General features: G+C 40.3%; 1 protein-coding gene across 1 annotated transcript; it reads left to right on the top strand.

Moving 5' to 3' along the window:
* Positions 1–53,259: 53,259 nt before the first annotated feature.
* On the top strand, positions 53,260–114,798 carry SLC7A11 (solute carrier family 7 member 11). The gene is made up of 13 exons (XM_026064382.1): positions 53,260–53,536; positions 56,383–56,509; positions 60,612–60,727; positions 68,581–68,706; positions 71,443–71,542; positions 74,629–74,673; positions 100,863–100,986; positions 102,162–102,265; positions 102,756–102,852; positions 105,603–105,752; positions 107,499–107,676; positions 112,830–112,958; positions 114,784–114,798. The coding sequence occupies exons 1-12, from the start codon at positions 53,260–53,262 to the stop codon at positions 112,895–112,897; spliced, it is 1,512 nt and encodes a 503-aa protein (XP_025920167.1). The 3' UTR covers positions 112,898–112,958; positions 114,784–114,798.
* The last annotated feature ends 29,381 nt before the right edge of the window (positions 114,799–144,179 follow it).

A 144,179-nucleotide genomic window follows, 5' to 3' on the forward strand; every position in this document is an offset into this window, starting at 1 on the left:
ATGCAGGTTGCAGATCTGGCTGGAGAGTGCCACTGCTCATTTCTAATCCAAGTGCCTTGGTTTCCTGTCCCTGCAACCAGAGCAAAGTGAGGGGGGAAGGAGAAGACGGAGGGGTCTGTTCGAGACAGTAAACCATCCACGTCTCAGTCTGACAGAGGTGGTTTAGATGTTGCCTTGCTGTCTACTACCCCATTACAAAACTCCTCCCTTCACAAACAGCTGCTGAGCATTGGCACCTATATCTAATTGCATTTTCTTCTGTTTAGGTATCTGCATTTCATTTTTCACCGTGTATTACAAATCTGATCCCGTGTATGGTATTTCAAAAGAATATCTCCCTTAAGCATTTCAAATGTCTTACAAAACTAGATGTCTGGAAGGGCCATGAGAGGAAATGGTGGAACAAGGTCAATGACTTTGCACTTCCTTTTTTTCTTTTTTTCTTGTAATTTTCAGCTCATTATTTCTAGGGAAGGTTTCCTTAAAAACAGTGCGTGGGTTTTGGTGTCTGAGAATTAAGTGCAATAAGGCCGAGTGCAGTGTGATATCTCTTGGCAAAGAGCTCTGTAGCTAGGGCCCTGCCTTTGCAAATGATCTGTTACCAGATGATGAACATCTGATTGTCTCCAGCTGTGGCATCTTTGAGATGTGTGATGGCATGTCCGAAACGGAGTGGGCCAGCTGCTTTTGAGTTATTCATGAGCAAAACTACCAGAGCATCCCCCCACCAAATCCCTGAAAATCACCACTTGAAAAGAAGAATTAAAAAAAAAAGTGTCCAGAAATTTCAAATATATTTATATATGTAACAGTTCCATTGTGATATTGCTTAGAAGATCTTCTAGCATCTTGAGCACCTGCCAGTCTCAAGGAACTTCCAGTCTGCATGTATCAGACGAGAGAAGCAGTTAATCCAGTGGACGGATTAGAGGGCACTTGGTATTGCTGACACAATTTCCATCCTGAAGTTGAGTGCTGAGCCCACTTGCTAGAGATGAATAAGAGAAGGGCCTCACTAGCTTTTTAAGGCTATGCCTTAAACTGTGGAGTAGTTTTAAGGGCAGTGGTGCACTGAATGTAAATAGTATATCATCACATATTTAGCAGAGGGTAGCAGAGGAGTTGAACATAGCAGACTACATATTTCTGCATTAATCTACTGCACTGTGAGAAATAAGATATGAATCGAACACAAATAAAAAAAAAATTCAAGCACCTTGAGAAAACACAATCTCTTAACCTAAAAGTAAATGCTCCTAAATAAAACTAAAAAGTATTTCTCATTTTACAATAATGTAAAAGTACTGGAAAAGAAATTATCTGTGCTGAAAACTACTGACATGATAGTAGGATCTTTTCTCATTAGGTTAACAATCCTTTTTTCCCTCCTCCAAAGCAAACAGGCTCATGAGAATGATAAATAATTTATGGCACAGAAGCTGTAACTGCAGGTAACATTTTTGCCTTGTTAGTGTGGAAAAAAGTAACCTATTTGTTAAGAGAAATAATTATCCACATGATAGAAATAACCAATACCTTAGGAAATGTTGTGAATAGACCAGATCCCACATACTGAGCATAAGTAATTGAAAATTGTGAAACAGAAATAAATATGACCCTCAGCCTAACGGGCTGTGGGGCACAGGTTTCACTTAATTCCTGTGAACACGTATGTGTATAAGTGTTTGCATGGGCAGGGTTTTGGTTTGCAGTGCATCCAGGCCGAGGCAATTACTTTCCTTCGTTGTTTGATAATGTCCAGGGACTGCAGTCAGGACCATGGGCCATCTGTATGTGGGTGGGAAACGAGAGCTGAAGAAGACAGTTGATGCTGCAGCATTTTGTTGTTAGGTTTTTTGTTAGGTTTTCACCTCTTGACCGAATTCACTAAAATATGTTGACTTAGGGAAGTGTGGCATAGGGGTCTGAGGACCCTGGGGTCAGTTCAGTAGTGACGACGGCAAGGTTTGCAGTAGCAATTGGTACAAACGGAGTAATGGATGCTATTAAGAGAGTGATACAAAATTATGTAGGAAATACGTAACTGGCGTTACCTGAACAGAAGGTATGTCTTTCTCCTAACCTTGAATGCCACATACAGTTTTAGTCGCATTACAGCAGGACATGGCAGAAATAGAAGAGATCCAGAGGGCAATGGAAGACATAGGGGCTACCAAGCAAAGAGGTATTTATAAGGCTTGCCTGACCTAGTTAAGGAAGGAGGAGACAGTAAAAGATGTTTGTGGTGTATAAAATATGAAATGGTACAGAGAAGCTCAATCAAATGTTAGCTTTTACTCTTTCTCATAACAAAAGAACAAAGGGACATTGAAATTAAAAGACAACAAATTTAAAACAGATAAAGAGAAATGCACTTTCATGCAGCATTTATTTAATCTATAGAAATTGCTGAGGCAGGATGATACTGTTGCCAATAGCTCAGTTAGATAATAAAAATGACGAGACACACATGAAAAGGAATTCAGTTACACAAGCCAGGAAAAAAGTTACAGTATATGAGCTATTAATCAGGCTTCAAGGGAAAAATAATGATCAACTGCTGGGTGCAGGAAGAAATATCTGAGCCTTGACTCCTTAAATAGGCAAAACTCCTCTTAAAATCGATAGAAATGGGTCTAATTAAGGCCTGTGTGATTAAGTTCATAATTCCACCCTCTCCACATGATTGTACAATTAGCAAAAAGTACATTTAAATAAATATTGCCTACTGCTCAGTGCCCAAACACAGGATATAATGCTAAAAACCATCTCTTTTGCCTCCATTCTTTGGGAGCATGTTCTTGTGAAACTCTCAACTGACACTTGGCTTGACATATAACAGTCATCCCAGCTTATAACATTAAAGTCAATTTGAGCTAATGGCTTCAATCAAGCTGTACTTTTACACAGCAGTTTTGGGCATGGATCCTGGAGTAGGTCCTGTGTCCTGTGTAGGTTCATGCTAATATTGATGAGGCTTCCTGCATGCTGAGATCATCATTTTAATTAGAAAATTCCAGAGTGTAGGCTTTTAGCAGTGGTGTGCTGCAGTATCATCATTTTATTAATATCAAAAAATGCGTTTGCAATTGCTCTCTGATACAGACCCTGATGGGAAATCCAATGAAACTACATCGCATGAATCTGACTGCCTGCAATGAGTTATTAAATACGATTTGGCAAGGAAAGCTGCAACATTCCACAAGTTTTCACAATTTATACTGAATAAACCATTAAGTCAGAGTTAGAATCTCTGTCCTTATTGTCTCACATCTCCTTTTCATTATTTTGTTTAAAAAATAATTGCTTCATACGTTAAGTATTTTGGAGCTGAGTTTATGTCTGTAAATCATCTTTAAAGCTTTTAAGGATTTGTATTGTGAGGATGTCATGTTGGCTGTTTGTTTTGTATGCCATCATGTGCAGTAGCGATTTAAGCATTCTTCCTAGTTAAAACATCATAAAAATACTATTCAGAACCTAATTTTGCATATACTTGTAGAGTGAGTGGAGATGAAAGTTGACGTGATTGCTGTGTGTGAACGTATCTCAAAGGTAAAATAGTCATCACTGGATTTTCTTTGTCTCTAAAACAAGAAGCCTCGTGTTATACAGGCTGCTTACTTGCATCTGCTAACTGATGGTTTCTTCTCCCAGCTCCCAGTTCAGTCATGTCCCAAAGCCTTTATTATCCCGCTATTGTCTTGCAGGGTCAGAGGCTACAGAACAAATTATTGTGATAAATGCCAATAGTTAATTTAACTCTCATTAAAATTTTCTATGTCGTAAACCTTAAATTAAAGGCTAATGGCATCTCTTTTATTATTCTCCATGGCAGTAAAAACACTATTACATCTGTCACAACAGGCTTTGGCTCACAGGAGAAGGATGAAGGGACTTGAAAAACTGTTGCAAAAGAGTAGTGGCTGAGAGCAGTGGCCTATTGCTTCTCATTATTAGCTGTCGCTCTGCCCAGCGCTCTTTGTAAGAACAAGGCCGCGATGCGCACCCAGGGCCTGACCCAGAGCAGCGGCCAGATGCGTCACCGTTTGGTCCATCTCGTTTGACATGGGAGTCATGGAGACGGTCAAACCTCTCAGAGCTCTTTAAAATTTCTGAAGGTATCGCTGTTAATTGCAGTTAGTGATAGGGAACCATGTGGGAACATTTTTCTCCTGTTCTCACATTGAGAAGGAAAAGAAAATTAATTCCYTTTTTTTTTTTTTTTTTTTTTTGAAGTGACAGGCATGAGCGGAATAGGTATCACATTTTATGGATGAAACAAAACCCCAGTATTCATACTGGAGCCAATTAATTTGTAGTAAAATTCTAACTCTGTTCACTGAGGTTGGAACAGAAATTCATTTTTTAACCGTTTTTAGCTGTTGCCTTTGTGCAGTACCTGCCTCTGTTTTGAAGATCTGTATTTTCGAACTCATGTCCCTGCTTAAGAAGAAGTGTCTTTTAAAACAAGTCTCCTAAAACTGTGTAGAATAATATGGGCTAGGACTCCTTTGTGTAGGGGAAAAAAAAAAATCCAAGAAAAAAAATTACGGGAGTTGGAGGAGGCAGACAGAGAACCTAATTTCCCATTGGCATCTCTGATTTTGCAACCTCCCTGTAACTATGGCAAATTTGACATTTGCAGCAGAATGGAAATGCTATTTTCAGCTACAGAGGTAACAGTTTAAAATATTAATGTTGGGGTCTATCTGGTTTTATTTTTAATCACTTGGAAAATGCAAGTCTGAGCATGTGAACAAGGCATTACTTAACAATATGCGTGCCTTTTTTTGCAAACAGTTTCACTCTCACTAGGTACTGTGGGATAAGCATAAGCCTGTGATTCAAAGACTGAAGTCGTGAAGTATGACCACAGACTGCCTTTCTTGACTAGAAAGTATTTTCTTCTGGGTATGCAAACATATAATGAAAGGGATGTGTTTATTTGCCTGATTCCTCCCCCCAATTTTATGCAAAGAGGCTGACAGTGGTGTTAGCAACTACAAGTCAGGTCTTACTGTTCTCTATTTTAAGCATGTAAAAAAACCCAACAAATAACCCCCCCCCCCCCAAAAAAAAAAAAAAAAAAAAAAAACAAAAAAGAGAAACCATGAAAGTCAAATGTTTGGGAAACAGCAGCAAGGGTGTTCCCCTTCCTTGCAGATGACAGCCCCTGACCTGGCATTAGTTGTCACACTGACCAGCTTGTGCTATACATCCAATTATAGCATTGCACTTCCACTGTCAAAGTATCTTTTGCCAGCTGCGCAGTCTGTAGCAGTGATCACCTTTCATGAGGTTTTATAGTTAATGGATTCAAAGTGGCTGTTTTCTGCAAGTGTTTTTCCATCATCTGTTGATTATATTATTAGCTTAGAAATGAAGTATCTTGTGATTACTTTTTGGAGAAATTATGTTCAGTCACTGTTAGTTATTGGCAGATGCAGGTATTTTTGTTAATATTAGTAATTAACTGTAATTCACAAAGAAAATTAAAGTTTTCCTTATAGTGCAATTCAATTTGTGTAAAAACTGTTTTAGATTTATTTATTTTTTAATCTTCAAGGTTTTGAGTTAAAGAACAATGTAGGCTCAATGTCTAGCTGTTTTTTTCCTGTTTTATTTTCCCGCCTATCTTGGCAAAACATTAGACGTAGCTGACATCTTCCCAGGCTTCCTRTATTTAATATGTCCCACAGCTTACTAAGAATTTTAAGGATTCCCTTGAATCTTAACTTATTAACCACAAATTTACTATAGTTGGCATTATAGCATTTTCTTGTAGCCTTTGCAAGTAAGTGCCCTGTGATGACGCAAGGTTTCATTTTTCTGTTCTCCAAAACTGCACTTTCTTTTTGTCAAACTGCAGCATGTCTGTGAAATGAGGATGTCAGTGAGTGTTAGTGCGTAAGGTTTCTCTTCTCAAGTCAGAAAGGTCTGGCAGAGAGGAGCTTTATCTGGCTACTCCCAGTGTCCCTATTCAATTCAGGTCTTTAGTCAGTGTTAACTTTTTCCATGTCTTTTTCCACCCTCAGTCTGTTTAGATGATGAGGGTAACCCCACTGCTCCACTTGTGTAATTGATTCATTGCAGTGTCAAGGAAGAGTTGAAGAAAATGCAAATGAAAATCCAAAAAGAGCTGGAGGAGACCGGTGGGGGACCTAGTTTCCCACATGTTTGCATCCCACTGGCACCTCTGCTTCTGCCTCCTCCCTGTTATAAGGAGGCCTTATCATCTGCCTCATCTTATCATCTGCCTCATCACCTGAGGTTCCTCAAGTTTTGGAGAGTTTCCATTCTTCGGTATATTACCTCTGTGGCCCCTGTGTCTTGTAGGAGGACGTATCTCCAACTAGTAAGCTATAGTCTCCCCCTGCCCCCCACTCTTTTTTTTTATTGGCATACAGGAGGAATTCTTATAAAGTGGAAAAAATATCAATGAATGCAACCATATTTTTTCTGTTTGTTTTGAAGTACAGAGTTATGGTGGCATTAGATTTTCAGTATGCTTTGAATGTTTGAACTGAAAATGAGAAAACCTCACAGGCTTGGGAATGAAAGCAGCTGACGCTGGAGAGGGGATGAAGGAATAAATACTACAGAAACATTGTAAAATATTTTAACATTGTGGATTAAATATTTTTGTGATAAATAAATAGGACTAGATTTCTCTTGGGGTTTGAGCCTTTCATTTCTAATATATCAATCTAATGTATTATTTTGAAATACCCGGGAAAGTGCTACAGTAGCCACCTTACCCCACAATCTATTATTTGAAAACAGGCAATTAGGAGAGCAAATAATTTAATATTAGGTGACAGATCATTATCCTGTAATACAAAAAGTAGATGAACAAGTAAGAAGAGGCAGGAGCCTAAGGAAGCAATAGCTATATTTGGAATTAAGGGGAAAAAAAAAAGATCTTAACTGTGAAGCATGGTAATAGGGAGAGGATAGGCACAAGAAAGCAGAAAATTGCTGGTACACTAAGAACTTAGATTGCATCTCACTACTGAAGCTGAGTCAGCTTGAATCTTAACACTAATTGGCACTTACAAGCTTGCTCTCTGCTGCTTGCCTTCATGCCCTGGACCTGTCTTGGGCAACTGTGTGTGCTGAATGCCTTGGTGAGTGACAGCACGAGGGGCAGGCTCGGTCTCGCTTCCCAGGGGCTGCGTCTTCGTTCGGGAAAAGGGGTTCTGACTGACTCCAAACAGAGTCAAGTCCTAGTGATGACAAAGTAGCTTGAAGATTTAATATGCTAAGATTAGATTTATACATTGTCCTGAGGTGGGAGGACGTGTGCAGGAAGAGAGCACTGACTGGAGCATGAGATTGGAATGGGACGCTGGATGGTCCCACACATAGCCTTTTAAAATAGGGATTTTCTTTCAAAGAACAGTTTAGGGCCATCCCAAATCTACAGTCAAACTTCTTGGCTTCATACATCACGTTATTCATAGCACAGGAACAAATATATTATCACAGATCTTTCTTAATGAAGAAGGAAAGCTGTAGGAATTACCTACTGTATGCATCAAACTGCTGCCAGACCTGTGCCTGGTGACCCATATACCACATTGTGCAAAATGTTCCTGCAAACAGCAGCAATAGCAGCGATGGGCAATGAGTTTCCTAAGGTAGGGAAGAGCGCATTCAGCAGAAAAAAAGAATGATTTTTTTTTCAGGAGTTTATAATGGGATTGCAACAAAGACTGAGCTGAAACTAATTAATATTGCACTCTAGGCAAATCTGTATGATACGTTCTATTGTTAATTTTTTTTGGTTTTAATATTATGTATGATAAATCTCATTTGCTAAACACCACTTGGTGATTTTGGATGGCTTTTAACTATAGTTAGAACAAACAGTTTTCAAAGTATTTTGGTTTATTTCACTTTTTTTAAGGAAAAAGAAGCACATTTTTAAAGTAAATTAAAATAGAAGAAAACTTTGTTCTTCCATTTTTAGTGTTCATTCATAATGCTTCCCTGTTGTTAAATACTCTTCTCTGCTCTCCCAATATTAAAGGTTGTCTTTAATTACTCTCCATTTCTTCATGGCAAATTACTAGGAAGTAGAATCTGTATCGGTGATTAAAAATAAATGCAAAGTTTTCTGTATTCCCTCAGAAGTATGGTTTCTGAACAACTTAGAAGAATTTGCATGTCGAGTATTATATACCTTTTTTTGAAAAAAACAAGGAGAATAAAATCATTGCACTCTTTCTTTATAATTTTAAGCTCCCATCCTGCAAAGACATTTGCATAATAGTTTAGTAACTATTCATAATTCATGAAATATATACTCTTCTGAGTTTGAAGTGCACTCATTTTATTTAGAAAGGACATTTAAGATATCTCTTAGATTGTCTGTTGTATTTCTAGTTGTATGAGATTATTCTATAGACACAGTTTAGTGGAGTCCTCATTAAAACTGGTATATATAACTGCCATCCTTCATTTAAGATAAGGGAAAGGAATCTAAATGACATGTTAGGAGTGATTTTACATTGCAAAATGGAGATTAATAATAAATGAATATTTATGGAGGGAAGTCAGCTTAGCTGGAGAACAAGAGGAACAAACTTGATTAGTAAGGAAGCCTGTCCCTCCAAACCCTGAGCATAGCATAAATGTAATATGGCATTTGTGGGGAAAAAAAGGGGGAAAGAGAGTGCTTTTTCTTTAAGCCAAATGGTAGCTGACAAGGCTAGAAACTCTCAGCAAGGACATTCCCTCTGGTTATTATGACTTCTTTTGTTTTGTGTTCTTTGTGTATACATTTATGATTGTATCAGAGAAATACCAGATTGCACCAACATCTTCTGGCAGGGTTGTCTTTCAGCCATTTATTTGACTTTCATCTCAGTCAAATTAATTCCCTATGAAGTCCCATCCTTGAATATTTACATACAGGCAGTCTCAGGAAACAGCTTGTGGGATTCCTGGGATTCCTCTCACCTGACTTCAGATGCCTCCAGTGTTAATGCCTGAATCAGAGCTAGCCACCGTGGGCTCCCTATGTAGTCGAAGGAGAGAGATGTGTATTTTTAGGATTTGATTCCTCTGATGCATTTTCAGTTCCTTTCTACTTGTGCCCTATTTCTTTCCACTGGCTATAAAGGAAGTCTAGAAGAGTTGATTCAGATGTAGGCATCTCTGGTCAGGTGAATGCTATGTGTGCRTATAGTAATTGAGATTTTTAATAGGTGTTGTCCATGCATATTTCAGGAACTGCTTTCTTTCACTAATACAGGGAATGGGAGTAGCAGGGAAAGGATCTTATCACACTGGTTTTGGAAGAATAAGGATAATCCAAATAGATAAACAAATCGATATCCAATATTGCTTTTGTTTCCCCTAGAACTTAATTTGAAATTCAAGTTTTCAAACACAGCTACCTTGGCTTGTGCTGTTTCTTGATGAAGTGCTGTTTACATGCACATGTACAAACTCTCTTTAATGCATAAAAAATGGTATAAGCCCAAATTAATTCTTACAAGTTCATTCTATAACTTTATTTTCCATGTGTTTGTGTGGGCTAGATTGTGTGGGCTCTGTCTTTTGGGGTTTGGTCACCTGCAACGTACAGGTGCACTGAATTTCAGGGGAACATATACATATGAACTATAGCCACAAAATGGGGGACTGAGTTGGGATTACAACTGACTGAAGTTTTCTAGTGAGTGGAGATGAACATGGATACTATGTACTTCCTAATTTCAATTAAAGATAATCAAAACTTCCTTGTCTGTTAATTTATGAGCTATAGAATTACCTTTCTGTTCTTTTAATTCTGCTGAAATACTGTCTCAGTGCTGGAGTGTCTTGAGCTGATGTAGATAGAAAATACTGATTAGCATTTTTTATTTCTAAAACAAGTATTGCAGGCCACAGAGATTTATCCTGTGTGCCTAGAGCAAGTCGAATAGTTTGTGCTTGAATTAGCAACAGCGGGTTGGTTCCAACCAAAGAAACAGAGAAAAAGTGGGCAACTGCAGAGAATTATATCTTTAAGAGACTGTCATATATGAAAACCAGTTTCTTGTGTTTTATTTGTATCATGGGTTCATATAAAAACATTACAAAACTATAAACTGATCTAATGCTTATTGTACTTCTCATTCTTAATGATAGTCTTGTGTTGAAATTAACTTCCCCACTCATTTCTCTCCACCATGACAGAGAGGTATTCAAGTTGTTGATAAGTGCTAACATTTAATCAGATGCCCTTGCAGTTTTCTGGAAGTCCTGAATTATGGATGGGAGACTCTAATTTTTTATTAGAAAAAGAGGAGAGAGAGTTTTAGATCTCATGGCTTAGCTATTGTGTGGGGAAAAGCCTGAAAACATGAGCTTAATTCCTCCTTAGTGTCCAGATACCACAAGACAAAGGGATGCATCATGAGAAAGAGATTTCCAAAAGACATTTGAGGGAGGGTTAAGGCTGACTAATGAATTTATAATGCCAGGAATTGGCAAGACTGTATTTATTCTGGAACTGAATTTTCTCTCTGCAACTGGAGGTGCACAAATGACATCTCTCTTTTATCTTGTAGGTGAAAGCTAACAATTTAATCTGGTCTGTTTACTATGCAGGCTGGATTCTCTTCTGGTTAGTGGATTACAGGAGCAAAAAGCGCCTGTGTTTATGAAACAGTCTGATCCTCTGATTGTTCATGTGTTATAAAGCAAGATAATCTTTCGGATATTAAACAGATGCACTTTGGTTCTGATTTTTTGACATTCAGCAGTGTACTAGGTGTCCTGCTAACCAAGCTGTAGGCCTAAGTTTTATCTGGAGGTCAACTTAACAAAAGAAGTTGTCAAATGAACAATAACTTGGCATACCTCTTTGATCAGTAGCTTATGCAAAGTTGCTCTATTTTCTTTTCAACAAAAAATTCTTCCTTCAGTGTGAGATGTGAGGTTTGCAGGAGGCTTCATTGATTCAGTGCTGGCTGCTGAGTAAGACAGCTTTGGGTATGACCGCAGTCTCTTCTGATCCTCCAGGCTCTTACACCAGCTTTTAAAAACTGTGTGGAAGTGTGCAAGCAGGGAGGTGTGGACTGGAAGGGACAGGCTCAGTGCCCGTTCATCTCTGATGGTTTGATCGTTTCTCTTGCAGAGACTGTTGCCTGATGCTGACCTTGTTCAGGGTGGGCTGCTGCCACCCCCAGGGTGTACTCGCAGTCATAAATGTGGAGAGGTTTGAAACTTTTGCAGCCTTTAGGATAAGAAAGAAGGAAGTTTGTGGGAAAAGTGAACATATGTGTATGAGCAGTATTTTTTGCCGTTTGGCAAAGGGCAGATGATAAATCCTTCCATAATAAATATTAGTTCATTTGAACTCATCCCCTTCATTGCTTCATCTCCCCTTTCTCATCTTGTTCGTTGTCTTACAAGGGTTTTGATTTGGTCTGGTTTTTGGTCGACAGACGAGGGGAAATAAATTTTCACTTCAGTGATTCAGGATCAGGCTGATGGAGCATGTGGCACCGTTGGCAATACAGGTTGTCAGGGCACAGCTGGTCACTGCCAACAGGTTTAGCTGGTGCTGGTGGCATTTCACTGTAGTCTGGATGGAGGCTTAATCCTAAAAGAGATGAGGATCAGAGTAGCAACTGGGGCTGTTCCTGACCTGCCGTGCCCCTTCCTCAGGGGCCCTGAGGATTGCTATCGTGTGACCCAAACACCTTTTCTGTTCATCCCCTGCTCCTCCGTGGTCCCCAGCACAGAACAGTTGCTTGAATTAGCTTACAGACATGTGTGTTCACGGAGGAGTGCAGGCTTCCTTTGCAGCTCGACACACTGTTTGGGTTAGGTGCTTTAAAGATAGGTGTTTCGTTATTAAGTCATTTGTCCCTTCCTTTGTTCATTCTCTGTCTCTCCCTCTTTCTTGCTTTTTAAGGGCATCAGTTTGTATAAGATGATAGAAAGGACAAGTGGCATAATTAGAATTGCCACACAGTTTGGCACCGTATCATTTCCTTGTTTAAGCTCGGACAAAATTTGATTTCTGTCACTTTTAATGTTCAAACTGTCTAAACAAAATCTGATGATGTAACAGAGCACTTGAATCAGGAATACTCTGCTTTAACTCTAGCTTAAATTCACTTGTTTGTTAAATAAGGGGTGAAAAGAGCGTGCCAATCCAAAATCTGGAGATTCTCCTCTTTTCAATGACTTGGATGACCGTGGTCATAGAGCTGCAGTCCTTTTGTGCGCTTTTCAACCAGTCTTGAGCTAAGTCATAGGATTTAGCTTAAATCCTCCTGAAGGTCTTGTGCACCTAAAAATCACTTAAATGCTTCTGAAAATCACATCTTTTACTTGTCTGTGCCTCGATTTCCCCATTGCTTTAGATTTCTAAACCCAAGGTTCTGGGAGTAGAAAAGGCTACTCAAAGTCTAGCAAAACTCATTGTCTTTGCACCCTCATTCCTTCTCAGCTCTTTAGTACATCTCTGATACAGAAATAAGATATCCATTGATTAGAAAGAGGCTCAACATTAAGTGAAACTGTTCCTCCTCAGTCAGGGGTAGCAAATTAGTGTTGTGCAGCTTCTTGGCTGGGTCTGTGAACCAGCTCTTCATCTTCTCCCCTCAGATATGGCATTGTAGGAAGAGAGAGTGCAGCAGGAGTGTCACTGGTTCAGAACGCTAGTTCAGATCAGTTTTGATTTTATATCTTAACATACTGTAGTTTTAGGGCTATGTTTGAAACTAATGAGGCATAGAGACTGTTAGAGGTGCAAGGGGTCCCAGGATGTGGCTTAACTGTTCTGAAAATGAATCAGTTGGGATACGAGTGTAAATCTCTCTTCTCTTCTGTCTCTGTAGTATAGTTCTTGTGCTTCTGAGGAAAATGCTTGACATTTCAGAGAGCAAAGAAGTAATATATAATGCAAGACAGCTTGACCTCTGTATCAACAGGGTGATGTCGAAGATAAAGCAGCAACACAATTTACTGGTTTGTGCATGCTGCCAAATTCATACTAACTTGTTATCATTTTTGAAGTGGTAGTTTCCTTAAAATAACTGCAGGTTTTCTTAATGGTTTATCTTTAAAAAAGATCCAACCAATTCCTCTCTTCAACTTTCTTGCTTATGCCTCACACATTTAGTGTTGAAGAACCTGTTTGGTCTTCCAGACACCATCAGTTATAGCCAGGACAGGCTTCTGACTTAATGCAATCCTAGTGCTAGTTCTTGATGAGATAGGTAACACTCTTAGCTGTTTTTAGTAAGTCCCAATCATAGTCCCATTAAGTCTTTAATAGCCTGCAAAGAGGATCAGCTCAAATCACAAAACTGGGATCAGAATTAGAGAGAGTATTAGGAAAGAGAGTCTTGTTATCTCCCTCGCTCAGACAGAACTTGCATCTGCTGATGCTGCTTTTCTTACCTACCTCACCAAAAGCAATTCTGAAATAAGTTTTATTGTACTGTACTTGAAGGCTATGATTGAAAGGATCTTTGTAAGTATATTTTGTAGGTAGGCAAAAGAAAATGCAAGGGCACTCTGAAACTATTTTCCATTTTGTCACTGGTAGSGGAAGGGATTATTTAGCAATAAAGATTACTAAACAGGCAATTTACCTAAACACTGTCTTTGTCTCTTCACTACAGTTACATACTCACCTTTTCCAGGAGAATTTTCTGCATGCAACTAAACTGCAAAGCCACTTTCAAAGCTACTGTAAGAAAGGAAAACCATGTTCACTTTTTATCTTGTAATTCCTTCATATCAGCCACTGACTTCCACCTCATGTTTATTATTCATACAAAGGGGTAGTAAGATGGGCTATTTTTTCTTCGTTATACAGGACAGATTAATTTCCTGGTCATGCATTATAAATATGAAGGGCTTTTGTTTATAAAACTGTTACTCAAACTCTCTGCCCCATTTATAGTTTATAGACAGCATCATTCTCTTCTCCCTTAAACAAGCCTTGCAGTGTTGTAACTCACTGGAATACCCTGAAGTTATTCCTGATTTACAGTAATGTAAGAGAAAAATCAGAAGATACTGAGCTTTAAGAAAATGAAATTGGTTTGCAATTCACTAATACCTGTCATTATACAGTCCTGGAACTTTAAAATTACRTATGTCTTGTAGGAAGGCATTTTCTTTATCAAAACTCTGCTAATGGAATTTGTTTTAGAAATCAGGAATACATCCACACCATTCAAAGTGTAGGTTTCAAGTCGCTGCCATGTTAGATTTGAAATCCAGTGATGTCTGGAGAAAAGTAGAGTATGTTTATTTTATTTGTCCGGGGGTCTGATGTCTTAGCCTCACTACACCTATACTGCTTCCTCTTGGAGCTTTTGGATTTCCAGTACCAAGGATGCACTCCAGCGTTCATGGAAAGAAAACCTAGGCCTGAAGGCTATGTCGAAGCTGGGTACAGAGTTGTTATATGTCAGTATTGGTTATGAGAATGCTGCTGAAATTCTACATGTTTTGTACAGGACTTAGTTCTTCAGAGATCCAGAAACCGTGTTCTTTCTCAGCTACCTCTGAGGCTGATTTGGTTAGATTGGCTGATTTGGACAATAGCTTATATCAGAAACACTTCATGAAACATTTTGGTAACATCAGGATATTACTGTTAGACCAAAGGCTGAATTAGCCTGTAGACTGGAGAAGAGTGCTGAGGATGACCGTATGAGATGGGTGGTGTCTTCTGACCGACCCACCACTACTTGTGCTGTGTTTGTGGTGGGTAGGCAATCTTCTCCAGAGTTGCCTGAATGGCACCATTTGCAAAGTCCCCCTCCTTTTCCTCTTTCTTTTTTCTCTAGTTCTCCATTTCTAGTAGGTGAATTTGGGATTCTTAAGGATAGTCATCTAGCAAGACCATCAAAGCACTGGCTTATGTTAATAGTAAAGTCAAAACATTAACAGATGWACATTTCTTATCTCTGAAGGAAAGAGCTGAAGTCATTGAACAGTTGGAAGGACATTTAGCTAACAACATTGCATCCTTTTCAGAAAATCGCTTCTCTGAATAGCGTCTAGTCATTTCTTGCATGACCCCTGTGTCTTTTTGGTCATCTTGGTATGCTTTTCCTATGTTACTGGGCCGCATAGTGATCTTCTGTTGCATTATTAATGGTAACCTTTTCCCTGTGTGTTGTCTTGTTAGTCAACCATTGTTTTGACCTCCTGGCCTGAGTTATCCAGGAGGAAAATGTCAATGGACAAACTTGTAGCTTGTTTGGTGCCCCTTCAAGAATTCTGTTTTTTTGTTTTTTTTCCTTTTTTTTTCACCTGTGGTAATTTATAGCAACTGCCACCCTTGAAAGTGCAGAGCACAAAGGTGAGTCTATAATTATGGCTAAAGGCAGATCCCTGAAATGTTGAGCTTTGTCCTAGTGCTGTGGTTTGCATCAGAATTTCAAAAGAGGCAAACTTGTGCTGTAGGAGAAGCAAAACAACAGCAGGAAAACCCAATAACCAACCAACTAACCAACCAACCAACCAACCAAAGCAAGCCCCTGCTTGGCACAACACACACAGAAATGCAAACATGCAAAGCTTTCTCCAGAGAAATGTTTGTGGATTGCAGATGGCATTTGTTTTGTGAAATCTTACCCAAGCACAACCTGAGTGATTAAAGTTTGCTTTTTTCCAAAGGAAATGTGTAATGATTGCCTGATGTTCAGTAGTGTTTCTTGTAAGGTAGCTGTCAACCTGCTGGGAGTTCCAGATCACAGTAATAATTGGAGGGTTATCCTAGTTCTGCTGGATGATGTTATTTTCCTAATAATTCCCTCGAGGTTTGTTTGAAATCTTTTGTGAGTTTTTCTTAGACAGGGAAATGAAAAGAAATACTTGTTTTGCTCTTCTAGCAATCCCTAGATAGGAGTGGTGCTATGAATATTAGAGGTTTGTATCTGGTCATGCTTTGTCCCATTTACTAATGTCATTTTCCAATAAATGCTTCATTGTAGTGAATATTATTGAAGGCTCTGGCATATAATGACCAGAAATGGCAATAAACAATTGGAGCTTAAAGCTGAACCAGTTGAACTGAAGACAGTGGGATTTTTTCCATTAACTCCAATAACTTTGGATCATGCCCTAAACTCTCTCTCAGATGCTTGATGTCTGTTCATCTTTCTTGCAAAAACTGATGATTTTAGTGTAGCTGAGATGCTGACAGTGTCTGAAGAGTGAGAATAAAAAGAGGAACTGAGTTATTTGACAGTAGATCTGAGAGAGAAGGAAAAGAATAACGTTGTAGGAAAGAAGATGTAATCTTAAATATTTACCACCCTGTTGTCGATGTCTCTGAATTGATTTAATATGGCATTATAAAAAAATAAAAAAAGTAAATCGTGCGAGATACACTTTTATTTTATAGGAAAAAATAAATTTAGCTGCGATCCAGTAAATGTTTAGGAAAGTAACAGATATTATCTTGTATAAAGAACCCAAGATCAATATCAGTAACTTTTTAAAAGGACCTAAAGTTGTGCTTTTATTGTATGTTATAAATAATACTGTCCTTAGTATTGTGTCCTCAGGCAAACAGATCAGGAACTCTTTAAGAAGCAAAATTTCAGAGTTCAGTGTGCTCAGATTTTCACAGCCTGTGTCTAAGTCATGTATACAAATACCTTTTTTTTCCCCCCTAAAATGTTTACCCCTCTTTTTAGGAGGACTGTCCTTTCGAGGGTTACTTCTTTAGCCCTGGTTCAGATAGATACAATTACAGAACAAAATATTGCCTTCAGAATACCTTTTAGAGCCAGTTAGGAATATGGTGCCTGGCGTATCTACAAAGCTGTAAATTTTCAGTTGTTTGGGGAAAAAAAACAAAGTATAAATTAATGTTTGTAATTTTATCCATGAACAATATTATTGTGTGATTGGAGTTATGTGGAAACCAGACCTTTTCCTGTTAAGCACGCAGGTGTTGAAGTGAATTGGTAGGTTGTGGGATTCTGCATGGCTTAGGTACTGGGAAGCGCTTCTGTGTATGAGTGCACTGTTCAGCTCAGGACAGGAATAAGCACGTAGGCAGAAGCGGGTCCTGAGTAGGTTTATAGCCACTGTGACCTGCATTTTTTTCTGGCCAGTGAATGCTGAGCAGCCCACAGCTCCTACCACCTCCGCAGAGGCAGCATATAGAAATTATGGGCAGATGCTACTAGATTGGCTGAATGAGCATGCAGTCTGTTTTCTTACTCAGACAGGAGAAAAGTGAAGAAGTTACTGCTTGTTCCCACGCAAACCCTGTTGGAGGCATTGAAATGTTGCATCGGGCAGCAGTGAGCCTAGCCCAGGGTGGTGTCCCAAAAGCTATTGATGTCAAATGGTTCAGAGAAGAAGTGCAAAAACCATCCAAATAACCTATCCAAAGACAAAGTGCAACTTCTCATGACAAAATGTATAGAAAATAGCTAWTCTGTTGGGTGTATTTTCACATTGATGAAATGATCTATTTGGGATTTATCTGGACACTGTTAAGTTCACACTCCCAGATCTTATAAGTAAATTAAAAAAAAATAGATGAAGAAGATTTTACACAGAATGATCAAGTTGGGATTCCTGTGAATTGTTTTGTCTTTGTGTCTTCAATCTGTCAATTTGATTTAAATATAAAGCACCCTGACTGCCAATTTAATTACATTTTATTACTGACTACTTTTATGGCAGTATCCTCAGTCTCTTACAGATCATGCTGGCTTCTGGAGGGAGCTTGTTGGGAATACAGTTTCAAGGGCATGATTTAAAGGGGAAAGACTCTTTGAGGGAGGGGTCTATGCTAAAGGAGAGGAGGTAGGCAATACAAGCAGAGCAAAGGAGTATGATGCTTCTTCCTGAATTTTGTTTCTATTTTCTTCCAAGGCTTATTACCATGCAGAATTTGCCCAAGCTCTCGCACATCTAAAAAAGACCTCATGGGTAGCTATACATATATGCAAAAAAACCCCTCAGTCTATTGAAGTAGTTATTTTAAGTAGCCTAATAATAGTTATTTTAAATAACCTGTGAAACTATAAGAGAAATGTTATTCCAAAATTACACTTCTCCAAAAGATGCCTATTGGTCCTTGATTAATCAGTAGATACAGATCAGTAGGCAATGAATTTGCTATTTCTGGTTAGTCTTAGAAACCCACCGAAACACCGAGTTATAGGATAAAAGGACACATATTTAAGGTTGAGTGTGTGCTTTAAAGCAAGGATCTGCCAGCTGTATAAGGCTTAACTCTCCCTGCCCTGTGAATTCTTCCCCAAATTACTGTCCTCTTTGAAGTGAAGAGTAGGTGTGCAGATAAGGAAGAAGTAAATCCTTCAGCAGAGAGAGGAGCATCATCTCCCTCTCTGGTGACATCCAGGAGGGATGGTCTTCCTTGGGAACAGCCTGCTATTCAGTGAGGCCGAAGGTGCTCAGAAATGCAGCAGTGAACGAGCATCAGCTGGCTATAGCTGTTTCTGCCCCCAGCTGTCTGCTCCACCCTGCTGATGGCAAACCAGCTTTGATGTCAGTTTACCTTAAAATGCTGAGCTGAAGCCTGGGATGGGTTAAGAGTTGATTCACGAGTGGATCAGACATCCCTGCCTCGGGGGCAGCAACATCTGTTAGGTAAGCTGGGAGGAAGGCCGGGAATGGTAACAGCTTTGGCTGTCCAATTTTAATCTGCTGCTGCATGTCTATCAGAGCCCTGCGGTCACAGGTTAGCCTTGATTAAAACATCCTTCCCAGGATGAGAGTTGTTTCTCATTGTGCTCAATGGGATTGAGATTTACAGGATCAAAGGATTTGGCTTTGCTAGACATACCAACTATAGGCCTACTGCAAAAGCAAACTCTTCGGACAACATGAGTGTGAGCTGTGTTGCTTTCTCCAGGACACAGCACAGACAGCATGGGAGGATGGAGGACTGTAGCCTGAAACTTCAACAGTTGCTTATCCTCCTGCTTTCTCGGTTTCTCTTCCATCTTCTCCACCCTACTGGATTTGTCAATACATATACTTCATTTTACAAAGCTCAGTCATTTTCTCTGCTTRTGTTGCACTATGCTTTGCCACTGTGACTCAGGAATTATTCTTCCCATTCAGACATTAAATACAATGCTCATTCAGTTGCAGGTAGCAATTACCCATCCAAATACCACGGAGTTAGCCTGGTCAGCAATGTACTCTATATCACTGTAATATCACTTTTAATCTAAGAACCACCTATCATCATAAGAAAAGAAAAAAAACAATGACAGTCCTGGACATTGTAGCCAAATTGTTAACTTTTGAAAGTTTGCTTATAATATGTATTTTCTTCTGTTTTGTTTGGCAGCTTGCTTTCATCTGTAGGAATCTCTATGTGGTTTTATTAGAAATGATAACTGTCATATAGACCACAGGCTGAGGAATACTGGTCACATAAAAAGTCTTGCCAACCTCTGAGAAATTTCCATTGCAGTCAAAATTTTTATTAGAAAGTCAGAAGTTATTGAAACTTGTCAGTTATGCCTGTACCTTCTCAACCAACCTCCCAAACTCAAGCCGGATGGAAGGGGTTGATTCACCAGCTGAAATTTACCTGGTGACGTGGTCTGTCACGGCCTCCAGGACTTGACCTCAGCTGCACCTAGACTTTCTGCTGGGGTCAGCTATGGTGTATCCAGGTGCCGCCTGTAGAGAAGCTCAGTTTCAGGGGGAGAGCATGAGAAACCAGAGGGTATATGAGTAAGTGAGACTGACCATTTTATGAGAGGCTTCATCAGAGACAAATTTCTCTCCCTGATTCTATCCATCTTTTTTATTTTATTGTTTTTCAGCTATTGCCTCTTACTTACATATATATTAGTTAGTGAGAAACACAGGAGTAGCACTGCTGGTGCTCAGCCCCTGCCAAAGTGGGAAGGCTGGAGTGGAGCCTCCTCTCAACTCCCAGTCACCCTGAGTCCTGGGAGATTATAAAATGCAGATGCCTGGAACAGGCAAAAAGTCAGTAGTCCTGGTAAAACACATTTTTATGTATTTATACTGTCTAAGACTTTGTTCTACCAAAAACCCTGTGCTTTTCCTACAGCCAGTTCACATCCCATTATTTTACAGTTAGGAGATAATTATTTGCTAAGATGCTCTACTGGGTACATACCTTAACATAGGAAAATCTGAGGCCTGATGCATCTCCCCTCTCATTCTTAGTCTGCTAAGAATGAGCCAAGTTAGACCTGACAAAGAAAATACTTATCTGTAGAAGTACAGGGTTGAATTCAGATTAGTTATGTACCAAACACACTTAAACAATAGTTAGGAGAAATCTGTTCAAAACCCCCCAAATGAAGTTGCTAGTTCCCCAAGACAAAACATTCCCCTTCTTAGTTTCCCTCTGCTCCTTTTCTCTTCAACCTTGTGCAGACCTCCTAAATGAAAGAGTTTGTTTTCAGATAATTAAAACTATGAACTAAGTTATTTCATTACCCAAGTTTACTGGATCACTCTGCTTCTAGAGTGAGTACGAAAGATAGATTTGATCAAGTAAATATGTCTAGCTTGGGAAAGCTTCAATTTAATGTGGGAGTTGGCATGGGTTTGTGCCAAAGTTTATTTTAGATATTTTTGATTAATGGTAGAAAAGGCAAGATGTGAATAAAGGTCATCAGTTACTTAATCTGTTTCTGTCTCTCTGAACTGAGTGCTGGTGGTGCATTAGTCATATGCAAGGTTAGGTGTGTTCTTACTCCTTTCATTGCTTTCCTTATTCCTTTCATTCTGCTCAGGGCCTCTTTCCTGTTCTCTCTGTCTCAGTTTAACGTCTGAAGTTAACTAAAACAAATGATATCTCGTGTGGGCTTCCAAACCATTCAGGATGGAAAGGGTCAGCCTCGGAGACCACATTCATGGATTGGACCCTAGCAGACTCCCAGACTCTTTTCCGCATAGCCCTGGCTAGCAAACACGTCCCAGCATGTCTCCAGTTGCGCTGCAACGTGAGCTTAAACCCCGCAGCTCTGGCATGCTGCTGGAGGAGAGTGGGAAAGACTGAAGGTATTGCCAGCTGCAAGCCCTTGAGTGCCCAGATTTTGTGACTCCTCTCCTCTCAGCCAGTCATCCCTAACTCTTGTTTTCACATGTTCAGCTTTATGTTTTTGAGCCTTTATTGTAAGAATTGCTGTTGAGAGAATGCAAGTGAAGTCATCAAGTTTTCATGATTACCATTGAAGCTTTAATATTTGTTATGCTCCATCCTTTTTCTCATTCAAATTTGTTATTTTGAGTGCATTCCTCAAAGAAGTGGTAAACTAAGTAACAAATTAATTTCTGCAATTCTTGTGACCTTCCTTTCTCTAGCAAACAAGTACGCAAGTTTAAGAATGCATCGTGCAGTCGCACTGCTGTTCAATCACCTCAGTTGCTGTTGTGATATATTCCCTTCCCTGATGTTTAATATCGTGTGTTTAGATTCTGCTCTCAGACTCTTCATTGTCTGCTCCCCAGGACACGGACAGTACCATAGCAGGTCCTTTCCCAGGCCCAGGCACCTCTGCCTTCGCCCAGATGTTGGGCAGCAGTGACACGGATGTGTTTTCTGGTTTGTTCTCAACTCCCTTCCTAGTAATTCCTGATTTCAAGCATTTTCTTTGTCTTGTGACGAAGGCTAAGCCGTTGTTTTCTACACTGACTTCAGGATGCCCTAATGGTGTTATCTGGTTAAGAGCCAGAGCTGCGTATGTATATCTAGGATTACTATTTCTGATGTTTACAGAGAGGCGCTCACCAGCACAGCACTTAACATATTACTGCCCTGTCAGCTGATGACATGCAATTCTTCGCAGCTCTTTACAGCCASCTTAGGTTTGGCTCACCTGAGTGGTTTTGTGTCACTGACAGACTTGGCCACCTTGCTGTAATAGCTGTAACCTTGCCTCTTCTCAGGTTACTTATTTATGCACATGCTGGACAGAAGAGAATGTAGCACAGCCCCCAGCAGTAGCCTCCTTCTAGAGCAAAAACTGGTCCTTTCTTTTCTTATCTTTTAAGCAGTTATTAATCCAGGAAAGGATCTTCCCTTCTCTCCTGATTTTTTTTTTGTTGTTTTGTTTTTTTTGTTTTTTATTTAGTTAACTAGAAGTTCGGGTGTAACAGTGGGCGGAATGTAGACCTTTAGATTCTTTATACGGGAAGTTAATTATGCAGGAGGAATTCTGAATCTTCTTGGTCTTTTCTTCTCCAGGAAAGAGGCTGTAGGTAGGGTAGAGCTTTTAAAAATCATGAAGGAACACGATGAAATTCAGTGCAGGCAGCAAAGCATGCCTCCTTTAAAGGGTTCAGTCTTTGTTGTGGTATCTTGGAAATGGCAGGGGTATTTCTGCCAAGCACTCTGCATCATTAAGTGCTGTAAGCTCTTTGCATTATTAATTGTTCTCACATTCTGTGAAGCAGGAAAACAGCCAAAGGTGCATAATGTTAATTCCCAGTCCCCTTATATAATTTAACCACTGTTCAGTGACCTTTAACTGGAGAATGATTTTTCAAAAGCCTTTTCAAAATCTGTCTTTTACATGACACCCATACTTTCAGCTATGTCTGAGATTTTGCCAAGCGTAGGGGAAGGTCAGAACATCATATAAAACAGATCATCTTGCTTCTAGCCATATTCCAATAAAGAAATAAAATAGATCAATAAAACATGTTGAAGCCATTATAATCCAGATTCTGGAAATTCCTGTTAGAAGAGCACTTGCAGGTATTAGCAGAAAATACGTTTTCTTTAAGGATAAGTGGCTGCAATAGCTGCTGTCACTCAGTGACTGAGAGCCTTTCCTGCATGCAGATATTGTGCCCAGCTCAGAAACGTGTCATTCAGGTGGCAGTCTTGATATGTACCTTATTATGGTCCGACTGGTAAAAGGAAAGGTATGTTCAAACTAAGCTAACACTTTTTTGGGAAACCTAGTAATTTTTAACTGAGATGCTTGCATCCATGTTCTCCTTTTTTCCTCTGTTAAGATAAAAAGTCAAATAATTCAACCTCTATCTGCATGAAGACACCTATGGACAGATCACAAATTCAGAAATAATACCTGAATGATCAAAACCAGTGATATTTCATCAGTGATCCAAACAGCAGAATTCCTTACTCTTTTTAAATAAAAGAGAAACAAAATCCTTTCTGTTTTACAAGGCAAGGCATTCCTCAAGGAAAAAGAAAATCCAGAAAGTGCCTAATGCTTGGCTGGCTATGGCATATTTCCTATTACAACTATGAAAAATTTCAGTTGCCACCTGCTATATAATCCAGCTATTCATATGACCTCTATATATACAAATATCCTAGGCTAAATTCAGGAAATTAAGACAGCAGCAGATATTGACTATCTATAGTTAATGTCTTCTTTTTATTTTTTTTAAGCGGTACTTGGTTTGAATGCATCCTGTTATAAAATATAGTCCATATGTCAGACATTTTGAACTACAATCTAGGGTGATCATCCACATTTCAAAGAAATGGAGAATAGGATAGAAATGTGAGAAAATGTGATTTATTTGAGGGGAGACTCTCCTATCATATTTCATTAATGTCAGAAAGAACTCCCCCAAGCTGGAAACTGTTGTAACATTGACACTCCTTCACCTCAAAAAAATTAAGGTTTTAAATGGACTGGGATTTTCTATAAAAGGTTTTTTTCCACTTCTTTTCACCGTGGTGCTCACAGAAATGTAGGCTAAGCAAAATTATTCTGTCCTGAGAAGGCCGGGACCGAAAAGTCAGCAAAACAAATGACTAATGGTATTATTAATTTAAGGTAGCTGAGATAAAGCTACTCTAGGACTATGTCTTTATTAGTACAGTTTATAATGTTCCTAGCCCAAAGTGTTTTGCTAAGCACTGACATGTTGGGCAACTTGCTTTGTAGGGCATGTGTTAGTTTTCTATAGTTCTGGTAATTATAAGTGTAACCGATCTATAAAACAATATAGTCACTCCTTCTGCTAGGTCAGGATTGTTTTCCAGGGCAGGTGTTATGCTTTGTTATGGCATTTAATATCCTGAGGGTTTGAACTTCTAGAAGAGCATGCGGCCCTGTAATTGTGGTCACCCTGGCTCCTCTGCAAAAATCAGAAGCAGCGCAGCCGAATGAATTATGGGGTAACCGGTTCCCTTTGAGTGCTCAGTCGCCGTCAGAAAGTTTAATGTGTGTTTTCCTGTTCTCCGTTTCGTCTCACTCTCCCTTATTACCTCTTGGAATTTAATCCTTACAAATACGAGTAGATAATCCTAATGGACTTCAGAAGTGTGAAGCATTGCATGCCGACTTGAGGTGTCAGTGACGGAGACCCTGAGAGCATTAGATGAAAATATGATTCTCTCTTTCCTAGGAAGACAAGTACTTGCAATCCTTTTTTGTTGTGCTAGAAACAAAATACATGACTTTTATGTTTGACATCTAATGCCTGAGGCTAAATTTATAGGACTGACAGTTATTGTAAATGTAGTGTTGCTTGTGAAATGATCCCCTTGTTCTGGAAACTGTTGACATGGTTCTCTAGCTCAACAGTTTCTGAAGGAAATTTTTTGAGTAAAATCTTAACTGCTAGAGCCGTTAAATAACTCCCAAACACATTTTAACTTAGAATGAATTCGTTACAATTTGGAGACATTCATATAATCATTTATTTTACCTGATGTCACATCCAAAACATATTTTCCCAGAAAATGGACACTAACCAGAGAAAACAAATACAGAGAATGAACCTTTTGTTTGCTGGTTATTGACAACTTTAACTTCAAAATTCAAGTACTTTTTTAAAAATAAAAAGCCTGTGCTGCTGCAACGAAGATCCTCAAGTGAGCCTTTCTAAATAGCTATTTGTTGTTCCTTCCCCCATTAGCGCCTAAAGCTGACGGGAATGCAGCTGCCGAGTGCCCCGAGATGGAAGATGAGCAAAGCCTTTTCGGCTGATCTTTCCCTTTTAATGCACGTCCAAGCATAGCACCAGTTCTTTCTCAATAGGCTAAGTAACCTTTCCTGATTCGAAAGGCTTTATTTAACTGAATATTATTAGAAGGTTATTCACTGTTCTCCAGCATTTGTTTATAGGGGCTTTTACTGCAGGAATGTTCTTAGTTATTTTTTCTTTCTTTATTCACTTCCAGAAGTCTTTAAATGTGAGGTCTCATAAACCGAACTGTATTTTCTTGAAGTGATACCTAGGATTTGTTTATGGTTGCAGGCCCAGTTAAGAAGGGAAGTATCATGATCTGTAGCTGTGAAGATAAGAAGCTGTCAACCACTAGGCATTTAAAAAAATTATACTGTTGTTTACCGTTAATTATCCAGATACATTCAAATACAGGTTTTTGCACCAGTTTTTAAAAAGTCACATTCTGCAGTGCATGTGGCATTTATTTTCATTTTATTGTTGCATATTTTTAGTATTATGAATAATAACATTTTTTCTAGCCATGTAACATATAATTGATCCCAGGATATATGCCTGGAAGCATTCTGACAGGAAGAATCGTTATAAATGGTGCATTAGTGGGCCTCACTTAAGCTGAATAGTAGCTGCTTGTTTATGTTGAGCAAATAGGAATAAGATGCTATTTTCTGATATACAGGAATATTTCTGCACCTCACGCTGAGGTGCTAAACTTGTACCTCTGATGCTTGCTGTGCAACCAGAGCAGTCCAGAAAGCAGTGGCTGGCACAGCAGAGCTTACTGTCCTGGGTGCAGCACTTGGCTGCTTCTGGGACCCAGACCAGTTTCGCTGCATGGCGCTCTGCCACTCTCTCATCATGTACCAGCATGGTCAGCACCAGCTCAGGGGACTCCCCTGGGCAGTGAGAGTTTGCCCTTTGCATCTCTGGCTGGGATTCATCTGCTCAGATGTAGACCCCTATGATATTTGTCTTCATCTGAGAAAACTGCTAGATTCCCCCTTTATAGTCAGTGGAAAAGAAGATGAATGTCTAGGGCATGACTGATCTCACTTTAAATTAGATGTGTGAAACACATCATATGACCCATGCCATTAAAATGCCTATTTTCCTCTGCTGTGTGTTAACAGAGCCCATGGTGGAATCTACAGTTCGATGATACGAATCTTATCTTACGTGACCTGTTGAAGCTTAGTCATCTAACAGAATCACAGAATCACAGAATCACAGAATCGCTGAGGTTGGAAGGGACCTCTGGAGATCATCTAGTCCAACCCCCCTGCTCAAGCAGGGTCACCTAGAGCACATTGCACAGGATTGCATCCAGGCGCGTTTTGAATATCTCCAGAGAAGGAGACTCCACAACCCTGAATGCTGGCAGTTAAATGTGTGTTTCTGGCAAATGTAGAATGATCATAAACCCAGGAGAAGGAGCAGGGTGAGGAGCAGAGAGCTGTGAATGTGAACATTCACCTACTTAAGGTCTAGGCATGCTTCAAAATGTTGTCCTTTCTCAGTTTACCAGCTTGTAAAGTATAATAATACTGTTTTTTAATTGCAAATGGTTTTGTGCTATCATTAAGGTAAACCAGGACTACAGCCACAGTCATGTAAGCAATAGACAGCCAAAGTATGGCAAGTCTTAAACTGTTTGCTTTGGCTTTACTGGAGAATTTGGTGACCTTTGAGGATAACTTGACACAAAAGCTGATGTTGTAGTCCTRATGTTCGTGCGTGTTACTGTCTATACCTACATGATGATAGGATATGAGTTTCTGCAATAGCTATTTCAGAATGTGTATAAACACCCTTATTCTGTAACCAGAATATTTTTTACCTTTGCTTTCTTTGAAACTGTATGGAATTGGCAATGAAGAGTTCTGCCTACAGAAAAAGCCAGAGGAGTACACAAGAACCATTTCAGGACATCTCTGTGGAATAAGATTTGCATCCACAGGATGTTATTTGCTTTATACTGCAGCTCTCATTTATTGTCCTTTTGACTCCTGTCTGTTAAAAAATATTGGATTGCCTGTTATATGTAAAACAGCAGCAGGGTCTCAAATACATACAGAAAGCATATCAGAAATAAATGATCAGCTGTTCTCTTAACAGAAGCAGTCTGAAGCCTTTCGTCCAATTTAAGAGATGCCTGTAATAGAAGTGCTCGGTTTGGCCATTGGAATTTAAATTACACAGGATGAAAGCACGTTAAAATGGTGAACTAATATAGCTGCTTGGGACTGTGAGAAGGAAAAATTARTAAGAGACCATGGGATCAAGGCTGGCTAGCTGCGACTGAAAATTAGAAGTGTTGAGCACTGTGTGATTTCTTTGGTGTAAATGGAATGAAAGCAATTTTGAAAGCTTAACAAGTCTGTCTCTCTGTTGCTCTTTGTAATTCAAAGCAAGTGTCTTTGCTGGTAATTTCTTCCAGAGAGTCTCCTGAAACCCCACCAGCTAGGGAGCAAAATTCTTGTAGTTTTCAAGATTCTGATCTTTGCTTCCTCTTACTACTTCTGTATGGGTGAATTTTAGAAAGGAAATGCTATTTGGATGCTGTAAGTGGTGGCACCTGGGTAGTTTGCAGAGGAGCTCTGTGGCGCACCCTGGAGCTGCAAGTCCCCTTTGAGGTGCCGAGGACCTGCTGGAACATGCCTGAGCCTCCGTCCAGGCCAGGGGCCTGGTTTCCTTTCGGTGGAGCTGGGATGCAGCTGGACCACACGCGTGGACCTGGGAGCTGCAATTTGATTATAATGTGCCTTGTTCTGGAGCGCCTTGGGAGGTGGTCTCTCACAGTCTGGTCCCTTTGATACATAAATACAAGAATAAATATACTTGATCTCAGGGATGGTCTAACCTCCAACTACTTAATTGTAGACCTTTTTCTAAAATTAAATATTGAGTGACAGCAGGTGGTGATGGACAAAGCAGTGGCAATAGCAGGAGCAGTATTGCTATGTAGAGTGTTTTTACAAGTTCATAGCTCACAGGCAGTTTTGAAACACCATGGGCAGATGAAAGAGGGAAGGATCCAGGTACCTAACCATGGGCACATATACCATTTTAGATTGCTGAGAAAACCTCTGTAGGGCTGGCGGATGTGATACGGAGGCTACAGGACACTAGGGCCCATCTGGAACGTCAGCTGAGGCAGGAAGATGCCTGAAAGCATTGCAAATGCAATTGCAAAGGCATCAGTGTTTAGGCACCTGAATCGCTCTCAAAGTGCCGAGAATTACAGAGACCTCCTGGCCCTTCTTCCACTTTAATAAACTCCTTAGTTTGACACTTTCTACTCTCCTCTTCCCTTACTGGTGGAACAGTACTTTGTCTTTGGTACTTCTATAAAAAGCCAGCAAGGCCCAATCTGTGGATAACATTTTTGCCATCAGCATTGTAAGGGAAGGATAGTTGGGTTGAAGCACTTGTTGCATAATTCATATTCAGGATTCATAATTTCTGCAGTAAATAGGAAGTTTGCATGTCATGTTGGTTTTCAGTTCACTAAGAGGAGTTATATGCTTTCTAAATTATTCTGTGTTTTTTCTTTATGTGAGGGTAGGTGAATAAATAGAAAAGCATCACAATTAGGTTTCCAAAAGTTATCAGAAAGATTGCCTCTTTTGGTTCCATACTATATCAAATCTGCCTTATAAAATGGCAGCTGCTACAGCTGATAAAAATGTAAAAGCCATGATAGAGGGAAAAAAAATGTCAGATGTTACCTTAGTATATATACAGTATTTTACTGACCAAGAACTACTGTCTGTTATAGGTGGGCAGTAGTTTTTTAAGTACATGGCCAACACAGTATTTTAATTACTTTATGCAGTCAAAGCAAATGATTCCATTTTATTTTCAGGGAAAATATATATGTAAACTTATGCCTATTTTCAAATAAATTCTTTTATATTGAAATAATAACAGCAAATACATTTCTTCCTTAGATACAGAATCATTTTTTTCCCCTTAGGACAAGATGAATGTACAGAAGTGAATGGGAGATGTTAGCTGCTAATGCATCAATTCATTTCTGGCAGTGCCTTAAATGCTAAGGACTTTATCCTGTAACATGCAGTGTAAAGCTGGATGAAAAATGGGGGAAAGAGGGGAATTTGTGACATAAATAATTCCTGGTTTTGGACAAGCTCTAATCATGAGGACTAAAGTCTTTAGGCCAGAAATTGTTAGGTGTGTGAGGGTCTGATGAAAATATGGTTAGAAACTCACTTCCAGACCCAGTAAGGAAAGGCAGAACTCGTCAGGAAAGGAGAATGCTATTTGGAWTAATACCTCAATAATTCTGCTTGCTGATTAGGTGGGTATTTATTGGCAATTGTTCTGTTCCTTTGTTTCCCTAGAACCTTCTTTGTGCTTCCCAGTATTTCTTTTTAATTAGCTCTCTTCTTTGGTCCTAACATGTAGGAGAATTAAACAAGGCTCTCCAGGCTGCTAGTAAGATCAAAATCTGTAAAACGAAATGGAAGATGGAAACAAAACTTTGTTTGAACATTCAACAAAGAAAAATAATTATGATGAAGATTATAATAATGAGTCCTCAATTACTGCAACAGTCTGGCCACAAAACTATAAAAAGAAAGAAAAAACCCTACAGTTTCTCTTTTTAATTAGAATGTGTCATCTTTAATTGGTGCCATAAATTTTACCACCAGATTTATAAATCCTGACTTTAGGCTTAATTCTGATTTCAGATCAGGAGGTGCTGTGTCCATACAGGCGCCCACAGGTTCGGTGGATTTACTTCAGAGTAACTCCAGGGTAGGAAAGGACTTTTGCTCCTTGTGTAGACCAAAACAAATACAATACAAGGAAAGCAGCAGTTTAAATGAGCTGCAGAATAACAGAGTATCTGTGAGCCTGGATGTTAGATGCTACAGTTAAACCAGTAAAAGTTTTCTGCTTTATGAACCTTTCTTTAATGTGTCTATGGAGATCTTTAGCAGCTAGATAGGATGGGGCGCTTAGACTTGAATGGGCCATGAAGCCCCCTGGAACTGGGATTTGCTGGGAGCTCATAAACTCTTCTGCCTGGAGCCTAAGAAAGGCTGTTTGCAGAATAAGAGAGGCAATATTAAGGCAAGCATACAGGAAAACTTGATGCAAGTTATCCAGTTGGGAATTTTACTTTTCTTATTGATAAGTTTTGAATTTAGAAAGAGAAAAGTTCTCCCCAGGACAGTCTAAGATAATAATAATAGATAAAATCATTCCTTCACCTGTATACAGTGCGTTCTGAGAGAAAATCTCATATTCGTATGCTTATTTTTCCTTACTGAGTCTCACAGCATTTGGAAAGATGGGGCTATATGAAGTTAATTTTGACCAGCCCTGAAATGTAGGAGTCTTTTAAGGCTGCATGACTGCATTAACAAGTTTCACAGAGGAGACGGAGAAGCTGGGGAAGGTGGGGAGCAGGGGCCCCAAGGAGCTTCTGGTTTCTCAACCACAATTACCTGATTAGAAATTTAATTAGGACACTGTCACTGACATGGTTGCTTTCATAAAGTTGCTACCAGATCTTCACTGATCATAACTGGTCAGRCCTCTGGATTTATGGCTCATGTGAAAGACAAGCTATTTTATGTAATGCTTGGGATGTGCTTTTTGGAAGCATAGCTGGTGGTTTGGGGATGGAGAAGTGATGCTAAAACTGGTGAGTTTGGATCATTTGTGTAGCATCGATCTTATTACCTGAAAGACAGCTTCAGCTTTCTCTCTTAGTACGACACCATCCATTTTCTTAGTTTTATGGTAAAAAAAACTGCCTCTGCAATAGTGACCTGATGTTGTTGGTAGCTCCACAGAAGTCGAGAGGGAGATTATATCATGACTCACCACATCCCTCAGGTAGGCAGGCAGTATTTCTTCCTAAATTGCTTCTGTGCTGTAATCAGCATGTTTGTGACCTTGCAAAATGAAAGGAGGCATGCATACTTGTTCATCTTCAACAGGCTTTTGCTTTTGCCGTAAGAACCGAAGTCTTGCCGGGCCCAAGTTACAGTCTCTGGGCACCATGAAAACTCTAGGGGATTCATTTGGGAAATCAAACCTTCAGCAAATATACATGGAGATTGCTTTTTTCTGCAAGTATCAGACTAGCACATTCATTTAGACCAGTGAAGGAACTTTGTTCTAGGGACAACATATTTCTGTCATTCTGTACAGGGATCTTGTTATGCTTATACAGTAGTTTTTACTCACTTAAAGCTACAGTTAATTTTATGTGTTTTTTTTATTTTTATCTTCTATGATAAACCTGTTAATGAAACATCAGACCTGTTGTAGTCTCATCTATTTTTGTTCACTTGTGAATACTTGGAAATTTTCCTTCTTTCTCTGTTAGATTTAAAAAGTGACACCATCTTTCCCTTGCACCACCACTGAAAAAGCATGTTATAACTCAGGTCCAACTGCAAACTTGAGTAATGACTTAATACCCATCCTCATCTGCTGTTACATTATCAGAAGAATAATGTAATTGAACTATAACATCAATTTTGAAACTTATCTCTGGGGTTAAAGGGAGACCAAGCCCATTTTGTCCAGTGTGCGACTTTCAGAGATACTTCACACATTGCAGAAATTAATTCACAGGTTATATAAACTGTGAAATGCATTTTAAAAGAAAGATAACTCTACAACTATTGGGCTTTGATGAAGCTGCTGCTGGCATCATCCGTCTAACTACTCTCAAGTCCAACAGTAAAGCAGAATGAAGGTGGCTTTACAGTGTTGCATTATCCTACAGCTAGAAGTACTGGTGCCAGCATTGCATATCACTATTAATACTAAAATCATTACCTGTTATAGTGAAAAGTGTCCAAGCATTTTGAACAGGACAGAGGGTGAGAAGAACTTACTGCTGTGCCCTCTGCTCAAAGCCTGTGCTTTAGCAGTTCCCTATTCAGCAAAAAAACTACCATTGGCGATGGCTGCTGTAGCAGCACAGGTGACTGCACAGCTCAGCCCTCTGCTCTGATCATTCATACACAGCTTAAAGGTTCCTTTACAAGACTCACGTTTCCGTATCTTTTCTTGCTGCAGTTATTACAGTTTTAGAATTACTGAACGTTTAAACCTCAGTTGCAACCTGGACTGATCCTCTTTCTTTGCATTCTGCTCYGATGTTATTTTCCTCTTCTTTTGACACCTTGCTGCATTTGGGGGGAGACTTAGGTACTGAAAGATCAAGAGCTGGGAATGTGACCCTGACAATTAAATGTACTTAAGATAGCCTCTTGCTGTGCTATAAATTAGTGAGGAGGTTTCTACGAAAAAAGAAATATTAATCCTAAAGATCCTGAAGTGGAAGTAAAACTATAAAAAACATGATCAATATCATCTGATACAGATAAATCTGATGAATAATTCAGTAACATCTTCATTTTGATTTTAGCTATGCCTGAGCGTGTGATGGACACTGAACTGCTAACAGTAAAGTCAGAGCAGGTAGAAATACTTCCTCACGGATCTCAAATCTTTTTGACCTGGAATACTTAAAATACTATGCCATGACATGCAATTTCCAGAAGGAAGACCCAAGTATGAGACAGCTGTCAGTGGAGAATGAGGAATGCAGGCGTATATCATCTTATGCCCCAACCTTATAAAATGGCCATCTCCAACATTCATTTATATAGAGAGAGTTTTCAGCAGAGAGTGGCACAGAAGCTGTAGACTTTAAGTGGTAAATACTGTCTACTGCCCTGTACTATGTGTTCTTGTTGAAGCAGAGGTTAAACACAGAAAGAACCAAGTTTTAAAAGGAGGATCTACTCTGCAAAGTAATTCTGTAAAAAATTCTAGTTTTTTATTCCTCAGTTGTCTCAGCTGCTGTTAGGTATTCAGAATCGTATGTGCTATTCTCAGGGGGAAAATGAAATGGAACTTCATTTTTCCTAAAACAAAATCCTGCTAGCCCTGCGGAAGTGACACAGCTCAGGAAGATGGACTGTGCTGTTGTGCGGTCAAAATGGTCAACGGGATTAATTAAATACTACTTGCTGTCCACACACCACTATTGTCTCTGATCTTGTGCGTATTTGTGTAACTCCTCTGAAGTCGGTGCTGTTTGCATTGACTTCAGATGTAATTGATGGTGCGCTCCAAGGACAGGCGACTTGTGAAAGCTGAAAGAACAAAGTCAAGGACTGTTTGCAAAGTTAGGAGTTAGGCAATTTGGGATTGTGTATGAGATCAAAGCATTAGATGAAGAGTAGAAATGGAGTTCCAGGTCTTTATATAGCTGCAAATTGTAATAAATAGTGTATTTTTGGAGACGCTCAGGAAGGATCTTCTCAAGCATGTTATTGAATGTTTTTCCTCTGGCCTCTTCTATGCACTGAGTAGAAGTCCCCACTGTTGCTCTTCATCTGTAAGTACTTAGCTCTTCTCTTTTTTGTGAGTGCTGAGAGATTTCAACTATAATAACTCATAAGCCATGTCTGTTCATAGATGCCCTTTGCTTAGACTCAGTTTTATCTGGCACCATATTGCCCCAGACTTTACTATTATTGGGTCTTTGGAATTTTTCTTGTAATCTTACTACTTTTGTGCCATCAGCAAATTTTGTCAATTCCCTGCTTTACCCCATTTCCCACTTCATTAATAAACATAGCAAACAGCATTAGTGTTATTGCAGTTCTATTGAGTATACTGTGACTCAACATCTCCTACCTTAAAAAGTGCCCTCTTTGTCAGTTTTTAATCCATAATAGAACTTTTCCACTTTTTTTTTCATAATTACTAGTGTTACTTTATTGCATTGTGTGAGGAACTTCTCTAAAAAGATTTTTGAAACTCTGACTCTAAATATACCTTCTAGTTTTTGGTTCTGTTTTAGGACTTTCTTGCTGTTGTCTAGAGGAGGACAAATTTCGTACTCAGAGATCTGAAAATTGTCATATAGGATTTTTCATGCTTATCTATAGCGTAAATACAATGGTTGTTTATCCTACTAATTTAAGTAGCGTAGGCTTGTAGTATATATCCTACATACAGCACTAAGATTCAAATATTTTGGCAGAGTGTGCTTCCTTTGTGCATGCATTATGTTCATGCTCCAAAAACAAAATGCAGGGGAGACTAACTACAACAAATTTATTCTTATTATCTCAACATCTATCCAAGGTGGTAAAAACCCTGCAGTTTTCCGATACATTACAAATGCTTCTCACTATCTTTTTTTTTTAAAAGTAGGTCTACACACCATTGTGAAAATAATTAGAAAATTGAGCTGTTTTTCAAAGCTTAGATGCTCCCTTGCCTGAGTGGGGAAGGGGCATATAGCAAAAAGTTGTTTTTTTTCTGTGATCCCTTGCAGTCCCAATCCTAGCAAACTCTGCCTAGGTGTTCTTTTATAGTCAGGGATAACTTTTTGCCATCTGAGGGCAGCTTCTTGCATTTTTCTGCCTTAAAGAAGATTCTGCCAAATTTTGTCCGTCAGTGTGTCATAATAATTCACAGCATTACTTCTGTGCAGCTAGAGAGAAGCTTGCTGTAGATTGGATCTCGCATAATAATATCTTGACATACACTAGAGTACACACAATTACTTCAACTGATAGTTAACGTCCATGGGAAAAGCTTTTCCTAGAGAGATGGAGCTTAAAAATAACCAGTGACCTCTGACTCTCCATCTGGCTGCACTTGGTTTAAAGCTGGGACATGTAATGCTAGATAAGCAGAGGAACCCCACCACCTTTTGTTGTGAAAGCCCTTTATGGCCCAGAGAGATTGTATGGATATGTCTGAAGAGCAGAGGAGCTCAGGGATAGATCAGAAGGACAAGCACAGGACAGAGGGAAATAGCGCAGCTTTTTAAAGTTCCCTTTTTTCCCTTAACAGGAGTTTTCTGAAAAGCCGCTTTTCCACCTTTCCCAATGTTGTCTCCTCATTTATGAACATTTTCTCTGCCCCAAAATATGTCTGTGCTAGTACACTTGGCAGACTACTGGCTTTATTTTAATGCTAGGTGTTGTTACTTGAATGGGTGGGCCTGTTTCTTGTCTATATTACTCTACCGTTATCTGAGCAGTGTAAAGGGGCCTTGYAGTGGATATACTCTGCTATAAATTTAGTTCTCCTAGAGGACCTCTTTTACCCTGCTGGAGTGATACAGGGTAGATTACCCAGTAAAGAATCCAAATCTGCCTCCTCCTCTTCCTGAATGAGCCTGTAATTTATCTCTCTTGCTGATGCACATACACACACGTCCTAAATGGGCTGGTAGGTAATCATTATCTTGAAGTGGCAGGTGGTAATTGCTGTATTAAAATTCTATGTAGCTTATTTACCATGCAGGACTACAGCAGAATTGTATGTAACTTGCCAGCATGTTGATTAGAGATGCCTTAGGCATCATCTTTTCCAATTTTTAAAAAATTAATCATGCATAGTTTCCATATTAACTGAGAACGGGGCAAGAGATGAATACGAGACAGTTCCTGCGGCACGCTCCACATGTTCTGTGCCTTTTTACGAGCCCAGTCTAACCCCTGTCTGTCTCTCATGACCCGCACCTGAAAGAAGAAAAGCAAAGTACCGTAATGAATCCACTTTCTCCAGGGAGGGTGTCTATTCCTAGTGGAATTGATGCAAATGACAAAATGCTGGGGTTGCTGAGCATTCATGCTGGGTTTGCCAGCGCTAGAATAGTTTTGGTAGCATATATTAGCGTATGTCATGATGTTAACATGGCGAAGGTGGAGGAGCTGTCTAGCAGAGGTGCAAAGGATTTGCATAGTACAAAAAATGACAAATGACATAAGCTAAACCTGCAAAAGAGCTCAGCTGTTAGTGAACCTGTTTCTACACTAGGGATTTTGCTATCATGTTTATTCGGGTTGACAAAGTGATTTATTCTCCCCTCCATTGCCAGCTATGTAGCTGTAATGGCAAACGTCATATAGACAGTGTCTTCTGATAGGCATGGTGGGAGTTACAGCAGTCTAAAGAGACAGTTTTGCACATCTACCAATGTTTGGATGAAGGGAGAGAGGCTAGGAAGGGCTTCAGTAGTCAGCCGTCCTCATGTATGTGAATGCAATAGTTTTACCGAAGTGGTGACAATCTTGCTCAGCTTGCCATTATCGGGAGTATTTGGTTCTGGTCCATCAATAAAGCCGGACAAGAAGCATTTTGTACCATGTGGCTTTATTTTCCATAGCACTGGGTCCAGTAGGGTTTTGGGAGCTGGCAGAGTCTCCTGATGTGTTTGTGCTGCAGGTTGGAGAGGTACCCAGTGTTGGATGGTGGAAATGGAGCGGCCGCAGCAGCACGAGCACCCTGGAGGAGTGGGTGCCGCTGCTTGCCTGCCTGTGGGGTGGTGCGAGGCTTTCCCCTTGTGCAGGCATTCTCGTCTACATTTAGGCATGAGCTAAACCTTGAAGGGTTTGCAGCCTAAATCCTGCTGGAATGCATGGGACTATTTAGCAGCTTAAAGTTAAGCACGTGTGTCCCTGGGTTGGCAATGAGAACTGTGCCATTAGCTGTGAATATAAGAAAGGGGAAGCGAGAGTCCAGGCAGGTGGTAGAAATAGAAATCCTGGAACCCTCCTGTTGTCTACAGTCATTTGGAGGCTATAAATTGTTTAGCTCATTTTAAAAGCAGAATGAAAAATTCTGCCTTCTTTSTTATTCATGTGGGAGGAACTTTTGTGAAAATTACCAAAGTTTTACATTATAAAACCTGGCAAGCACTCTAAAAGAAGTAAAAACTCAATTTGCTGTTTATAATTCACTGATTTGTAATGATTTTCGCAGCAAAGATGCCACAAGCACAAGATTATGGTGAAGGGTATAAAATAAGCAATAGAAGGAAATTATATATTAATAATGGGGTATACTGAACCCAGCAGACAAAGGAGGGTGGAGTGCTTTCTATTTACAGCAAAACTAATTGCTTGATATCCATGTAAAAATAAAATGATCAGCACTGTGACTATCTCCACAGTTACATATTGAGATTAGTCAGTGATTATTTGATTGAATAAGATTCTGGAATAAAYGTAGTTGAATCGTGCAGAATTGGCCATGCGTTTGTTTCAGCGCTGCTAGCAATTCCAGTCTGTAAATATATACAATTGTTTCCCTTTTTCTTTTATGCAACTTGTGTAGAATGATTAATAAACTTACTCTGTTCCTGATTGCTACTACCAGCTAGTAGAGTCACTTTTGCAGTGGAGGTGGTTTATATTATAGGGTTCAGCATTTGCATGGTCCATGACAGAGGTTGCTGTGCAGCCAGTGCACGTTTCTTTGAACAACCGAATACAACAAGCTGCTTATGGACCTCCTTCCATTTTCCTCCAAAAGAGAACATGAAGCTGAATTTTTCTGCCTCTTAATTTGCTTTCTCTGCTTTTCACATATAAATATGTACTGGGACTAACAGTAAGGACGCCAATTTCAGTTTACAACTGTTATTTACTTCAAAATGAGAGTCCGCCAAACTTGCTGCTTTACATTATTTTGATACTTGAAATCTGTCTGGATGCAGGTATTTTTGATTCCTAATTAAATATATATTGGAAAAGTTCATGGCCAACGGTACGCCAAAGTTGTGCTTTATATGTCTAAAAACCTCTAGCTGAATAAACACGAGTTAAAGATTCCCGTGAAAAGTGAATAGCATTCAGATAGTTAATGAATGCCTTATTCGCTGCAAGCAGGTATTTCTGGAAGAGGACTGTGTCCTCATTAAACTCTGAAACAAGGAGCATGGATAGACCGTCTGGTGCATGATAATTAAACAAAGAATATATGAATGATTAGAAACAAAACAACTACAGAGGAAAATATTCTGCTTGTTTTATTCTGATATCTAAATTACCCCATTTTTGAAGATGTACCTGAGAGCACAGCTGGCCCAAATCAAGGTCGTTTCACTCACAAAAGAGCACGAAGGGAAGGTGCTGCACAAAAGCACTGATCTCAGGGTATCCATGCTTTTAATTTATGATCAGTCTCTGCCTATGCTAACGTTCCAGGTTTGCCTTCTTTTCCCCATTTACAGCTCAGATTGGCTCAGCTGAGTTTATATTTCAAGAGAGTCATACTAAAAAAGGTAAACACAGCTTGTTTGAGGTTTTTCTGGGGGAATTAGTTTAAAATGTTTAAGCTTTACAAAGGTTTCTGCCCTAAATGAACAGCCGAAGAGACCCAGGGGTCCCCTTTGCCTTTGGCTTTCTTCCCACCTGGAGAAAACTTAATGTAATAGTTACAGTGTGCTACAATCTGTCTCTCAGAGGTCCCATTCAGAAATTTATCTTCCTCATGCTTGGCATTTAAATTTGACAACTACTTCACAAAGAATTTAAAAGGGAAATGTTGAGATGTTCATAGTTTAAATGTGTACAGATGTCAGATTGCTCTTGTGAATTATAAAACCTTAGTAGAAAATATAATCTTGTGTTAGAAATCAGTAAAGATTGAGATTTGTTTCTTTTATATTTCCTTAAAGTTGTGGAAAAATACAATTTAGAAAACTTCACTGTAAATTGAAAGCAAAAAATTTTAAAGTCACAACTTTTTGTTTCTGAATAGCTGGTCTAAAACAAAAGAAAAATTACAAGCAAAAAATATAGAAAATATTTTTTTTCCGCCAGAGGCAAATTATGTCTGAAAAGAGCTCATGCAAATTCATGCAGGGTACGTGTTCTGGCTATTAAATACAGTGATAATATAGTGATAATTCAGATGCAACTTTCGTGTCAAGAGTGGAAGTGCAGTTATAATCAACTCTTTGTGACCTGCAGGTAGGAGATGTTTTGGGGGAACTCAAGTTACCGAGCCTTGATGAACTGCTGTGGTGGTGGTGGAGGGGTGACATTAAGCTGGTATTCAACAGTTAATGTGAGTAACCAGCAACGACATCTGTATCATGAAAAGAAATGCTCCTAGCAGGGAAAGATGACTMTCAGCTGTGTTTTAACCACAGATCTCTGGCACCACTTTTTTCCACTACAGAAAAAAAACAACCACCCAACCCTTTGTATTTCTTTTTCTTTTAATTTTTAGATGAGAATGCACCAAGGGAATGCATCAGATTACCATGGAAAAGCTTGGAGATGACGAAGTGAAAAACTAATTGATTAAACTATCCAAGCCTGGAAAAAATGGTGAGATCTGTTAGTTACAGTGTTTGTTTCTCCAGTTTTCTTGCTCTACTGAGCCAACGTGGTTGGATGTACTGTGTTTGAACAGCATTTATCGAAGGAGTCCAAACCATGATGTCATTAATTTCTCGAAGGTGTAGATGAGGGCAAAGACTGGGCAGTGGATGAGGCCAGCTGATCAACTTTTGAAAGTACTGTGGTCTCTTTCTGTGGAGGTGTTGGTCTGTGTTGTTGAGTTTGATTGACCCAAAACACTTCTCTCTTATTTCTCTCTGAAATGGCTTTATATGCTAACCCACAGGGGTCTTTCTGACTGAGCGGGTTTTGTTGATGTGCATGGTGGGGACAGGAGAGGGTGCAGAGAGAATCTCCCAACAGCTGATTGTGTAAACGAACAGCTCGGGACCCCGAGTTGGTTACAGTAGTCCTGTGATTTAATGCTCTCTGCTTCATGTGAGATTTGCTATGCAATCAGCGTCCTCACAGTCTGTAGCACAGAATTTCATTGCGCTAGGTGCACCTATTGAAAGACTTTCAGCTTCCTTTATGTGTTATTGCAAAAGGGGGAAATAGATAGAATAGGAGGCCAAAAAAAAAAAAAAAAAAAAGGAAAGAAAGAAATTGGCATTTGCTAGCTGGCTGTTCATGTTAATCCTCTTTAACACACACATGACTTCAGCTGGAAAACCTCTCACATTTTTCAATCTGTTGTGGAGCAGCAAGTTTAGTGACAGTCATAAGAACCTTTTAAAATCTCTAAGCAGTTTCTAGCCCCTCTCATGTCACTCACTGACTTAAGCAGGCTGGCTCTGCTCAGAGACCTAGGGCCAAATGATGAATACTAGCCCTATTTCTGTGCATTTCAAATGGTCTCTTGTACTGTGACTAGTGGTTCAACATGACATGTCAGAAATGTGGATTTAAATGCAATTTTTGAACAGAGATCAAACAGGATTTTTATTTTCAAGGTGGAATTCAATAATTTGTAGCGTGTGCCCCAAAAACACACTGTGGAATTCCTGGATTTAGATTGTTGAGATATCGAAGGGGAAGAACTACAGATTCTGGAAGGACCAAGCAGAGCATAATGCTGAATGCTTTCCCTCTTGAATGACCACAGAGGCAATAAATAAAAAAGGTGTAGAATAACAGATCATTTTGTCTGTTCCCTTGTCAAAGGCAGAATAGGTTCATATACTGCCATTTGAAGGATTATCCAGATTAATTTTAGATGTCTTGAGGAACTGCATTTTCCTATCATAAATGCTCAGAGCTATAGACACAGGGTTATTTCTGCTGTTTTTTCTTTCCTGGTAGGTTTCTTAAATGGATTATGAGGAAATATAGGCTGACTGAGAACACTTTTACAAATAATTAGGGCATTTGGATCCTGACAATATGGACAAACAGTATCACAAAAATGGTGTTAGGCCTTAAAATAAAACTCGTATATTTGACAACTCAAAAGAAAGATCAAACAGCTGGAAAAGAAAGAAAATGGTCAGGCTTGCTTTTTTTTTTACCATTAATTTTTCTGTAACATCTAAGCACAAGCCTGAGATGAACAGCTGACTGCCTGAAACGCTACCAGTATGTTGAACTCCAGTGGGGTTTATTTCTTATCTCTTTGGTTGCATCATACTGTCTTTATTTTGTCTGAATTTTTAACACAGTGACACTGATGAACTTTACTGAGGTTCCCTTTCATAATGTAAGAAGTGAGACAGGCACCAGTCTGGAAACAGCAGACAAATGATTTAGCTCTTCACAGTTCTCATCAGTTATGAGAGCCTGAATTTTGCAGTGTATAAATGCTTGATTTAGTTTTGTTGCCAATATACATTGTAAACTATAGAAATTGAGTTGAGGGCAAAACATGGACAATACGTCTGAAAAGGTCGTTCTTACATCATGGTTGTGGGATGATATGTCATAAATAAATGACACGTCGGTGTATTGTGGAGTATTATGGGGGTGTATTTCGTCATACTGTTCTTAAATCAAATTTTGATTTATTGGTTCCGACAGACTATTTGTCATGCTTGACTTCCAGGTCCTAGCTGGTATTAATGAGAGCAATAGCAATTTCAATACTGTGTTTTATAAGCATAAGTGTGTCTGTTATTGTTTTATGCACAGCTTCTTTGTTGACTCAAAAAGTCATCTGTGAAATTCCCATGTGCATGTAAATCAAAAAGAAATAGACTTTTTCCCTCGTGCAGCTGAAGGCAGTGAGAATGACTAAAAAGCATCCTGAAAAGTGAGATGTTACAACCAGAGGGAGAGTCCTTTGGGAGTGCGACCCTGACGGGTCTGGGAACCGGCTCCACAAATTACTCCGGCCCTAACTTGTGACAGCAGGTAGCGCAACTCAGGGCGCACATCGAATTGTATCTGAAACCAACTTTGTTGTTGTTGCTAAAGGAAGGAGCAGTAAAGGATCTTACGGCTGCACTTAGACAAACCATCCACCAGGTGTTACTTGAGAGATGAAGCTTGCACAGGGGCAGCGTGCGAATGGAAACAGCCAGGCGGGCGGGGGGAGTGGCCCTCCGTTTGTGCACACAACTGCATTTTCAACACAATTAGCTCTCTAATTGAGCATTCTAATTTAACTGACGCATTTAAACATGTAATTTATTTGAATGCACACTGCCTGTAATCTGTTTATAATGTTTTGCTCTTCAGGATGGTGTCAGACTTCAGAGAGTGAAAATGGCCTTCTGATAAGCAGAGGGAGAACAGCAGAGAATTTACTGAAGAGCCCCAAAGTTTTGGATTTTCAAATCAGAAAAGGAGAGTGGAAGCAGAGATGGCATACAGATAAAGTCAGTAAAACTTGGCTCTGTACTGGGCATAACTGTAAGCAGCAGTTTAATGTTAAATACCAGAGAGGCTGTACTGCACACCGTGCTATCATGATACCATGTGAGGCTGCCTAGTTTGCCTGGCAGCTAGGTGGGAAAGAGATTTTGGTAACTGAGAAGTTCAAACTGCACGCTGTTCTCTCTGAAGGAGAGAAGTGGCCCTTTCTCAGCATGATAGGTATCGCCAATAAATACAATTCAGTTTGCTCAAATGGAAATGTTTGGCTCAGGTATTTCTTCTACAATCTGGCCAATTTGTATTTAGGCAGGGGCAGATTCTGGACCTAAAGAGAGGGGCTTTTTGCTTCTGCACTGATGGTGCTGGGGTTGTGCTGATGCCTGCCTGCTGTTTGGACTGCTACTTCTGTCATTCCGTCCTCATAGCAGTACCTTAGGTATGGCTGTTTCTTTTCATACCTGAACAGGGACAAGCCCATATAACCCCTAGGCTCTGTTAAACTGCACTGAGAGTCAACTGGTTGCAGAGGAAGGAGCCTGAAAGCCTCTTCATCCACTCGGGGATACTCCCTGGTGTGCTGACATGTTCATGCTCTTGGTGATAGCCAAGCACCTGGGCATTTATTTTCAAGGCAAGAAGAAATGCATCCTTCTTTTTGTCCTCAAAATGTTTTTCAACTTTCAGGCTTTATTTGCTGAATAAAATAGTTGCAGGTTCCCTTTTAATCTGGTAAACTTATGTACTGTTACAACTCTTTATATATTTTTGTGGTGCAGAGTTTTGAATCTGCTGCTTCARTTATAGAAACTGCCAACAGTCATATGAAAATTCAGAATATAGAGGTTGAATGTTCCTGCTTTTTAACTTTGGAATTACTTTTGCATACTCTTGACAATTTTCCCTTATAAACTAAGTCAGTGATAGATACAGTTACGGAATGCAAGAAAACTAATGCAAACATTTACTGCCAAAACAGGGAACAAAACAACAAAAGTGCCAGAGGTTGGTACAGTTCCTGGCTGTTCTCCCTGCCTTCCCCTCAGCCCTCCAAAGTCAGTTGCTAGAGGAACTAGAGAGAGGAAATACAGATGTATGGCTCTTTTACCCTACAGAGTTGCAGCTTTCTTTCCAACAAGACATGCTGTGATTGGGCATTTTGGATCATTTGAGTTTATTGTGCTCACTACAGCAGCAGAGATGGTGAAGAAGTTCTGCTCCTGATGCATGTGGGGCTAGGAATTTTAGCCTCAATCTTTAGCTGAAGCAATTTAAAATTTCATTTGTATTGTTTATTTAAATCAAGAGAAAATATACCACCGAGCAGATGATACATTGGACTGTTTAGAGTGAGAAGGTTAATTCACTTTCCGGTTGAAAACGATGAATTCACTTATTAGGAAATCCTGAAGTTTATAGAGATGGATTTTGTACATGTGGATAGATGAGACTGGAGTGGGATAAGCTCACCAGATAAAATAGGGTATATAAAAAGCTATCAGAAACCTTAGTATTGTTGTGCTCCCATGTCTTGGAGAGGCTCATCTGCATGGGCACGTAGGTTCCCAGACACGTGGTGCATGCCTGGGCCATGCAGAAGACGAGGGGACAGGGAACTCGTCGAGGAAACCTGGACTTCGTACCCTTTGTGGTGAGATGAATTCACCTTGTGTCACCTGGTGTGCTCCCAAAAGCTTTAGAAGCAGTATTAGAAATATAATACCAAATACACTCTATAAAATAAAATTCCTTACTGCCTTGACCTTTCAGTCTTTGGCATCGTGTTTCACAGTAATGTCCTCCATTCTCTACAGATTATCAAGGCTGCCCGTACGAAGAGAAGAGCCCATCAAAAACTCTCTGCTCTGGCTATGGCATCCGTTGGCAATCTTTAGTATTTTGGCTGTCAGCGCTCTTCTGTTCTTCCTTGGTCATAAAGGAACGATGAAGTCTTTCAGGTTTAAAAGGGGGTGACCGCACTGAGCTCTGCACACAGCTCTCATCTGACATGCTGAGGAACACCTTCCCCACCAGCTAGCTGCTCTAACAGGGTGCTCCGAAACCCAGGCTCAGCTCTGTATTTGTAGCATAAGTCAGTATATATAAATTTCTCTAAATACCCCAAAAAGTAATAAATAGATAAATAAATAAATCAGAAACTGGCTCTTCTGTCTGTCACATTGGTAGGAATCAGAAAGTCAGTGCAATTACTCCAAAATTACCCATTGTAGTGTGTTTCACGTTGTAACAGTATTTCTGTTTCTTGCCATGTTGTCTAGAGTAAAACAGAGAATACTGTTGTTCTACATGAGTTTGCAGTCCCAGCACATCTCTGCTAAAGCCTGGCTGAGGAAAAAAGGTATTTTGAGGATTTAAATTCTTTGAGAATGGGGACTTAGAGTGAATATACTGAAAAACTAATCTGGCTTTCCTTGATTAATGGATGAGGAGAGTGCACATGGAGGGATCGTAGATAGGGTGGAACGAGAAAGGAGCTTGATATTTTATGAGGCTTACGACGGAGCTACAAGGGTCTGCACAGCATGTGTGGCCAAGGTCTGAGCCCTGGTCTTTTGTCCTCATTCACTGACTATTCAGCCCGTTAGTTCATCTGTCTTGGATACTGGGGCCACTGAGTGGAAAGGGAGAAGGTTATCTGTGGTTTAAGTGACCATGGTTGGTCCTGCCTTGGAGGGGAGCAGACGTGGCAGATTCCAGCTTAGGTGAAGAAACGGCACCAATGCCAAAAGACAGTCTGGCAACTGCTGCTTCCTAGCTGAAGCCTGTGCTTGACTGTCCTCTAATTTGGACACGTGGTGCTGGCTCAGGTTGCTGCTCAAGTCCTGGTCAAATGTGCAATATTGATATAGCCTGAGGGGCAGACAGGACAGTAAAAACTCTGGGACAAACTGCTTGCTTGGTACGGGCTTACCTGAAATAGCTGGGACCTGTACATATATCTGTATCAAAGAATGAATTATACACTATTCATTGAGACTCACTGAGAGTTGGGCATTCATTGCTCTGGAAAGGAGTAAAGATTTCAGTTCCTGGTGAGTGAGAAGATGGTTGCATCCAATGACCATACAATAAGGCATCAGCATGCTATTATCATTTATGTATAAGAGATACTGCTTAAAATGGAAGGTTTCATTGTACTTATTCTCGTGTATGGAAAGATAAGAGGAGATTCTGAATGGCTCCTGCTTTACTTCAGAATTTGAAAAGTAAAATTTAAATGGGAAAACAGGTGAGAAATACAAAGAAAGGAACAGCTAATAGCAAAATATACCCCAGGTACCAAGCTTGTTGCTATCATGTGTGAGGACATGCCTTGAAAGCTACGTGCTTTTCAGAAACCCAAGCTGCAATACTTTACCTAGTTTCTCGGAAAGGGTTTAAGAATTGAGGTTAATTAATTATTAATAAAAATATCCTCAAATAATTAGCATGATCTCTCTGCTCAGACTATACTCCTGTTCAAACAAACATTTATTTCAAATTCTTTATTAAAAACAAATAAAAGCCTGCATTGCATAACCTGAATAGAAATTGAAATCAGTCAGGTCAAGTTTGTTCCTGACTTAAATATCTATGGTACTTTGACCTGTTCTCCAGTAACTGTTCATATCATTTATGGTACAGCATCTTTCTGTTCTCCCTCTTCTAGCCCATAGGAGCACATTTTGCAGGGCTGTATTTGTGCTACTTGAAAATGTCCATAGATAACTTCATGTACTAGTTTTACTCAGTTTTACCAGTTTGACCCATAAAGCTGATGGGTTACCTGGTAAGAGAGACATCTATGTATTGGAGGGCAGTAAGCTTCAGGGGAAGGTCCCTTCAGTGTGTGGCAGGTTATGCAGCTTTTGCTTTGGAGCCTGCCAACTGTATACATTTTCTGCTCTATGTATTGGTTCCAAATTTCAGTGGCAGGTGTGTGAGATAGGAGTGAGAGACTCATGTCCCGTTGCACCTGGTGCCCTCCCTGTGCTGAGGGGCCTGCACCCTCTGGAAAAGTGTGAGCAATACAGATTATTTCATCTTGGATTTTTTTTTATGGCAGGAGTCATCAACGCATGCTCTTACACGATCTCTAAATTCTTCTCCTTAAGCTGCAAAGATATTAACAAAGAAGAAAAAAATGCTCAAATTAGTGTGCATTTGGTTGTAAAAGATCCTATGATAAAAGCTGAGGCATTTGATAAAGAGCTTTCTCTCTTAATCTTTGGACTATACTAAATTTAAGAGAGAAAAAGGCAAGAACTGGTGCTCCTACACAGAGGGGCTTTTTCTGTTGACTGTTTGTAAGAGGCCTATATTGCTGCACTTATATGTAAAGTATGAATTGGAAATGTACTTAGAAATCTATGACCCTGCTCTTTCTTCTCCTGGAGGCTTGACGTCCAGGGCCCTGGATAGCTTGTACCTCTCTGTAAATGTGGTGCTGGCATCTGGACAGAGGAGTGACGGGGAAGAAGGCAGATTTCTGACATTGTAGCTGACTTGCACAGAATTTTAAAGTCTAAGGTAGACAAGACAGAAGTACCCCCATCATCCTGTCCACACACTGTCTGTGTCCATTCTACATTAGCTTCGTAATCTTATTAGTAAATATCGCCAAACATGATAAAATTACCACGCTTTAATAGATGGTGTCATTGAAGACTGTATTATGAATGTGGAAAAGAGGAACTTCACTTTCAAAGAAGAAACAGAGGCTGACCTCAGCACTAAAATGCTTTTCTCTATCGAAATGTAGAAATAATATATAGAGCTGCACTACTATAAACTGCTGAAGCACCTTGGYGGTGCTCCAAACGAGTGCTCTGTCTGATGGAGTTTTTAATACTTCAAGAAGACAGAGTATGCACATTTAGATGCCAATAAAATGATTCCCAGTAGGATCCATAGGCCACATTTCAATGTTAAATTATGATGACAGTGTGAATGATTGACCATCAATCSCCAGTGAAGCATTTCTGCACACACACAGAGTAGTGCTTTTGCCTTTCTGCTTTTAAATCCCTTCTGTGGTAAACTCTCAGTTGCTGCTTCATGCCTGTACTGAGATGCACGTGCCCGTCTCTCTCCGTGCACGTGCTAAGGCCGCTGCTGCTGCAGAAGCCCTAACTACCAGGCAGTTTATTGCCTGGAGCCTGACCTTCTTGTGAAGGCTATGGCCTGTGCAAGGTCATAGCCAAGACTGCTTTGGTCTCCAGACAAAAAACTATTTTAAATGAGCTAAAAGCAAAACCCAGTGCTGCATTTGGACAACTGAGAGAGAGACGAGAAGGGAACTAAAAATCCATTTACAATGATTCTCGGGTTCTTAGATAAGAGTGCAGTTTTCTGGTTCAGAAAAATTGTGTAACTTTGAATGCCTCTTCCACGTTGTCTGAGCTGTATGTAACAAGAGAGGAATGAGCTGCTTAAATTTGACAGGAAATAAGGGTGACCTTCTGTTAATGGTGATAATAAAGAATTGGAGTTCAGATTAAGGCAAGCGATCTGAAAGATTTCCGTGTAGAATGGTGAGTAAACTACAACTTTGCTTAACTTATTGCAATTCTCCTTTCCAAGATGTTGGTAGATTATTTTAATAACAGTATTCAGTTGGTGAATCTCCTTGTCACACGTATGAATAGGGATAAGTATCATTAACTCCGTTAAATGATTTTGTAAAAGGATTTGATTCATAGTTTAAAAACATGATTCTTATAAAGTATAGGGCCTGGCTAAATAGAGGGGTAAGGTAAATGCCCCAGGAGCCTATTTGCCTTTATAAATGATACTGTATAAATTGTATGAAAAAATACAATAAAAGCAGATAGGGAGTAATTAAATAACCACACCTAAGTTTGGTAATCTAGGCAGCTGTTCCATGATTTTTTCACTTTATAAGCTTTTTATTTAGTGTGAAGAGTCCTCATCAAGAAAAAGGAGAAATGAACTAGGAAAGAAAAAACTTCTCAGTGCTAATGGCTGACTCTGTCTTAATTTTTTAGAAATCCCAGTTTTTCAGAAGTGCTGATTAATTCTGTCCATGTGCCTAGCCTAGCCTGAGATAGCTCAAGCAAAATCCTGTCTCCTTGAAGCCAGCAGGAATCTTGCCATTGTGCCAGGTATCTGGCACATGCAATTGTGGCAGAAATTTACCCTGAGGCCYTGACTTTTTGAAAGCCATGGGGTATCTCAGTGTGTGCATCCAAAAGCCGAGGAACAATAATATAGTGACTCTGAAAATTGTTGTTTCACTCCGCTGACGAGAATGCAGACACAGAAAGATTAAGAATAATATTTATGTACAACATTACTTAGGTTATAGTTGCATATATCCTGAATATGAATAACGAGATGGCATAAAACACAATCATGTTTTCACATACATAGGGCTTCAGTAAGAATTGGCTGCCTCTCATCTGGAAACTTTCTTGCTTGGCACCAGGCACTACTGATTCTTGTCCACTTTTTAAAAAATCCATTAAAATGTCAAACAGTTCAGTTGAAATCATCATGGTTGCCTTTTGAAATAAGGCTCTAATAGTGAGGAAAATAGGCAGGATTTCTGAAGTTCCTTTTTTTCTTTTCCACCTCAAGATTGATAGGCAGCTATCAGTGAATTGGAGACAGAGAAACTTTCAGAAGCATTTTCCTTCTAATCTGCTGTCATTGTCTGCAGTCTTCTTGGAAGTGGATTTCTATTTGTTGGCTGTATAGGTATTTTGTTGGAAGCATTTTACTGAAAATATGTGAAATAACATTTGAATTGCTTTTGGATTCCTTATAGGGTTTTGTTTTATTTTTAAAGCCTCTGAATTGGAAATGTATTTCATTCCTTCTTATATTTTTTGTTTTTCTTCTAAATAACTTCTTGGTATCCAGCACAAAATGGAATGTAAAACACCTAAGTGAGTAATTTGTTAGTCTCTGACTAGAAAATAAAAAAGAACCCCAAACATTCCCAATAATTTAATTTTTAACCAAAGCTTTGACCTGTAGTAGAGAGAACAACAGATTGTTTTAGTTTTCTCACAGTTTCAAGTTTTCATTGAAAACACAAAAAAGGGTCTTATCCCCTGAGACCTTRGTGTACTTCATGATGATACTATTCCAACTTAATTCCCATTGACACCTTAGTTTTTAAATATCTTACTGATTTTTTTCCCCCCATCAGCACTAGTTAAACTATTTCTCAACATTACCAAAGCAACAGAAATCCCTGGTCGAAATCTTTCAATGCTAGATTATCCATATGAAACAAATACTTTTAGGTGTTTTGCCCGCCTTTGACATTTGAAACCTCAGGAGCACTTTCCTACAGGGCTGGTTTTCTGGGCTTGCAAACAGCTCAAAATTAAGCATAAAGACACAGTGTGGATTAGAGAACTTTTCATGCCATGCCACCCACACAAGAGAGTCTGGGGCTTTCCTAACCCTTTGGTCTTGGTATACTTCCCTTTTTACTCCCGTGTCTCCAGGCACTGTGGCAATGTGTGGCCTGCGGGCTCGGCTTGTGACTCTTTTGATTTACTTGATGCAATAAGCTGATATACAAATGTCTGGAAGCGTTGTCAAGGTATGCATGCTACACCTAGAAATTAAGCAGCTTTTGTGGGCTTGAGAAGTGGAAGCTCAAGTCCAAACTTGAATTTTAGGTCATTTACTTTGCTGCGTGTGTGCTGCAACATTCCCGTAAAGGTTTTCCCCAGGGGAAATATCAGGATTCTTCCTTCTTCACCATCAGCGGTATCGCTGCGTCAAGGTATTTGGCAGAGGCTGTACGACTGCGGGAAAATTGAGGTGTCTCTGTACCAGGTATTTGCAGCCTCTGCAAGGCTGCAGTAACATCATTGCCCACGGTGCTCTCGTATGTTAGTTGCTGGCRTAGTGCAGTGCAGTGCAGCAGGCAGAAAGGTAGAGCGGGATGTACCCAGTGATGGGTCCAAGTGGCACAGCCAGTGGCGCTCAGGAAAGCCTGCACGGCACAGCGGAGCTGGCACCTTGCAGTGTTTTGTTTCAGCTCTTTGCAGACGGGAGGCGCGGGAAGGCTCTCGCGCTCTCCCTTAGGAATCCTCTCTGAAACAGGCAATGGATGGATAGCTCAGTGCTGTTGGGAGGATGCAAGATGGGACCATTGCACAGTGGTCATCTAGGTTATGCTTTAAAGTGGTTGTTCAGGGGAAAATGTCTATGAAATGGGGGAAAAACAAAGAGAAACGTTAAAAGGCTGTGCACAATGCCAGTTGCTGTTACAGGTTGAAATTTTATTTTCAGAGCATCCTGTTGAGGAAAGAATGTCCTGTTGCTTCAGATAAATTCATCAGTCTAAAGAAATTTGCAATGTATATCTTTTGTTTTCATAGCAGATTTTTATGGAAGAACATGACTGTTTGAGTGCTGGGCAGGTTAAGCCTTGTGCTTTCAGAAGAGCTCTCTGTGAAAAGACACTGAGCAGTGTGTTGTGTTTGCATAGTGATACTGCCTAGTATCACTATGGTCTGTGATGAATAATTCAGATGGAAGTGGCTGGCGGGATGTGTACCGGGGTATCCGGTCAGATTTTGTGAGGGTACTGTATAATGTGGGGCAGCAGACAGTAATGGGCCTTTTCCGGCTTWGTGCCCTCCTTGGGATAGGGCTCCGGGGCAGGTAATTCTCATGCAATTTCCAGAAAGCAACAAGGAATCGCCCAACGCCAAATGAATATTCCCTTAAGGGATGGAGCTGATAGTCTGAAGTAGGGTTTGAACTCAGAGGACAAAAAGTGCTTTTTTTTTTTTTAAAAAAACTTTTGTTCGTTTTTAACAGATAGCAGTGAGAAGTGGTCTATGCAACAGGGAAAGCTGCAGACAGCACGATCACTAGCAAGCTGCTAGTATTTAGAAAAAAAGTTTGCTGCATCCAGCCTTCCTTAATTCACACCATAGAAAATTCAGTGAGAAGTTCAGAAAGTCTTAAACTTTGCACGTGTGATAACCCTGCCCCACAGAGGAAGCAAGCACCCTTTTCCCCATGTGGGAGAGTGTTAATAGCTATATCCAACGGGCAAACATGGGTTCAGAACATCTTTACATGCTTCTGGCTAGTGGTCAAACAAAATTTGGAGGCCATTATAATGTCCAGTGATTTTACTTAATAGCTGGTGCAGACGTCTGGATTGCTGGGAGTCGCCTCGGGATCGTCTGGAAGCTTATTGAACTTCTGATTTGATCTCAGAACTGTCTTCCCATTTAAATAAAGGATAAGCATTAGTTAAGAATGATTACCTTAAATTATTAGATGTTTTAAGATGTCATGTGGTTCTTCAGTAAGCAGCCTTGGAAAATTAAAATAAAGATCATCAGGCAAGCCCAGTTCTGTGGTTAATGCTTTTTCCTGGTTTGATTCGATCTAGTTATTTAGCTCAGGCATTTATAATCTTCCTGGCGCACAGCCTACGAAGCGCACATCAAGGGAAAACAATTCTGCATAGCACAACACCTACTCATGGCTTGGCATTTCACTGGTGCCGTGAAAATTGGCTTGGTTTGGGTGAGAAGAGGCGATGCTGGCCGCGGTGGGTCTGGGTGGCAGCTCCTCCGACAGGTCCGGCACCGGGTGCCCTGAGGACCAGGAGGAGAAACTAGGTGGAGACGCAGAGGGTCAGCTGCTGCGTGTGTGAGCAGATGTAGGAAGAAACAGGATGTGTTCAGAAAATAGGCAAGCAATAGCAGCATGTGCTCAAAAGCTAATATCCCTGTCATTCGTGCCTGCGTGCATTTAAACCAGATAAACTTTTTTATGCCTCGTTCTGTCCCTGTGCAAATTATTAGAGGTGAATTATTACTTAAAATGTGTGTCTTTAAAAACACTGAGGTTTTACAGATGCAGTGTGTTGCTACTCCAGCATCTCCTGTTTCTCAACTAAATTTGAAAGCGCTGTTGTGCACTGAGCTCAGTGCTTCCTTTTCAAACGACAAAATGTCAAACTTCTCTTTTTTTTCTTTTCTTTTCTTTAATCTTAGGTCCTAATTAAGCAGTAACTGTAAGAGCAGTAACTGCAGCAATCATTTCTCTTTGCACTGATCTAATCGGAAGCCTTGAGCAGCTGCAATAGTTACGCTACGAAGGATTTTTCCCCTTTGGCATATACCGCACAGGCTGTCCCTTGATTAGGTTACAAGTGCTTGAAGGCTATTGATTTTTGTTCTGTTTTATGAGAGTGTTCTTYTTCTAGCAGCTTAATTTCTCCTGTTTGCATTTGAATTATCGGGTAGTGAAAGAAAAGTATTTATGCATCTGATTACCTGTTTATCCAGTCAGAGGAGCTCTATGATAACTTGAAAACCACTGATTTTTGAGTCACTGGCGATCCTGTGCTCTGTTGTGTTGTCCTCATCCTGTCAGATCACAAAAAAAGGTACTGCTGCAAACGTTAATAGTATTTCTTCAGGGGAAGTGTTGTTGCCGAGTGGTTTACAAACATCCCAGAAACACTGCATGTATGAAAATTACTGTACTATGGAAATAACCTAGATTTTTCATTAGGCTGATTTGGGTGTGTTGCTAGGCAACGTGGGGTAACAAGGGTTTATGTGTGTTTGGTGTGTGGATACACAGAGTCCTTGTGCAGATTTCCAGGTAGGTAATGTAGACTCGAGATAAGCTGATCGATTGCAACAGAACAGAAAGTTAAACCCCACAAACTTTAATTTCATTAAGAGGAGTTTTTGGAGAAAGAAGTTGGAAAGGACCCAGAGCTGACGTAGCCTGTTTGATTTCTTTTCCCCTCGTGCTCAGACCAGCTTTGTGTTTAGGCAGGCTTTTGTTTCTCGCTGCAAGTTGCTGTAAAAATTTGGGAGCGTGTCTCCGGGTGTCGCCGGCGGCGCGCGTAGCTCGACTGGCTCCGTTTCCTTGCGAGTGCTTTGTTCTTCCCACCACCACGCGCAGGTCGGTTGTGCAACATGCCCCTACCGTTTCAAAAAAAAAAAAAAAAAAAGAGAAATGCTGAGTAATGCCAGAGGTTTCTCAAATGGCTGATGCAAACCTGGAGAATTTGCATCATCATTCAGCTGGAGTAACTTGGTTTGACAAGAGCTTAAATACAAGTCCATGCGGAAGCCGAGCTGGTTTCCAATGATAGGCAGGACCAGCTAGCAGCGTGCAGGCACAGGTGTTGCTGAGCAGGGCTCAGACTGCGGGGACGAGCGAAACACCCTGAGAGCCTCCTACCTGGGTGCAGGGGCAGCTGCCGGAGGCAGGGACTAAGCAGCTAGTTACACGAGGAGGGGAAAAAAAAAAGAAAGAAAAAAAAAACAACCAACCAACCAACCCTGAGTTTGTGCTACAAACTTTCTGCCTGCACTCGCCTTGGGTGTGCTGGGGGCACTGTAGCATGTTCAGGAAAGCTGCTGTCACTGCAGCCTCTAATGGAAACTACTCGCAGGGGCAAGCCAACGGCAGGCTGCCCTCCCTGGACAGCGGGCAGCCGGCCCAGGAGGAGAAAGTGGTGCTGAAGCAGAAAGTGACGCTGCTGAGGGGGATATCCATCATCATYGGCACGATCATCGGCGCCGGCATCTTCATCTCGCCCAAGGGGATCCTGCAGAACACGGGCAGCGTGGGCATGTCCCTCTGCGTCTGGGCAGCCTGTGGCGTCCTCTCCCTCTTCGGTAAGTGGCCCCGGAGGGGCAGCCGCCGCATTAGCACGGTGGCCCACGTGGTTTTTGCCATTGGATATCGAAGCGCAGCGCCGTGCCGAGGACCAATGGGGCTGCAGGAGCTTTTTTCGCGATTGGACAGGTTCTGTCTGGGGTGCAGAGGTTTGGTGGTCACTGCTGCCCCTCATGCCTCCCCTTGCAACCAGAGGAGCCCTTTGGAAAGACCGTAAGCACAAACCGTGTTTCTTATGGGTCCCGAAAGTAACAGGAAAAGGAAACGTCCAGCGTTATGGCAGAAAGCGTGCTGTGTGTATATAATGTTTTTCTTCTGGCTGTAAGAAGTAGTTCAGAGCTTGCTTGCAAGGTGCTGGGGATACGGGCCACTCTGTCTGGACACCTGCGAAATGTTCAGGCAGTTGGACTCGGTTCCCCAGGGGCGAGACCAAGCTCTGGGAGGAATAACTCCTGCTGGACATAATCCGTATTGGCACGAAAGGGAGCAAAATAGTAATAACGCCCCCCTCCCCCAGACGTGGATTTCTGCTTTCACTTTGTTCCCCGCTGGCGATGCTGCTTGGAAAGATTGTGCCGCAAAAAGCGGTGGGGACAGAAACAAATCGCTAACAAGAGTTTTATTCCTGACCCGCCTATTGTGACAGTTTTTACCATTTTTTATTTTTAACAGTAGTAAACTCCGAAGAATGCCGGTTTACTTGTCCTGCGCACAAAGCCCCCGCTCAGTGCGGGAAACCCCACCCTTGCTGCTGAGGAACAGAGGGTCCATTGACCTGCTTAATGAGTTAATCTCAGAGAAGCTGAAGAACTAACATGAATATTGGCTTTATTTAAAACACAGGCGACTTGTTTTCTGGCAGGAGGTAATRAGGGCAAACACTGACTAACACGTGTCTGCTTAATAGATGGAACATGCAAATGCTGCCCTGTGTGAATTGGCTCTGAGCTTAAAAGAAGCATTGACTGTTTAAAGGCTAAGTCCACCCAAGCCAAACAGACAATGAAGGAAAGTTAGGACCCGTTTTGGGCAAATGTTAAATGTATTCATACCATGCGCAACATAGTCTGTTGCACAAACATGGAAATCCTGCTTGTAGCCAAAATCCCCCTATAAAGAAGGACCTCAAATGCAATTTGTAACCCTGTCATGAGACTTTGGTCTTTAGATTTGGTTAAAACAGAACCTGTTTAAGGGTTGCATATTTAGATTTAACTTTAATAGTAGTGGTTTTGTAGCTGGGAAACAAAGTCTGTAGCAAAAAGATCAGTCTCTTTTATCAGACAGATTTTCTAGCTCATTTTCCAGATCTTGAGATGTGAAGAACTGTACAATTTTGCCCAGCAAAAAATACTACCTCTTTCTCCAAATGGAATTGTTACAGTTATGTTTTCATAATTTTTGTCATGAATGTTTTTAATTCCCTGCAAAGTAAAATTTCATACAAAGATCACCTAAGGTCTTGGTGAGGCTCTCAGTGAAACATAATTTGATTTCATCCTGAATCTCTCTGGAAGAAGTTGGCAGGAAGAAAAACATCAACAGGTGTTTTAAACGTGGCTGTAGAATTTCTTTAAGCACATTTTCAGGTAAGCTGAAGAATATCAGACAAAAGCTACCATATTTTCGCAAAGCCCCAAGCAAAGCAAATGAGCAGGGGTGGAATTTGTCATAAAGTCATACAGCTCTAATGGGCTTGTAGGCGCTATGTGTTTTGGCAACTGCAGTTTTCATCTTACTGTGTAGTAGCACAAAAGCACAGAAGGAACAGAGCCTAAATGACTTCACAGTACTTTGTTGATTTTAACTCTATGTGATGAGTGTTTACAAACTTTATTACTGTTTCCCCGTGGCTTCCCAGGCGCTCCTAATAGAGCTGCCTATGTTTATGAGACTTGSTACACCTCTGGTCTCCTGCCGCGCTCCCCCCATAGAGCAGAGAACCAGTGGCTTCAYGGCTGGGTGATGGCCCATTAAGCAGCAGCAGCAGATGGTGCCAGGGCCGGGATTGCTTCCTGCAGGCCCCTATAGCTGCAGCGCGCCGCTGCCGGCGCCGCGAGGGCAGAGGATGCGTGCCGCGCAGGTGGCCGCCTTGGGGAGCTCACCGAGAGCTGCCACTTCACCAACGGGTGAAACACGCCTCCTGCTAAGGAAACATGAAGCTGTCTATATTTAAGGGCAATGCAGAAATTAACTGAGCTGTCGTTGCATTCATAGCACACACACACAACCGTGCAAGTGTTGAAAAGCCAGGGCTAGGCCATTCCCCAGCTCTTCTGCGTAAGGTATTGACAACGCTATCGAGTGAAATAGTTAACCTGCAATTCCTGCTTCGGGATATTGGCCAGCTGATTGCTTTGCCCACGGCAGAGGACAGGGCACGCAGGTGTGTCAGGCTTTCCTTCAGAGGCTGAACCAGTGATCGCTAGCGCTGAAGGCAGGCGATCATCCTGATAGCGTGATAGCAAGCTGACGTGTCCGAGGCTTTTCACTTAGCTGTACCGTCAGGCTGGCTGGGGAACCGGGTAGCTGGCATAACCCAGCATTTTGTCCTACCTGTTCACAAAATACTGATGAGTAATGAAACGCCTCAATAGTAAGGAATTTGTTCGGTGACTTACGCTTAAATCTGACTGGATACATACACAGCTTGGTTAACTGCAAGTCTAGCTGAATGAATGAAAAATCATAAAATTGTTTGAAAAAAAGATGATTAAAATGTATCAAAAGTAATTGGGATACCACAGCAGCACCATTGTTTACCTTATTTATTATTCATGGAACATATCTGTTTTGAAAGGTATTTCTGAATAGCTCTGGTGATACCACCCTCTAATTCTCACAGGTGCCCTCTGCTATGCTGAACTAGGAACATGCATTAAGAAATCTGGTGGTCACTACACCTATATCCTGGAGGCCTTTGGTCCATTACCTGCTTTTGTGAGAGTCTGGGTTGAATTGCTCATCATTCGGTAGGTGCACCATGGGTTTTCTTTATTTCTCTTCTGATGCCAACACACTTTCAATCCTAAAGAAAATTCTCAAATACGTAATGTGCAAAGAAATCAGATAAATCTTGATGCATGAGCTGTGTTCTTTTAATAAGATTGCTTCAGATAATTTAACAATTTTATTTTGCTTGTCAGCATTGAAGCATTCAAGAAAGTATGTTTGGGGAAAAAAAAAAAAGATTCTGAGTAAACTGCCTGTCACACAAATTCAGCTACTTGTTTTAATGTTGCTAAGCCTACCATATGCATTAATGTTACTAATAATGCCCATGCCTATATATAGTTAGTTTGTATACAGTGTAGTTGAAMAGAGAAGTTACCTTTGCATTTTCTCAGTCTTGGCACTGGCTTTTGGAGCAGCTGCTATTATCTGTGGATAGAGGAATACCTCCTAGTTAAGCTACTGCTCAGCAGTTTTTAGATCTTAAGGTACTGAGTACTCTCAATATCTCAAGTCAGGTCCCCGTATTTTGTTTTTGTGGGGTGTTGGAGAAGTTACTTCTTGACTACTGTGAAATGCACTAACAAAAGTAAAGCAGTATTAAGTCCTTACGTACATAAAGTATCCAAAGTGTTGATGTGATGTGTAATCCTGTGCTTCATGCAGCCCTTGACACTGTATAGGTGAATTATAATATGAACATGCAGAAGCATCAAATCATATCAAGCAAGTTTTCATAATGTAAGTAGATCTTTGTATCAAAGCCAAAGGTAACCCTTTGAAAAATTTTTTTACAGTATTGCTGAGGCTGGAGAGCTTTTTACATGCAGAACAGGGCAATTCACTCATATAAAATAAATTCCAGGAATGCTCCATTCCTGCCGCCGGCTAGTTAGCGCTCCTTTCCCCTCTCTTCCTAGATCCGCAAACTAGGCACACCAGCGTGGGCCTCGTTTCCAAATGTAACTACATTTGCATAATATTGACAAGTCCCAGCACGGACTGTCGAGGTTAAAAGCACTAACAGTGCTGAGTCATTATGAATCCATAAATTCTTATCTCGTTTCCGGAGGAAATCATTGTGTATGTCAGATGGTCCCTGACATCCTCCCTGCCCATACGTAACCTCTGAATTAATTGCAGTGTTTCAATCAAATGTGACAGCAGAGCAGATGTCTCAGCCCTATGAACTTTTGCTGAAAAGGAGACCAGGTAGAGGGAAAAGACGTATGTTTTCACTGAGAGAAACACAGTGGTGGGGGCATAACTACATTATCGCACATGAGAAGATCCACAAAGGGAGCAATGTAATAAACTCCCTTGTTAACCTGCACCTTATTTGACAGGGGGACCTTATTAACCTAGGCAGGAAGATCCACAAGAAACCAGGCTTCGTAAATTCCTCTTCTCACCAAATTTTTCTTTACGCATGTCAGTGTCCCGAGAGAGCCATAAAAACATTGTTAGTCATCGCAACGTGCCCCACACCCAGAATACTCGTCCTGCATGGGAAGAAACATCAGTGGAGTCTTTAATCATCATATCTGAGCGGCGGCTAGAGAGACAGACTTGTTATAACTTGTGATGATCAGAGCAGCACTGCCGAAGCTCTCTTTAGAGTTTTATATCCGACTCCTGTGTTGGTAAACTAATTGGCTGCTGTTATCAAAGAACTTGAGACCAAATATGTATCTGTGCTTTTTTTTTTAATTATTTTTTTAGTGGGAGAAGTTGCTCACACACTACTCAGTTAAGCCTTTCCTTCCCCTGAAAGATTGCAGGATTATCAGACCTGCAGGCTGGTGGAGCAGGCACAACCAAAAATAAACATTTCCTGCTCTCATATCTTTTCAGCCACTATTTTACAGTCTGGGGCACATTTAAACACTGTGCACATACTGATTAAACTGTACTAGCRTCACCTAGGTCTAGGTCATCACCTAGTGCCTTTCACTATGCTGCTCCTCATCCAGGACAACTCAGAATGTTTTTTCTCCCCGAGTGTCATGCTGCAGGTATATCACAGATCCGTTTTTTAAAAAAATACCAGCTTACAAACAAATGAAGAAGACTGTGTGAATGTATTGTCTGTAGTGCTTGAAAATGGTGATTGCTAAACATAGGCTGGGTGAGAGTACGCTGCCAAACAAATGACTCACTCATCTGTGGTATGTGCTGGTGGCGATATACCTGCTCCTTTCCCTGTGGCATTTTGTGCTACTTGTCCTTAAATGAAAGCTGCTAATTCTCTTGCTGTTCGTTCCTGAGCGCACTGGTGTTAGGGACCTGCCAGTCTTGCTTTATGATTGCAACAAAAAGGAAAACGCCCAATTCCTTCAACTACCACTTCAATTTGTGGACTACACTGCCAGCAACAACTTCCCCAAAGTGTGGGAATGGCAGAGGCATGGACATTTATTGGCAGTGTAATTTAGGAGCTGTTTTTAAAAATGAATGTTGTGGCACTAGTTGCCAGTGCCTCTTAGAAAAGGTCTTTCTCAAAGTGAGAGGGAGAAATCAAGTTCTGGAAGAAGGAGCTGGAACTGACGAAGAAAGTTGTCTCAGAGGGCGCCAAAGATCTGATCTTTCATCTGATCTAGGGCAGTTCAAACTATTTTTGGCAGACTGCTATATTTAAATGCTGGGAGCGTGGTGATCTTCTCATTCAAATTAGAAGTAATCCGCAGAAGTAAATTCAGCGCATGTATGTATAAAACTCAAATGAGAGAACATTCAGTCCCTGAGTGTTAGGTCAACTGTTGTGAGGTCCCTCGCTGGTCAGTAAAAGGAACAATTCTTGTTCGTGTGGGTTGTGCAAGCAGCAACATTCASTTGTCAGGGCAGAAACTTTCTTAGGAAGACACTTCTGTTCTTTGCTCCTCTGCAGTTTGATCCAACACAATGTGTGACATTTTGGTTGAGTCATAGTGCTAAGAAAGTATTTTTGTTTCAGAGGCAAAAGTCTCTTGTGGAAAGTTCCTTTATCATTCAATGAAGAATAAGAACTTCTTTGTAGAATTTTTAAGCCCTTCCATAGAATTTTATAGCAGCTATATTTCTGTTAAGATTCTGGAGGATGAGTAGGATGTTCTGTAGCTGGGCATTGTTTTATTAAATTCTGGAGATTTTTCATAGCAAATTTGCATGGACCCTTGTTTACCTCAAAAATCACGAGAGGCAGATTCATATGCCCTTTCCCCCTTATTGCATGTAACCGTRTGATGGAAGCACAGATACCACCAGCTGAACCTAAGAAGGGTACAAGTGTCCTCACAAACCAAATGCAAACAGAACCACTAGATATGCAGACAGTGTCTGATCTGAGACACAGGGTAAATTGCTCTTAATACATATATTAATTCTAAGGCTTCTGGCAAACAGTTAGCCTGTGTGAAAGAGCAAGGCTTTATGAATATTATGAGTATTTCCAGTTTGTAAATGCAAGAACCACATGCCTTCCTTCCTTCACATTTCTTTGACACATGGAAGATGTTTTCTGTACTTAGGGTATTTTTGTTCTCACTTGCAGTGCTGGGAAGTTGTTAGTCAATAAAAGCAACAAACGTTTTAAAAAGTCTGTTTCCATTTTAGCAAAACCCATTTTCATTCAAAAAAACTTGGGCATTTTTTGGATACTTATTTCAGTAAAGCAGAATTCTCAGCTCCATTGAAATTAATTTGCTCCTATTTATGAGGGGTGAGATATACTGGCCACTAAAATACAGTCCTCATCAACTTTTACACAGGGTTTTGCCCATGTTATCTAGTTCTGGCCATATTCACTTCAAGTGAGTAAATTAAGATTTGTATTGATATATTTGCATTCTATTTATGGCTGCTTCACAACACAAAAGTTGCAGGAACGACTCCATCCTGATAAGAAGTGTTGCTGTCAAGATCAGAACCACTAAGGAAAGCTAAACTGTTTATGATTCCCTGATGATCTCTGTTACATTCAGAAATCACGGTGCATGGTAGCACAGTTACAAATATGCACCAAAATTAAATATGGTTCACAGTTCTGTGATAATAAAGTTACAATCTGATCCCATATGAATATTGCTTACCTACTATTGTAGATTAATTTTGTGATTTTTTGTTTTGTTTTTACTTTTACCCTAGCCCTGCTGCCACAGCAGTGATATCGTTGGCATTTGGACGCTATATTTTGGAACCTTTCTTTATGCAGTGTGAAATCCCAGAACTTGCAATTAAACTTATTACAGCTGTTGGTATCAGTAAGTATCCAATTTTAGGTTTCAGGGAAAAGTAAAGATGATGTAAACTAAAAAATAAATAGTCACACGCTGAACAGGTAGTCATTTGATGTGAATCATTACAGASTGACTGTGCATCCAGTGCCAAGGGCATCAGCATGATGCTTTGCCTGGGTATGTGTGTTTGTGAACATACGCAGTACTGAAAAAATAACAGAGCTTCTTAATGGCAGGGAAAATCTATTGCCAAGCATCATCCTGTTGCCACTTGAATTAATGGCAGGACTCTCATTACTTTGGTGGAAGCAATTTCAGTCCTTAAAGAGATGGTGAGCCAGTGCCAGAGATACGGGGAACGATTACTTGATTTGAAGGGCTTTGCAGTGCTGCTGTTTTGAGAGGCAATTGCATGCCAAGTGTGATACCGAGAAGTAATGTAGTTCTCTTGACTGGCCCACAGGCAACGTGAACTCATCTTCCCAGGTCCCACCCTGTCCTGCAAAGCAACACAAAATACGTGTGTGTGTGTGCAGTTCAGRGCGCAGAAACCCAACTGACTTTGGGAGCAGTGTGTACAGTTCAGTGAAAGTGCACGTGTGTTACCGGTAGCTCGTCCTATTCTTTCTAACTTTGCAATTAGTGTAAATGGACCATTTTGGGATACAGAGAACAGATAACTGCCAGTGTAAGTAGGGAGGCTCTCTCTACACCAGGAGCCTTACGGTATACCAGGCTGGTGTGCGAGGCTGAGCGAAAGGAGAAGACAACCTGGATGTGAATGGGACTCTGGGGCGGTGTGTGTAGCCCTAAAGATGGTTTCAGATTTTGGACGGTCACCAGGGGTAACGCATGTGCGTGTGTACACACATACACAGGGAGGAGAGTGCAGAGCAGACCTGAGTAATTAGTAACAGATTGTTCCTTTCAGTTTGGTCAGTCCAAAACAAAATGACTAGAAAACGGAATTAAGACATACAAAATGATCAAAGGCACACCAAAGGCCACTTTAATTTTGCACAATAATAGGTTCAGATGACTTTTTGTTTCTTTGGGGTAGAGAGTTCAACTGACACTGAAATTTCCAGCCTCCAGGTCACTATGATTTTTTCTGTAGAAGTTCTCTTGATAGGAATTCTGTTCTACCACGAGTGTTAAAAAAATCAGTATGTGACCACATTTCTTTCTGACTTAGTTATGCACAAACTATAGGTTTCACAGGAATAATTGAATTAAGAGCTTGAGTTTTGAGGTCAATGACTTTTTATAGTTACATCTGTCTAAAATATTTTAGTAAAAGGTAAGGGTGAAACAGATGTTCAATAACTTCAAGGTCACTGAGACAGAAGGAATGTGAAGTAAGGACTCCATTAAAGTGTTTTGTTAAGTGCATGTGATTCAAACACAATACGTGAATGATTTAAAATAGGTTTTTATTAATTTTAATTTAATTGAAAATCTGTGGGCTAAGCCAGGATTTCACAAAGTAATTAAACAAAGAAGTAGCGTTGCAGGGGGGTGGAGTTATGCTGAAATAATTACGCCCTAAAGGGAGGTAGAAGTTCACAGCAGACTGTTCCTATGGTGACCACGGGTTTGCGCAGAGCAGGTAGGATGAGCTTGTTTCACAGAAACTAGAGATTCTCCTAGAAAGTTTGCAATCATGAATGGGACAGTGCTGAGAAAAACAGCGATATGTGAGATGAGGGTTTACTTTCATTCTTTGCAGTGTGCTTTACAGTGGAGTTTAATTTGTAGTGGTTTTTGATCGTATACTGCACTTGGGTTCAGGGATCTCAGAGCATATGACTGTTATTCTTGTATTGTCAGAATTAGTTATTGTGGTAGCAATTATGATGAATTTTTTGCACTGTGAATATAAGCAGAGTGATAGGCAAGATTAAGATGTTGTTGGGCTGAACAGACATATTGGAACCCTAAAGATCTTATAATCCAATTTAATGGTGCCACAGGCAGTGTTTGCTTTTATTGAAAATTTTGTTAAGTTAATCAGAAAATCAGCTGACATGCCTTTTGTCGTCTTATCCATTTCTCATCCCTTCTCCTATTGCCTGTGTCTGATGACGGAGTGCTTGCTGCATATCTCTTATCTTTATTGCATGGGGAGAAAGGTGGTAAGAAGCACCATTAAACGCTGTCCTTGAATGAGACTTTGTTCTGTAGTTTTACCTTGTCATTTCTGATCACACAAGAAAGGGCTGGAATAGATTTTGAAAAGTCTCCAGGCTATCCCCTGCCCCCAAACACAATCAGCTTATCTAAACAATTTCTGACAGAGGTTTGTCTAAACTGGTCGTAAAACCTCCAGTGAGGGAGTTTCTACAGTCTCTGAGTATTGTATCCCATTTTTTTCCTATCCTTGTTTCAAGAAAGCTTTTCTCTTTTTTTTTTTCTCCTAAACCTCCTTTTCTGCAATTTAAGCCTATTACTCCATGTCTTATCCACAATGATACAGAGAACAGTTCTTTCTTTCCCCTTTATGGTCACCTCAGCAAACCAGATTTACAAAGGGCAGTAAGGCAGGGCCAGGTGGAATAGTGCATAACATCTCTGTGCACAGGCAAGAATGGTATGAATGATTCTGCGAGGAATGCCATGCCTTTTCAAGAGTTGCAAAAAAGTTGCCCAAGATGGATGCGACCAGGATTTTGACGGGGAGTGGCAGATACTGATGCTCCTCTACTAGCTGCAGCCCATACTGCCCCCACTATTGCACCTCCGTGCCTCTGCGGTATAGTGGGAGCTGCAGTGCTGCTAAGGTGATGTAGATCAGAGAAGAGATAAAAGGGGGAACTGCTGGAGAAGGGGACCCTTAAGGAAGCCTCATTTTTGGTTTATCGCTGTATAGGAGCAAAGCCTGTGCTGGGGACAAAATTCCCCTTGAAATCACACCTGCCCTGAGCAATTTTGAACAAGCAAATTTTCTGTCCCGGGGTACTGTGATTCCCTCCACTGGGCCACACAGATGATTAGCTATTTTTTGGAAACAAAAAGTCCAAACATGTCAATGGCCCCAGGGGTCATGGAGGAAAGGGCGCTTGTGGGCTTGTCTCTTCAGGTACCCCTGCCTTCTGAGTCTCCTGTGCTGCCGTGGGATTTTGCTGCCTGTTTTTTTCAAACTTAGAAATCACTTTAATTTACTCTGTATTTTTCAGGTCATCTCTGCAAGGGGAAAAAACTAGGCAAATGGTGCATATACATATCTCAGTCTATTTGTCCGTCTGCCATAAACTTTTTCTAAACTCAGTCAATTTAACCAAACCTGAGAGAAGAGTAGATAAAGTAGATGTCTCAAAGATATTCAGTTACTATAATTTCTGTGAAAGTAAGTGGCCAGGTAGAGGAGAGGAACCTGTGCCCCAGCATAGGGAAGAACTCCAAAAGAAAATGCATAAAGAGAAGAGACCTTCTAACTATCCAACTGTGGGAATTGCTTCAGCTGGAGGTTTGTCTCCTTGGACACAACAGCCCTACGGCGCAAAGCAGTAAGCATGTGGGCTTTCACTGTTCTGATGCTGAAGACACTATCTTTTAGGAGAAACATTTAGAAATTCATTTCTGTTTTTAAATAAAAGCTGATAGACTCCTCCATATTTATAATTTCTTCAAATAAAGAAGGGCTTTGCAAAGCATGGTGATAGGCTATGCAAAAAAAAAATCGATATTCATTTATTGCTTTATTTCTATCCTCTAACTCTACTCCTAATGGTAAGCTTAAATAAATTAATAACAGTGAGGGATAAATTATACTGTGTAAAGATATTGAACTGTATTATTGATGTATAACCTGAATAGATATGCAATCTTAACTGAGCCAGTTCTAGTCTTTTTACTTGGTCTCCATATCAGGAGAAGGCAGATAAACAGGTTTCAGCTATTAAAAATGGAGAGGCTTGGAGCAGGTTACCAGTTCACACGTGTTTTTAAAGTTTTAAACTCATTCATGCATATCTGGGGCATTTGACACCAGAATAATGTAAAATTTCCATTGTTTTGGAGGTTTGCCACAAAAACAAATACCCCAAACTATGACAGTTAGACAGAGACAATAGTATGCTTGAAAAGTGAGGTCAGCTGTACAGATCTATCAATATTTGCTGGCAAATATTCTGGAAAGTTTTGCTGGCATTAATTGGGTATGTATGTGAGTCTATACTTAGTTCCCTTTTTTTTCCAGCACAGCAGATGCTGTGGACGTTGAACTCTCCTGCTGACAGATTTCAGACAAGCAGTTAAATTAAGACATCTCTTGGCTGTTGGAATAGCAAAAGCTGCTCTGATGGGTGCTTTTGTGCCTCCTGCAACTTCATTTTAATTGATGCATTAAAATCCACAAGTTGAGATATTTTTGCTTAGTGTGGGCTCTTTCTGCTTATGAGTGCCATGGCCATAAAAGTCTGACAAGTTAGTGGAGGGTAGCTCCCTTTGTAGCTTCCCGCTGCAGCAATGGTACGTATGCCTGAAAGAAGGCCAGGATGTAATGCTACTGCTGCTTCTCCCATTAGATTTTGTTATCCTTTTACGGCTGTGGCTATGTGAAGAAAAAAGATCGTGAAAAGCAACATGCTCAGTGTTACCGTTGTGTTTGATGGTTCATGAACGCCATTTTGTTCTCCCTCCATACTTTCCTGGATTAGTGTTTGTCTCACTTTTAGGTGGGTATTTAGTTTGAGCTAATTGTCTATGCTACCTATAAAGTCAGTGGAGAAAGAGTGAAAAGAGAGAGAGTTCCTCAAGGCAACTCATCTCATCTTAGATAGGCTTCTGAAAGAGGTGCTATTAATCACCCTCTGGAGGTATATATCTCTTCACTGAGCATGGAAGGAGACTAGATGCCTAACTTTTGGTTGGCAAATTTAGAAAAGATGAATCCCACATTTCTGTCCTTTTGTCAGGGGAGTTGCTGCTTCCTTCTGATCCTCACTGTGATCCTGTATCAAAGTCTCTGCAATGAGTTTCTTGAAGTATCTCTGTAAGAAACTATTCATAGAAGAGCAGTTGAATAATGACCCTTGACSCAAGATACAATTTCCATCTTGAATGCTGGCACAATTGCTTTATTATTTTCCCTCTCTTTCTCAACTTTCTTCATGACTTTTTCTCCATTGCCTTTCACTATCCAGTTACTAACATAACCAGTATGCCGCTGATACGTGATGTAATTATAAACCCCACTTATGTCCGTTGTGCACATGCAACTGCAAAGACTAAATATTATAAAACTGTAAATACTTATAGTCCATTAAGCTCAGTCCAATAAAATGAAATTCTGAAAAAACAAAATCAGACTCAAAATCTCAAATCTTCTGAGAACTTCTCAGCTCTGCAACCTGAGCTAGCTAGAGCACGTAGCTCTGCAAGAGCTCTTGTAGAGCACCATTGAACCTAATGGCACTGTGCACTGGGCTGACTGCAGGTACGGAGTTCCTCCGTCTTCCTGATTAAATTAGGATCCTTGCAGTGCCCATTTCGTGCACTCTGTTCAATCAGAAAGCCTCCGCTGAACCGTTTTGCTGACTTAACTCACAGTCGGGGATGGAGAATGGTTAACGCAACCTGCTCACAAGCAGCTTGCCTTCATGCACCCTGAATTTCTTTCTTTCAAACAAATGTGGCTCATATACAGATTTGTGGCTTGAGATTTGTGTGTGGCTGGCCAGCAAGGAAGGCCATGAGTTTCTACGTGAATTGAAATTAGTGCTCATACTAGTGTGCCCTCCACTGACACTCTCAAAGCTATATCAGGCAGATAACTGATGCATTAAAAAAACTGGAGGAAGGCTCCCTTTGAGGTGAGGCTGCTCATGTTACCTGTTCTGACCTGACTAAGGTAACAGAACGATTGCTGCAGTGAACTTGACCTCTGAAGGAGCTGGATGTCAAATTGCAGATATTTTCCTATACATAAAACTCTTCTTTGACATTTTCACGTGGCCTAGTCTCCACCTGGGCTTTGTCTTGTGGAAAAGGAAAATTGCTATATACTGAACTTTCCAGAAAATTTGAAATAAGCCAGTGCTTGTTTATGGCACTGAATTTTCTTCATAACTGAAGCAGTGCTGGTGAAATAGCTATTTTAAATATATTTTGCTTACGCAGCTGTAAAATATATGAACACCTTTCCTACCTTTTTGCCCTGTAATCAAGCCCTAGTAAAGAGGGAAGCCTCAGTCAGCACTAATATTCAGCAGCAACCTGGAGGAAGCTTTCAACACTTAAATAAATGAAGTTATGTCAGGGTAACGTTGGGACAATAGAGTAGTGAATCAGGCGCCTGGGATTTTCTGTTCCTTGCTAAGTATATATATACAAGGAAGTAATGAAGCAAAAAATAAGTATTTGGATCTTGAGTGATACTTCGCAGAAGCCTGGCTGATTTTTTTGTGACTCAGAAAAGACCTCTGAGTTCCGAAGTATGGTAAAATACAGAAATGGGAAAGCATTTTGACCTTTAAAATCTTTTTTGGTGAAAAATTCAAATTCGGTGATGTTGCATGTTTGTGTTGATTTTTGTTTTTTTAAGTGTGGGAACCCTGCTTTCCCAAATAAAAATTCCATGAAATACTCGCTGTATACATTTTTTTCTGGGATTTTAATTTTAATTAAAATGTCTAAAAATACACTGGAATGGAGATCACTTGCAATTTTTCTCACTTTTCTATTAAACCAAAGCTAATTTGGTTGCAGTGCTTGCAATGCTAGCTAACACAAACTAGCTTCCAGGCTCTGGTGGGACACACTGACTTGTGATTTTATGCGTCCCATGATGTGTGAGATGGCTGATTATACAGATAAACAAATGCTCTTGAGAGACTTTTGAAGTGAGGAAGGATTCTGATGAAAAGCTAATTCATTAGTTCCGTGCTATGGAAGGAAATAAAAGATCGATGAACAGGCTTGTGTTACCACATCCACCTTTCTCTGTAGCAAAGGGGAAAATGACTTTTTTATCTAATGAAACGGCTCACATTTTCCATTCATTTGGTAAATATCCATTTATCCAAACTGTTTTATTTATTCCATTTTGCCAGCATAATCATTTAAATAAGCTAGAATAAGTGACACTAAAATTATAAGACCTATTGTTTTTCTGTCAGTCAACGCTCTAGTAAAGGCCAGAAAATGCCCTCACTGCCCCAGAAGGACATGTGAGTTGAGGCAGCAGGATGTAAAAGCACTTCTCACTTATGTCTTTTCATGTTGCTGAGGCACAGACCTGGCCCTTGTTTCAAAGCAGTAAAAAGTCTCTGCTCCTTTGCCAATTCCCAGCGCAGATGGGAACGTTACTGGGACTGGGGCCCTCCTGTGTCTACTGTGGTGTGGCTTTAATGGAGGAGGAATAGCAAAGAGAGGAGCAGGTGTAAATGGGGTAGTGAGTGACAAATTTATGCGGGACCTCAATGGGGGTGAGAAAGTTTAATGGGATTATTAATTGTTATTGTTTCTGAAAATGCAAATCTCTAATCAAACCAGCACCAATACAGAAATCCGGTGTGACAGGGGTTGTGCAATTAATTTTTTTCATCCAAGGCAGGGTTCTGTCAACCCATCATCGACCAACAGTTAGCAATGCCAAGTAAATGAAGCTTTAATTTGGTGCAGAAGGAGCCAGGCAGAGAATGAAGAGATGGATGGGCAGAGCAGTGGGTCAGAAAGGGGCTCAGCTCATGCGTTTCACAGGGAGTCTGGAATGGAAACGTGAGAAGTAGGAGAAGGGCAGATGGAGGAGGTTATTAGGGTATTTCCTTTAATGCATCAGAACCCACTGTTTGTGCAGCCTCTCTGTTGGCAAATAGTTTTGCGGTGATTTCAGTGGCATGAGTATTTTTCTCTGACTTTTGTTTTTTCCCTTGCAGCAGTGGTGATGGTCCTGAATAGCACAAGTGTCAGCTGGAGCGCCCGCATTCAGATTTTCCTTACCTTTTGCAAGCTTGTAGCAATTCTGATAATTATAGTCCCTGGAGTTATCCAGCTAATTAAAGGTATGAAATGAGAAGTAAATGCTTTTAAAGTGCTTTCATCTTTACCCTCCCCAGTCTTTCCCCACCTGCCTCTGCCCAATAATGCTTATAGCAGCAAAATCTCTTAATTAGTCTCTGCTTGTTTAACTGAAGCTCTGTGCTGTCATGTAACTGATTAGCAGTGGAACTACACTGGGATGATCTGGTATTTCCTTCGAGCATGCCAATGAGACTACTCAGATCAGACTCCATTTTCAAATGAGCGACGGGACTGCTCTTCTGCGGGTAGATGGCATTTGGCGTGAACTTTGTGAAAGGGGCAGACTCGGCTGTAGTGACCGAGGGGCATGCCCCTCTTCAAAGCACGGTCCAGCCCGAAAGGGTTGTCCAGCCAGAATGCGTCTCCTTTAGCCACACCACCACGGAGTCCTAGTCTGCATCTGTGCTGTCGGGGGATCAAAATCAGGGAATGTATGAAATGGTCTGAACAGTGGAGGCTGTTTTGCCACTTCGGCGATGTAAGTTGTGAAAGCTAATCTCTGATCAGTCACTGGGGACAGTTGCAGTTATTCGTTATCAGAGTTAAATGTATGAGTTAAAGGTGGTGTCTTGGGGAGAGACACCGTAGTTAGCTTGGTATTGTTTTTACAGACTTCCTCGCTGCAATTCCATGGGACGCTCATGGCGCATGTGTGCTTTACTTCTTCCAAGTGAAAGACTAAAACATACAGCTAAAAACAGAGGTTTGGGGCTCACCAAGCCTAGGAAAGGAAAGCAGAAGAATTCAGAAGGCCAGGGCTACTCTACAAACTTTGCTGATGTTGCCACGTGAGCAAGAAGTGTGAGCAGACACCTCTGTCCTCCTGAGCTGCGCTCTGCGTGCACCAGCTGCATGGATAATGCAGCTATGTAGGCCTTTTCTTGGCTTTGTGGAAGTCGTCTGGGTAGAGTAACACTGGCAGAAAAGCTCCTTTTGCTGGCATACACTGAGCTACCTGAAGAAGCTCTTCTGATGCAGCTGTAGCAGCAGAGGTTGTGAGTTGGAGACAAGCCCCAGCTCATTCACATTATAGTAATGGTAGATAATAACTACACAAAGCCATTCAGTGCAGAGGGTCAGAAAGGGGAACAGTTTTTAATGAATTGGTGGCAGATTTTATCTAACAAAACTTATCGCAATTGTTGGTTCAGTCCCCGGGGAGGCGCTTTTATTACGCTTCACAAAGCCTCCAATCTGCGTCAACAGCACGGTGCTTGCGCTCCGCAGTGAGCTCAGAGCTTCTCGGGGACACAGGCAGCCCTCTGTGCTTAGCAATAGCCCATGAAATAAAGGTTTCCCTATGYAGAGCTCTGCTGATTCACTATTTCTGTTTTCACGTTTTTTACTTTCTCTCTGGCAGTTGCAGTGCCTGTTCCCTCACCTCCTTTCGTGTTCAAGGTTTCTCTCCGTTGCCATCTGTCCCTCGTCTTTCTGTACCTTTGGGTCAGGCCAGACCTGGGTTTGGCTGGGTTCTGCCGCCCTTTCACGTCTCAGCCAGTATTACCGATCCCCCCTGGGACCTTCCTCTGGCCTCGGTCCTCCCTGACTCCAAAATCCTCCGCTTCAGTGGGAATTTTGACAAGGGGCTGAGAAAAAACTGATTAATGAGTTGAGAATTTGACCCATGGCTAATTTAGGTCTGGATGAATTCTGCTTCTTCCTGCTGCTTTTCTGCAGAGGTTCATAGCTGCTCAGGAAATCTGGGATACTGTAGGGAGCTTTTACAAACTATAGACCACCTGGTAAAAGAATAATGGAATAACACGACTCAAGGGTGGTTGCAAAGACACACAATTAAAATTTGTAACTTGGATTTGTGGTGCCCAGCAAATTCCTCCTCGGTAAAGTCTGTTACAATATTAAGTGAACTATATTCTTAATCAGGCTTTGTGGAAACTCTTTGTTGCATTGTTCAGCTATGAATATTCATATGGTAGGAAGGAGGAAAACTGCATTTTTTAGCCAGAGTGGATATGTACTGATGGGGAAATAACTTATTTTGTCAATATCTTACCCCATCACTAAAAGTACATTCTAAACAATCTTTACTGAATATTAGGACTCAGGGTGAGTGTGATATTTTGGCAAGTGTCTTTGGCAGTCACCTATTCCTGCATCCTCCTGCTATCTTCCACACATTATTTTCAAAACGTTTACTCTCAACTGATTGCATTTCTAGATACATAGTTTATTCTTAGTATAGTATAAGACACAGTGATGAACATTATGTGGGTGGGAATTACTAAATGCTAAGAACTTCTCTGGTAGAAAGGTTTTAGATACTGGTTTTGCTTACTTTAAAAATGTTGCCTGTAAGTGAAATGCTAGCAATATTCCTTCTGGTTAAAATGTTAACCAACAAGTGAAGTTTTTCATAGCAGAAACTGCAGCCCTCATTCTGCTCTTTCGTGTTGATGTAAGGCACTGCTGGAGACAACGGTGCAGTAACAGTGTCATCAAGCCCAGAATGCTTTGGAAAAACCTAATCGGTCAAATTCTGCTTTTGYGTGACTAGGAACACCACAAACAGAAGCCTTTTATGATTGCTGGCAGGATCTGGCTGCAAGGGTTGGGTTGGAAATTAAGGTCAAGGGTAGAACATGAAGTCAGCGACCTGTCTGGGTGATTAAATGTTCCATGGTGTGATATGTTTATTTGTTTTAAAGTAGTAGGTGACCAAAGAGCTTATTTTTTGATATTTTCTGTTGATGTTGCAGGAGAAACACAGCACTTTAAAAATGCCTTTGCGGGGAATGATGCTAGTGTTATGGGGTTACCACTTGCTTTCTATTCAGGAATGTACGCTTACTCGGGCTGGTAAGTTGTTCAAACGTATAAGTACTTGTTCTGAAACAAACGCTAATATGCTCTAACAGAGACATTTATTTTTATAAAAAATTGAGTAGCACATTCTACATCTTATGCCAAACTGTGTCATGTAGTGAGAGGAGATCTTGCCACTTTTCCATATGCTGGGTAGTTATTCTGCAAGCAGCTCTGCTAGGGAAAGAGAAATCTTTTACAATAAACAATATGTGAACACTGACTGTCCTGTAAAAAAATCACAGACATATTTCTGTTCTTAAGATTAGAAATAAAGGCAACAAGAAAGGAATGTTCTTGAATTCTCATTAGCTATTTTAATAAAAAGCTAAAAGTGTTAAYAAAGCTTTGATTTTGTTGAACAAGTCAGCAATTACACGGAAAGCAAACCTATGAGCTGTGAAAAAGTTATGGAGTTCCATTCCACTTGGATGGACTTCAGCCCCTGCTTTGTAAAAGCAGTATTTAAAGAGTAAGAAGGGAACCATGATAACTTCAGTTAGACCACAAAACAAGGATAAAAAATGGATTCTTATGACTTTTGCTCTAACAGATAGGACCTCGCTTAACAAGAAGTGCAAGTAGCTTCAATAGAAGTTACGTACTATTCATTGTGAGCGGAGGCATGAGAAGCTGCCTTCAAGTAACCTGCTCAGAACTTGCTTTTAAGTCCGTTCCCTCTCCTCCACCAAACTACGCGGCAGCTGGTTTGAAAGACGCTGCTCTCCTTCCAATCTCCCTTATGATTTATTCCTGCTTAGTGAGGGCTCCACATTGCACAGTGCCAATGTGCTTTGCAGCAGAAGTGTGGAGAAAGGCTATAATGCGCAGGCTGCATTTATTTTGAGATAGCTTTGTCTGCAGGTCTCTCCTTTCCTTTACATCGCCTCACAGGCGGTGAAGTCCTTTACCTTGCACAAAAGATGAGGGCTGAGTGATAAGGGCTTTATTTATTTAATTTTGGGGGGACAATGGGCTGAGTATTTGAATTCTCCGCTGGTCTGTAACTCCTCAGTTGCAAGAGCATTATAAACATGCACACTGAAGTACTGAACAGAACTTTTATATTAAATGGTGGGGGGGAAACCCAAGAGAATCTGAAGCCTTTATCTGTGATAGATATATATAGAAAAAAGAGCCTGGCATTTTGAAGCCTCAGAGAAATTGAAATGATTATATGGACAGTTTCTACCTTGCTCCCTTCCTCTCCCTCATACAGCCACCTCTCTCTCTCGTATCCATACATGTTAGGATTCTTGCTTTTAAAATATTGCCCTTACTGTACATTTTTGTAAGAGGACAATTTTAAAAGCCCTTTAATATTATTCACTACTGAGGCAGAGTTTGCTTACTGCAAAATGTTGTATCAAAAATATCATTATTTTTCTGTTGTTTCTTTCTCATTTCTTTCCCCTTTCCACCTAACATTCCAAACCCCTAAAATAAAAATCATCTCTGTTTTTCCTTTGCACCTTCTGACTTTTTTCCAAGGTCTTTATTTGCCACTGATAAAAGAAATTAGCAGGAAAAGATCTAATTTGGCTAGTGATTCTTCCCTGCTGCCTATTTGTCTTTGTCACCAGCTCRAATTGATTGCCTCGGAGCACAGAAGAGCAGACCATTAAGTGGAGTGTCAATACCCTTGCACTATCAGTTGCAGGGGGCTAAATCAATCCAATAAGCTGAATGTGAAGGAGCATTGCAAGCATTGGTGTTGTGTCCCAGGATGATGGCAGAATTTTATGCATAGCCTATGGCACTATTAACATTTAATGATACCGCTTTAAAATACAAAACAAAGGTAGTATCACCTATATATGTCAGTTCATCCTGCAAAGAGCAAGTATAGTCTACTGGGTATATAAAATGCTGGGTGAAAAAGGATGAGTAGAGAGAATGCAAGGAAATAGATCTTGCATTAATCAAAGGAGTGATGTAGGACCACCAAATTAAAGAAGGATACAAGTAGCTAAATATCTTATTTGTCACAATCCATCTCGACCCCTTTTTTGTGCTCTAGGCACTGACAAGTAAAGAAACAGGTGGATGTGTAAGATGGCAAATCTAGTGTTACAGATTTTCATGCTGGGTCACAAAACCAAGTAGTTCAAAGCCTTGAACCAGTGTAAACTTATTCTGCTAACCCAGATCTGTCCCAAGAGTTGTGATGGAGAAGAATTCCCGCAGACTTACTACCAGATCAGGTATCATCTGCTTATCCACTGTAACACTAAGTTGGGTCAGATAACATTTATCTTCCTGTATCTGGCCTAAACGGAGAAAGGCTGCGTAAACGCTATATTGACTRGTCTGTTCAATTAGCTCAAACGTGACTTCGTGCCCCAGCCTGATGCAGGCACATCTGCCTGATCCAGCAGTGTGCAGCCCTAATGTTAACTCGTGCAGAACAGTGGGTTCGGTGACCTTGAGGCTTACGGTTGCTTTGTGTGCAGGGCTGAGCCCCGTGAAGAGTTATTGCAAATTCATACATGTATCTGTGTCTTGCATGCTGCTGGAACACAACCACAGTGCAACCTGCTCTGGAGGTTGTGCAAGGGTGTGCAGGATTAGTATCCTGCATTTGCGACTATAAATGCATCACACTAGTGTTAAAATCCTGGTTTTAGGCGATTTTTTTGAGGCTTCGTTTGTTCTTGTTGCTGAAAAGACCTTGCCGAGTACCCTGATAAGACTTTTGCTGGTATAACCTGAAATGTAAAAGGCTACAGCCTTTACACGTGTTTGTGTGTGTCTGTGTGCAGGATTAGGGTTAGCCATAATTTGCGCAATACATCGGGGAAAAAGCGTAATGCCATTCCACACAGATGTTACATAGCTTTTGTCTTTTGTTTGCCTTGCTGTCCTTTCCAAGAATTAAAAAGCCAGCTTCCTTTCCCGAGTGTGAGGATGAGGGAACGTTAAATCTCACTCTCTCCTTAATCCAGAACTGGGGCTGCAAAGAGTCTGCCTTAACTAACAGCGCTGCTTAACTAAAAGCACCTTGTCAATTCTTTGGGAAATTAATTCAGAATCAACATTTACCAACCCCTTATCATACATTTTGTAACTCTTTTTTCTAGGTTTTACCTCAATTTTGTTACTGAAGAAGTGGAAAACCCTGAAAAGTATGTACCTAATGTTTTTCTTGACTTCTGAAAAATGGTTATAAAAGTTAAAATGCTATAACAGAAGTAGTGATCTTCAGAAATTCTGCATGCTGGTCAGGTTGCTTGCTTTCCAGCAGATCTGATATCTATTTGAATTGCAACTGCTTGAAGATTTGCTATTTTTCGCCTGTCATGACCTTGTTATGTATTCTGCTTTTATGTGCACAGAAAGCAGAAAACGAAGTAGATCTCCAGGGCTCTGATTCTCCCCTTCAGGATACAAGTAACCATCAGTGGCTTCTTTCAGTGGAAGTTACTGGTATCCTGTCAGGGAAATCTTGCCCAAGAAACTTATCTGGTGCAATATTTGACAGTTTTGCTATGTTTAAATATTAATCAAATACTTAGTTCTACCTGTTTTAGATGTCTCAGAGTTGCAGGATCTTGAATACACAGAGCACAGCATCTGATCTAATTAAGCCTAACTGGGAATATTGGTGGGAGCCTGTTTCAAACCAGAGTTGAGCACTCTCAGATCACCTGTCTGTAAAATATGGAAAGAAAAGCTGTGCTGTTATGGAGAGTTCGATCTGGCAATCGGTAGATACATTTTGGAATATGCAATCAGCAGTAAGACAATATTAGTCCTTTCTAAAAATTATAGGAAATATGTCTTTTTGAACCACATTTTTTTCTTTGAGGAAATCATTTACATGATAAAAATTATTGGACTGATATCAATTACTTAGGGTTTTTTAGTAAGATACCTGGCTCGATACCAAATAAATTACTGTTTAAAAAGGCCCCCAGCACTGTGCACTCAATGAATTAAAAGCTGCATAATTGAGACATATTAAAAAAATCATCATAAGTGGGGAGCCGGTTGAAAGTTTTTAGGTGGTTTCTTCAGTCTGAACAGACAGGAGACTGGCAAATCCCATTGTTTCAGTGTCTCTGCAGGGTCCTAGGTGTTAACGGGCTCTTTGATGTGATGTAAAACACAGAATTTACGTCTGGAGGCTGAAACCAGACAAATGCAGGTAGAAGATAAAGCGTTAATATTTAACAAGGAGGTTGACTAACCACTGGGATAAAATACAAGTGTCACTGTTRTATTCTTCATTCTTAGTTTTCAATTTGAGATAGAATACCTTTATGGAAGCTGCGCGTTAGTAAAGCACAAATCATTTGGCTCAGTGTACGAGTAGCCGGCTAACACTTAGCAGTCCTGTGACATGCATAAAATCAGGCTAGATGATCTAGTAATAAACCTAGGTTTAACCAATAAGGATCTGTGTGTTTTATAAAGTCGGGGAAAGAGATATTTTTAAAAAGCACCTGTTTTAGTGTTGAAAAATCATTTCATGGCAGACTGGCTTAAAAAGAAATATGAAACTAAATAAATGAGTTAAGTGATTCTGGTCCAAGACGTAGAATGCTTCAGTAAAGCCTGAGGAGATGGATTAGTGGTCAGAGCCTTGGTGATGTGATCAAAAGCGTTTGCTGGAAACAATTAATATAATTTGTAAATTATCAAGCGGTTACCGTCAGTGCTGTATGATGTTTTGAAATACACATATGCCTACCACCCTACGGGACTTTTCCTACGGTTATGTCTCTCTGCAGTCCTCCTGACTATATGATGGGYAACTGAAACTCTTGGTAATTTCTGTTTTTGCTGTTTTGGTTTATGTTCACTTTTGTGTGCGCGTGTGTTGTTCGTGTTAGATGAGCACATATTTTTGAACACGTTGCCCTCTGCTGCTTAGGACAGAAAGACGTTGTTCTTTTCTCTAACCAAGCACCCACTGGACCGCGTTGCATTGCAGCTAAGGAGAGCGCAGGTTAGATTCTCGGTCTTTACCGTTTCCTGGCGGCCGGGGTGTGAGGGAGGGAGACGCTCTCCTGTCTGCCCCCGCTTGGCAGAGCTGCTCTTCACTCTGGCTGCCCCTGGGGAGCTGCTGAAGGTGCAAGTCGCAGGGCCGGGCTAGCCCAGCTGATCTGTTATATTCCATGAAAGGATAGCTCTGGAAAAAAACAGCTCAGTTTTTACAAGTGCAATGTTGTTTCCTCCTGCCACAGAGCTGTTCAGGCTTCACTTCATCACTCTTCTTGTTGGGTCGTGGTTTGAGAGGGCGATAAAGGAAGATGCACGGTGTTTACAGCAGCGTGTCTCAGATCTCAATCTCCACATGAGGGTATGAATATACAGTAGAAGAGATGGGGTTTTTAAACATTACCTAACAACTGGCAGATGATAACCGGACTAGCTGGCTTGCTACCTGCTGGGCTGAAGGAGACCTTGGCGCCACCTGTAAATGGGGGTTTTAGACCCCATGAACCTGAAACAAACAATTAAACGAAATAGCAGCAATATTTTTCATGCAGTTGCCACCTGTGAATTGCTCTGGTGGGAAGACGTCCCGCCAAAAGGGATCCTGCCCCACCGCCCTTTCCGACGGGGCAGGGTGGCACAGAAGTGTCCACCTCGTGCAACGAAAAGGCGCTTGGGAGCAGGGTGGGTTAATGCCAGCGGTGGCTGTCTCTGCTGCTGCCCAGCTCAGCACAAGTTAGGTGAGCCACCAAAGATGCCACTGAGCAACACGTAGAGTCCTAGGCCTTTATCACCATTTTTTATAAATTCTTTGAGCTAAAATGCTGTTCTTTCCATTCATTCTTGTCATATACCTTATGTTAAAGAACACATATAGCTCTGCAGAGTAGGTTTTTTTTTTAAACAGGAGGCAGGGGGATTGCTTTGAACCACTTAGAGTTTGTAACAGCTCCAGGTGTGCAATTTGTAATATTTGTCAGTGGTTAGGGATACAAATTACCTGTAGGAACAAAGGTGAGCCCAACTCCTTCTGCAGGAAGGTAAAACGTTACCAGGGTAAATGTTTGCTTGAGAATCAGTCAGAGTTGCTTATTTCCAGGTGTGCTGCAGCTTTTGAAATAACTGACAGCTGGTGCTTAGCTGAATGATCAGCAACATCTCAGTATTAACCAGCCTTCTGCAAACCTGCTCTGAGATGTACCTGGAGAGCTAGGGGTAGCACAGAGCAATTAGATCACTGGGAATACAGAAATACTCTAAAAGAGAGAGAAGTTGCAATGGAGCTGCCAAGCGCCCACGTTTGCACAGACCTGGCTTAGGCCCCTTTTTGCCTGGGAAGTCCCAGAGCCCCTCTCCACTGCAAGGGTATTGCAGAGGGGGGGGGAGACAGAAAGACAGGCCAGAACCCTAGAGAGATCCAAAAAAAGCACAGGGAGATGGAAACATCTGCAAGGTTGTCTTTTGGACCATAAAATTTTCAGGACAGGGATTGCTTGGTTTGCTGGCATGTGCAGCGCTGGGAAAGCTGACGGGAGTGTAGCAGATGCCACTGTGAAGCACCAGGGAAAAGGCTGGGAAAGGGGGTCTGGACCTGCCTGGGCGAGAGCTGCTGCCACGCTGCTGCGGAGGGGCTTCTGTGCCTGTGGAAAGTGATCCTGAGCTCAGCAGTCTGCCTAGACACAAGAAATTGCAGAATTAGGTCTATAAATACTAGGGGCCTGAGGCGCTGAGACGCCTCAGTGATATGAAATCCTAGATGCAGAGAGCTGACACACAGGCAGTGGAAATGAGCCGCGTGGAGAGAAAGGACCCTTTGGATTATAGAAGAGAAAATGGAAAAGGGAAGAAAGAAAATTAAAACTTAGTACCATTACTTTTTGAACAGATTTTGTGGAAGTAGCGCTGATTCTCCTTTTGGAGATGGTGCAGTCCCTCTTTTGCACACTACGGAGGACATTAATATAACCCCAGTGATCATGAGATGTAAAAGTAGCTGTTTCTGTCTCCTGCTAAAACCCCTTTTGTTGCCTCATTTCTAAGCCTGGACTCATTTCTTCATTCCTTGTTGCTGATCAGCTGCCCTGTACAGTATTAGCAGGGCCTGAGGCAATGTGAAGTTGGTGTTAGTTTCACATGGAGTTGTGGTTGCAGTGTTCAACTTCTTTAATGCGTAATATTTTTTAAAGTAGCCTGAAATAATTACATTTTCAAGAGTATTTGGAACAACATTGAAATATAATAACAAATCTCTTTTTATTTTCTCTTTTTTGAGATTATGTTCTACATGCAATAATGATTGCTATTTGAGATGAAATATCTGAATAATCCTCAAAGCAGAGCTGCACTAAAATAACCTCACGCAGCCATGTCACGTGCAGCTTTGATCTTTTTGGATTTCTTACATTCTAACGATCAGCCCTACCCAAACTGAGGCTGTATTGTATTGTCTAAATAATAAGCGATTGAAGGAACAGCCAGGTCTCTGAAAGAGAATGTCACCTGAAAATTGACAGGAACCGTGTTGCCTGGAGCAGTAAATTCAGAGGACTGGAAATCAAGCATGTTGAACTTTCAGACTCATTTCTTATACATAGTCTTTGAGCTCATCTGTATTCTTGAGCATCTGTTCTGTACTTTCAAGAATCCAACGGAGCTTTTTCAATCAAGACCCTAGAAGTGGCTCCGGCCCGCGTGGCCCTTCCCTCCTCCCCTCCCCAGTGGAGCAGAGTGCAGGATCAGCACTCTCCTTTGGAAGGTGTTTTTAGGAACCCCAGACGAGAAAATGATTGTAGGGGAGATTCTACGTTACAGCAGTAACATCTAGAGAGCCTAATCAAAGTCAAGGCCAGATTGTGTTAGATACCGGCCAAAGAGAATCCTGTTTTAAGAATTTTATGATCTAAATCCTCAGTATGAGCAGATGATTAGCCTGAAGGCTTCATGTTATAAAKATTAGGCTCTTGGTGGAAGAGAAAGAAAATATTATTTCAGTTTTAGAGAAGGGAAGTGAAGACTGTGATCAAGTGGGCAACTAAAACTGTTGATTCACAGTCCTCCTTTGACTCAAATCATATTTTTCTTTGGGAATATAAGTTTTTGTTAGTGCTGTTGTTGCACATGAGAAATATTTTTGTTTTAATGGTCTTCAATATTAGTAGTGTAAAATGATGAAGTGGAGATTTTTAAAGGATCCTGAGTCTGAAATACTTTATATAAAAAGTTTGGATTCCTTAGCAGTTGCAATTAAGTGTAGCTGCTATCTAGCATTTTTTTTTCCCTAATGGGGCATTTCATTTGCAAATATTCTGTTTCTGTTTGTAAAATAACTTTGGTTCAGCCCAGGCAATCTATCATTGTTTAAAAAGTTACACAGTGCAAAGAACATATTATTGAGATGTATAGTGTTTATAAGCCTGGCCTCAGATTGATAAATCATGTCTTGTGCTGTTGAAAAGCCAAGAAATGAATTGCTTTGCTGTGACCTTGGGGTCTGAGATTAGTCAGTTTGTCTATTAGATTTTTCCAGTGTTCTTCTCACTTCATTTRTTCCTTCTTTTCTAAGGAACTGAGAAGCAGTGGATGTATAGCAAGTCACCAAGGCTTGATGTCATCAGACATTTTGTAAAATCAGGACATCAAAATGTTCAGTATAATCTGTTTTTATATTGGGTTTAAACAATCTGAGTGTCATATCTAATTAATCTCATGCGTGCCACCCATTTGTATTAATTAAAGCTATAAGTCACATTTGTGTCTCTGAGTGAGGGAAACTTGGTACTTGAGGTTTTTTCAGTGCCTGAGCATTGTAGAGCTGCTGATGGATGGGAGAAGAAGGTCATTTAAGATAGCCAAGCTATTCCAACTCCCTACTTATTTGTAGCCATCTGAGTTTTGGCACTTCACATTGGGATGCAACCCCTTCCTAAAATAAATCATAAAATTGAGCTGCACTGGCACTGCCAGTCCAGACACTGACTGCATTTGTGTGGCAAACCCAGTAATCACAACAGAGAAAAGTATTTTTTATGTTAATGAAAAGGATGCAAGTCATTGCTTTCTGCCGCTTTGTTCATTTTTATTATTTTATAATTTAAAGACAAGGTCTACTCTGTAAAGGGATATTTATATTGATATCGATTATCTTAGGCACCAGAAAGTGTCTATCATTTGAAATGCCCTTTATCACTGTGTTTTATTCAGGAAAGAGTAAAGGCAGCRTAGGTAAGGCACTGAGTTGGGAGTCAGGAGATCTGGCTCAGACACAAAAGTGCTGTGAAAATGGGGCGTGGGTTATTTCATCTTTTCTTCTTCTGTTTCCCTCCTTTCTCTCCCCTCCTCCTATTCTATATCCGTTTCGTGGAATAGTATGTTCCACCTCCTGGCTTGATTTTAGGAGTATTTGCGTCATTGCCAGCTTGGGGGTAAGTCAGGGACTACGGGGAACCAATTAAGATTATTTGGATTTAAAAACGTCAGTGCCGACTACCAGAACCGAAGGCTTTAGCAGATTTATTAAACTCTGGGTGTGGTTTCTTTAGTCCTATAAAGGCTCATGTGACATCAGGCACAAGTGTGGGTGCGTGCCGGTCCATACCCAAATCTGAAAGTAATTACCACCTAGGGGTATTTCCCATGTGGATACAATCTTCTTTTGAAATCGGACTTGGACAAGCCTTTCACGTGAAGTAGCTGGGCATAGATACAGTTCCTTCCTTTTAAGCCTGAAGCTGGATTAAGGTGAAGGAATGCTGCCTGCAGGAGCACCAAATGGCTTCCACACCTGGGGATTGAAATCTTTCCTGCATTATTCTGTTCCGCTTGCACATAAAAGATACATTTGACTCAAAGTCATTTTGTTCATGTCAGGCCACAGTGCCAAATACTCGGTGCAGAAATTATAGGATTACATTGTAATATTTTATCTGGAGATAATCAGAGGAGACAAATGCTAATCTTTCAAATATTTTGCAAAGCCCATTTCCTCATGTGAGTTCATCAGATTACCTTAAAGTGAAAGTCAGGTCAGTTAAGTGAGCACTTGCATTTTTTCTTCCATATATTATTTGTGTCTTGGGTTATTTTTCTATTTGAATACTTATTCTCCATTATAGAAGGACGATGTTCTATTTTTATAAAGCACCTATTTATAYGTGCCATTTTTCTCAAAGTCTTACTCTTTCTAAATTTCACTGTATCTAGAAATGTGACAAGACGCCTAAATTTCATCAGTTATCTGCTCAGCATCGCAGAAGATCAGGCTGTAGGTGTGCAAACACTGATGAATCTATCATCACTTCCCAGAGTTTAGATGTGCCCTGTGTCAGGGATAAAATGGTAGACGCACAATTACGTCTACAGACTTGTGTAATCCTTTAATGACGAAGTGAATCTGCCAAATATGGAAAACAATTTAGTAGATAAAATATCCTACTGAATCAAAACCAAGCATGAGTTTTTCTATTTGTAGATTGTCTAAAAAAGCCTTTTATAAGAATTGAACTCAGTAGTTTTTGTGTATGTTTGAGAGGGAGAGGGAGAAAGAGACGATTAGCAGCTCACAGGGGAGCTGGTTTGCCTGCATGAAACTGTTCTTGATAAAATGAACTTTGCTATACTTTTGCTCTTTTACTAAGCTTGTTAACTACTTACTGTTTGCATACTTCCTATCATCTACTCACTTGTTATAGTTCTTTATAAATAGTTGGTAGCTCATTTCTGAAACTAGATATTTCAGTCTTGGATGCATATTTTTAGATGGATTCAGATTTCTGAAATCTTAATAGGGGAACTAATTTTTTGCACTTTCTTAACAAAATTGAGTTTTAATTAAAGGATGTTTCTTGTATTCCCTTCTTGCTCCAAGCTGTAAATCCTCTTGTGAGTGGGACCCAAATGTTCTGATTTGCTTTGCTGTTATTTATTTTTTATTTTTTTGGGGGGTGGGGGGTGCCAAAACAACTAGCTTGGAGAACTTGAATTGAGCTATAGTTAAGGACTTTTTTTTAGTATATATTTCTTATACATCTGCACTACATTTACTGGGCTCCTGGAGTATCCGTCAGAGCATCCAGTCTCAGAAGATTTTACACTCTTGAAAGCAACAGAAAGCACCTTTTGTGTTTTGAGGCTGCTGCTTCTGGAAATCCTGGAAGCTTTGACTAGCCTGCCGTCCTCCAGCTAAACACATGAGGTCCGACAATTTTTGTGWCTGTGGCAGTATACCTGTTTGTTTAGCTTTGGTATATGGACAAATGTTCTTCTGGTTTTGGCTATCAGCAGCAAAAGTTTGCTCCAGAGTCACAGTTCCCATGAGCACCACGTTGGTGAGCCCCTGCGCACGCTGGCTCTGTTCCAGAGTCACGAGTCTGGAAACACCAAGTCACCACCGAGCTTTGGGAGCTCTGGCTCCAGCTCCGGTAGCACAGGGGTTTCCAGACTTTATGGCTTGAAGGCCACAGGTACAACAGCAGGCTGAGAACTTGCTTAGCAAAATGTATCTGGGAGGTAGTATCATTAGCCGTAACATGATATGCTTCATAAATGCAGTTTGCTGGTAGGGAGGAGTTGTCTTTATTACTTAATTTATAGTTGATTTTATCTGACTTTTGCTGAAAGTCTGGAGGCGGCATGGATTCAAAACTGATTTCAAAGTGGGTGAATTGAGCATCCTCGTTGGTCAGCTGTGATTGCAGCTTAGACACAGTAGTATTGTAGTAAGAAAGATGTTCTTGTAAGTGCTTCCTAATTCTAAGGGTACACCGGTAAATCAGTAAGAAATAATAAGCTTCTATAGAGATCAACCAGACTTCCTTCAGGGTATATCACTTTTGCTGCTGCACTGTCCTGCACATCAGAGAAGGGAACTTTTAGGATCACAAGTAAAAGGATCTTGAGAAAAGGTTGCTGCTGGAGCAGCAGAGCAGATGCTCTGGTAGGTTCAGCTGAGCCTGGCTTTAGCTGTCTGCTTATGTCTCCCCTCTCCAGGCCAGCACCCTTGGGAGAGGATGCAATTAAACAGTCCCCATGTGAGACATACGAATGTTTAAAAGGCTGCAACTTGCTTCTGAGCCCTACTCGAGGATTATCTGGGGTAGGATTTGGTGCGGGTCAGTAAATCACTAAAATATTTCYGACCAGCTGGAATGAAGAAGGGAAATTGGTATTAACTATGTTAGCAGTTTGAGTTAAAACTGAGGGAGAAGCTTAGTATGGAATTAAAATTGGTAACCCAAACTAAAATCCCAGTAATTTTGACTTCAGTTCTACTGGAACTAGATTTTTAGATTCGATACTCTGAGTTACCTAATACTCTTGTAGTGTAGACCTGCCTTTGGCACTGCAAGTTTTGAGAGCTCCAGCACACTAGCTATCCTTACAGAATATCTCATAATTCACTGAAGATACGGATCCAGTCCTTTAATCCTAATTTCCATGCTCTAAACTGTTGCACACAAATTCCTCATACACGCCTGGGACAAAACCTGTCCCTGCTGTCCTGACTAGAGGTGTGCCATACAGGTCCAGACTGATGTGACCCAAACCATGTATGCAGAGAGAGATCCTGCAAACCTGAATCCCCTGCCTAGTCTCTGACATGTGCACTTCTTCTGTGTCTGAGTGGTGCTTTGAATTCAGCAGAGGAATATATGCAGAGACAACTCAGAGGCTGGGGAAATGACTTGCTACACGAACTCACCTGTCATCTGGAATAGGAATCAAAGGGAGCAAAGACATCTGCAGCAGAAATAACATAAAGACTGCAGATTTCGTTGGGCACCCTTCCTCTTTCTTACATCTGCAAACAGCCCCGGGTARCTGCTGTATTTGTATACTGCTTTCCAAAGGTTGCACGTTTCCCTTGCATATTTAGGACTGGACTGACCTATTGAAAATCAGCACAGTCTATAATGTCTAGAAGAACTGGTCACGCACAGTCAGCCTATTTTATTATTTCTCTCTGTTTTTTCCCCCCGCAGTTCCTTGCCTTTTCTGCCCCCACTCCATGTTTTTTGGCGCTCATATCAGTGCAGAGGCCTTTGGTGCAATTCCACACCATGAGAAACAGAAGTGATCTTTGGGTGCAGTTTTCAGGCACTAGTATCCTTGTCAGTGGTGGCTGCTTTTTGAACAGCAATTTGGCATTTGAATTGGTTCTCTGAGAAGACAATCRAACAGTATGTTAAAATCAGATGACTTTCTGTCTTTCTCTCTTCTATGTCCTCTTTATTATCTATTTTAGTGAAAAAAACTGCAGAAGTGTGAAGTTCTGTTTAGAACTTGGCTGCAATGAAGAGCTACCTGGGACAGAGTTTAAACTCATATGCCAATCAATATGTGTAAATATCAGTTAGAAAAGAGAATAATCTAATCTGCAGTGTCTATAAAGGTTTCAAAGATGTACCTTGATCGTTAGTTAAGACAATAGGGATGTCTCAAAAAATTACAGTTGAAGAGACTAATAATTCACTCTCAAATGGAAAAAGGCAAGGTCACTTGTATAATTACCTGTTCTAACATTTATATTCCTTGTACAAACTGCTCCTGCTCACACAGAAGTCCAGCTGATGGCCCTGGAAATACTCAGGAGCAGGAAATGCAGATTGAATCCTTAAGCTTTGAAGGCATAACAAAGAAAAATTTAGTTGCCTTTTCCATCTTTTTGTTCTCTTTTATTTTTGTAGTATGAATTATTATTTCATATGGTCAGAGTTAACTTATAGCATGTACCTGGGATGGATGCTTAAGGACGAGTAAACAGAAGAATAGAAGAAGAACAAAAATGAATGCTACAGATGCAGGGTTAGATCAGTATTGAGGTGCTGGTTTTAGCTGTGGATATTTGTATTGATATTAATAATGCTGTTCTATCCAAGTTATTACTATTCTGTTTCTCCTAATTGTCTCATACAGTCTCTGATCCCAATAGGTTGTTAGACTAATAGCCTTCCATGTTTTAAAAATGTAAAAAAGATATTGTGAAAGGTGTTAGCACAGAAATCAGAAAGGTAGTCAGCTACTTAAGCAATCAGAGATGTTCCGCAAACATACTTGGAGGATGGAGGGAAAAAGAGAGGGGAAAAGATAAATTGCAAAGGTGGAGGCCATGGTACTATACCAATGTAGGCCAAGACGCAGAGTTGGCAGTGGTTCCCTTTCTGTGCATCCTGGTAGGAGGGAGGGTGGAGTTGGATGTGAAAGCGGGCTTTCTGTGTGACACCTCCATGCTAAGATACTGTCTGTATTCAGGAAACACTTGAGAAGCCATTCTTTTTATATGTTTGTTTCTATTTACATAGACTTTGTGGTTGAAGATAAAAAGCCCAACTTGAAATGAAAATGCCTGAATAAACCTCTCCGAATTCTGGAAACACTAAAACTTTTTAAGATTATTTGCAGTGGTGAAATGCATCAGTCAGGCAGGCTCCCGCTGAAGGAAAGCTTTTCCAGTAGATAAGAAAGGTTCCCACTGGCTTATTAGTGGTACGAGTGGCCAAGCAGACGCATGGGCGGCAGTGATGCATGGCCCTGATTTTTCTAATCAGAGTGCAGTGAAGAAAGGGGATCTGAATAGTGGCTCTGCAGGAGATGTGGGGGCTTCAGTATTTTAACTAGTGACTTCCTTTGCCAACTTAGTGCTAACGATGTAAGGTGTTGTGACAAGGTACCTGGTGAAGTTGTTGTCCATGTCTTCCAAGCCCCATGTCACGGGCATGGAAGAGCCAAACCCTCGGCAGGGGCACTTGTCCCTTGCCAGGCCTGTGGTGTCCCAGACGCTTCCCTTTCAGGGAAGCAGCATACAGGGAACACAGCTGGAAGCTGCTTTCCCCTCTCCTCCTGCTGGGGAGATGCCTCTACGGGGCGGTGAGAGCCGCGCTGTTTGGCAGGAGCTGGCTGGGTGTTGCAGAGAGGCACCCATGCCACTGGCCTGAGCAGGCTGCAGGCTTGGTGGCCCCAGGGCGAAGGGTGTGATGTGTGTACGTGCTCATGGCAACTTTTTCGGTGGCCGCAATCACAGCTCGTCTCTGTACTTGGTGTTTTGTTTGCATTGCGCAGTGTTGCACTGCTGCAGAGCAGGTTACGTGTTTCCAGCCCTTGTGGCTCAGTTCACTTGCTGATGTGATAACCTGCTGAGGTGTGTTTGCTTTTTTTCTATTTTATGTTTTGTTTGTTTATGTGAATCATTGTTACTGTGAATCAGCCCTGCTAGAGAAGTAAAACAAACGTTTATTAGTAATCTCCCCGAGTAGTTGGCAAAACCCTAGTCTGCTTTAACCACAGGCTAATGGAACGTAACAGCAAAGCAGCACAACCTTCGGCGTTTCTGCTGCTCTGTGTTTTTCTTCATTTTCACCATTTCGGCACCTGAAATACATGCAAGTCTATTATAACATGTGTTTCTCTTTCACCGAGGGCCATACAGTTCTGGATCCATAGTAGTACCTGTACAGAAAGATGGCAGTATACTCCTTATGAGTTTCGCAGCTGAATATTCACTGCAGGAATAAAAATTTCTTGCAAGACTGATGTACTATTAAAGCTCCAGAACTGTAAGACATATTTTGTTTTACTGGAGAGATTGTGGGTCTCCTAGGGTTAAGCTAGYTCTTCTCTTGGTTGCCGTGAAGGTCCCAGGCTTTCGTTAGTCCTTTTCTTTCTTTTTCATAAGCAGGTGGTTTGTCCCAGGGGCCTGACTGAATTCACTTGAAAAGAGGTGAGGGAGCAGCACATTAATGGYAGACAGGAAAGTGAGTAAACTCACCAGATTAATTAACAGTTGGAACAAAAAAGTTGTTATCCAAATTGGGATCAGCTAAACCTACGTTTACATACRTATAACTTCAGCTACAGCACTGTAATGTGAGTCTGACATGTCAAACCTATCAGGCCAAATCAATAAACCTTTTAGCTAGGTAAGAATTACAAATTTTGGAACCACTTTTTCAATGAACTATGATGTATTGTATCTCTTTGCATACTAACGCATTGCCTGAAAAGCCCAATTGTATTTGGCTGATAACTGACATCAGATTATGCTTTGGGCTCAGAGCAGGATAAGGTAACAAAACATATGTACCTTGACATGTTTCAGTATCTACCTTTTGATACAGAACACAATCACTTTAACTCTCCGATTGTGTCCACATTTATCGCCTTAGGCCCTGAGGGCATATTCTCCTTGCAAAATGAGGGTGTGGTGTGGTGATGCAGACTTCATCCCCCGGCACTAGCACAGTACAGATCATCTGAGATAGGCACTTAAAGAGGCCAGCCCGCAAGCCTTCACTGCTGCTATAACACCATTCACACCTGGAACGAAAGCACGTGTGGTTTATACTGCGTCTTTGATGGTTATGCTGCTCTGCAGTGCAGGCAAGATCCTCTCAGGTTTTCCCCTTCCTCCACTTGAAAATGGGAGTTTTGTTTCCTCTCACGTTAATCCCTCTATTTCCRTATTTCCATAATGTCTGTATTTCCATATTTAGCAAACCAGTGCAATACTTAGGCGCTTAGCTGTTGGGGAGGGGATTGTGGGCACTCTCCTGAATGTGTTGGTCTGAGATTTGAATTTTGATTTCAAATAACACTTAAATGTCAAATGTTCCGGTAGGAGCCAAGAAATTCCTTATGAAATTGGGTAGGTTTAGGTCAGTCTCTGCTAGTGGGTACTGCCAGCATAGTTAGCATCCTGTGTAAAGAAAAAAGGGGAGTTTCTGTTCAGGGCTCCCCCACACATTTCCCATGGTCTGTAAAAGCATGCAAGCACCCGCTGCCTCTGGGTAGCTACATAAGCAAAGACCACTAGTTTAATTCACAGTTTAATATTCTGGTCTGTACTATGGGGCATCCTTTCCTGGTGGCAGAGGAGGAAGAGTTGCTTTGTATCCCTTTTGTTTCCTTTTCCCTTTAGTGCTGAGCCTCAAAAATGACCAAGTGCAGACCACTCAGCCAGTATTACATTACTGCAGTATTAGCATCTCGTAAGCCATTAACGGTAACCTTTTACTTAAACATCATCTAAAACTTCCATAGGCTGATGCTGGCAACTAACTGACAGGGAAAGTGGGATGGCATTMTTTGACTGCATAAAATACAAAATGGAAGAAGAAAACAAATAAAGGAATAGACTTCTAAAATAAAATAGCAAGGGTAGTAGATGCTTTAATGGTATTCATATGCATACAGTTTTAAAACTGTATAAGCAGTTATGACCACCTGCCATGCTGTCAAGAGTAGTTATCTTCCATTAAAACAGCGCAGTAAAAACAGCTGTAATGATGGTATTATCATACACAAGAAAAAAAATATGTTCTCCTTGGTCAGCTAGCAGAATAATTTATTCAACTTTTATCACAGGTGTTTTTGGATGAAAAATTCAACAGGGTTGTCATATTGTTCAGCTTTAATCAGTAGTGACTTGCTGACTTGTATATAAGTTATGTAATAGTCATATCAAAACAAGACAATCTGGCTTTGTGCACCTCTCCCTTAGAAGAACGTATAGCGTTCTGTGTGATCACAGACGTCCTTGCCAAATTTCCCGCAGAGAAGGCTTAGGTTTTCCTGTAACCAGTGAGTGCTCAGATCCGTATTTCACTGCACGCCCCTTCCCTACATGGCAGCTGTTTTATGGGTGTGCTTATGGGTGTGCTGATATTCTGGAAGTAGGTTGCTCACAGTGTAACTTACACTTTGATATTTGGCATTCAGTATGCTGGAATTTTAAATACACAGTGACAGTGGTATATTATTTAGGGAAAAGAATATTGTTAACTAACATCCCATAAGGGTTTTCAATCATTTAAATTACAGTGCAGCCTGTTTCCATGAACTGTAAACTAAGAGGATTTATATAGGATTATAATGGCTCCAGAGGAGCTGTGAAGTGAATAATCTGCATTTTACAAGTTGCACTGCTGTGGTCTATTATGTCAATCCTCGTTCACTTGTAACACTTGTTGTTGAACAGGTACTGTTATTTGCATCTTCACCTTGTCATTACATTTTGTTCATTACAAAAAAAAAAAAAACACACCCCAAAGACTATATAATAATAGTATTTAACTTTTTGAAGTATAATGGAATGAAGTGTCCCTTAGAAGAATAGTTTTGATACTATCATTTGAAAGGATCTAACAGCAAAGGAGAGACCTCCATAGGTCATGAGAATGGTGGAGCACAAGAACACTGGTGTGACGAGGTTTAACTTCTGAGTAGGGTTATTTTAGAGAAAAGAAGAGTCACACACATCATATAGTGAAGGAAGGACGGACACTTCTATTTTTTTCATACCTACCTTTACAGGAAAAAAAGCTGCTAAGTAAAAGCAGATAAAATTAAAGATTTATCCACAAAAAGCATAGAAGACCATGGAACTGCTTTTTCCTGGGTAAAACATCATTAGAGAATGAGCTTCTTGTGGATCTAAAGAAAGTATTTCTGTAGATGTGAAAAATAAGCAGAATCATGATAGCATCCTTAGTCTGTAATTGTAAAGGCCATGGGGAAAGTCTTTTTCCTAGGTACAGGCTATCCCAGAGAAGAGCAGAGCTGACTGCAGAGCGCCCGGGCACGGCGTTGACCATTATCAGAGACATGATGATGGCCTAGAAGAGCTACCCCAGAGCCTTATGGGTTACATTTTCTCCCTGCTTCTAAGAAAGTACTTTTATCCTTGAAGGCTCAAATCCTGTGATCTGCTTTGTGCTCATTTTGGTTACTGGAGCAGGCCTTGCAAGCATTTTTGCTGAACTAAAACATAAATTTATCCTCTTCCACTTAACTGGTGGTTTCTCTGGGCTTGCTTTCACGTGAAGTGTCAGCAGGAGTACTGCARGAAGGAGAGTGTGCTATGGAATCCCAGAATATAGGGCTTTGGGGGTATTTGGCTACCTGGCCTTTTGATGGCACCACTGGACAGTTTTTAATAGGTTAGTTGCGATTTTTTTTCTTTTTTGGAGTTAGAATAAGAGGAAGCGTAGTAAGTCCTGTATAAACCATCATTATCACTTTTGTTTTAAGATTTCAGCATGCAAGAGTAGTGCCTCATTGACAGAGGGTACCCTGAACAGCATGCCATCGCAGAGATGAGCTCTCTTAAAAAACTCCTAAGTCTCATTGACCATACTGTTCAAGATCACTGGAAAAAGGTTGATAATTCTGACTTTCATGTCACTATCCAATCTGAAATACCTTTAAGGAACTTGATCTGCAGAAAGGTTTCAGTATTAACTCTCTAAGGGTGGCAWTTAAGATTTCTCAGCTTGGACACTAAAAAAAATAAAACATATGCTCTTCTACTCCTATGCATGTGATTGTAGTTCAAGAATGGCATTATGAAATTTTAGTGAGAGACAATTTCAGCTCTCTGACGTTTCCTTTCTCAAAGTAGTAAAGGTAATATATATTTTTTAAGTCTATTTTCCCATTTGAACACCATTCAGGGGCCTCCAGTTACTGCACATTGCAAAAATGAGCAGCCCAGCTCACACCTGGAATTTCCTGGAGTTCCCGTCCATGTGAGATCACAGTCATTTCTTGCAGTATTTCAGTGTGCTATATAGACCATCCTGTGAATGTAACCAGTCTGCTAGGATATCCTTAACAAGAGCCTCATTTCCTTGCTTTTCACTGTTTCCTTGCTTTTCACTATTTACTTGCTTTTCACTATTTACCCGCTGGACAAACCCCTTCATAGTAATGCAATACTGTTAAAACATCTCCCTTTAATTTCATTTACACCCTTTTATAACTTTAAAAATGCTAATGCTTCAAGGCACCCACAGTTACCATTTTTCTCATTTTGAATTCCTTCAGAAGAGGAGCCTTTCTTGGTAAATGATATTTCAGTTTCCATGGTGCTCCTTATTACAAGTAGCTGCTCTTTTCATCACTGAATGGTGCAATTTCCATTCATGCCGAAATATCAATGGTAAAGTACAGCAGCAAATTGTTCCTTTATGATCCTTGTCATTGTGGAAACTCTCCTGTTCAAAATTAAATGTCAAAGAATTGAACAAATATGAAAAATCTGACTCCTTTTACACACGCACACACAGACAGACACACACTCCTCCCTCGGTCCCTCAGCATGCTGAAGCATTTGTCTTTTGTTGTTACCGTAAGAAGTTATTAATATACTAACAGTGGTGCTTCCTAAAAAGTTCAGGTGCAGGAAGGAGGGGGCAGCATTGCCCCCATGCCCTCGGCAGGAGGTGAACGAGGTGTTTTGTATTCAGGCTGTTTTTTCCAGGCTSTGAACTCCAGCGGTTCATTTTGAGAATGATAGCAGCCTCACCAGCCTGCTCCATTACATTACTCAAAGTGTCACTGTGCCATTTGCTGTTCCATCAATCAGAAACATATGTCCTCAGCAGACAATAGAAATACATACAGATCCAGGCAGTGTCCACCTCCACCCCAGCTCCGCTACCTGCACACGCTCAGGTACCTACAGCAGTATGGGAAGGGGGGTGCGACAGCCGGTATATTTTTTAATGGGATTCATTTTGTGACCACCATAATCTCTTACCTGGCAATGACATTATTGTTACATGGTCATCACTCTCTGCTGGCTTAGGTTTCTGAGCTGTGAGGCCTGATCTACTCGTTTGCCATCTTGGATTCCCTTGGTTATACTGCTAAGTTCCTCCCCAGTTGTTGCCAGCTCTTTGCTTACTGCAGTTTTCGTGCTTTGCGGGAAAGCAGTCATGTAGGACTGAAGCTTTGCTTGATAGTAAATCTTCAGGAAACTTCAGGAGACTCCTTTTCCTGCTAAAAGTGATTCTGCCTGGGGAAAGTAGGCTCCCGTTCATAAATCAGGTGCTCAGAGATTTCATCATTGCAAATTCCCAGCAGAGCCTTTGTAATAAATAAAACAGCTTTTAATGCGCAATCACATCTTCACTTCCTTCTTACTGAGTTTATTTTAAGTCTTGCAGTGAGGGTGTGTCTGTGCATAGCAGTTAAGAGAAAGCTGGAACTGAGATCCAGTGCAGGTTGGTGCAGTACAGGTTGGAGGAAATGCTTTGAGTGTCTCCTTTGCCCCACGCCGCTTCATTTCCATAGATAAGCTTGGTGCAGGCTGGTGTTTTATTTTTAGAATCCCATGTCAGGTCTGTGGTTATACCTTCCTTGCCTCTAAGTAAGCGCTGTGATTTACTACTGCTTCTCATCATAATCTACGCTATTCGCAGTGGTAAGCACTTCCAGAAAATAGGCCAAGGAAGAAAGTAAAATGCTGGAGCTTGTGAAAGAGTAGAGGTGCTCCCTTCATCTCTTGATTGAGTGCAAGCTACAGCATAAAAGACAAATCTGTGGTTTTGGGTCTCTAGTGGAAAAGGTCACAAAATTCCTAGAGTACATAAATTTCCCCACAACAGAAATAAACAAAGGATGAACAAGCATACATAATTATTAGAGGTGGCAGCCACCACCCACAAAAGGACCGAGGATCTTCACCGTCATTTTTGGTATGGAAATTCTAAATACAGATCCTTAACTAGCTGCTGCCCAGTCTCTTGGGCACCTGACTTTTCATCAGTAAAGTCTCCTCAGCTATCTGTAGGCAAGCACACCTGAGGGTAATCCTGAGTTCCCGGGGCAAGCCTGACTCTGTACAGGAGTGACTAGGCCTGACTATTACAATAAGAAAGAAAAGCCAACTTAGGTCATTGGGACCTTGAGGTCCTTGGGAAGGGTGGGACTTAGCGTCAAGTTACAGTGCAAGATAAAAGCCAGGTCTGAGTATTCATATGTCTCTTGGAAACTGTAGTGAACATTGTACAATCAGGATGCAACTGAGGTAATCTGAGGATGTTTGATATTGGCACTTGATGGACATATGGAAGTGATTTATCAAAGAGTCGACTGAGAAGTCACAGGGGATGATATTCATCTTATGTTTTAAGTCTATGTTTCATTTCATTTTTAAAGGTGCATTTTTAAAAATAAAGCCCCCATTCTACTTGTATTTCACATTGTTTCAGCAGCTCTATGCGCTGCCTTTTGTGCTTATTACTTTTTGGTGCTTAACAGTACTTACGCACTTGCTGTGCAAGCAGTGTGGTGTGGCCAAGCAGAGAYAGCGTGTCTAATATTTGATGTTGTAACCTCAGCGTTCCTTTGTGGATTTAGCTGTTATCTTTAATAACTGCCATATTGTCCTAATTTTCCTTGGGAATACCAGGAATGCTATCCACTCCGTGCAAAAAGATTCAGGATCTCATTGAATGTGAGATCTCTGTTTAGCTTGTATTCCAAGGTTCAGATGAATCGATTCAGACCACTGCTCTTCAAAGAAAGGTGTTTTATAAAAGATACGGGCTTAACAAGTTATGCCCTGGACTGTGACATAAATGAATGCCTGATTTTGGTGCGGTTTGGATAACCAACCAGAGTTGGTACACGGTGTGATGGCTGCCAAGACAGTTTGATCATACCTAGCATTCTTGATAGGATTAAGTTCATAGCTATAGCTGTTACATTTTTAAATAAATTGTAAATCGGTCAATCTGAATATCATGAACTATGCTAAAGTTAGTTTCAAACTTATAACGAAGACCTACTTGGTCAATTTCTATGATTCTATAAATCATTTAAAAATTGTTTACATGATTTGTTTTATTCACTAATTTATTTTACATTCTAATGCTCTGATTTAAACATACGGTAAAATTCTCTATTAAAATAAAACAAATCACATTGTGAATGTAACAGTTATCTCCAGGCTCTCAAGGGCTGTTGACAGATCTGCTTCTGCTTCATACTGCAGCTAGAAGTGTTTGTCTAGAATAAGATGCTATGGTGAACAGTGTTAATCTCTATAGTTGGTACCTTTCTGGGTCTTAAGCTTTAGCCAGGAGTGGATTTATGCTAATTCACTTTTTTAGGGAACCCTGCTGGAAAAGTTATTGGAAACTTTTGAGAAGTTAATGAAATTTACTGCCCTTCCCAGCACATTTATAACACAGTTTGACCCTTCGAAGTCAGCTGGTCATAGAAGACCCTTTTTATAAAGTGTAACCAATTATAATCCAAACCACTGAAATCAAACACTAGGAAGAAAGCAAGTAATTAGTCACAGCAGAAGCCTTTTTCTCCTCTTGCTAGGTGATGGAAAGTGAGAAACTCTTTAAACACAGACTGTGGCCTGATTCTTCCCTCTATTATGCCAGTGGCATGCTGTTGTATCTCTGCAGATGTCAACACGTCGAAATGGAGAACGGGGTCCTTTAACTCTCACTCCAGCGGTAACATCCATGGAGCATGTGGTGGTGTAAATGAGAGCATACCTTAATAGCTAGTCTTTCCTTTTTAATTTCTCCCCTACAAAATCGCAATCAAAAGAAGATAAAGAGAAGTCACACARTTTAGTAGTGTCTGAACTGCAAGCCCACAAATAGCAATTCTAGTCTGGAACAGAAGGATGGAGCATATTGGGAGGCAGTGAAAGGAGAGAAGCAGCGACCTGCTGAGGCTCATGTTCATGATGATAAACAAAATAATAATAGCTCACTGCTAAAAAAAAAAAAAAAAAATTTGCCTGGATCCACATTAGCATTTACAAATATGTGGATTCAAGATGTGCTGTGACAATTCCACACCTTTTGCCTCTGTGTTCCTGACTTTGATTCTGTCTGGTGAGGTGGCATCCTTCTAAGCTTTTGTGCTCTTTTTACTCCATCTCTTGTAACAGATGAGTAAGATAGTAATTTTTTCATACTCTGAGGTGGTGGGAACCATTTGATCCCTTCACTGTAATGAGCTGTCCTATAGGCTGCTTTTCACATGAAAAACATGTGGCAGAGGGAAGTTTATGTCAGAAAATCCTGCTTTGTTGTCCAGGGTTCAGAATTACCTTAGCTCACCGTGTTCATTTTGTACAGCTAGAATGACCACCAGGGAAGGCCTAGAGAAATAGGTTGGACTCTAGAGCATGGTAGTTGCCAAGCCAAGGCTGTACATCTTCTGGTCTTGCACTGAAGTCCTGGGATTTTTAAATTACCAGGGCTTTCTTGCTGCCTTCTGTGTTGTATTTTTTCTTCCCTACATAAGGTTATTTGGATAAATTTGTACTTGTGACTTCTTCAGCCAAGCTTTGGCCCTATGAACTGTGCAATGGATGATTAGATTTTAAGAGTGCCAAATTCTGGGAACAGTTTGTTTGGAAAATTGCTTAACAGATTGCAAATGGTGAATAAATTATTGCACGAGGGAACTTTTGAGCAGAATCTTGAAACTCCTGTGGTGGTGAATTTTCAACAAACTAAAGAAATACAGAACGTACAGGTTCATGCTCATGAAAACCAAAAAAAGCTGTTTCTGGAAGCCATGTGAAGGAATTAGGACTTTTCTTCTCTCTCTCTCTTTTTTTTTTTTTAAATACATTATATTGATATATGAATATGAGACATTTGTTTATATTTACCTATTTATTTAAATATAACATAAATTATCTTTCACCATTATGACAACACAGAAAAGATGTGATTTATCTCTTTTAACTTTGCCAGCAAATAATTGTTTCTTTAGACTCTCCAATAGTCCAGATTCTGTTCCCTTATATTTCTTGACTGGGTCTCATTGACAGTTTTTCCCAGGACAGTAGACTCAGACTGAACATTTATAAAATCCAGATTTAAAGCGAATGCAAGGAAATGATTTTGGCATGGCCGCTAAACAACAAAGGACGTGAAGACAACGTATTTTATGCTTGTGAACTCAGCTGAATCTGTGGGGCATATTTTGACTGTGTGCTTGTCATTTCATAGAAAGATCAGCCTGCAGTGGTCACAGCTCTTAACACTTACTGTTTGTTGTTATAAAACTTGTCATTAAGCTGGGATATGAGCTGTAGACTTCTGGGAATGCTCCTCAGGTGATTTACTGATATTGTTCTTCTTATCCCCAGGTTCTCTATTTCTCTATCTACCTTTTTTTTTTTTTTTTTTTGCTTGCTTTGTCTCTCTGTGTGTATCAAAAATATTTGCGGGAGGTAGTGCAGTACCAGAGCAGATTATCAAAAGATCTATGATTCTGTGACACTTAAGGTCAAATTCAAAGCCCAGTGGATATCCTGATTAACTGAACCCTATGCCCTGGCTCCAGGGTCCTTACAGACTCTAGAAGGAGGAAATTTGCTTGCAAGTCATACAGTAGTGCTTAGCACTGCATGGGAATGCCTTGCAGCCCCGTACAGTCACAGGCTGACTAGCTGTACCCCAATGCCAAATTTCTCTGTGATGGTAGGTGCCTCAGTGACTTGTTGAAAGCGCRAGGTGGATGTGCCTTTTATTTAAGCTGTCATGGTGCTTCCTTAAAATTGCTTTGTATATAGGGCAGAAAGAGAGGATTTGGCTGTGAGTAGTAAGTAGGGGGTAAATCTTAAAATGGATAGAGATTCAGTTCAGTTTTAAGCAACATTCAGCTGTTTAGAAGCTACCTTAACTGACTCTCCTCTGATTTTATAAAGGCTTTTAATTATATGGTCCATATTTTCCTGATTCAGGTTTCCTCAGAATTTTTATCCTTTGATACTGATTTTCTTTAAAGTCCTGGGAGAAGAGGTGACTATTGCAAAAGACCTTCCTGGCAGCTGCTTCCCCTTACACCAGAGGAACAGCCAGCTTGAACATCATCTTAGCAGTAATGCAAAGTGCAGTCCGAAAACATTTTATGGGTTTGGGGCTAACACCAGCGTCTGAAGTTCTACTCAAAAAACAGCTAATTTGCAAACAAATTTTCTTGATTTTGAAACCTGGTAAGATTTCATTCTGAGAAGAAATGCCGAAAACTTTAAAAATATTTTTTGGAAGAACCCTGCCCTACAGTAACTAGTAGCCACTTCAATGCAAGTTCAGGTCCTGAGTCTGCTTTATACAGATCATATACTGCAGTATCCTTTATCCAAGCATAATGCTATGATTTTGAGACCATTAGCCCTTCTGAGRTTTGTTTGGGTCAGACAAGAATTCTGTCTTGGCTCTAAGATTTTTTCCTAAGAAATGTTGTACCAAATGGTCAAGTTTCCTGTCAAAAGTTTTGGTTTAAATGAATCAACATTTAAAATGAAAAATTACCATTTTTCAGAAATTTCTGACTAGCTCTAGTCAAAAACTTCTGGCTAGCCACACCGTAGTTGTGAATTCTTATCTGAATAGAAACTTGGCTTATCAGCATGGTAATATGTTACATTTGATTCATAGGATGCAGAAGTGAAAAGGTGAAATCTTCATAGACAGAGGCAATTTAACGGAGACTAGAACTCAGGTATGATTTGTCCTGATTCGGAGAGAAGATTTGGAAGTCTCGGAGAATATATAAAATACAGGAAAATTGATACCATGATCCTCTAAGGAAAGGAGCTAATCTTTAATGCTAATGGCATCACAGTTTTYCTGCTGGTGCAGTAACTGTAGTTCATAGCAAAAAGTATGATAATAGTATTCTCTTGCAGACTGGGAACTGCCTCTTAAATTGGATGAATAGAATAGACATGATTAAAGCTCTCATTTAGCATTTTTACATATGGTTCACACCTGTCTTTCTGTGCTTTCAGATGATTCAAGGACCAAGTGTAAATCTGAACTCAAGTGTCAGTAAGAAATGAACCGCATTGTATTACTCATCCCTGAAATCTTGAAACTGGCCTTTCATTTTTGTCTAAATCTGCCWCTGAAAGCAGGGCCTAATAAGCAGCTCTCAAATGTGCTATGCACTAGCATACTGCAGCCCTCTAAGGGCCTGCTCCTGTTGGGAGACGAAAAGAGATGTAACCTGACTGCTTATTTCACTCAGAAGCTTAGAAGTCACAAAATTCCTTATGCTGCTCAAGGCAGGAGTTATGATCTTCAGGCTTTGCAATGAATGGTACTTTCTGACTAGTTCTAGTTTGTTTGGGGAGGATTTTTTTGGTTGTTGCTATTACTATGAACGGGGTTAGTGCTGTTAAGCATAATGAGGCAGGACTCCAGGCCAAGGATACTCATGTTTGGAAATACAGGGGATGATTCCTTATTTTAAACCACCATTTTATTTTAGAGGAAATAGACTATGATTTAAATTAGAAGCATTGGGTAGTACTAGGCTGTATAAAGGTTGGTAAGTATTGGAGATGAAGGRCAGAAGGTTTTATCCCAAGCAGGCAAACATTTGGACTGCCTGAATTCAAGAGAGAATAGTGGTTGTACCTAGCAAAGAAAGCAACCAGATATTTGGTAACAGAATGGGCAAATATATTTTGTGAAGTTTGACAGAAGATGTGGTTTCAGTCAATGAAAGGGTATTTGTGAAAATAGTTCGAATGCATTATTTTTGGCTGGAAACTTTCTTTTAACGCTGAGGTTAGTGGATTTTATCCAGTAGCTCAGTGATCGAAAGGTTCATCCATGGTGTGGAAGATGTAATTAAAATTTCTGTTCTGAGAAGATTTGAAACCATATTTCCTKACCTTGAATCAGATGCTAAGTGGATTGAACTCAGTTTACTACAGGTCAGGTAAGGACCTTAACCAAACTGACTGTAAAATATTTGGCAACAGAGCTACAAAAACATTTTTCATAAAGCYGTATTATTGACATACAGTTTTGCACTGTTTCTTGAGTCAGCAACTTTGTAGTTTTTCTAGCCATAGAGCACTTGTATTCCGGGTTATCTGCTCTGGTCCTTGCCATTGCCTTTTGCATCAACAAGTGCATCTTACAGACTGACGGGCTCCCCTCTGTCCAGCTTCTTCACCCGAAACCGTGGGCTTGAGGTAGCATAGGGTTAATGCAATGTCATCATGTCTATCCAGATCTGATACCGCAATACAGCACGATCATCTTTCCTACTTATGTGTCTGGGTTAATATAGTATTTGACACCACAGTTTCTAAGGTGGGCAAGATGAGCAACAGTGATATTGCCCCTGCTTTATTATTTATTTTTTTAAGCTTGGTTTATAGCTTCCTTTTGGCTCTATGAAGGCATCCTTATGTCAAGTATATCTCTGAGAAATAAGGACTAGTGGTGAAGAGGATCCTTAATTTCTGACCCAGTTCTATTTCTTTGAGGAAAAAATCAGCAAATAATAGATCTTCATGTTGAATTCCAAAATTGACCTTGTCCCTTGAGCTAATTAGTCATGTCCTTTGGGGTTGTGCTTGCAGTCTCTTCTGGTATATCAGAATTCCTCATTTGTCTCTCTCCTGCCTCCCTTGATCAGGCAACCCTCACAGCAAAGTTTGCTAGATGTAGCAACCTTTGCATGCCTTCAAAAGCAATCTTAATACAGTCAGCTGGAGGGAACAGGCTCTGGAGCAGCAGCTCCCAGCCTCTCCTCAGAGGCAATGCATATACCCTGTCTGTCAAACAGCAGCTTGCTGGTTTGGAATTAAGGAACCAAACATCACTTTCAGATATGGCTCTCTTCTTGGTGCGATGCAGGTATCACTTCAGTCTAGCAGTGATACCGCATGGAAAGAGACTAGAGTAGCACTGGCGACATCCTGGTTTTGTTCTGTATTTGAACATTTGCCTGTAGGATTCACTGTATCTCACTGTGCTTCTGTTCCTCTCCTTTAAAATAGGAATAATTCTGTTTTTTTGCCTTCCCATCTGGGAGGACATGCTGTGTAAAAGTTAGATGTTATTATTTATTTGTGCATTATTGTTTCTTTGTCCTTTAGCTAAGCTATTAGAAGTGAAAATTTGTACTGTTCCTATTTGTGGGACATATTCTGCTCTCATGTATCCCCATAAAGTGAGACAGATCATTGGGACATGGTAGTGTGCGCGAGGGAAGAATTGCAGAGAGGAGGGCAGGATTTTGCATGCGGAACGTTTCTCATCCTGGCAAGATGCTGTATCCCCCCTGCCCCAGGTGGGCAGCTACCTCCTGCCAGCAGGCACGTCACCCTGCCAGGCGCCGGGGAGAGGGCTGCTGCCTCGGGCCCCTGCCGGGGCTGCCGCTGCGCCTGCTCTCCGGAGAGACCCCGGGCCGAATCACCCGGGTCTGTTACTCACCTTACCGCTGGTTCAAGCGCTGATACCTGCGGCCTTCCTAGCTGGGCTCTGCTTGGATGTAAATACAATTAGGCAGCTCTGACTTCTTAGGTGGGCCATACTTTTTGTCTAGGAGACATGGGGACCAGAGCCTCTTCATATCATTCCTCCCTCCAAAGGATTTCTCACCTCTTCTTGGTTATAAAGCTATTTGCTTTGTCTAGGTGGTTTGGTTTAGATGCATTATTTTTACTGGTCGTTTCTAATTATGATATTCCTGGATCACCAAATACGCATTCGCCATCATCAGTGGCTTCTTCTCATGTTATTTGTTTCATGTTCAGGGAATAGCAACCAGATTGCAAAATAATGAGCTACCTTGTGTATTTCAGAAACATACCCCTCGCAATATGCATTTCAATGATTATCGTCACAGTTGGCTATGTGTTAACAAACGTGGCTTATTTCACTACAATCAGTGCTGGGGAATTGCTGCTTTCAAAAGCTGTAGCAGTGGTAAGTTACAGAAGACAAATACAAAGCTATATCCCTGCTGCAGTTTTGTTTGTTGATGTATTCTTATTTCCAGGAAAAAAATCAGTGGGACACATCCAGTCAGGCTTTTGTATGGTTTCTCTTTTGCATTAGCGTCCAGGTGAACTTAGTTTGGTTCTCTACTGATGAATGGGATTGCACTTAAGGCTGCTGATAGTATTTATAACATAGTGTTAGCCCATCTTTATTTACTTAAGATAACAAAGTCAATGGGACTCAAACTTACAGCCAAGTACACACTCAAAAAATTCTCCTCTAAATGGTGGGCTGACCTTTTGGGAAGCAGGCAACACAGAGGGATTTGAGGAAGTAGGAGGTCTGCACTTACTTTTGTAGCAGGAAGCAGTAAAGTTGTCTCTGCACAATTGTGTCCTGAGTCATTAAGAAGGGGGTTGGTGTGAATACTGGAGTTCATTTGGGAAGGAGCTGCAAGGCAGCCTGGCTTGGAAATGCTTCTGTGATTGTTTGTCCTGATTTGTGGTGATGACACTGATTTTTATATTCATGCTATCTGACTTGCAATGAGGAAATAAAATTTTGCATGTACTTTCCAGTAATGACACTGCTATGGCTTTTTCAATTGATGTGGCATTTAAAAAATGACCAAATTCTGTAGCTCATGGGAGATTTAGAAGCAAAATGTTTTGCAAACCTCAAGAAAATTAAGCACATCTCCTGTGGTGCCCAAAATCCAAATTGAGGCTCTTACTGTAACCTAGGACAATGAAATGTGCATGGGTGGCATATTTTGTTGGACGGTATCAGCTAAGTAAATTGAAGGCTATAGAGAAAGATATTAGGTATTAGAACTTGACCTGTTCAGGCTGGGTCTTCTCTTTGAAGTCATAATGATCTAAACCAACCTAAGTTAGGGCCTGATTCCACCTCTGCAGCATTGCCGCAGTTGGCAGGCTGCCATATGCAGTCAGGTACTGGGTAAGAGTGGGAGGCCTGTCCACAGTAATCTTGGTGACACAAAAAAAAAGAGGTACCAAACACACAGGACAAGTTTCAAGGGAATGCAGAAGGGGGTACGAATAAACTTACAATACTTGTTAATAATTTGTTAATAAAGTAAAATTACTTTCATGTTTTATGATGGAAAAATCACTGCATATTTCTCTCTCTTCTAACAGACGTTTGCTGAACGTTTAATGGGAAACTTTTCTTTAGCTGTACCAGTATTTGTTGCTCTTTCCTGCTTTGGCTCTATGAATGGTGGCATTTTTGCTGTCTCCAGGTGAGAAAATGCTAATATTGCTGGGGTTGAAAGGCATGGGATATACTTGGAAAGTAAGGAAGCAAGGGGAAGGGAGAAGAGGATTCCTCCCTTTATCAGGAAATGAAAAATGACTATAATGTTTACCATCTGTGGGGATTTTTCCCCCTTTGTTCCCGTTGGCTCTAATATCACATTATTGAAACCCTTTGAATGGTTTGAAAATGGATCCCTTTGAGTGTAGCATTTAATGGCCTCTTTATTTCATATGAAGGAGGAAAATTGGAGGGAAAATATTAAGCAATTTGAAACACCGATAATAGTATAAGGAGGGCACACATTCAGAGATGGCTTTGATTTCTGCGTATGGGCTTCTCCTGCTACTCTCTTSATTCCAAATATCTTAAACAAGCCTCAGCAGCACTGCTGTGCTCTATGACTTTCATGAGCTGCTTTGCCTAGCCACAGTAATGAGCACATTTAAAGTCTGTCTGCATTTATTTCCCACCAGGATGTTCTTTGTTGCCTCCCGCGAGGGTCACCTTCCGGAAATCCTCTCCATGATTCATGTCCGCAAGCACACTCCTCTGCCAGCTGTCATTGTTTTGGTAAATCATGCAAACAAATGTTCYTGCACAAGCATTCATATTACTGCCTTGCTCCGGAGGATTCAGACAGAATTTGGGCACTGCTTGAGTCTCGTTTATTAATGTATATCTGGGCTTTGGGCAGGGCGGAGGACAGGAAAGAGAGGACTGAGATTCGGGAGTCATCTTGTTCTCTCATCACCTCTTGGCAGCAGCACTTGACTGCCTATAGCTGCCACCTAACTCAGGTCTTACTGTCCCGTGTTTTTAGGGACCTGCTAGTGCTTAGCTAGTTGCCTTTCAGAGAAACAAATTCTTTTTTTTTTTAAAAAAAAAGGATGGGGGGAATCATTTAGCTGAAAGTGCAGCGAAGCACCAGCATCTGGGAGCACCCTAAAGGCTCGTTATACCACCTTACAGTGAAAAACTCAAACAATTATGCACCAAGATAATGGCAGGGGGAACCCTCAGCAGTGCTGTGTGTTGGTGATTAGAAAATGAGCAAGCGTGTGCCTGGACAATAGTCTGTGAACTGTCTGAGGACAAACACCAGAATTATAGAGGAACTCCTATACTGATTTCTACAATAGAGGCAGAACTAGACGTTGGCCATGTGTTTGCATTGCAGGTTAATTTGTATGGTAAAATACTAGGACAAAATGGCAAAGTACAGGCCTCAAGCCAGTTTGCATAATGCCAAGTGGATGTGCACTTAATATGCAAACTTCTTAGGAAACCTGTGGGTGTTCAACCCCTTTTTTGGGACCAATGACTGTAATGTGTCTGGGCAGACCTCTGTACCTGRGTGGACTTCTAATCTCAGTAGAAGATGTGTGTGTGTGTGTATGTGAGTGTACTCTAGTATGATCAGATGCTTATACTGGAATTTAAATCAGTTTTTGCACTAGATTTCTAAAAGTGCTCTTCTGARGTGCCAACTGAAGTGTTGAATTTTATATGTACACATACAACTGTAGGCATCCAAATTTTGAAAGTTAGGTAACATAATTATGATGAAAAGTTTTAATGGAATTCATTTTATATAAACATTTACTTCACATTTTATTTATTTAGGTTGAAGTCACATCTTTTGTGTAAATTGCATTGATTGTTTTCTCTGGAATAAAATGCACTGAGTATGTTAATGCATTTTTTTCCCCTGAAAATAAAATTCTACTATTGCATCTGATCCTGTTACACCAGTGCATTAATTTCCTTTGAAAAAGCCACAGATTCTCATATGAAGATGGCATTCCTTCAGAAATTGTCATTTTCTTCTTGCCCCAATGCAAGAGAGTAGTTGCAGGATATATTCTGCTGACAGTCTGCATTTTAGCATTTTCTTGTTTTATTTCTCCTGCAGAGGTCTAAACACTGTAAGAACGGAAAGAGCTTTTGAGGAGAAATTCAGAAAATGAGCATATTCATCCTTTAGGCTTGGGAAATAAAAAAAAGTCTTTAGGAATTCATAAATTTGTGTATTACATATATGCTGGTATTTGATAGATGTATGTATAACAACTCCAAGAAACCATGCAATCCTATTGTAACACTACTTTGTTTCTTTTCTCAATAGCACTCCTTCACTGGCCGTGGCCCTTTGTTACATTATCATGCTTATAGCTGAATTTTAAAACTTTTAGGGCCTGAGTCTATATAGAAGAAATCCTGCCCAATATAAGTCAGTGGTAAAATTTCTGTTGACTTTTACATGGAAGGAGTTTGTTTAATATCTGTGTGTAAAGAACCAAGTACTTTGTAAATCATTAGAGGTTGGAAGCCAGAGACCCGTATTTGAAATATTGATCCTTCTTGCTCAAATCCATGCTGTCTTCACTGCTTAAAAGATAGGAAAAAGGAGGGGAGGGGGCAAGGCTTTGACTCAAGATAACTAATACAAGTTAGTTTTCTTGACATAAAGATTTAGCCCAGCTTTTTACCACATCCGCAGTGGATTTTACCTGGCTGCCTTGTTACAAACCTACAGAGGCTGTCACTACCAGGAGCTTCCGTTTTTCTGAACATGAGGCTCTAGTAAAGGATACTCATTCCTTCATCTCCAGATGCCAGGACTGTGTCATTTCAGACACAATGTGTCTCATAGGTCAAGTGTGGACTGTCCTTCATAGCTGACCCAGGCTTCAAATATTCACCTTTTGTCCATAGATTACCCTGAAATAGAGCCATGTAGCCTATAAAAATCATCTAACTTAAGGTACAACACTTGAGTTTATCCATAAGCTTTTGCCTGCCTCACAGAGATGCCTTACGTATCTCAGAATACCTTTTTAATGAGGAGATGTATTTATCCTAGTGTTGCCCTTGTCTCCCCTTCTCGCTGTTCAGTAGCCTCCTGAGTGACAGCTAAATGCGCCCTCTGCTTAGAAGTGTTTGCATTTCAGCCGCGCAGCAAGCCTACACCCTGCGAGCCTGAAAGGCATGCTGCAAACGCGAGCTGGTGTCAACCCTGTGGGTACAGCCAGCATCCTGTGGCGTGGAGCTAACCCCGACTGGGCCCTCTTCACCCAGTCTTCCTGGTGGGCCTGGGGGCCTGGACGATTCCCTCCTCTTCCCCAAGACACCTGGCCACCTCAGCTACGTGTTGATCATGCACGTGGTCACATGCAAAAGGCAGGCCTCAAGTCTGGGACCCTCAGGTGTCCCCCAGGAAAGGCTGCGTTTCTTGTCCCCATGGAAAGGTTTGATATCACTGCTGTAAARTAATAGAGGTCAAGCCACTGAAACTCTGATGCTCTGAATTTCTTTTGCAGCACCCTCTCACAATGATAATGCTATTCAATGGGGATCTCTACAGCCTCCTGAATTTCCTCAGTTTTGCCAGGTGGCTTTTTATTGGACTAGCAGTTGCTGGGTTGATTTATCTCAGATATAAACATCCTGATATGCCTCGTCCTTTCAAGGTAACCTCCACTCTCGCCTGTTTTACATGAATCCTTCTCCCTTGTATCTATTGTGTAGTCAGACAGTAAAGGAGCATTTTCTGATAAAAAGTTAACCTCCTTTTCACGAAAAGCAGAATTAATAGAAAATAGTCTTTTACACTGAAGAGTCTCCTTGTGTTTTCCTGCAAGATCACCAGGGTTACCCTGGCTGAGCTGTCTTCTGGAAAGAGAGTTCTTTCCAACTCCCCGGTGGTTGTGGGGGAGCAATTGAGGTGGCTGTGTGAAAGTGAAGATGTTTGCTCAGTTTTGCCTGCCTGTCGTGTTGAGGCAGTGTGAYGTAAGTTGAGGTCTTTATACTCTAACAACCTGTGTGAAAATACCCCTAGTCCTATGTACTTGCATAGGCTTCACACTGCAAATATTAGGGTGACATGTGCCAACCTGATTTTCAGCCAGTCCTCAATTTGACATCTGCCCTGGTAAAAGCCTGAATATTTTTGCCTCCAGTATTCGTGTCAGGCATAAGCATTAATATTAAACATTTATCTTTCATTTATATTGTCTATCCCATATAGAATATGCCAATCTGATGTGCAAATAAGTTACTAGTCCTTTTATTGTGATATTTGGGACTCACAATTGATTTGCTGACACCATTATTGTGAACCCAGAAAGAAAATGCTAATAGTCTGGCCAACAGCACAATAGTCACTTTGGCCTTGATTCTGCCACTCTTCTTGTTTATTGTAAGTAGCATCTTACAAAGTAAATTGTCCCATTGTGTGTATGGAAAGATAATGTCCATCATGAATAAAAGTGGAGGAATCTTTCCCTATTTATGCATATAGTCAAGAAGCCTATTTTACAGAGGACTAAGAATGTGCACTGTTGCATTCTTGTACGCCTGTCAGCAAATAAGAAGGTCAACGGCACAACCCATTTTGCTTTGATTAAAAAAATGCTTTGACAGTGCACAAAAGAAGAACAGTAATGCTTCAAGGCATGAAAGGAAGGGAATAATCTCCAAGGAATTTGCCAATTCTCCATTACACCAAACATCTCACAAGCCATGCCCATAGGCATTTCCTTCAGAGGAGTGCTAAGATAGTGATTGTAGTGGTGTTCTTGAAAATTGAGAGAATTAATTTGATATTGCTATTTTTTGTACTTTGAGCACTGACACTGATAACGCTATCAGTCATACTGTCAGAAAGTGCTTTTTCAGTAGCTATCAGTTGCATAATGCTATCAAATATCTTTATCACTAGTCAAATGGTGTTTAATTTGCTCTCCTCCTGCCAGATTTTGATTTTTACCTTAGGAAGAAAATCAATATGTTCTTAATAGTTTTAAAAGGTGACTTGAGCTCCTCGCTGTGTTTTAAAATGTTTTCTAATAGGTAATTATCAAAGAGGAAATCTTTACTACAGTTAGTGCTGCTTACTTACCTAATGGAGGATTAGAGAAAGGACTTTTGTAATGTAACATATTTACAGCCCTTACATTTTAAAGGATGTAAAGCAGTACAGTATTTTGGTGTGTAATTAAAAGACTGCTGTGGTACTTAATGCATAGTCCTCTGCTTAAGTTGCTTTTTGCAGTTGCTTGCATTTTGCATGGATGTTCTAGATACTTGTATTTCTCCGGAACTATCTTGTAGTGCTGAGTTTTATCCAATATACATTGCATGGAACACTAAATGCCATTGTCATTCAATAACAAGGTCAATGTAAAGTAATGGTTGTTTGTGTGGTTATCTTTCAGGTGCCTCTATTTATACCAGCACTGTTTTCTTTCACTTGTCTCTTCATGGTTGCACTGTCACTTTACTCCGATCCTGTCAATACAGGGATTGGATTTGCAATAACCCTGACTGGAGTTCCCGCCTACTACCTCTTTATCGTATGGGACAAGAAGCCAAAGTGGTTCAGAAGGCTCTTAGGTAAGTCCCCCCCTCCTCGCTGGCTCTGGGAATTTTTCAGGGCTCCCTGTATTGTGAAATCCTTTCGATTGAGCCTCTTCCCTGCTCTGATCTGGGGGTGACAATGCATGTTTCTCCTTGGTGAATGCTATAGCACTGGTCTGCCACTTACAATCAATGTCAGCTAACTAAAGAGATAGGTTTACAGCAGCCTATGCCTTCAGCTACAGAGACTGACTGGAGTTTTTCCCAAGCAAAAGGCACTTCAGATGACTGCATATCTCTCCACTGCTCCCTTTTCACTTCCCTCCCCAACAAACATCTGATTCCTTTTAAATCACCGACCTTTTTCCCCTGACCATTTGCCTATGCTAACAGAGGAAGTATTTCCTGATAGGGAAATTGTTTTGGAAACATAAACATCACAGTTGTGATGACAGGACAGGCTCGGTACTCGCTTTGGGGCCATGCATCTGTGGGCCACAGGGTAATATTTGGCAGGGGCAGGCGCGGTCAGGCTCGGTCCGGGTGTATTGTCATTAGGGACAGCTTCAGACAAAGGGATGACAAAATACACCGTACCTGGCACACATCTGTGGAAACTCTTGCTGTGTTTCATGACAAAATGACTTCCAAGGGACTTAGCTATAGTATTTCACACCTGAAATGCACTGAGAATCATTTTGATACCATTTCTGAAAAATTTTAAAAGCATTTGTGAAAGTTCTGATGTGTTGGAGAACTTATTCAAAGCACTTCAGCCAGAAAGAAAAAAAAAATCAATACCATTTATTATAACCCTTCATCCTTTTTCTCTTTTTTGTGACTCAACATGATGTGAATTTACCAAAATGGAGGCAATTTTCAAAACAGAAATGAAAATATAGGCAAAATTTTTGAAAATATTTAAGAAGTGATGGATAATTTGTTAAAACAGAAAGAAAATCTTTTCTGCTGCAAGACAAAACAAAACAAAAGCCAAACCTATGAGTTTTCAACAAAAGTTTGTTTCTTTGTATAGCTGCCGAATTAAAAACATGTGGATTGTCTTCACTGCTTTAGTATTGAGTAAAGGATGTTTTAGAATGCACTGCTCACAATAAAAGACTATATGAGTGTGTGTGTGTGTGTATATTATATATATATATAAATAGTTTAGTTTTTATAGCACACACACACACACACACACACATATATAACATATATTGTGTCTGTTATAGAATCTATGAATTTTCCTCTCAGTTCATGCTGGAAAGTCCATAGACAATAGGGCAGAAAATATTTACAGAAATGATTTTAGTCAATTTAAGGCCAGCAAAATCTGGCCTCCTTAATTTTAAACCCATGAAGTTGTATATTATTTGGAATGACCTGGGGACGGGTAGAAAGTTTCAGTGCAAATGAACACAGTTGTATGCAAAAGGACATTATATTAAATAGTTTTTATTTGTCTGCTTATAATTTCTCAGCCTTGATATTTAGGGACTAGGGAATTTTCCTTTACCAAACCCAGGAGATTTTTTTAGCGCTTTCTGTGAAGTCTCAGAGGTTTTGGAACAGTTACTTGAATCTCTGGCCACAGGATGCCAGTGTTGAACTGCATTACTTGGGTGAGAGAAAAAATATTCTCTTTAAGGTAGACTGGATACATGTGAAGGTTTTTCTGCCAGCTGTGACAATGAAGCAAAATCTTCTAGCTCTTCAGATAACACAAAACTCTTCTCCTAGAAAGAAGGCCAGATGCCTGTGTAATACATACGGACACACTGTACTGGCTCAGAGGGGAAAGCAGCAGAYACCAGTCAGTGGGTGAAATAACTTGTTTGCTTTGCAATTATTATTCCCCAAATAACAACAGTAATGACAGAAAATTGAAGTTGACAGTTTGGGGTGGAGAAAAGTGGCGATCCACTTGATAAATAAAAATATTTCTTTTTTTCTCAGAGTAAGCAATAAATGCTCTCCATGGAGTCATTATAAAAAAAAACTGAATTATTTTGTGAAAGTTAAGGCTGCTCCATTGCATAGCCTGAGAGCATTTTTCAAAAGCATTGAATCAGGATAAATTCATTTAAGGTGCCTCTGTGAGATGTGGGAAACAAAAGTCATTGGGCAACTGCAAGCTTTAATTTCTAACCTTGAAATAATATGCAAGGCTTTAGATGAAGTTAGAAAAGAAAGGATAATTCCAGACACTGAGGTAAATGGACAACATGATAAAATGTGACTGCAATTTACCAACGGTAGATTTTTGACAGATTAACTGGGTTACTTTCTTTGAGAAGACAACTGATTTTTCTTGACAAAGGATAATGTGATAGATCTAATCTACTCAGACTTGAACAAAGCATTTTGTGTCGTACTACAGGGGAAGTCAGAGCATGTTAGCCTGAACACAGCGTCATGCTAACAAGGCTATTCCCAGGCTGCTTCATCCGCGCAGCTCAGTGCACGAACAGAGAAGGCGGTCTCTCTCTCGCCATTTGCAAAGTCACCTTTAGAGGAATGTGACTTGTTTAGCTGTCCCAAGATGGCTCTGAGACGAGAGGTGACTGCTGCTCATAAATCCCGTGGGGAATGTGTTTAAGTAAWGGACAGCACTGGTGCAAAAGCACCCGGGTACAGACCAGCCCCACATAACATGAGACTGCAAAATAAAAATGGGGTTTGTAAAGATCAGAGGAGAGGGAAGTTGAACAACCACAAGGAGGAGTGAGGAAAAAGACCCAGGCTGAAGATGGATCATGATCAGTTTATGAAAGGGATTTCAAGCTGGCCACAACAGCAGAGCCCTCAAATGAATTACCCATCTCCAAGTCTGAACTTCTTTGCTCTTTGGAAAAGTATATTTTGACTGTCCTCTATTGCATTTGCATTGCCCATTCTTCTTACTAAATTAGTATGTTAAATAAAAAACAACCTGCTTGTTTGTGAGGTTAGTAGGGTCTGGGTGGTACTCTGCAGTAAAAATAACTTTTCATTCTCTCGTCTTCCAAAGGAATTTTAGTGTGGCACCAGACATGCTTGCACAGATCATTTTCAGCTAGCACAGGCTTCATTTGACCACTGCTATTTTTCTTTTTGTAGAATTAATCTGAAAATGAAAAGAATCAAGTCTAGCAAATCCTACAGAAGTAGGCAGATCAATGTTTACAAGGACATGGCACCCACAGCAGAACTCTTACATTTGGACTTCCTCAGTTGAAAACTCAACCTTAGATTCATATTTAAAAATCCTTTATTTCTTTATAGTGGACTGAACTGGGAAGAATTAAAGGCTGGGTGCTGGCTTCTTCATAGCCTGAGTTGATACCGGAAAACAGATTTTCTGTTTATATAACAAATTGCTACTTTAAGGGTTATTTACAAACACCACTTGCCACTTGCTCACTCAAGATATAACATTGTGTATTCAGTTTACTTCTCCTTGTTGAGCTGATGATGTTGGGCTCCATAGGAATTCATCTCAGCATTATGCTGCCCCAGTCTCATACATATTCAGTAAATTTCTGCTTTCTTTCCTTCCCCAAGCTTTATTTGGTGCTTATAGATAGCAGCTCAGTTTTTTTATAAAGGTTGCCCACTGGGCCTTATTTATAGTGAGTTCTCCTCTTGAAAACGAAAAATGGGCTTTAAAATAGAAAGAAAACGAGCCTTTAGTCTCATGGTATGTTAAGTTGTCTTGGTATAAATAAGAATCTGGTCCTGTAACTCCAGGTACCACTCAAAGCAGATGGTATAGAGATACTGCCTGGCTACAGACTGAATCATTTTTTTCAAGAAAATACTCCTGACACTGTCTTACTCTGTGCATACTGCAACCAAAAAAAAACCCATGCAAGCAGACTCCCCCTCCCAAACTTGGCTCCATTGCTTTGCTTGTGCTTCGCGGCAGTGCAGAGTGATGCTCTGCTGTATGAAAACAGAGACTGCTGCCTGCCCGCAGCCACARGGAGGACAAGGTCTTGCAGCAGGTGGCACAGTCCAGTTAATCAAACACGATATTAAACTCACAGCCAGTTCTGGAGAAGCCTGGGTCTTCTGTGCCCTTTTCGTGGCACTTTTACACCGTCGCTCAGCTTGATAGAAACTCTTTTCTTCTCCTCCAGTTGCTCAACCTCAAACCAGGAAGGGGYGGGAAGGCAGGAGTCAACCCCTGCTGGCTTCCCGCTGCCGGCTTTCCTCCTGGCTCAGCTCCCAGCTGGCAGTCCCTGCTGCACAGAGGGGAGGGCGATGGAGGAAAACGCARTCTCCATCACCTCTCAGCCTCTCTGACCCCATCAGTTCCTAGCCAAAGGGCAACCTGGCTTGCATTGAACCGGTAGCCCCAGAGAGGAAAGTAAAAGATGGTGAAATTTGTGTYAGACAGGAGAGCAGGAAAGTGGATTCAGCTCATGTCTTCTGTGAGTTACATTGTGTTTTACCCCTCCTCACTTTATATTGGTGTCAGTGCCAACAGGGAGTGCTAAACAATGGAAAACCAGAAATTTCTCTTATAGTAATTCCTGCTGGTTTAAAATGAGTTATTAAAAAAAAAAAAGTGGTAAGCAAAAAGAGTAGTAACTGAATGTTCTTTTACTATTCGTTAGGTAAGTAATCCATGCCATTTATGAATCAGTACTCTAAACAGAAAATCACCAAAAGCACCAAAAGGAAACAAATGTCCAAAATGTCAAACAAATAATATGAAATTGCTTCATGTGCATGACATTCTTAGACCTGTAAAGAGGCATTATAATTGTCATTTCCCCCTTTTTTTTTCTTTCTCTTTTGTTTAGGCTGATTTTGGCACAGCTGAATTAACTTGCTTGAACTCTTTCAGAGTTTTATTTCAACATTACAACTTTGTTAAAACTAAATAGTTGTGCAGAGTAATCATGCTCTAAATTAGCCTTTAAAGGCATACATACTTTTATTGGACAAGTTTATACCTATATACCCTTCTGCTATCATTGTATATGCATCTCTTTGGATCAGAGGCAAAGAAGCATAGTTAAAAAGAAAAATTTTATGTGAGACACTTAAATGATCTATGCACCAAGTGTATACAACTGGTATGAACAGTATGTGCAAGTAGGATGTATAGCAACTAAGATATTTTTCCTGGTTGCTTTCCCTTCTCATTCCCTACCCCACCCCATCACTCCCCTCTGTGTTTGCTTTTATCTTTGCAGACAGGGTAACTATAACGCTGCAAATCATCTTGGAAGTCGTCCCATCAGAGGAAGACCAGAAATCATGATCCTCACATACCTGAAAATGCAGCTTTTGACTTGGTGTTTCATTTCAACCTGAGGATGAGGGTAGCGAGATTTTTTCCCATCCTAATATTCTGCAAACTGGAAGAGCAAGTCACAGCTGAGATGCATACTGGATGAGTCAGTTACCAGAGCTGTATTTTATCATGTTGCAAAGTTTCTTAATGTGGTTGGTTTATATGTAGAAAGCAAGAACAGAAACAAGAAGAGAATACCTCTCTTTACTATTTCCTCTTTACAGTGTCATATTTTAACAAACTCTAGGTTCTTCAAACTAGGATTTTTTTTTGCATTATCACTGAAAATATGTTTAAGCAATGTTTAAGTAATAGTCGGGTATACTGTGAAGAATGTATCCTGCTTGCTGTCCCTGAAGAACCTAATTCTCACCAGAGAAAGGGTGAGATAAAGCTGCTGAATTTCAGCTAATAACGTTCTTCCTGTCACTCTGACTGGCACCCATATTTTACTTCTTTTGTCCCACTGGGAGCACCAGCACATTGATGTAGAAATACAATGGTTTCTACCACCTCTGCGGTGGCAAGTTCAAGGTTATTTTGTTCCAGAGTTGTTACAGCACAGCATATAGGAGCACCTTCTGAGAACGAATATTTCTGCCAGTGGGGCAGGTAGCTTTTAGCCTTGGGGCAGTGATTTCATACCTTTTAAAGTTTCTACCACTCCGAAAATTATTACTGTTTTTACTGACGTTTCTTTGTGTATATATACATAGGAAATACAGCAACAAAGTAATCGTCTTCAAACAAGTAAAACAAACCATTTGAATGTGACCTCCACTGGTTTACGAATATTTTTCTATCTGGAAAAATATGGACCTCCAGGTATCAGTCAGGCAAAACTATTTTGTATAGCTGTTGGTAGGCAGAAATGAATAATAGTCACTGGTTATATAATCAGTGGGAATTCTGTACAGACATGGCAATAAATGCAATACTGTTTTATGAGTAAGGTGCAAGGCAAGCTACAACAGGTTTGTTGATTTGAGCAGGACATGCGCCTAATCTGTGGGCTTTTATTTGAGCACATTTCAATTAAGTGGGCTTTTGAACACCATGAAAGCGGTGCTCTGCCAACATCTTCTTGGTTTTATCTCAGCTGAAACAGGGAGAAGCTATCAAAACTGATAAAATCAAACTAAATTGAGTTTCATCTTCAGAATAATGTTTAAGCTGAGATTTGGCTCAAATGAGAGTTGAAGTTTTGCCCTTTTTATTAAAAATAGCTGTGGATAAAAGACATTTTTTAATGCTTAAAAATGCTGTTTTATATTGTTAGTCAAAGACTACTCAACCTTAAGATTAAGGTTGTTATCACTCTGTTAAGAAGATGTTTAAATATTCAGTGCACTACTTCTAGAACTGTTTGCTATTAGTAAGTTGTATGTTTCATCAAAACTTTTATGAAATTAAGACAGACTTCCTAAATTGGGAGAAAAGCACAACTAGTAGCCAGACCACTACAGTAAAGGGAGACTGCATATTGTATATGTATTGTATATATCCAGAACAACTCCTACAATTTTAAGGGTTTACAGTAAAATGTCTTAAAATTTATACTTGTTTTTCCTACCTATATTTCTATGGTGGAGCTTCATAGAAATAGGGAAATGGAAGTAACTGATGATGTAGAAGAGAAGTAATTTAAGACACAGAAAACATATTACAAAATATTTTTTCTTTAAATGTTTTCTGTTTACAGTAACTTAAAGTGTTATTTGCAACTTTGTTAGACAAACATTTTGAGATAGATTTTTATGTTGACAGTGCACGTGTCTCATTAGCATTTACGTCTGAGTCAGGAGTGGGCTTCTGAGGCCATGTCCTGACCCTCCCCATTCACCACGTTTCAGCTCACATCGTCGTGGTGCATCTTCAAAGCACACAGCTGCATTCCTCTCCGATGAAAGGAAGCTGCCTGGAAGTGCCACCTAACACGCTGCTCCGCTCATGGACGTTCAGTGCATCGCACCAGAGCTGGTCCGAAGCAAAACCTCCTGCAACAGCGATGGCAAGGATGCTGGGTCTTCTACGCGGACTCTTTAATTCCATGTATTCACTCCAAATGCGCCGCATTACTTGATAATTTAGACACAGCCAGTGTTAACTTGTAGAAATAAATGGTCTCTGTAAGTTTAAGTGAATATTGCTTTTTTGTTTCTCCCATCGTGGACTTTGAAGTTCAGAAATATTACTAAAGTCTGATTCAATGACTTTTTTTACTAGGTTTATTTTCATGTAAGGGGTTAATTTGTCCCTTTGGAAATCCTTTGACTCATTAATTGTGCAGGTGTGTATTAGGAACAGAAAAAGTATTCTGCAAAATAACAAACCAATTTTTGAAAATGCACATAGATTCTAGATTCAGATTTAGCTCCATTAGCATATATGATCACAATACAGAAATATTTTAATGGGATTTCCACTGTGTTATAAAAGTCAATGTTATGGACTTTTATGACACCTGGAAGCTATGCATGTGCTAACAAAAGGAGGAGAAATGGGTAACACAAAATTAATAGAAAGCCTTGAGATATTTTTTAAGACTTTTTTTTTTTAAGTATTGTCTTTGGATTCATAAAGGAAATTCTTCTGGAATAAAGGCCAAGTTTTATATATATATTTCTTATTAGGGCCTGAAGCAGTCAGGGCAATGACACTACTTTTGTGAAGAATTTTAGCAAACATTTTTTCTTCATTTGTTTCTTGCCTATCATGCCTGCTTATCAAATGGACTTTATCAAAACTTCTGTTTTTTTATGTTAAGGTGGGTGCTGCTCTTTTCCTTCTTTGAACTTACTGGTCTTTTGGGGCTTTTGCAGAAGTCCCACTAAAAACAGAAACAGAAAATGAAAATTTTATCTGAATAGCAAATACTTATGAGGTTTAGTACCCCTCTTAGAGAAACAATTCAGTATTTGAAGCCTAAGAAGATGCTGACCTACCTTTGCACTTCTGGATTTGGACTGTGTGAGGCGTAATTTTGTCCGAGGGGCACGTTTTCATTTCTGAAGCCTGCTCCCAGCTCTCCACAGGCACAAGTGCAGCCACATTTTCCACAGTGCTGCAGGCATCAGGTCTGTCCCAGCCAGCCCCTCCCAGCCTGCTGGTCTGCCTTGGCTTTTGAGGGGCTGCTGGAGTGGAGCCAGATGGTTCCCTCTTACATTCCTGCATCAGCAACACATTCCTCATCTGGATTTGGGGTTTTCACAGGTCATTGCTGCTGCTCTGGGTAATCTCCTTTAAACACAGGAATCAAAGGGGGCAAAAGAGAATCTTATTTTTCAGAAGAGGTGCTTGTGGCGTGACAAAATTTAGTTATTGTGCACGTCATGTGAGATACTTCCAGATCCCTCCTGTAGAGCTTTCCATAGGTGCTGCACTCTTTTTTTTACCTAGGTAAACATGGATATTTTTGGTGTGAGACAAAGACATGGGGCTTGCTGAGCGGTGAGGCTGGCATGCGGCACAGACCTTTGCAGGGAGCTGGCGCCCCAGCTCTGGCCCACGAGCAGAGACGCACCAGCCTGGGGCAGCCAAAGTGACGTGCATCCCCAGCGATCGGCCTGCAGCGCGGCTGCTTGTCAGTCAGCTCCCAGACTGCGGCCGTTTGCAGTCGAGTGTTTTAACTTAACCTGCATTGATTTGGGTCTGCCTTAAAATACTGCACTATAAATCATGMTGCTTTAGGAGCTGGCTGCGGCGTAGGTGCAGCGAACAGCGGGAGAGAGCTGGGAGCAGCAGCTTTGGTGGCTGCCCCAAATGCCGAGAGCCCTGAGCAGAGAAACTTAAAATCTGGCGTGAAGTTACAAGGGTGGTGAGATCCACGTAGATCCCGGCAAGGACTGGTAGATAGTGTTACCCCCTTTGGATGCTAAAAGAATGGCTAGTACAGCATGAAGAGAACAGAGAGGAGAAAATTTTGCTGTTAACTGGAAAGATAGGGTAGTTTTAATGAAACACAGGCGACACTGGTATTTTTAAAATCAGATCTAGCATGGATGAATTTAGCCCCTAGTTATTAGTGGACAGTGGATATTTATAAATGCTGAAAACATTGGGATATGTTTATGTGTGAAAACTCTATGTAAAAAATAAATTTTATACCTATTTTTTATAAACTTTCCAAATAGCTAACATCTCTTAGGAATGTATAAAAATGTGTGTGTGTGTGTGTGTGTGTGTGTGTGTGTGTCTCTCTCTGTATATATGTATGTATTTGTATATATTGCCATAATACATGCATTCAATTTGTATTTTTATGAGAAAACACCTAAATACTCTAGGAAAGGCTTTTAACTCACAAAGCAACTTTTAGAAGTTTTATACCATATTTTTAAATATGTTGGCACATTTTTCACATTTTACAGAAATTGTCACTTATTTTTACTCTCGCCAGTGCATATCAGATGTTACCTTTTAATAGTAACACACAGTAACAAAGGCATTTAATCTGATTTGATATAAATATACATCTGATTGACATCATAAATTAAGGGCCCAGCAGGCATAGGGAGAAACAAGCCTGAGAAAACTAAGCTGCCCCAGGGTGTGATACATTCCATGCTAAGACAGGTATTTAAGRTAGGTAAGATGAACTGGTCTCTGGAATTGCTCCTAACTCTGTTTTTTCTAAAGAAGGAGCTGGGATGACTAGGCAGATGCTTAACATTTTAGATAGCTGAGCTAGAGTGAGATGAACCCTGAGTAGCTGCAGTCAGTATAATAAGGTTACTAAAAGCCCTTATAAAACTATTGATATTGAGAAGCATAATTACCCCATAAGAATTACTTTTTTCCATGCAATCTTTTTTCTTTTGACTAGAACACACTACATTTTTCAGATTTTCTAATTACAATTAGAAAAAAACAAATAAATTTTCTTGAAAAAAAGCTCATTTGTCTTTGACTGACTGTATACCAGGCTCAAATTTCAGCACTTTGTGGAAGTCTTTTTGGAGCTAACTCTAATATTTCAGCGAAAAAGATGTAACTCTAGCTGTCTGTGCTTCTGCTTGTTGATCTTCACAGGAAAATCAGCCTTCAATTTAAGTAAGCTTTTTAAATGTTATTCTAAAGMAAAAGATTTCAGTTGTTTATAACAACAACACAGGTAGCTAATTTTTTGATGCAACAAGACAAAAGGGACTTTCCCTAATGTTTAGTTACTCCAGAATTTTCAGTTCAGGCATTAGACATATATCAGGGTCCAGACACATTAGTGCTCATTTTTCTAAGAGCACTATATATTTTGATAAATATAGCTCTTAGAAAAATGAGCACTAATTTTTCTTGAGGAGGAAGCAGATATTTCACTTTTTCCAAAACATATGTCATACATTGTGTTTAATGATCAGCAGAGCACAGAAGGTTCATAGAGCAGAGCCTAGAGCAGAGAACACACTTCAATCCAATACAAAACGTGCATTTATGTCAGGGAAGGATGGGAATGACAGAGTCTGGGATTTTGACCTCAGGAAGTCATCAGTGGGAAGTGCAGGACAACATGCACTAACCACTCGTCGGTTGTAAGGCTGAGATTAGAGTCTTTGCTGCAGCAACTTCAGTGCCCACAAGGCTGCTGTTGTCAAAGAGGTCAAGGGTGTAAGTTTTGGAAGAGGCACCTATACGGCCAGTCGCACACACTCGTTCAGGAACAGCACTGGATTTTCAGAGATTTAGGCTTACGTGCACTGTATAGTCTGCAGAGGTGTTTTTGTACAAGCATCTCAACTGTGGACAGTGTGTCCCTGCCTGTGCTGCCCTGTGTCCCATGCAGGGTGCTGGGGCTCCTGCTCGGTCTGGCTCTGGGGTGATGCCGGATCAGTCCTGAGGGAAGKCTGGGACTGCTCCATGCGATGGCAGGGCCGAGACATCCCGCTGCCCAGATAACAGCTCTGCTCTGCAGAATATGACATTATGTTTCATTCAGTTTTCTGCAGTGAGTTGCCTAGTAAAGCCTCCTTGCCTTAAATACCTGCTGGTGACTCGCTGAGACTTGGCAAGCTGATGTTGAACCTCCTTCTTGAATTCAGGACCATTTTTTTTTCCCCTTGAATATGTCCAGATGTTCTTTGGCACTTAGCACTTTCATAACTAAAGGACATTTGTATGTCACAATGTTATAGCAGGGTTATAAATGTTATTTGAATTTGTGCATTATGTTTGGAAGGTAAGACTCAATGCATCGATAGATGTCAAGGTACAATTAAACACATTTTGGATTCACCTAACTTGCAATACGCAGTATGTTAGGACACTGATTTGATAATAGATTTTTTGCACTGAGCGATGGACCCTGCTCCTTCAAAGCTGTGTTAGGCCACATCTTCATTTGATTTCTGTTGTCTTTTTTCAAGGACCTGCTGCACAGCATGACTACAATAGACTCACCAATTTCTATTTACATTTCCTTTATTTCTTTTTTTTTTATTCAAAGGAACTTTTGAAATAATTTTTTCCTTGAAGCACAAAGATCCAAGTGAATAAATATCTTTCTCAACAAAAGCTGAGTTTATCAAGATATTTGGATTCTCGTTAAAGTCCTTGTAACAGGTATGCCTACAATGTTATGACCTAAAACAAAGCTTTGATATTTTCTAAATATTGTACTGGTGACGATCCAAATGCAGTTATAGAARGACTGTGACTAGAACTGGTTTTATGTTTTTAATGTGTTTTTATGTGTCTCTTGCTCACAGTGTCTCTTGCCCACTGCTAAGCTTTTTTGCAGGCCTTTTTCCACTCCCAGGAATTCAGCTAGATCTTTGAAAGGGAAACATCATCCCTTCCTTTTGGTGGACCTTACCGTGTAGAGCTGGTGCTTTGGAAGATAATGAGTGACCGTGGCTGTAGAGAGGTGCCTTGCTGARCCCACAGCTTGTGTTGTTAAACGAGGGCTGCAGTCCTGAATTTTAAAAAGTAGCTAGCTTTTTCAATCACCAGTTATACTTGTACTTACAACATTTTAAAAGTTGTTACCTAAGAATTTTGGTGTGCTTTTTTTCTTCCACGTTTATTAYAAGAAGTTTAAATGTTACAGGACAGCTTTATAATTTTTCCCCATGCTATTGGCTTTGCCTCAAAAAAGCCATTTGATGCAGTTTTAGCTGCCAATAGCTATTCGCCACTCAGTCATTACAGTGTAATTGGATCTAAAGTACATGTATAATTTGCTACTAGCAAGGCTGGCTTGCTTTAATTATGATATCCAGCTGATTTCTAAGGATACTAATCAATGAATATGCATAGCATAGTAGATAGACTTGTACTGATAAATGACTTTGGTCTTAATGAGAACTTGAGCTTTCACAGTAGCTATATATCAAGCTGTTTAAACATATCAAGGAAGGATCTCTAGTTTAAAGTGAGTGCAGGCTTTCAAAAGGCCTTGTGACACAGCCCAGGAAGCAGCGTGTACATAGCCTGATGTTTTTTAGACTGTGTATATGTATGTGTTCTGCTGTAGCTGGCATAATTTCTGGAAGAAAGTGAGGAAACTTTTATAGGTATAAATAGGAATTCCTAGGCAGAATGTTTCTTCTTACCATTTCCACAGTGCTTTCTCCTACATTCACCCTGACTGAAGGTTACAAATAACTTTTCACTGAAAGCATTTCCTTTTAGCATTTCCTCTGCAAGCCAGCTTTCTGAGACATCTGTATTTAATTTTAAGCTGCACTTTCGATTTTCTTAAGCCTCATATTTTTTCTCATCTGAAAACTGTCATGTCATAGAAAACCACTATTCCAGGCTGTAACAGTACTTTTAAAAACTAAAATGGTCATGAGTTGTGCTGACATAAGGATCTGAAGCCTTTCCAAGCAGCTCCTCCCATAGAGGCTCATACAGTTTTGTCTGCAGATTGCTGACAGAGGATCTTAAAGATTATTACATCAAATACTCAGCTCCTCTAGAGTATCTTGGATGTGTTGCAGTGTTTTAAGAGATTCCTTACACTAGCACTCCAGCACCCCATTAGAGGTCCTGACATGGGCAACTTACATTAGGAAATTTGGACACATGGCAAACCTTGCTGTAGGTTATGAAAACTCTCTGAGGATATTGATGGATTTGTACAAACTGAATGATTATGTGCACAGCAGTGAATTTTATGATTAGCTATCTTTGTATACCTAATTAATTACTTGCACACTTTCAACTAACAAAAGCTTCATTTAAAAAGTAACCTTTACCCATTTTTAGGAGTTTGGGGTTTGTTTTCTTTTTTTTTCTKCATTTGGAGATTGGGAGCATTACATTCAGCACAGTATTGTCAGGTGCTCTGGCTACCAGAAACTTGGGACAAGCAAATAAGCTTCTAAGGGAATTCTTGCTGTATTTTGAGTTGACACACTTCACAGTGCAATTCAATATTCATTAATTACTTTTGGCTGCTGTTAGTATTTTGCAGCTCTGTTTGCTAATTTATGTGCCACATATATTTAAAATGAATCATTAAATGCCAGGAGATTTGATGTTTGTTTCACATGTAACAGCTCACAATTGAACAAACCTCCAGCACTTTGCACTGATGCTAAACTCTAGCTATCTTTGGTTTTATAATAAATACATGAGTCAGAAAGAGGCAGGATAAATCAGATCCTGTACAGTCAGCTTGGCAGAGATGATTGATCACCCCTTGCTCACAGCGCTACATTTGACTGCAAGTTTCATGCAGCTCTACTTTAGATCATAGAAAGGCATTTGGATGATGAAGAGCAAGCTAGCTTAGAAAATAGCATACAGTGTTGTACCAGTGTCATATTTATCTAGCAGTATGCATACTCCAAAATGCTTCAGGCTGTAGCTCATGCTAATAATTACCTCTTGTGTTGAATCCACCTTGACCCATTTTTATTCTTTTAGTTTTCAAATTCCTTTCCAAAATGGAAATGCAAAGCCTTTATCTAAAGCAGACGCATGTGGGTAATAAAATACCTAGTCTCCATGTTCACTTACAGTTACTACTTTTAGAAATGAAAATTGTTATAGGTTAGTCAAAAGGTTAGCTTACCCAACAATCCCCTTATTCCTGCTTTAGAAAAAACTTTTTTTTGGTCAAATCAGGTATCTGAAACAATCTGGTCCTGCAGATTAGGGTTTGATTTGTTGTTACTTGACTCTTGACGATGGATGTCTGCACCAAAATTCTGTACTTGAAATATGTCCTGAAACTGAACAACTTTACTAAACAGAGAGAGTGAAGATGCAGCATGTGGCTATCCCTCATTCCTGTGTTTGTTTATGAGTGGTCTGTGTAATCACTGTAACACTGTGGCTCATTTGGAAGATGTGCTCATGGTGAAATTGTGTTTCATTTATGTTATGAATGTGCCTGCATGCAAAACACAGATGACTGGTCCAATACAGCGTTTTTTCTCACAACTTTTTTTAATGAAATGTCATTTGAGATATATCTATGTTCAACCTGTATTACTTTTGTTGGCTTCTTCTTGTACTATACACATGGTTTTCTGTATATACACATATATACACATTTAAAATATATGTATGTATGTATTGTTTAGGGCTAGCTATGCAGAGTTGCATTCCTGTGTTGCAAGTAAAAAAAAAATCAATAAAGTATTTTTTAATGCATGTCAACTTCATTTTTAATACTATTTCTAAAGTAACTTGTGAGTGGGTGCTTGCTTAATGTTTTATTATGCACTGGCTAAGCTTTCATCCCTTGGAAGAAGACTCAAGCAGAAAGCATATAACCATCCACCATGGAATAATAAATTGATATAGAATGCGTGGGGAAAAGGCAATAAGCCAGAATCATTAGAAAGCTCAGTGCACCATTCCAGCAACACAAAGCAGTCATAAACCTGGGGCTGGGATTGCACAGAGCAAATGGTGTACACCAGTAAATCTGGCCCCAGTAATTTTATTGCAAATGACATACAAGCCAGACAAACATTTAGATAATTGAAATTAACAGTTTTAACAATGACATATAAAGCAGCGAATAATAATTAGAACACTCTTTCAAGCTCTCTGTAATAAACCTACATGACCTCAGAATCTCTTTTTCCCCAATATGAACAAGACAAAATAAGATGGTCCCTCTTTTCGTTATACATAGTTAATGGGAACATCTTTATTGGTAAGGTATCATATCAGGGCCTGATTTGCCAAAGACTACAATTATTCATGAAGTGAAGGCTTGTTATTTGGAACTTGGAACAAAGCTAGATGGAAATGGAAAAGATAATGTAAGGGAGCTATTGAAAAACCATAACACAAATTTTTTTGGATGGATGCAAATCTGCACCTGTGTTTACTCATTAAAAAAAGTAAGTATAAAATTCTCAGTGCATATCAGGTCATGCGAAGCTAGCTCTTGGATATACACAAATGCTGCTGCAGACTTTGAAGTCCTTTGGAGAATGTGACCACTAGTGTAAGATTTCAGGCAGACTTTTCCATTATTTTTAGACAGAAAAAGTTTTGTACTTCATACTTCATCCATATCATATTTTTCAACATTGCTCTTAAAATACAACCATTTCCTTCCTTTTTTACTAAACTGATGAATGAGGTGATTGAATCTGTCAGGTAATAAATCAGCTTTTTGATTTTGGATCAGTTGTTTGAATCACTGTTTGACCATATTATTGGTCACTGTCTGTCATTACACCGCCTCCCAACAGGCACAAAATATGGAGCCTGCTTTCTGATAGAGGGAGAACCAATGCGGCATGTCTTTAAAATAAGCCTGGGAATAAGTCTATGATGTCAGTGGGAATACTTGCTTTGATAAAGTTGTGCGCCCGGGTGAAATGTTTCTCTCTGAATTAGAACCAAAACACCAGCTAAATCTCTTTAAAAACTGATCTTCAAGAAGTAACTGCAACAGGTTTGAAATGAGTTTTGCTACCTGGGTTCTGTGTGGAAATCTGGCCATCWCTTTCCAAGCCATCAGTCTGAGCTCTTTCATGAATACCAAATTCATTTAAAAAAAATCAGATTCAATAAAACAATTTCTGTAGGGGAAGTGGCAGTGTTAGGAAAGCGAYTGAAATACGGTTTTGCATTAAATTCTCTTTTTTGCCAGATGATATGGATGCTTCAGAAGAACTACTGCAAACATTTTAAAAATAAAACACAATCCTCCAGGCTGATATAAAACCTTTTCCTTCTAATAAAAGTGGATATATGTGTGTATACGTGTGTGTGTGTGAGAGGGAATAAAGAATTACAGGTGGAGGCAGCGTATGACAGCAATGCTCTGTATACTAATTCTGAACTGGTGGCCACAGTCTGCGAGGAAGAAGTGCCTGTGTTGCAGCCGGAGCGCTGTGCTGCCGTAATTCTGGAATGACGCTTGGATATGAAGAGCTCACCCACCACGCGCCTCTGTTGTCCGTGCTGCCGCAGTCTTTCAATTCTGGCACCACAGAGAAATTAGGGTGGAACAGTCATTCCTGTCTGGGTGAGGGAAATGGGAAGTATGATATGTAGGGCAACAGCAAAGCAATTAGAGCTCAGTGCAAGCATGTGCCCAGGAAAGTCATCAGCTTCAGTGGAAATGTGGCTAGGCCTGTGACTTATGTGGTGGGGCTTTCAAGCATGGGTGCTGTTGACTCCTGCTTTTACTCTACCCAGGKGTATTGTTGAATTTAATGAAAGAAAGGTCTGGAGAATAATAGGTGGCTTTTTAAAGTCCATCCCAAAACTGGTGTTTGTGACCATTGCGAGCTACTGGAAGCTTGTAAACCTTTAAGTCTTCTATACCGAGCTACAATAGACCCTATAAAAGAAATAAGCCCAAAAGATGAACATATCAACATTGCCAGTGTTGAGCGTATTTCTGTGTTCAGGTCTCCATGGGGGATAATTAATTCAACTCCAGCACATCTTAAAAAAAATTGGAAAAAAAAATCTTTTAAAAAAACCTCATTTCCTGAGGGCAATTGCAGAAGCTGGATGATTTTAAGAGGCTGGAGAAAAGAAGAAAGTTAACAATAGGTAGATGGGCTAGATCTAGGATCAGAGCAATACACTCATAGAGTCATTGCCTGTAAGAAAGAATGGGCAGAGTTTTGTCTGCATGAATTTAAAGTCATGGCGAATTGCAGAGGCAACTACAGGCTTAAAGTCTTCTTAAACAAGGACACCAAAGAGAGGGACCTTTCTCTCCTTGCCAGAGAAAAACTGCGGCTGATGGATGAAATCTGAGGGAGGGTAAGGTATGTCCAGGACAAGTTATATAGCCTAGGACTGAGCTAAAAAAAGGTGAAAGCTGTAGCAGCCTTCATTTGTACAAATACAAAATGGACATTCATATAAACCATTCAAACTGTCTGTTTGTTCTTCCATGTTTTTCCCCTTATTTATGCTCAGGCTACAAATGTATTTGAGTTTGGATTCTTTCCATCACTGGGCCTGGTTAGGCTCTATGTGTCTGTCCTTAGTGCCTCCAGCCACCAGACAGGGTGATAAAAAGCAGGAAAATACAGCCTGCTTTCAGGTTTCTACCATTAGTTTTGCTGTGAATGAGAACTTGTGAACCAGGAATTTCTTTGTATTCTGTGCAGTCCATTGTAAATGGATGATACAGGACTATGAATATAAAAATCATTGAATTGGCTGAGACAGACGACCATATAATCTATGTCTTTTCTCTGACAGTGGCTTTTCTTCTAGGAGCAAAAGGGTCTCAGAAACAGGGTCAGATATAACTGTCCCCAAAATAACTTCCAGCAATCAGTGTAACAAGGACTTCTTGAGCCAGAGATTGCATCTGGACTATTGTGTTTAACAGCTATGAGGAACCCAGCCTCAAACAATGTGCTTGGTCCCTATTTGAACCTACCTGGGAAGAAAGTTAGATAGCCTTTTCTGTTAGTGTTAATACTCTGAAGTTTAAAAACTAATAGTTTCTTTCCATTTTGATTTAGTGTACCTTAATTTTCTTCCAAATCAGAATCAGTCATTAGGACAAAACACATACTCACAAGTTTCATGAAAGGCAGTAATCTTTTTAATGAGTTATAAAACAGACGCTCTTTTGGTTCTGGCTGAGGGACAGACACATAACAGATAGCTGTGCCATATGCAAAGTGTGTTAAAGAAATAACTGAGAATTAATGAGTTTCCACCAAAAGATGTTCCTCTTTAGACTCTGAAATGGCTGAGCCAAACTTCACACCACACCTATCTTCAGCAAGTCTCTCTGCTGGCTTCTCTGCTCACAGAGACAATTGCAGCTTTTAAAGAATCAGTCTCCATCTTGTGAATATTTCAGGAAATAGGCTAAGAAAGAAGAAACAAGCTCACAGATGGACCAGCTGGCCATGAACCTTCAGCAGGTACTTTCACAAGTCCCACTCAAATTCAGATGCCAAAGGTGACGTATGGCCCAAGACGGGTCACGTTGTCAGCCAGTCAGACACCCATCATATTCCTCTACATGTGCTTCTTAAATGGCACACTAATGACCTATTTCTTCACTTGCAAAAGCACATGAACTTCCTTTATGGTGGTAAATTTCTCTGTAGTACTGCTTTTCAAAGTTGCTTCTTTCCTCACTTGCCTCACCAAAATGAGTTAGTCTGATAACATTCGTGGCTCCCCATTCTGCCTCCAATGCACATGGATCTGGCACAAATTAATTTCTTGGTATGGTTTGCAGCTAATACATAGGCAAAGCATTTTTAATGATGACAGTTGCATCTCCTTTTTCTGCTAATATTGTATCTATGAACAAATTGTGGTTTCCTCAGAGTCAGAAGATGTACAAAAGTATTTGAGAAATATTGTTTTGAATTCTTTAGTCTACAATGGGGAAATTAGATGCATAAACCAGTTGTGGTTGGTTAAGACAGGCACATAATATTGTTTCTGTTCTGCTAAGACACCTATTCCAAACATTTCAGCTTAAATGATAATCGAAAGGGTGTGCCCAGAATGCTCCATTTTACAATTATTCCTTTGAGGTAAAAAGATAAAAAAAATATTTTAAAACCCCACAGATTTGGTTGTCTCTGTTTTACAGTGCCTAATTTGAGATGTTTTGAGCTTAATTTTCAGACTTGAAGGGAACTTCCAGAGGCTTAATTTAGAAGTTGTGGACTTTATTTGGGGCAGTAAGTTCTTTTTGCTGAACAGTGTCACAAGTTACATATATCATTCATTTGGTTCCAAAAGCACTTTTTCTTTTTGCCTGCACAGTCTGCAATTAAAGTCCACCACTAAAAAAATTTGTTCATGAAAATGAAAAAGACTTTGTTTTTATTATCTGTGTACTGGACACAATTTATATTCTTGTATTCTTGGCAATATTAAGAGCAAGTCAGGAGTTATCATTCCAGAGACAGCTATCTGAAATCTAGGCACAGTTATAGATTTTACATTAACAGCCTATTTTGCAGAAATCCTTTATTCCTCATTAACAAAATATATGTCTGATGGGTATCATGATACTGCTGCTCTTTTATTCATGTTTCTGTTACTTCAAACATTGATTGTAACTCCATTTTAGTTGATTTTTCCATATATTATAGTATGTCACATTTAATGTGCTTCTTTCAGACAACAATTCATGTTTGGAAGTTCTGGTCCAGGAAATCTTATCTTTCTTCAGTTCTTTCTGGTTTTCATTATGTTCATGTGTAGTAATTGGTAATGTTTAGAGTCCTGCATTTGGTTTCCAATTTTCTTTCTGTCAGATATCTTCAGTACCATTCTGATTTTCTTGCTAGATAGTGTTCGTTCTTGCATACTGCCCCAGGGTTTACTCACTAAGAGATTATTACCTTGGTAGAACACTTTTTAAAATAAAAATAATTATTCTATGAAGTCCATTTTCTTAAAGATACATAGCTAGTTTTAACATTAAAAAACATGAATAATTCTGTTAAATATTGCTTTATATAAAAACATTAGAAAAGGCTTGTTACTATGCTGTGTTAAAATTTGATCCTTATTCTACATGTAAGTTGTTCTAAACACTTAGGATATAAATATCCAGCCATCTTTCCTGTGTGGTGCTGAAAGTCTTCTGGGTCATCTAACCCCAGAGCACACCAAACTCACTACTGAATGGCTCTATATCAAAATGGTTGGTGTCACTTCACAGACAGTACTATAGCTTCCGACCGGTTTACAACAAAACTCTATATCCTATGTAGAGTGGTACAGAATTTGCTGGTACAGAGGATATCCCTTAATATTATTAAAACTTTACATATTCAAAACCCAGGTTTGTTTTTTGGTCTGCAAATTTTATTATGTCTTTTTTTCCCTACGTTCTGTAGCACTAGGAAGATTTCTCTTGGCAATTAATTTTATTTTCCCTTGTTATATTACAGAAGTCAGGTAGAGCAGAAAAAAGGAAAGCTGTGCAAGGTCTGCTTCATTTTTGCCTACATTTATTTACATATATATAACTAAAAGTGGGAAGGAGAGTGCTTAGTCCTCCCCCTCATTTTTTCTCCTTTATATTGGTCAATCTGCAGMAAACAAGTTATATTCCAGTTGCATGAACAGCCTTCCAGAAAAAAAGGCAACAGCTTAACAGCTAACTTCACAGCTGTGGAGCTGGATTTATTCGAAGTTGGATTCATTTCACTTGCCTTTAACTATCTAAAAGCTAAGCATTTAGTCAATGCAAGTCTTGGAGTTCTCTGTAGTCAGCGGAGAGAAACTGGCACTTCTAGAAAGTGAGACAAGCTGTTCTGGTGTATGTATGTGGGATGAATTTCTACCTACCTGCCTTCTTCTCTTAGTGGAGTTTTCCTTTCATTGTGTCTCCAGTATTTCTGGACCTTGTTGCCTTTCATACTGATACCTTTTGACACATCTCAGCTCACAGATATTTGAATACAAAGGGTTCCCTTATTTTTTCCTCTGGAGGCAGCTATTTTTCCCTGTTGACCATGGAGAATAGCCTCAGACTACAGAATAACGTAAGCTATACACTACTAACTTTAGGACAGCTCAAATTAGATGAGGTAAATCCACTGTTTGAAGTATTGAGAAGCCCAGCTAGACCATCAATCTGACTAGTGGCACAAATGCCTGAGTTCGTTTACCCGGATTTGTTTACCTATGACAGTGTGCTGAGAGATGAAAGCATCTAGCTAGTGAGTGGGGAAAGCGGAAGAGACCCATTGCTCAAAAGGTGGCTTGGTGTCTATCTCAGGGACAGAGTGAGTTACCTATTCTTTGTGGATTTCATAGTCAAGAAGCTGGGGAAAAAGTAGTCATTTCCTTCTAATAGAAAACCTCAAAAACAAAAATTTCAAGGAGAAAGTGCCAAATATCCAATGGTCAGACCCAGCAATGGGAGACTCCAGTTCAGGTCTTCCTTCTTCTGAAGACCTGCTGGGGACTCTCTCCCTATCTTCTCTTGCGGCTGTTCCACTTAATGTAAAATCTTTACATATTCATTGGAATAGGGGTAGGCAACAAGCACTCTGAGAAGAATGTTTTTACATTCATGGCTGTAAGTGATTTTTCACCACCATACTGTTTCTCTCCGGTACCATTCAGTGCAAAATGGTGCAGAATATGACCCAATAGTTTGTCTTCTAAACCAATTAAGCACTTGGAAAATAAATCTACTGGCATGTGCAGAAGAAAGGCAGCATTAAAAACATGCAATCAAGTAAGGATAAGAAGAACATCTACTATATGTATAGAAAAAGAATACTTTACAGCCCTAATTCATTATTAAAGGTTCCCATTCATCCTTAGCAATGAGATTAATTTGTGCTGAAAATTTAGTCCTATATGTGTGAATTGGAAGTGATCTTATTAGAGTTTTACTACATCAGTTCTGATAAACTCCCCAATCCATTTCAGTTAAGCTTCTATTGATCGACTTAGGAGATCAATTTGGCTTCATACGATTATTTTCTTGAAGGAGGAGGATTTCATTTGTCTCAAACTGAAGCTATGAAAAAAATGTAATTTAGCAATGGTAGTATGTGTGTGTGTGTGTGTGTGTGTGTGTGTGTGAGAGAGAGAGAGAGAGCGAGAGAGAGAGAGCGAGCGAGCGAGCGAGAGCGGGAGCACACACCCACATATTTATATAGCAGATCTGTCTGTACAATGCTTTAAATTTGCACTCTTGATTCCTCAATTCCTGATACTGTAGTTTAATCTGACTTCAGTGGCTGCACTGCAATACAGTTGCAGGAAAAAAAAAAAAAAAGATGTCAGTGGGTAACAGAGAGTTTTCTAAGTTTAGCTGCAGTCAAAGCTCCATCCGGAAGTCAGAAATGGCAGTAGAGTTGAAATGTTTCATGTTTCCAGAAGAGAGCTGTGTGTAGCTGATGAAGACTACAGATAGGTGATGTCTAAGCCCAGGATAAATGTTAACTACAAACAAAATAATTGCTATTAGGCAGGAGGATGTTTTCTTCTTGTTTTATATATTTATATCAGCTGTGTTAGGCAATGGGAGGGGAACAGGGAAAGAAAGGCTGTGAGGAAAGCCCTTTTCCCCGACTTAATCAGTGGTTTTTGAGGTCTGGCTTACACTAGTGAAAGCAAGAACAGCTCCCAAAGGTGTGGAGCAGGGAACAGCCCACGTGAGGGCTCAGGTACTCACTCCCCACTACACGGTAAGTATTCTCCATTTCCCATGGGCACTGCATGGATCGGGACCATGCACGGCCACCTAACACAAAGAGAAAGAAATGTTGGTGGCATGCATGTGGTATGTACAGGCAAGAAACTACCCTCCTGGTTAATTTGAAATGGTTTTCTAGTACTGACATGGCAACTAGCCATTGATACCATTCTTGTCTGAAGTGCATGAAGCTAAAGACATTAAATAATCAGAAAAAGAGGTATGAGAAAATCCAAGAGAAGTACCCCTGCTGTGTTATTTTTCTCTGTAGAGATGTCATAGACAAGTTATGTCTATTCATAGCTACATTGGTGTAAATTCTACTTCAATTTGCAAAAGCTATTTTGCTATAAGACTGCACTGTTTCTTTACCATTGTTGTTCACCCTCCACAGTGAGATGAATTTTTATCAGATTAACTTCAAATGATTAAACTGGAGTATTTCCCATTCAACTGAAAGTAACCCAGAGCAATAAACTGGAAACAAATTTGGCCAAGTTAAGAGACAAGTCTCTTGACCAGGGATTTGAAGACTGAGTCACCTAGCAGAGACAACTGGCAGTCTCCAGGCTCTGTATCACTTTTTGAAGTGAAAACTGTAAAAAAAAAGTGTATTTATGATGATTTTTATTGACGTAAATAAGACTAATTGGAATTGTGAATCTGACCTGATGTGCAGGACTTTCAAAAATTTCTAAGTGACTTAGGAGGTCAGGGCACTCCCTGTGGTCAGCTCTCAACATTTCCATGGATGCATATCCTGACTGCAATGCATCTGAGCTAATATCATCTTCCTACTTCCAAGAGGCAGCAGATGTTACAGTCTTGCAAGCTGTCTTCTTGTCAGAGGGAAGTTAGGGATACAAAGGCCAGAGTTACTTTGTGAGGCAAGCCTGGCTATTGGTAGAGTCACCACTGCAAAGATTGTCAAACAGCATATGGAAACCCCCACTTTTTAAGAGATCTTGACCCTGACACCAGTGCTGAATTCTCAGGAAGCTACTTATTCACTTCACTAACTGGCAACAGATGAAGAGGCTAAAGCAGAGTACAAAATCTCTTGCTTTTTCCAACACCCTCATTCCACTTGGCGAGAACCTTAATCACAGCACTGAGCACAATATAGCTTTGGTTTAAGGACCATTCATTGCTTTCACAGAGAGAAGGAAACCTCTTGGCATGGGATGAAAGAGTGCCATCTGGTGACTACCTTCAACACACTACTGGGAGCAGCCTGAACTGCTGAAATATCCTGATGTTTAGAGCTCTTTAAAATAAGGCATTAAGCATTTCTTCCTTCCTTTCTTCTTGAAATATTGCCCTTTATAATACAAACTTTTGTGAAACTCCTGGCTTCAGAAAAACTTTCAGATCAAAACAGTGGGGTACTTGTTACTGGTTACTCATCGTTTCCACTGATTTAAATACTTGTAACAGTGATTGATTATCATTATATGTATTTCCTTTCCGGTAGTATTGAAATTGCTGTGCCATATGCATACTATCTAGAAGGTTCCTCTTAGAATATTTTATTCAGATTTGCTGATAAATGTGCAATTCACAAATGTGATCCCCACCTGAGCAGTCCATTCCTAGTTAGCAAACTGTTTCTGCCACCTGGAAATAGGTATGTGCTTAAGTGCTTTTCTGGGTGCGGACTTAAATGCACATATATTGTAGAGCATGTGGGCCTAGCAGAAAGTGCAACATTTTAACATTTTGTACAGTAAGCAGTCATTTATCTCTCTTGTGTGTAACCTTTCTTCTGAAGGAAGAATTTTTGTTTAGCTTAAGTGACAAACCATGTTAATAACAAGCAAAAGAATAATGTTTCTGTCTTGCACTGTTGTCACATTTAAACTTTGCGAAATTAGCTTTTTGTTTCTCAAACAGCACAGATTAGAAAAAGGAAAGGGAAGAAGGAACCATTGTAGGACTATGCAAAGATAAGTCACACCTATGAAAGAAGAGCTCTCTTGCTGGAGTTTCAAATAAAAAAAGCAAAAAAAAAAAATCAATGAAATCAATTCTAAAAGCCATCTAGTCCTTATATGGGAGGAATTACAGTGTAAGTGCAACTATCTCTCTCAGCCTTTCATCTCTGGGAAAGGTGAAATTTTAAGCCATGATATCCTCCATTACTCATCTCATTAGTCATCTTACTGTTATAATTGGTATTGCCARGCTATATGCCTGCATTCCAGCTTTTAACTTACCCCCAGTGAACAGGGAGCAGAATTAATCAGCTCTCTAAAGGCTGGCTGTCCCTTTCTGAAATATCATAAAAAATCTGAGCACATTTTGGGAAGAGGGCTGGGGAAGATGTTGTTCTGGGAGAATTCTTTCAATGTCAGTACATTTTAAAAATGGGCCTCAGGAACTGGATGCTTTCCTAGCTACATTTATGAAATAATTTACCATTTCAAATGGCAAATGAATACAGCTCATGATTCAAATTGCCCTGATTTCCTCCATTTCTTTATACCTCAGTCTGTTGGTTCAGATGTTGCTCCATTCCTCAGTAGAGCTTTTAGGCTCACAGACCAGAAACACGGAATAACTGAGGCTTGAAGCGACTGCTAGAGGTTGTTTGGTCCAATCTCCTGATCTAAGCAAGAACATTTCTACATTAGATCAGGCTGCTCAGGGCCATGTCCCGTTGCTATGTCCCCTTCATCTAATGATGAAGATTGAACAGCTTCTCTGGGCAGCCTGCTCCAACATTTGACCACCCTCATGGTGAAATTCTTTTTTTTTTTAAATAATATTCAGTCAGAATTTTCCTTGATGCAGCTTGTGGCTGTTGCCTCTTGTCCTTTCACTGCTCCTCCTCCAAGAAGAATCTGGCTTTGTCTTCTTTATAACCACCCACTGGGTAGCTGAAGACTTTAACCTTCTCCAGACTGACCAGCTCCCTCAGCCTCTCCTCGCAGCGCACRTGCTCCAGGCCCCTAGTCATCCTCATGGCCCTTCCCTGGACTCGCTCTGGTCTGTCCACATCCTTCTTGTGTTGGGGAGCCCAAGGCTGGTTGCAGCCCTCCAGGTGTAGTCTTAGAAGTGCTGCAAAGAGGGGAATAATCACTTCTTTGACTTGCTGCCTCCAATGTCTTATCAATAATTGTCTTAATCATCTCACTAATGCAGCCCAGTCTGTGTTTACCCTTCATCAGCACAAGAGCATACTGATGACTCGCATTTAGAAGAAAAGAGGTGAACACCTTAGAGATAAATGAAATTGGTACTACTAGAAGGGGACAAACATTATAATGGTGACCAAAGCAAGTCCATTCCATTATAATAATCTAATTTCAGTTGTCTGCCATTGTCTGAAACTTCTACTTTTGGCTGTAATCTTGGAATAGTCACAAACATTAACCTTAGACACTACCTACAGTCTTCTGCAGTTAGGGGATATTTCCAGAGAGGGTTTCAGAACGAGCAGGAGATCCCACCCATGGGGCTTGAGGTGCAATACAGAGAGGTGTTTGCAAACCTGGAGCTGAATCACTGCCTTTGGGCTGGGTCCTTCATTGTACAGTATTTACAGACAAAACAACCACAACCTGGCCCCATTAACTTAAAGATTCAACACACACACATCCATAACTTAAGATATCTGGTGTGCAGTTGGGGGTATTTATTTTCTTCACAATGTTTGTTTTGATTCTCTCTGTGTTTTCTCCAAGATGCTACAGTCCTTCCCTCTGCATGGCAGATGTTCATGAGCAGAGGTAAATTTAGTCTTAAATCTGATATTGTCAGATATTTTCTGACTTTAAATCTACAAATTACATTTAAAAAAGGGAAGGAAGATGTAGAGTTCATTAAACATCACTCAAATATATTAGAAATGCAGGAATCATCTGATTGCTACCACATACAACTGTATTATTGATGTCTGGGTTAGAAGGGTCTACAAAACATCTATTCCACTTGTCACCAGCCTCCACAGGTCACAAATCACTCTGATACCCAATAATCAACATAGGACTTGTGGTAAGTGAACCAAAGGCAGAAATAATAATGGACCACAGARGGAGGCACTGGAGAGGAGCAGGAGACAAAGAAGAGAGAATGACTGAAAGTAGGTCCTGTATGTATGTGTGTGTATATATAGATATAGATACACACCAATATCCTAGGTTCCTACAGCACAGTGCTTTCTTTAGTAAAACTCCCAGCTGACTCTGGGAAGCACTCTGTAATCCACACAACAGAGAACTAAAACCCCCATCTYTTTGTCCCTGCCAATCTGACAGGACATAAAATCTGTCAGACATAATACCTGGCTTACAGGTGGGTACTGAATGKGAGGTAGGACGCAGAACCAAGCACTTTAGTAGTTAATTCCATGAAGCGTCTGTGAACATTTACGTACTGTTCCCAGTGCTCCAGGGAAAAGCAAACCTCTCCCCTCCTGTGACATGATACCATGCATGCCAKGCAAAAGTCATCAGCAAAGTTCCTGAATAAGAGGATTAAAATGACAGAAATTTCAACCCAGGCCCCTTTCAGACTCAGAATAATACTGAAATGAAATCTTTCTTTTATGATTTGCTATACATAGATACTCCTTTAATAAATGCAAGTGATACACCTGATGAAATAGTTAAGGCATATTTGGATCTTAAAATCAAACAAGAACATATTATCATTTGTAAATATGGTTGTCAGCATCCCATAAGTATGAGACCATTTGTCACATCTTTTCAGTTTTTGGCTTAAGAATTTTTTTTCTGGAATGCATATACCCATGCGCACACATACCCACACACATGCACACATATGTGTATGTCTATACATAACAAGGATGATTGTTTTTATGGGAAAGTGAGGTTTAGGAGCAACTAATTACTTTACCCCCAGGCACCACTGAAATGACAAAACCCAGCTCCACACTCAGAAAAATGCAGACCTTAAATTTTTGGTGCTCCTAAGAAGAAAATGTATATATTTTATAGCCAGTTGTTTAAATTTATGGCATTGAAATAAAGAGCTACCTTACAGCTGACTCAGCAAAATGTATTTGCAGCATGGGCAGAAGAGTGCCTTGGTTATTTGTGAGGGGGAGAGCATGTCGTCTAAATTAATATAGAGGAATTGCCTCATAAGTCATCTCAACAGTTGCGCTGCACCATACTAGTGAGAAGAGCAGAGTTCAATGCTATACTCATTTTGCAGATGTAGTACCTATTCATCTATTTTGGATCTTCATATCATTTCACACAGGCAAGCTGTAATGAGAGTCAGATTAAGAAAAGGTGCACACTATCTAGACCATTAAACCTGTCATAAACTCCAACTGAACTCTTCAAGAAGCCTACTTCATGTACTATGAGGTTGTACAGTCCAGCAGAAAAGAGTTGCTGATGACACCACTGAAAAATCTGGAATATGGTGTATTCCACCAAAAAAGAAAGAAATATTAGAAAAACAGAGAGGCAGGCAACACTGCACCATTGCTAGTATGGGTCTAATCACTTTTTCTGTATTTGTAGAGTTGTTGTATTTTGTAGTTGTGTGTTTCCACCTTACTATAAGATCTTTGAATAAGTCAGTATCACAGAACAGAGCTAGTGAAAAACRGAGATTTCTCTTCACAGTCCTGAGGTATTCAGAAGTCCTGGAGCATGGGATATTTTTAATTGGAATTTTAGAGGGAAAGAAATATGTGGGTGAAAATTGTAATGGATGAGAAAACTAGGAAATAAAAAATCTTGAAAAATTCCTGGAGTCCCTTACCTGTGGCAGTCTGCAAGTGGGATCTGCGCTAGGGCTATGAACCATGGAATAATTGCCGGGCTCTTAATGCTTTCAGGACAGACCCTGGATTGCTCAGAGTTGCTCCACAGGACTGGAAATCTGCCATATTTCTTAGGGCCGCTCTAACTGAAATCAATATGTTTTCATATAATATTTTGTGTTTGAAGAACCTGATGTATTTCAATGAAAACTTGTTTTTCCGGAAATTTTCTCACCAGCTCTGCTTGGGAATTCTCTTGGACAAGCTTTGGAGTTTATTAAGACACTTTCTCCAGTATGGCTTTGTTCCAGCAAGGCATGGCCTTATTCCAGTCAGACATTAATGACAGTATGATAGTGACATATACCAGTCTGCTCGTTATATTGCAGAAGAAACAAACTGCATAAAATAGTCTATTTAACAATAGGGAAAATGTAAACTTGACAGGGTTCAGAAGCAGACTAAATATAGTCAGGCACTGGCAACTGTAAGAGAGATAATGTAATCATATGCTCATGCTTTTATCAAGCACAAAATTCATTTGAGAAAGAAAAGTGGAGAATGCTTCACTTGTAAGCGGTATTGCTTGTAAGCTGATAGCTGATTTCTCAGAGGATTGTTTGATGAAGGATTGGTATTTTCTTTCTTCAGTTTTATTTGATTTTTTTCAGGGTAGAAACTCTTGCTGTTACAAATTATAACCTTCCTATTCTAAGCAGATGTTTCATTCTTCCTTGTAGGTGCTCAAGGTTTTAGCACTCTGTGACAACACTTCAAAAACTAAGAAAATGCCCTTTAGCTCCCTGTGTATCTATTTTGAAATTCACTGCTTGCACTGCATGTATGCTAACTGTAATTCCACCAGAGCAGAAGCAAGACGCTGATGACACGCTCCAGCAAAAGGAAATCATACAGCCCAGGATACTCAGTGCATCCCTGAAAATGACTGAAGTACACCGTAGAGAGTCACTAGCTGCAGCTCTCGTTCAGAAACGGGTTGCTTTGAGGCACTTTTTCTCAAAGGACTGAGCTGCCCGAAGCCCAGGCAAAGCACAGCTGTGATTCAAAGAAAACACCTCTGCAGTGTCTCCAAAAGTTGGACTAATTCCTGTGCAGTATGTGCTATTTTGCTGGCTAGCTTTATAACAATAGTTTGAAAATGATACTTAAGTACTGTAAGAAGTGCAGAGAAGGGCACAAAGTGTACTGCAGGGTATTGAATGAATGTGTTATGTATGAGAAGAGATTTGGAGAGTATAGTATCTCCAGGCCTAGAAAGAAGGTGACAGAAGGGGATCTAATTGCATTATATAGTCCCTAAGGAGGCTCATGTAATAATATATGACAGAATGTGTTCACACTTGAAGGAAACAGATAAATAATCCATAGAACTTGTTTGAAAGTAGAGAAATGGAAAGTTCAGCCTACACATGAAATCCCTAGAAGTTCTCCCAGAAGGCCTTTGATTTCAAAAATTGACTGCATTTGATGGCCAGAGATGAACTACACTTGCCAATCTGTCATAAACAACACACAAGTATATAGATTTCCATCTGCTTTTTATCAACTTTTTCCTCTCTTCTTTTGTGGGTGTGCATGTGTTTCCCTCCTTCCCAGTGTGGAACTAACTTCCTTCAACCCGGCAGACTGCACAGGCGGTTGCCCCTTTCAGACGAGGAGAGCTTTCGCGCTCTGATCCCACCCAAGCCCCTTTCCCCTCCTCCGGCGCCTCAGAAACGCCGYGGGCCGGCACGAGCAGACGGCCCGTTCCCTCCCCTCCATGCCTGACCCCGCCTCCCCGGGTCGCGGCCGTTGGGCCCGGACGGGGAGGGAGGCGCGGGCGTGGCCCCGCCCCAACGGCCGCCCTCGCGCTGCACCGCTACTCTGGCGCGGGGCTGCGCCGCGGAGAAGATTCCAGAAGCAGCGCCCGCGGGCAACTGTGTTTCCTCAGAGTTGTTTACTCTGGCATAGTTTTGCATGAGAAAAAGTAATACTGAGGTTAATAGTAATTATTAGGGCTGGTCCTGCCTTCACTGAAAGCCAACACGCATGTCGCAGTAGGACGCTGCACAGAAACTGGCCCTTGGTTAATGCGGCCAAGGCTCTACCCAAGCCAATGCAGATTGTTTTTATAATGATAGTCTATCCATGGCTTCATTTCCAAAGGGAGCCAAGACTCAGTCCATGATAGAGGGGGGCACATCATTGCAAACTGTATTTTTTTCCAAGTACAGACAAATTGCTATTGTCATTATGTTTAGCTGCAACAAGGACAGGTACAGAAAAGATGACAATGAGTATTGCAGGCAAAACAGTAGCGCAAGATTTTTTTCCACTGTGGGGTTTTACCTTGATTTTGGCCATCTCATACTTGTACTAGTGTGAATTCCCAGCCCCAAAGACAGAGCTCCTGAGCCCAGATGGCTGCTGGTACAGTGTGTTTTGGGTAAACCAGATCCTCTAGCCAGAGGCACACAGGAGGGTGACTGTGCGTGACACTTGTATACTTTCCATCCTAAATCACCTCTTAAACTTAAACATGCACATTACAGCTGTGACACTTTACCCCTACATGAAACACAGAAAAGCTCTTGCTACAAACCCCAGTAGATCTGGGCGATGCTAAGAGGATGGCATTTATTCAGCTGCTCTGTTGTTGAAGCTCTAGTGGCTCGAACCGCTTGCTGGTTGCAAGACTTGCACTTCAGTAATGCTCTTCATCTAGGATCTCAAAACACTTGACCAAAATCAATAAGACAGTATGCGTGAGCCTTTTCTGAGGGCGTGTATGTATAGGACTAATCTGCACAAGAAAGGTAGGGTAGGAACACAATTGGAGTGCATTGGTATTCTTCTTGGAAAGTTTTCCTAGGATATTTTACGAAGGTGCTCATGTGGCACAGTGAATTAGCTTATGCAGACCTCCAGGCTCCCGGGCTCCCAAAACCATAAGGGTTCACCATTTAACACTCCTCCTCAGATTTTGCCCTTATGTTGTCGACTGCTGTGAACAATGGGGATGTATGTGGGGATGGAGAATGGGGAAAGAACACTGTATAAGAAWGTGATCTGGTTATTTGGGTGTAGCATATGTAGAGGGTGCACACCCCTAGGATTCCAGTGTACACATTATTTAAATTGATAGCTATAGCAAGAACAAAACGGTTGTGCAGGGATGTTTATGTTAGCTGTTTTGCTCCAATATTATAAGGTCATTTGTTTTGAACTATGGAAAATGCAGGCACTTTGACACATCTTGAGTCTACAGCTGAATTTTCTGTGTTAGCGGGCAATCTATTTTTTTTCCTTAAAGAGGACTAATTGGTCCAAGCAGTTGGAATGACCTTGTCAGAACAATGAGTCATTCTGAAGTAGCTTGACGTGTTACAGAGTGTGCTGTTAACTATTGCACTTCATTGGATAGTGCATCTTAAGTTTGGAAAGCTCAAAGCTAGTTCCTTGTGAATCATAGAGGATCACTCTTCCTATGCCTGAGTGTTTCCTGATTGTATAATACTGGCAGGCATTATAATGTTGGGAAATTAACTTTCCATTACAAAGCTTAAATGTTGCTTTGAACTACATATCAAAAGAAAGTGTGTATCATTTGTCGCTGATGTCCCTTTCCATTGAATAGCTCCCATTCCTCAGAACTGTCACTCTGCCAAAAGTTTCTGTGCCGAACAAAGAGGAAACACATGTCTGGCCAGCAGTCCACTGATGGCGCTTAAAGTGTGGCACAAATACTGCATGTTAGATGGATCATAGCCAGGTTACTGGTTTATTTGGCAAAACTGGAAAGTGTCTATGGGACTTYTAATACTTTCTGTGGTAAATCTGAGTTGATGCATTGATTAATGGTGATTAGCAGTGCAGCGATTACTCTGAGTAACAAAATGGAGAGACCACTTTCCACCCTGAAAACACAATTCCCACATGTGTAAGGTGTGCTAGGTCCCTGATTAGATGCTCCTGGAGGTGAAAACCATCACTGTTTAAATTCTGAAATCTTCAGATACTGCCTTTTTTAAAAAAGCTTGAGGTAAATGAAGTGCCTGTGCACTCTCAGAGTAGAAACACAACAAAAACAAGGGTGCTTTGTGTCTGTTGCAAGGTGTATTCCTAACATCAGCTTTGCGCCTTTATGATTTCTCTCTGCACTGTAGATATCTACACTCTCCAGAGCAGAAATGCGGCAGGGGAAAGATCAGCAAGATGCCTAGAAACTAACTGATAAGAGTGCCTGCTCATCATGGCAATATGCGAGTCCCGACATGGATCATCTCTGACGGGATTGTCTTTATCCCAGCGCACTGCCCTGTCAGAGCCCAAAGCGGAGGATGACGTCCAGCAGTTCTGGGAGCACCACTGAGCATCTGTTGGAAAGGATTTGTGTATGGAGGGGGTGTCAGACGGCTAAGGTCACTCCCTGTGCATAAACAGGCTATCAGTCTTTGGTACTGGGATGTTCCCAGAATCTATGATGGCCATAAAAATGAACAGAAAGAATCTTTGAAAGGGCATAGCGCGGTATCTGTCATAGCCTCTGTCCTACAGACAGCTACATTCTCCTGCTTGTCCTTTCTCTAATACTCTCTTGGGTCCCTGAGCCATAATGCAGCCATACTAACTCCCTCACACATTTTTATATGACAGTACAGCTGAGAAACAAACTAGAGCATGTGTTTAAAACCAAGATAAGACAAAGCCAGACTTTGCTGGGAAGAAGTTCAATTTAATATATTTTAAATACAAATATGCTGCTGTAAAGTTCCATCAGTCAAAGTCATGTGATACAAAAAAGTACAGAATACTTCATTTTAATTTAGTAGAAGTCATTTTGATTTGAGGTAGGCTGCATATTGTCTACTGAAAAATAATTTATAGACATTAATTGTAAGAAAGAGAGAAGCCTTTTGCTTCAAAGAACCCATCAGCAAGCTGTCTCTCTTGTTTTATCAGTAAGCAAAGCTGAGCGCAAATAACAGATGGGTATGTCCCTTAGCACCAGCAATGAATGTTCATGAAATATAGCACAATCTCCCTCCAGTGTGTTATGTTTTTTAACAGTAGTAGTAGGTGTGGGGCAGGATGAATAAGTAGCTCAGATCAAAGATCCTTTTTTCTTACTGAGAACATGGCAGCAATTGGCATTTGGGCAATGAGTACATTATTTTGGTGTCATTGTTGTATCAGTGACAAACAGCTTTGGTAGACACATGGAATGGATTTTATGGAATGATAGGAATATGCAAAAGGTTTCTAGATCCAGATTCATAACCCCAAAGGACAACAAAATTATAGTTTTCTTACTGCCACAGCCTAAGCATGAACAGGCAAATAAACCTGTTCCAGCCCCAGAAACCTCAGGTTAGTGTCCCAGGTGGGCTTAGTGCTGCGAAAGGGAACTTGCACACCTAGGGATCCTTGGGTGATAATGCCGAGGCAGAGGCAGTTTACATTACTTTGTGAGCTGACAGGGAGGTTGAATATCAGAAGGAGTGTGGCATGCTACATCAACAGCCTACTTTTACAAACATGCTCTGGTTCATGACGGGGTGCTGTGCTAACATAGCYGGTGTGTTTCTGTTACCCTCACTGACTTGGAATACCTCTGCATGGCTTTATAGATACAGCTTAAAGGACTAAGAACAGGTTTCATAAAAGCCAGCATTTTGAGTAGGGAGCTGTTCAGCCTAACCAGCAGAAAGGAAGAGAAGAGTTTAGATGCCTTATTCAGAGATGAGGGAGGAAAAGGTCTTCATGTATGTTCAGGATTCACAGCTCTGAAAACTAAGTAGGAGGTAAGGGCCTAAGACAGGTCAGCTCCCCCCCACCCTACATAAGCAAACAAAAAAGTCAGATGAGCACAGGAGAGGCCACCTCTGTAGCTCTGAGTGCTCTGAGGGCTTGAGGGGATTTTAGTTTCTCTCAGTCCTTCCTAATAATGTGAGAGACACTATCCCCCAGTGCATAGTGCTGAAATTCCTCATGGATTTAATATTGAATCAGTTTTTTTCAAGTGGAACCACTTCAGTGGGAGAAATTCAGAGTGTCTCTGGGTGATGCAGGTGAGGGAAATGCCTAGCATATGAATTCTCCAGGGGATTTACCATAGCACAGATGCTGAGTAGGTCTGCGTGTGTCCAGCCTGGAGTAATTCTCCGTGTTACCAAGAGGCAGAGTACAGCTGAGTATTTTCTGTGTCTCAAGTTCAGATGAAGGCAATTATAGTGCCAGTTAGAGTTATACCTGTTTTTTTTTAATAAAAAAGCGATGTGACATATTTGCAAAAAAAAAATGGCAACATGCAAATTGCAGTGCTGTTTCAGTTGTGCTGTTTCAAATTTTGTCAGTGATAAAAGTTTCAGAGCCATGGTACTTACTCTGACCTACCTTTCAAGTAGCTGCATACAGCTTATGGATGTAAGTGAGACTGTGTTTGTTTCACTGTTATAAGAGCTTCCCAAATGCTTTACGTCACCATGCACCCCTGTGTTAGCTTGGATGTGACTTGAGTTTCACTTGATTTAAAATTTGGACTGCTAAATCTGAAAAAAAAAAATTGGATAGAGAGAATGTGAATTCAGATTAAACTCAGGGTCAAACAGAATTTCATTACGRTCAGATCCTTATGTCATTGGGAGCAATTAAATTCAGGGATATTACACCCATTCAGATTACAGTTAAAGGAAACTTTCACATAAAACTCTGCGCTTTTTACTGCTCCCGACATGGAAATATGAAGAATATTCTATACGGCTCATTCATTAGCAAAAATGTAAACAGGATGATGTATTTCAGAGAGTGAGATTGTGGGACACGTTGAAGCATAAGGCCATAATGAAGCCATTAACAAAACAAAGCAAGAATCAGTAATAAATAAATACATTAATCTGGACAGAAAATACTGCTTTGAGAAATAATCATGAGACATTTGAATAASCATAATCACATATGGGAATCAAAAAAAAAGATGAATTAAAATAATATGTGAAGCTGAAATAGATGAGACAGAAAGAAAGCACAAAAGACAGCAAAAAGGCTTGGGGAATTTGATAAACAAATGTACACACAAAAAAATTCTTTGGCCATTACTTTTGCTATGGTTGATACGCTTATGTCGTTGAATGCATATTGGAACTGCTGTAAAATTGCTGTAAATATGTAGGATAAGGTTCCTTGGAATGTTTTTCAGGGGGAAATCTTTCCGAATTTATTTTATAGCAATTTGGTTTGCTTTAAATTTTTTGTTCATTCAAGGGAATATTAACTTCTTGTGGATGTGTGCCAAGGAGTAACATGCATTAAGAAAACAGATGTAATGAAGAAGAAATAAAATCTGAGTAGTTAGGTTGCTGACACTACGTAGTTGAATACTACATTGCTACCTATCACAGTTATTTGTATCCATTACATATAAAGAACCAACTGAAAAAAAATGGTGATAAAACACTCTGTAAGCATTATGGGGTTCTGATAGTAAAAAGAGTGAAGCTTGAGTGGTTTATGATAGCTTTGGACTCCCAAGACACTTACATACCTATATCAAATTTTTCTTGTTTCAACAGTTTCATTTTACTATACTGCTGTGAGAAGTAACATAATTTTCCTGCATTTATGGCTTGTAGTGGCCAGTTTGGACACAGGTTTTTGAAGAAGAAAGTCCTCATTAGTGCAATATTTTGCATATTTTGCCCATAAAACTGTCTTATCCCTGAATGTTAAATCCTAGTGTTGTGGGGGACTAGGGAGCCTGTAGATATTTTTTCCAGAACAACAACCCTCCGGAAGTTTAACAGAACTTCAGGAAAGGAAAAAAAAAGAAACTCTTTTTTTATTTGTTTCTGTATTTGAATTCAGTTTTGATGCCAATAATTAGAGTTTATGTAGGTTTTATCTGCAGTTGTAATGATAAT

This window comes from Apteryx rowi, unplaced genomic scaffold (assembly GCF_003343035.1).
Source record: "Apteryx rowi isolate R43461 unplaced genomic scaffold, aptRow1 scaffold_215, whole genome shotgun sequence".
In the NCBI taxonomy this organism is placed as follows: Eukaryota; Metazoa; Chordata; class Aves; order Apterygiformes; family Apterygidae; genus Apteryx; species Apteryx rowi.